General features: G+C 38.0%; 2 protein-coding genes across 4 annotated transcripts; one reads left to right on the forward strand and one right to left on the reverse strand.

The window, feature by feature from the left end:
- Window positions 1–7,011: 7,011 nt before the first annotated feature.
- MARS2 (methionyl-tRNA synthetase 2, mitochondrial) lies at window positions 7,012–36,130 on the reverse strand. Of its 3 annotated transcripts, XM_035007454.1 has the most exons (5): window positions 32,799–36,130; window positions 18,340–18,445; window positions 16,796–16,852; window positions 8,529–8,614; window positions 7,012–7,039 (listed from the first exon to the last, which is right to left on the reverse strand). In XM_035007454.1, the coding sequence occupies exon 1, from the start codon at window positions 35,969–35,971 to the stop codon at window positions 34,130–34,132; it is 1,842 nt and encodes a 613-aa protein (XP_034863345.1). In that variant the 5' UTR covers window positions 35,972–36,130; the 3' UTR covers window positions 7,012–7,039; window positions 8,529–8,614; window positions 16,796–16,852; window positions 18,340–18,445; window positions 32,799–34,129. The 3 variants fall into 3 exon arrangements, with proteins under 3 accessions (XP_034863345.1, XP_034863344.1, XP_034863347.1); XM_035007453.1 differs by lacking the exons at window positions 7,012–7,039; window positions 16,796–16,852 and having other exon boundaries at window positions 8,110–8,614; XM_035007456.1 differs by lacking the exons at window positions 7,012–7,039; window positions 8,529–8,614 and having other exon boundaries at window positions 16,335–16,847.
- A 9,218-nt stretch (window positions 36,131–45,348) lies between these two features.
- On the forward strand, window positions 45,349–111,305 carry RFTN2 (raftlin family member 2). The gene is made up of 9 exons (XM_035007458.1): window positions 45,349–45,988; window positions 65,483–65,666; window positions 67,194–67,308; window positions 72,189–72,468; window positions 75,594–75,797; window positions 83,428–83,549; window positions 84,929–85,032; window positions 100,059–100,137; window positions 109,979–111,305. Exons 1-9 carry the CDS (start codon window positions 45,850–45,852, stop codon window positions 110,249–110,251), a joined length of 1,500 nt encoding a protein of 499 aa, XP_034863349.1. The 5' UTR covers window positions 45,349–45,849; the 3' UTR covers window positions 110,252–111,305.
- The last annotated feature ends 27,536 nt before the right edge of the window (window positions 111,306–138,841 follow it).

Raw genomic sequence — 138,841 nt, forward strand, 5'->3', positions numbered from 1 at the left:
TCTTTCATGACTTTGACACTTTCAGAGTACTGGTCAGTTATTTTGTTGATTATCCATCAATATGAGTTCGGTATTTTCTCTTGATTAAATAGAAGTTATACAGGAGCTCTTAAATGGCTCAGTCGGTAGAGCATGTGATTCTTGATCTCGGGGTTGTGAGTTCAGGCCCCACTTTGGGTGTAGAAATTACTTTAAAAAAAAATAAAATCTTAAAAAAAGTAGTTATGCATTTGGGGCAAGAATATCACAGAAGTGATGTTTTCAGTGTATCATTTCAAGGGATACAAGATGCCAGTATATCTGATTGCTGGTAATAATTAACCTTGATCACTTTAAGCATGAAAAGTAAATTGCCTAAGTAGCAGAACTAATAAGTGGCAGATCCAGGATTCTAACCTAAGCATGCTTTCTACCAAGAGAAAAACTTAGCTGGTCTTCTGAAATCCCTAACAGTAAAGTTCATTGACAAACCTATCCATGCACAAAGAACTTTCCCCCATTAGGATTTTAGAGCTTCCCTCTTAAATATGGACATGCAATCACATTAGAAGAAAGCCTCCAGAATGAGAGACCACAACAAACAGAAAGAAACATATAATACAGCGGGACAGAAGAAAATAGCAAAGATACTGTAATTAATACCCTCTTAGAGATAAGAGAAAATTAATGAGAAGTGGTCCATGCATAGACAGCCTGGCAAACACTTCATTTTTTCTCAAACATATTGGTCCTTTTAACTTTTTTTAACTTTGTATTTTGAAGTAATTTCAAGATTTACAGAAAAGTTGTAAAAATAGAATAGAGTTTCTGTATATCCTTCACCCTACTGTTCTTTGACTAGAGAAGACTGGTACAGGGAATGAACATTAATACAATCCTCTTAAACTATATACCTTACTCAAATTGTGCTAGTATTTCCATTAATGTGATAGCTGAAATAAATTAAATGTAAAACATAGGCAAAAGCTTTTGAGAAAATAGAACAAAAAAAGACAGAGGTGAATAATAATAGAGAAAAAGATAAAATTAGAAGATTAATCCAAAAAATTTTTTAAAAGATTAGAAGATTAATCCAAGAAGTCAAATATTAATTCCAGAAAAATAAATGATTTGGAGGAAATAAGCAAAAAGTTAACACAATAAAATTCCCTAGGAAGTTAAGGACAAGGATCTCTAGATTAAAAGGGTCTACCAATTACTTGGCATAATTACTGCAAAAGACTCATAGTAAGACACATTATTGTGAAATTTCAGAATGGTAGGGATAAAAAAAATTCTAAAAGCAAGAAAATAGATCACATACAAAGAATCAGCAACACTGGAAGCTAGAAAACAATGGAGTAAAGCTTTAAAAATGTTTAATGACAATTTTAATCTAGGATTCTATAATAGACATAAATGAAAAAATATATTTTCATACAGTAGAGTCTCAAAAAATTTACGTCACATGCATCATTTCTCAGGATGCTGTTAAACATGTATTTCACCAAAACAAGAGAATAAACTAGGAAAAGACATGGGATGGGGAAAAAAAAAAACCCAGAAAACAAAAAAAAACAGGCATCTAACACAGGGCAAAGGCTTTGGGAATTCCAAGGATGATGATAAAAAGAAGTCTCTAGATGATAGCTGTGTAGCTGATTTAGAGAACAATCAGTCCTGAATTAGAGCAAGATTCAGGATTGTTCTCTGCAGGAGAAGTAATTTTTATTTGTGTAGAAAGTTGTATTAAGTATCTTACAGAACTGTGGAAAGAATATGGAGAGACTTAACCATAGGTTTGAAGAAAACTAAATGAATGGGGAAAATGAAGCAATTAGTAAAAAACAAAAAGGTGTTCAAAAAAGAAAATGTAATTATAATATACCAGATGGCTCATTAGTGAACAGTATTTAAGCATAATAATTAAAATAATTAACATAAATTTAAGCAAAACCTAGGACATAAAGAGGATGGGCAAGGAAATAAGAGAGATATGAAAGAGTTAAAATCTTTATCTACCATAAGAAGTCATTAGATAGTGAAAATTGTTCAGTTAATAGAGATAGGAATACAGAAATAAATACTAGAAGAAACAAACAAATGAATGTGACCACCTCTGAAAAAGTGAAGTGAAATAGGTAGGAGTGGAGTGGCAGGGGAGGAGGAGTGTGTTGAAGCTCTTTTTTCTGTACCCTTTAACCACTATTTGCTTTTTAAAACTAGGTATATAATTACTTTAATAATAAAAATTAACTTCAAAAGTGCAATGAACAGCAGATTGTTTCCAGCCAAGATATATCAGGCAAATGTGAACAACATCAGGGAAAAAACCCAGGATGACATTAATAAGAAAGTAAATTTCAAAGTAAAAAGCATTAAACAAGACAGAGAAGTCCAGTTTATTGTGATAAAAAGTCAAATCTAATATGAATAAGTAAGTCTAATAACATAACATCAAAAATATAAAGTAGGGGCGCCTGGCCGGCTCAGTCAGAGGAGCATGCCACTCTTGATTTTGGGGTTGTGAGTTCGAGCCCCACATGGGGTAGAGAGATTACTTAAATAAAACTTTAAAAAATAAAATAGAGGGGGCACCTGGGTGGCTCAGTCGGTTGAGTGTCTGACTCTTGATTTCGGCTCAGGTCACGATCTCAGGGTTGTGAGATTGAGCCCCCAGTCAGGCTATACACTCAGCAGGGAGTCTGCTCAAGATTCTTTTTTCCTCTCCCTCTGCCCCTTCTCCCAGCTCTCACTCTCTCGCTTGCTCTCTAAAAATAAATAAATAAATCTCTTTAAAAATTAATTAATTTAATTAAATGAAAAAGTCAGTCTAATACTGTAACATCAAAAGTATAAAGTAGGGGCACCTGGCTGGCTCATTTGGAAGAGTGTGCAACTCTTGATCCAGGATCATAAATTCGAGCCCCATCTTGGGTATAGAGATTTCTTAATAAAAATAAAAAACATAAAATATATACATAAAGTAAAAACTGCTAAAAATACCAAGAGAAAGAAATAGCTGTGATAGGAGACTTTAATATCATAATCATAACTCAGATTCGAATAAATAAGACCTAAAAACACTATATATGAATAATACATATGAATTTTGTGCCTTGCAAAGAGAAAGCTACTTCTTTTCTAACATTTACATAAGTTGATAATATTTTAGTCACAAAGTAAATATAAATTCAATAAAGTATACTGGCTATTTTCACTAACTATAATGAGTTACATGTATGAAAGGAGAGCACTGTGCAAGGCAGAACTATTGAGAGACTGACCCTTAGCAGGCAAGGCTGCCTACTGAAACGGCAACAAAGAGTTGTTACAGCCTAGATGATGATGCCTAAGGGCTCTATGTCCCAGTCATGACAACTCCCACTGCTTCTCAAACCACAGCATGAGCTAGGACCACTCTCCATTCCTCTATTTTTTTCCACCCATCTAAATATTACCAACCATCTTAGCTGATGATACCCTCAGGAGAAAATTTTCTCAAGGCAAAAACCACAAAACATCTAAGAACAACAACACAATAAGTAATATGTGAGAGAAACAGCAATGAACTATAATTGACATATAACATATTAGTTTCAGGTGTACAACATATGTATATATTATGAAATGATCATCACAGTAAGTCTAGTTAACATCCAAAACCTATCATGCTTACAATTTTTTTCTTATGATAAGAATTCTTAAGATCTCTCTGAGCAACTTTCAAATATGCAATACGGTATTATTATAGTCACCATGCTGTATGTTAGTGGTCCACTTAGAAATGTCTTCTATATGTATTACCAAAGCCATTATTTTTGCTTACTTTTCCATTATTCAGACTTAAGATTCTATCAATTTGAGTTAGTTTTCTCCACACAACTAAATCAGTTAAAATAAATTACCTCAGACTTTAGCTACACCTTTCATGAAACAGTGTTGTTTCAGAGCATGTATCTGTTGCTTATCTTTAAAACTTCAGAATGAATACATTAGTGACAGATTTTAAAGTATTTGTACATTGCAAAACACCTTATCTTCATTCTTTCTGTAGTGAAATGTTCTTAATCTAAACTCTATTAGCTCTTCATTGCAAGGGTGAAAAGACCTCCTATTTCATCTTGTAAACCTTTAAGGAAGAGACCTTTATGTTGTTCAGGAAATTTTAACCAAGATTTATTTAAAACCCTCCTCTCTCAACTTTAAAAATTGGCCAAAACAATTTTTACTTGAAAAATATTTATAGGATATGTTTTCTGTCTTATACTGTCAATTTTGTCTTTTTCATATATACCATTTTACATCATTTCAAAATGCTTATACTACTTGGAGGTTACCTCAACTCCTTTAATTTCACTTTCTATCATGAATTTTGGTATTTTTTTTCCTTTCTTGAATGCTCTTTAAGAAAGTTTCTTTTTAAGGGCGCCTGGGTGGCTCAGTTGGTTAAGCGACTGCCTTCAGCTCAGGTCATGATCCTGGAGTCCCGGGATCGAGTCCCGCATCGGGCTCCCTGCTCGGCAGGGAGTCTGCTTCTCCCTCTGACCCTCCCCCTTCTCATGTGCTGTCTCTCATTCTCTCTCTCTCAAATAAATAAATAAAATCTTTAAAAAAAAAAAGTTTCTTTTTAGAAGAAGGGAGTCAAAATCAAATCAGTTTGTTTATCCTTCTAATCTAACAAAGATTTAATTGGAAGATTAAATTGAAACTACACCTAAAATAAAAAACTTTAATTATAGATTAAAATTATTCATTACTGGGGCTCCTGGGTGGCTCACTTGGTTAAGTGACTGCCTTTCGCTCAGGTCGTGAGCCCAGAATCCTGGGATCGAGCCCCACATTGGGCTCCCTGCTGGGCAGGAAGCCTGCTTCTCCCTTTCCCACTCCCCCTACTTGTGTTCCCTCTCTCGCTCTCTCTCTGTCGATTAAATAAATAAATAAAATCTTTTTAAAAAATTATTCATTACTCTTTCTGACACATATTACTATGTACTGTCAAATCTGACAGAATCTAAATAAATTATTGGCCATAAGTTAATTAATAAATCACATAAATAAGTTGCCCCTTGCATAGACATGTCTTATGGACTCTACCATATGACAAGTCTTAAGTAACAACTCATTCTCAGTAGTTCAATTTATCAAGCATTTATTGAACATTACATTTGAAAAATAATATTTGAAGTGCTGTAAATATAATTAGTAAGATTTCACCCTCAAGATTATATTCAGCTCTGTCCATGCCCTGAGTCCATAATTTTTTCCTAACTTCAGCTGTTACTTATAATGTTACATTAAAAAATTTTTCATGTGTGAACATTTAGTGGAATCAAAGGTACCACTTCTGTATTTTTAAGAGTAGTAAAATTATTAATGGGGAATAAGGCAAGGGTGTCTCACTTCACCTCTTCATTTCAAAATTGTACTGGAAGTCCTAGCTAATGAGGAAAGACAAGAAAAGGAAACAAAAGTATATAGATTGGGAAGGAAGAAATAAAACTGCCTTTGTTTGCAGATGACATGATCATCTATGTAGAAAATCCAGAACTGACCAAAAAACTCCTGGAAGTAATAAGCAACTATAACAAGGCTGTAGGATACAGAGTTAATATGCAAAAGGCAATTGCTTTTCTGCTCACCAGCAATGAATAAAAAAAGGAAATACGTAAGTGTAAATCTAACGAAATATGTACAAGATCTAGATGAGAAAAATTATAAAACTCTGATGAAAGAAATCAAAGAACTAAATAAATGGAGAGATATTCCATGTGCATGGATAGGAAGACACCATATTGTCAAGATGTCAGTTCTTCCCAACTTTATCTACAGGTTCAACACAATCCCAGTCAAAATCTCAGCAAGTTATTTTGTGGATATTGACAAACTGATTTTAAAGTTTATATGGAAATGCAAAAGACCCAGAATAGCCAACACAATATTAAAGGAAAAAAAAGTCCGAGGACTAATACTACTCAACTTCATGACACTATAAAGCTATAGTAATCAAGACAATGTGGTATTAGTAAAAGAACAGACAAATCAATGTAACAGAATAGAGAGCCCAGAAATAGACCCATATATATTCAACTAATCTTTGACAGAAGAGCAAATGCAGCACAATGGAGAAAAGATAATCTTTTCAACAAATGATGCTGGAAAAACCAGACATCCACATACAAAAAAAGTGAATCTAAACACAGATGTTACACTTCTCACAAAAATTAATTCAAAGTTGATCACAGATCTAAATGTAAAACATAAAACTGTAAAACTCCTAGAAGATAACATAGGAGAAAATCTAAATGACCATGAGTTTGACAATGACTTTTTAGATACAACACTGAAGTCATGATTCATGAGAGAAATAACTGGTAAGTTGGGCTTCATTAAAATTAAAAACTTCAGCTCTGTGAAAGAGAATGTCAAGAAAATGAAAAGACAAGCCACAGATTGAGAGAAAACAAAAACATATCTGATAAAGAAATGTTATCCAAAATATACAGAGAATTCTTAAAGCTGAACAATAAGAAAATGAACAAACTGATTAAAAAACAGGGCGAAGGCCTTAATAGACCCCTCACCAAAGAAGATATACAAATGGCAAATAAGCATATGAAAAGATACTTAACATCGTGTGTGAATAGGGAATTGCAAATTAAAATGAGATACCACTACACACCTATATTACAATGTCAAAAATACAAAGCATTGACAACACCAATGCTGACAGGGATGTGGAGCAACAGGAACTCTCATTCATTGCTGGTAGAAATGGTACAACCAGTTTGGAAGACAGTTTGACAGTTCATTATGAAACTAACCATACTCTTACACAGAATCTAACCACACTCTCAGATATTCACCCAAATGAGTTGAAAACTTATGTTCATGGGGCACCTGGGTGGCTCAGTCGGTTAAGCATCTGCCTTCAGATCTCGGGGTGCTGGGATTGAGCCCCACATCAGGATCCCTGCTCAGCGGGGAGCCTGCTTCTCCCTCTGCCTCTGCCTGCTGTTCTGCCTGCTTGTGCTCTTGCTCGCTCTCTGTCAAATAAAATCTTAAAAAAAAAAAAGAAAGAAAGAAAGAAAGAAAGAAAACGTATGTCCACACAAAAACCTGCATATAGATGTTTATAACCACTTTATTCACAACTGTCAAAACTTGGAAGCAACTAAGATGCCCTTCAGTAGGTGAATGGATAAATTGTGGTAATATCCAAACAATGGAATATTATTGAGTGATAAAAAGAAATGAGCTATAAAGCCATAAAAGACATAGAGGAACCTTAAATCATATTATTGAAAGAAGCCAGTCTGAAAGCACTACATACTATATGATTTCAACTATATGACATTTTGAGAAAGGTAAAACTATGGAAACAGTAAAAAAGTGAGTGGTTGTTAGGGGATGAGGGAGGGAGAGGTGAATAGAGCACAGAGAATTTTTAGGTCAATGAAACTCTTCTATATGATAGTATCATTGTACATTTGTCCAAACCCATAAAATGTGTAACACCAAGAGTGAAGCCTAATGTAAACTATGGACTTTGGGTAATAATGTGTCAGTGTAGGTTCATCAGTTGTAACAAATGTACCATTCTGACTGCCAGATGTTAGTGGAGGAGGTTACCCATGTATGGGGTTAGGGAGTCTATGGGAACTCTGTACTTTTCTGACCAGTTTTTGCTATGAACTTAAAAGTGTTTTAAAAAATTAAGCCTGTTTTTTTAAATTATTAAGGTACTCAGGTTCTAATCCATATTTTTAATTACTGATTTCCTATATTCAGTAGTATAATTAGTTGTGGATGTGCCCCACATGAAAAATAAACATTGAAATATTGTCAATAATTGTTTCCTATCAGTCCATGATTATACTGTCATAATTAGGACAATCTTTTCTTTGTACTTACATCTTTCTTTAAAAGGTAATGTGCATTATATATAATATACATATTATATATTTACTCATTATAATGTATAACTGTTGGAAGTTTTTGCAAATGGCAATTCATATCACTATTCTTTTTATCTTCTTAATACATTTTAAATGATGGTATATCCCAGCTCAATCAGATTCTCTTAAAGAATTAGGGAATTACACTAATTAAGTTCAGAATCATGTTGCTGCTCTTAAATATACATACCTGAATCTTGTTGCATTTGGTTTTCCTGAAATGTTAAAATTGCATCTGAGATTACATTAAGATAACCAAACTGAATATTATGTCATTTTTTATGCTCAAAATGTTAATGATGATTGTGTACAAGAGATGGGGTCTATATGCTGTCATGAGTACCTTTGTAGCAAAAAAGTTACATACTGATTTCTTAATGGTATTATAGAATAACCACTGTTCTAATCATTTACATTTAATCTTTAGTTCAAGGAAAAGAGTTACTAAGATTCTGCATTGAGTTTTAAAGTTAATTTAGTCCAAAGACCACCCCCCCAAAGAGGCTATGGACAAAAATGTATTACAATATAACTTTATAATCCTATATATTTTATATTTAAAAACATGGTTCTGAGAAGGGATCCATATACCTCAATATACTGCCAAAGGAGTCCACTGCACACATACACAAAAACAGTTAATTTCTTGCAACTATTTATGAAAACCTATGTTGTACCTGTAATATATAGAGAGAAGAAACAAAAATTAAAAAACAAAAAGTTTGCCTCTGTGTTAGAGTCACTTTATTTCACTTGTAACATAAATTTTTGCAAGGAGGAATGTCTTTAGCCACATGTTCCTAATTCTAAGAGCTTTTAAGTCTTCCATACTGGTTGAGGCTATTCAAACTAGGTAAGCAATGACATAGGAAGCAGGCTGATAAGGATAATACCAACCAGACATTGCAAATACAGTTTACCACATTAAATAAACACAAGTTACCACAACAAATATAACAAATGTAATTTTCTATTTAAAAAACACTAATAGTCCCAGTGTTAGAAAGTCAAGGCCTTGGAAGTATTAGAAACAAACTTCAATATTACAAGATAGTTCTTTGTGCTTTTGTAAAGACAGGAAACTCAGTTTCTGATGGTAAAACAGAATAAGTATAGATTTAACTTAAACATTATGGTAACTAGTGCATAGATACTCACTAATCTTATATATCTAAACATGTACCTAGTTAATCCTGTTCTTTGTAGTCTCAAAAACATTAGTTTCAATAGCTTCTGAGTTTCTCTCAAGATTTCTATTAAACTTGTAATGTCTGATTTTGACTTTCATTTAATCAAGCTGAATCCAATGTATTTGAGGTTGGTGATTATTTATTTCCACAATATGGAGTATATACACTCTTTAAATTTAAGGCATCTTATTAAGGTTTTCTTTCATAGATTTTCAGAAGTGCTCGGCCTGAAAATTTCTTTGCAGCCTGAACAGGTTAAAGCAGGAGTCAACAAACTTTATATAAAGGGCCCAACAGTAAATATTTTTAGCTTTGAGGCTACACAGTCTCTATCTCAACTATTTGATACTTGTAGCATGAAAACGACCAATGTTATGCTTCTTTTATGGGGGAAAAGCTATCTTATATGTGTAGCATATTTTATTTGCATATCCAGTTACATATTTCCATTCTGAGTTTGAGCACTTAATTCCCTTGCATTCTGAGTCTGTCATTCCGTCTGATTGGACATTTTTTCTCATTTTGCTCAATCTTCTTTCTTTCCCCTTAGCACACAGGTTACTTGGATAAGCACCTTCTTTTTCACAAGAGTCAACTCATCAAATTTTAATCGCTTACAGAACTGGAAACTTTTTTTGGATACCATCATCCCCTACTTTAAGGATATATGAAAACAAGCAGGAGGATTTTGTATTACATATTTCACTAAAGATATTTTAAATTTATCTGTTTTGGAAAGGCAATAAGGAAGAGTATAGGGGTGTCTTTTCCATTCCATATGAAATTACTGTTCCTTCAGTACTGAGATCTATTCAAACAGCTCATGTAAGACTTATTGCCAAGATTTGATGACTTAGCCAAATTCCAAGGGTCTTATCCTAGTTCTTGTCCTCCTAGATTCTCTTAAATTCAATACTGTCAACAGCCTGTGTTCAAATTTTATTAATTCTCAGATATGGTTCTCTTTCCTTACATTCAGTTTGAGTCAGTATCTCTTTCAAAAATGTATTTCTTCTTTTACCAACTACTAATCATGGCACTATTCCCTTTGCCCTGTAAACTGTCTTATAAGGGAGTTTTCCTGTTTTCTTCTGCACTTTAATAGTGTTTAATAGTGACTCTGACCTTAGTGCTCTGATTCTCTTCCTAATTTAACCCTAAAAAACAAAAAACACCTGAATGAGTGGTCACTCCCTCCTCTAACTCAAAATCACGAATACACAATTTTTTACATTTTATTTTCAGAATCCATACGTCTTAATGTTAGTTTGCTCATCTTTCTTCTCTCCTAAAAATCAAAACAGTACCAGTGATTTTTCTGACCTCTTGATGCTACATGGTCTATTTATATTATTTTATGTCCCCTTTTCAGCTAACTTTATAAAAATGTTTTTCCATTGCCAAATCCCTTTGTTAAGCTCTATTATTGCCTAACCAGATTACTATTTCTTCAAGACCTCTCTATATTCAGGGGCGCCTGGATGGCTCAGTTGTTAAGCGTCTACCTTCGGCTCAGGTCATGGTCCCAGGGTCCTGGGATTGAGCCCTGCATCGGGCTCCCTGCTCAGCGGGGAGCCTGCTTCTCCTTCTCCCACTCCCCCTTCTTGTGTTCCCTCTCTCGCTGTGTCTCTCTCTGTCAAATAAATAAATAAAATCTTAAAAAAAATAAAAGACTTCTCTATATTCAGTTTCCATCCTTCAGTCATGTATACAATCTGAATTTAGGTTTTTTAATCTGAAGTAATTTTTTTCCTCTTAATCACTCTCATCAACTGTTATCCACATCCTTTCTAAATTCCTTACCATTAAATATTATATTCTCCCTTCAGTATTCCCATACTTATCAACCTAAATTATTCATCCACAACTATTTCTAGTTCTTTTCTTCGAGCTATAATGAAGCTGCTCCTGTTCTCCCTAGACATATGAAGTCTTCAAGCAATTCCACTTACATAGAATAGTTTGGCTTCACTTCTCTATTTTTCCTGAGAGTACCAGAGCATATTGCCAATAAGCTGTGAGTAGTTGACCAGGCTTGAATAGCTATATATTACCACAAATTTCATTCATTTACCAGATATTTATTGAGCACCTCCATGTGCTAGCCAGTATTCCAGATACTGAGAATAAAGCAATGAACAATACAGAGTGGTATTGGACAGTATTGAGCAAGCCAGAGAATTCAGGTCAGTCTATAGAGCTTAGCAAACCAGATGAGTTTGAACCCCTAGAGTCACGCTGTCCCCAATATAGTAACCACTAGCCACATAAGGCTAATTTCAATTTTAAATTAATTAAAAATAAATGAAATTTAAAATTCAGTTCCTCAACTGCAACTAGCCACATTTTAAATGCTAAATAGTTCCATGTAGCTAGTGGCTACCATATTTGACAGTGTAGATAGAGAACTTTCCCATCAACAAGTTCTATCAGACAATACTGCTCTAGAGATACTGGAACAAATATGGAAAATTTTGAGCGTATCTAAATTTAAAAATATGTCATGGGACAGCTTGGTTACCTAAATTAGGAGCTGACCAACACTCAAAGTGCCAAAAGGATAGTAGCAACTAGGTGTTTCTTTGACCCAAACTAATCTTAACACAAAAAATTTCAGGATGACACAAATATATGGAATTACTCTATTATATGGCTATCCTACCATTGCCAACTTGAAGGGTACCCTTTGGGTTTTGAACAACTTTCTAAACAGCCTTCTGCCAAATTCCCCTTTTAAAAGCATGTTTTGTTTTGTTTTTTAAGATTTTATTTATTTATTTGACAGAGAGAGAGAGAACAAGTAGGCAGAGAGGCAGGCAGAGGGAGAGGGAGAAGCAGGCCGAGCAGGGAGCCCGATGCGGGGCTCAATCCCAAGACCCTGGGATCACAACTTGAGCCAAAGGCAGCCGCTTAACCGACTGAGCCACCCAGGCACCCCTAAAAGCATGTTTTTAAAACCCACCTAATAATGTTTTCAAAAATAAAAGGAATGTTTTAACTCACTTATTTCTGTGTTGACCTGTTCCTCATTTTTATATACTAAGCATTGTACTGTGACACTAGATTAGAGATTGTCTAAAATAGATTGTAAGCTCTCAGAGAGCAGGAAGCAGTTCTGGAGCCCTCCTCATCTCTAGTCTCTCACTTCTTAACACTCTAATATAATTAGTACACGTTCTGCAAGTATTGAGTAAATGTTCATTGATGTCCTACATTCATCTACCCTAACGATCTTTTTCTTTCCTGTTCAGTCTTTCTGATCTGTATTTTCTTTCTCTTTACTTAACAGACAGTGTGGAGCATTCATTATTAAGACAATTGGGCAGCTCTAGTCCAGCTCAACTGATTTCTTGTCCAATGATCCTTGTGTGGCCGAGATCCAGCTTCAACAAACCGGCTAGAAGCTGCCCGTTGTGATACTTAGGGTTAGTTAATACCTCGCCATACTTATTTATTCCATTATAAGCTGTCTAAATTTGATGAAATTTGCTTTTTCAGCTGTTCTACAGAACTATTTAGGTAGTTGTGGCATGTTGGTTTGTTTATGTGTTAATCTAACTGTAGTGACATTTTCTACAACATGTTTTATCCATTCCATAAATAATAACCACATTGGGAATAGTGAGGTGTCTTTCATTTTCTCTGCTTTGTGTTATTTCTTTCCTTTCAGTCTTTTAGAAGTAATGTTTAATAGTCTTTGCTATTTATTTTAATATTTAGGATGAGTCCTTTCTAATAGAATTTTTAATACTTTCATGCCTTTTAGTATAAGTACATTTGATCTTAATGATTCAGTTCCACTATTTGCTATTTTGTCATTTAATATGCTTTTGTCTAAGTTTTTATTTGTTACTGCTACTCCTTATTTAATTTTGCTTCTGCCATGGTTTTCAAAATTTGAGTAATATTTATACTTTTTTATAACATTTTCCAAATATTAGAAAAAATTCAACATGATCAGTGTTCTTACCTTTTCATGTGATTAATTTGACTGTATTAAACTTTTTCTCTCATATTTGTGATAATGCTGCAGCCTTCCTCTAATATAAGCCATTTGGTACCAAAATTTATATAATATGGATCATCTAATAGAATTGCTTTGATAAAAGAAGGGCTCACCTCTGACATGATCCCATAATGCTGACTGATATTCCACTATATTTTGGCGTTCTTTGAATGCTTTAATCTTTTGAACTTTTCTTCTTATATGTTACCAATATATTCAATTGCAGATATTATTAATATTTAAAAAGACAATTATTTTCATAAAAAAGCAAAACTATTTCCTACACCAAAGGAAAACTTTAAATTCTGATTCTAAAGCCAATTCTTATAAAATTGTTCAAAAGTTACAGAACAAAGCTTAAGTGTTTTTAATCACTAAAATTTCTGTAATAGTATAAAAAAATCCATTTTACATTCATTTGCCTTTTCTTTTACCAACTTCCTAATTTTAGGACAGAAGAGGAAAATCCACAAATATTGGCATTACCTTAATAAATCTCTCTCCTCTCCCCTTTTCCATCCCCAAATATATACATGTTCAACAGCAGAAGCAGAAATGATAGGACTTAGATCCCAAAGATTTTACTGGTGAGTCAAATAGGGTGTTTCTTTGAAACCATAATGAATATGTTTGCCAGCAAAGTGGTTTCATGAGAACAGTAGGACTATATGATTATATACTAGCATACAAGTATCCCATGCACATTATTCTCAGTTTTTAGAAATATAGACTTATTAAATATTAATAGACTTTTAAAGTCCCACAATGAAATATCAAAAGTTTTTGTTCTGTAAATAAACATTATTAACCACTGATGTTAAAGATCTTTTAATAGAACTATCCTTGAGAACAAAAAAAGTTAATGTTTTGATTTTCAAAATGTTAAACATGATGCTAAACAAATCCTGCACTGTTAATAAAAGTTAATGATGTATTATTGGATAAGGAATTTTGATAATAATTGATATCCAAGTATGTTTCTTCCACAGAGCTGTATAGATTATGTGCATACACACATCTACTATGTATATACACATATATAAATTATATACATATACACATTATATACATATGCATATATATAATTCATACATATACACTTTCTTAGAATTTAGCTTTATTTTGAGAAGCTAATTAAAACTGCAGAATTTATTGTCAACCTGTATATATAGAAAACATCATCAACTTTCTTTATGGCCTGGTTTGATAGACCAAACATGTTACTTCTAAAAACAGAATCAGAGGGTAAAAATTCTCCTTATATAACTAAGTAAAGCCCATTTTAATTTTTCTCTTTTCTGCAGTATATCTTCTACACATAAATTTGAGAAGTTTTTATTTACTTAGTTCCCACTTTGAAAGGTCAATCTGAAGACATCTGAAATTCACTGTGTTAGAGTAAAATAGATAATACAAATACATGTACCAATCACAAAGTAATAACTTTGCAACCTGTTTTCCCAAAATCTCTAATACAATCAGAAAGATGGTAGCTTGTCAAAAGATAAAGGATCTTGGAAAATTAAGACTTTAACTTCCTTTCCTGGCAGCTGATTTCAGAAGGATGGCTTAGAAAAAGAGGTATGATTTAGTTTATAGTACTTGCTTTATAAATTTCTGCCAAAAATGGCAGTACAATATTTTCAAACAAATTTATACATAACTCCCAGATGTAGGAGTGTGTTTCATGGATTTATGCTATATTTAACTAAAATAATGAATTGGGGTCATATACACAAAAAAATTTTATATCTTTCCCAGAAATAGTATTTGGATAGTATTAAAATACAGAATCAAAGGACTAGAAAAGACTTTACAGGGACATCCAATCCAACTTTGATATCATGCTTCAACATTCCCTATTGTTATGATAATAAATTGTTGACCCCATAGGCCTATACTTTGACTAAAATGTATTCTGAAATCTCTATAGACTTCTGGGGAAAGGAGCAAAATTTTCCAAAGCGTGGGTGTAATAGTCTTAATCAGTGCTGTTTCTTTCAACTCTATTCAGTGTTTCCATTCCTATGCATAAATTCCTAAAAATATGCTATCAGCTCTGTCCTTCCATGTTGAGTACCACTCTCTGATTAGCAGTTACAGTTATTGCTGTTTGTTGGACCTGCTATATGTGTTTTTGTCTCTTTGCTTTTATGTATTGCATAAAGTTGCTAATATTTCCTGCATTCTTATGATTCCTCTCAGAAATCAAGTGCCATTCAAGACTACTTGTTTTCACATTGTCATTTTTGTCCTTTCCACCTGATAATAATCCTTCTTCAGTTTTCTGTATACTGGTTATCTTGATACCTACTTTCTGACCTGTCAGGATAAATAGCAGGCATCGATTTTAAATTAGTGAACTAACAGATTAAGGTTTTCCAGTTTTACCATTCTTTTTAGGTATGCTGCTTAAAATAATATCAACTAATATAATACCAAGCCTGATTGTATTGAAGTAAAGATACACAGTAACAGGCTGAATAGTCATTAAAATATTTTATCTAAGCTAGTGAGTGATACTATATTGACAACTGACTTATTTTTAAGACATGTAATTAAAATTTTTTCCATCTACTGATTTGTCAGTTTTCCTCATTTGATATGTATTTCTTAGTTAAAACAAGCCACTACTTGATTATTTACTAATATTTTGGTACATAATTTTCTTAGTGAAGCTAGTGTATGTTAACATCAGTTTTGCATTTCTGTCAAGGTATGTACCCATGAGTAAATATCATTTAGTATTTCTCTAAAGATGAGTCATAAACGTCTTGGTGTACTTCTTTCCTTTGGAAAACAGGGATATGAGAAGCTGCCTCCCTATTCCTAGGGAACTAAATCCCTCCCCTTCCTTCCCTGCTAAGAGTTTTTTCCTCACTTCAACCCTTTTACTTACTGGTTTTTGTTTCTCATCAGAGAAAATTTGGGAAGCCCTAGATCTTCACACTTATTTGGAATATACCTACAAGATTCCAGTAGGCCTAAAAAGTGAATTTTTAATAAGAATGTCCTTTGATTAGACTGACTTTTTTCTTCATTTCTTCCTTCATGGAGTAGAAAAGATAAATATATCTCCGAGAATTTTTCTTTTGTGGGGAAAGTAACACTTTTGAAAAGATGGTAATTTTTTGTGTTGTTATTTTGTTTTATAAGGAGAGTCAAGTTTCTGCTCTAAAGTCTAAAGGCTTCAAAATAAATGTCTCAAAGCTTTTAGCATTTATTTTCCTCTGGCATTTTTCTCTAGATCTTTGATAGGTTTCAATATTTTAAGAAGTTTTCCCTTTGGAAAATTCCAAGCTAAAAATCAAACTGTACTCTTCATGTCCCATGAATTCCCTAAGCCTACCAGTTGTCCTCTTTCGATCCGGAAAGAATTCCCTGTCTTTTCATCTGAATGTCTACTTTCCAACTTGTTTTCCAAGTACCATATCCCTGTTGTTTGAATGAATTAAAAAAAACAAACAGCTGAGTGTGCTAACAATGAGAAAGACCTCCCTCCATCTGGTTTTTCCCCATTCTGGCTATTAGCATTCTGAGGTACCTCTATTTCCTATTTTGGATAGAATTTCTCCAAATTTTTAGAGACCCTGATTCTTTTCTTATCTACCCAATTCAATTAACTTTCTTGATTTAAAATGATAGGGCTTAAGGATATTTACTGTGTAGTCATTATTTATGCAGTCATCTCTGGTTTCGTTTTCAAATGTGGCTCTAAACTGAAAGAAAAGAAATGCAATCAAGTATACTTAATTTTGGAAGAGTTTTGCCCCATTCCAACCATATTTAATGATGTTGAAATTCACAGGATATTCCTACAGAAGATATCTACACTGGGCTAAACATATAATCTAATAATACTAACTTGAATTCTAGATTTTGGAAATAAAAGCAAGAGAGAAAACAAGGATCTTTCCTTGCTTCAACTTGACTAAGAATAGGATTAAAGGGAATTCCAATGAAACCAAACAATCCAATTTGTAGAATTTTAACAGTATAATCTAACATAAAAGAAAAAAATCAGGCAATATGGGGAAAGATGTTTTGACTTAAGGAATCCAGCTTAAAAGCAGCTAATTCATGCTTAAGAGTGTCGTCATTGGTTTTCACAGCTTCTTTCCTTCTTTCATTTCTGAGCTTATTGGTACTCTTAAAGCTCTATTTTTCTCACAGTGTTTTCCAATAACAGAGTGAGCATTTTGGAAGTATGAAAAAAGAGAGAACCAAGATAGCTTTTACTTAACGTGGAATGTTATATCCTTTTGATCTTTAATTTATTTTGCTTTATATATTATAAATATATAAAAAGGAAATTTTAAAAGATAATGATCAGGCAGAGTTCCCTCTGTGTCTAACTCCTAAAGAGCAGATGCAACTATGCAGAGTATGTTAGTTAATACACATCTTTTTGTACATCTATGTCTTATTCTTAATTTCAAAAAGGCTATCCTGTTTCCTCAAAGGATTTCGTAGGTGCAACCCTAGATAATAATGAAATGCCGACATTCTGAATTGCACTTTAGCAGATTTGTTTTTGAAGTTAAAAACTTCTTTTGAAGATTCTGATTTATGATATAAACCTAACACTATACAACTCATTTAATCATTCACTTGCTTCTTGAAAATTATTTTCTACATCATTGTCACCTTTGCTTAAATGTTGTAAATCCAATACAAAGAATTTAGTTTTCTTATTTTCTTTTAAATGATAAATTATTTGGGAAAATATCCAAAATTTATTCTAAAGATCATTTCTTCAAATAAATCATTCACTTGGCCTTTCTTTATTAAACATCCTTCAAACTAAACATAGTCATACTCTGTAGGTAAAGATAACCAACAATATAGTTTTCACTGACATGATTTAATCTCAGGTCATGCAGGTTCAAAAGAATCTTGACTCTACTGTTAATAAAGTACAATTCATTCTATTATAATAAGACAAAATTTAATTAGGGTCTATCTGAATAGAGTCATGTGTAAGAATGTAACTACATTTTTTCTCAAATAATTACATACTCAGAAATTCGCCAAGTTCTAATATGAATATTAGATTTAACCTTCTCTGAAATATGATTATATGGATTCGGAATTAGGAGTCCTTGTTCTCCAGCACTTATTTCCTCTTGAATCTCACTCCCAACTTCATTGATGAGCAGCAGACAGGCTTGATTTGATTACCTTTATAGAAATCAAAGCTATTTACCTATGGACAAGGTCCTCTGATGTTTTGTCAATCATATGAAGTTCTGCTTTCACTTTTCTTTGTAGAAATCGTTCTCGACTTTGCTAATCTCTGCTCCAAGTTCTTACTATATGTGGAAATGATATATTCATCATTAAATCAGGACATTTGAGAGTGAAAGGGGACACCAAAAGTAATTAAAATGATACAATTTTTTGAAATATACTTATTAACCAATGAAGAAGTTGATAATAATATACCTATAAAATCATTCTATTCAAAGACTATTTTTCAAAAATATTCTAATAATATATAGGCATAAACCTAGAATGCCCCAGGGAAATTGGAATGTTGGTAACACTATTAATATACTACAAAATGAATGTAACATTAAACTGGGATCAAAAAGTATAGTTAGAAAGGGTTTAAGCCTCAAGGGATAGGCCTTAATTCCTCTATTACCTTAGCCCTTGAAGCTTTATGATTTCTGGTTTAGCCATTGATAACAGCTATATAAATTGAATTATGTTTAGGTATAAGCCTATTTCCCTATGTTATAAACACTAAATCATAGAATCATATTAACTTGAAAACTACAAAGTCTACAACTGTGGAAAATACTCAAGATATCAGTCTTAAAATATTGGTAACTTAACCTTGTAACTAAATTTGCTATATGATAACTAGGTAGTTCTCAAGAAAAGCTTTGGTTTAGTCATTGAAGATTAAAGTCCATGATAATATTCCTTATAAAAATTATATTAACTCTGTTGATAATTTGCTATAAAATCTTGCTTATATTTTTGCTTACCTTTTTATTCCAAAGCAAGAATAACCCCTTATTTTTATAGCACTTTATAATTTACAAAGACTTCATGTATATTATCTCATTTTGTCCACTCAATATATTTGAGAAATAATCAGGCAACTTTTATAAAAGAAGCGAGGCTTAGAGTAAGAGAACTGCCCCAAATGACATTACTATTAAGTGGCAGAACCCAGACTTTTGATTACTAATAAACTTCACCAGTAAGGAGGCAAATGGTTTCTGGGGAGTAGAGGAGCTGAGAGGGGAGGATCCTTAGAGAACATAATACTTTTTAGAAATAATTTTTGCCCAGTCCAAGAGTTACGGACCATCTTTTGTTGAATCACTAAAATTAAATCTTATACAAATTAAATCTTAGATCAAAATGTCTATTCTAATCCCTTAAGCATCTGAGATTCAGAATCAGAAAATATTTCAATTCTAAAATAACCAAATTATGATAAACATAAAACTGTTCACTCATGCTTTTAGCCAGTAACTGAAGTATGAACAGCTTCCTAACCAAAACAGTGGAAAACAGAATTGCCCTATAATTTTATTTTTTAGATTGTTAATCAAAATTTTCTTTTAAAGTGCTGTGCAATTCAGCATTCTGGGAAATATAAGAAGGAACACAAAGTGAGAAGAAGGGCCTTTTAACTTATCTCTGAAAATTTTAATCCCTCTGATAGCAAAAGATACCCATAAGTGGTGCCATCTACTCTATATTTTGGGAACATGGCCATTTCCACGCGTTTTTGGAAGCATAAAATCCACCAACAAAAACAAGCCTTTGGTTGCTTTTCTTCTTCCTTTCCATTCTTCTTGCTAATAACTGCAATGTAGACATTTATCAGTCTTTGTATAGACCCTCCATGTATTGTTTGCCATTTTGAGAAAGGACTATTCTAGTTTTCTTTTTTTACATCTTAATACAAGGGTCAAACTCATGCCACTCTTTATATTGATAAGATGTGTGATTCTAAGATAAAAGGATCATTATCATAATTGCCTACTAAAGTCTCCTTAGCTCAAAAATTGAAACAGTGCCTAAGGTTAGGTACAGCATGTCATCATTGGAGTAAATTTTCTCAAACACTGTTTTTGGTAACTATCTTTAACTTATACCTTATAAATGTTTCTTTTCTGGTTAGACTATTTTAAACCTTCACAAATTATCCTGAAGTGTAACCCCAAAATTTAAAAACATTTTAACCCTAGAAGCATTTAGGTTTGATACACTATAAAATTATCTATTGTTTTTATGACTTACTCCTGATAATTAACCTATTCTTATAGTTGTTACAAGTTACATTGCAAGTTGTTACATTGTTAGTAGACATGCTCAGAGTCTTGCTAGGTCAGTAGAGTGGCATCTGTGCCCAAATCACAGAAAGCAGAATATATAATCAACCATGCCTCTTTGGAGAAATTTTACCTTTTATATTAGAAGTTTCAGTTCATTTCCCCTAACTATATATAAGTTGCCATTTAAGTTTTTAGAAGAAGTGCTTGAACACTTGGCATTAAACTTCTGTTGTCAGATTCAGGCTGGGCAACTGACTTAGACTTCATGCTATTTCTGAAGTTTTAATCAGCTTTATTAGATAAACTCAGGCTTGATGCATGCATTCCTCTTGAATCACAACATTCAAACACAGATAATTTAAAGCAGAACAAATGATGAGATTTTTAGGCAAAAGGATTTGGCTAAACACTGATGCTCTAAAGTAGGCATTTACTCATTATAAAAACACCTTAGCTGAAATTTTCCTATTCTCAACTATCTTGACCAAAGCAGTATCTTCTAACAATCATTATGTTCAGTGGTGGATCAAATAAAAAAATCATTTGTTGGAACACAATCTGTTCATTGGGTTTTACTTAACAGGATAAAATGTTACTCTAGTAATATGAAAGTTTATTAATAATTCCCTGATTTTCTCTGGATAGTTGCTTTCTCAACCATGGGATCTAATTTATATATAACTAAGTACATAAATCTTCCTTTGAAGCATATCTTTACCAAAGTTCAGGGATGACATAAAGGAAGTATAACCTAATAATTTAGAAATACCATTAGATATGGCCGTTCTCAGATCCTTTGTAGTGAGTCTTTGTTAAAGCCCTAGGATACAGCCTGGTCCCCCAGCAGGTTTTAAGGTAGCCCACTCTTTATAGTGGGAATTTCTTAAAGCACACCTCTCCTCAGAATCCAGGCCCAGTTAATACTATTTTTTAAATTTTTCCCTTAAGTAATTATAAAATAAGAACCATTTAAAATGCATTAAAACCCTAATTTTCTTTAAATCTCTTAATAGGAACCAAGGTTACATTCTGTGAGAATAAGCTTTTCTCAACCTTCGTCTGTAGGTTTGCAACCTCGATATTACTGAAGCCCAAAATTTCATCCTAGAAAAGATTTCAGAGCAGAGGATTCAGTTCTTACTCCACCTTCCTCTACTGATTCTGTTAAGTGAGTCTTAGATAACTATTTTATCCAATAATAGAAAACAACTAGCCCCATGTGTGGTCTGGTAACAAATATGAGGGGTTTGGATGTGCCTAACATAAAATGTTTTTGCTTTTTTAAGGGCATTAAAGAAACCTTAGTAGCCAGAACATTGGAGGTGCAGGATAAAATCATGATTTCCTTTATTAATTCACACACATTTAAGTAACATAGACTTATAATTTGTAACAAAGAGAACAAAGGTTATATCTATAAAACAACAAGTATTTTGAGAAAGTTTGAAAAATGTGGTCATCATCTGGCTATCTTATCAACATGATAACGTCTATATAAGCACTTAAAAACATTTTTGGTGTTTGGATTTTTCAGATTTATTCCAAATGTTTCATATTTGTAGACATAACCATAGCATATACAGAATATACATAGCAACAGGCCATTTACTGAAATATGGCAAATTCAAAAAAACACTTCTTGCTAGAGAGAGAATGTATGTAGAAGATTCTAGTTTCTACATCATTTTGACTTTGCTGTATTTAGGTTTGTGTATATTTATTTCACTTACATTAAATATTTTTTATAAAACAGTTCAAACTCTAGATTTACATTAGAAATTTTGACAGATATTAATATATGTAAAAGATAATTTGTATATATAATATCTGGAAATCTGTCATATTATGACCATTTATTTTATACCAGTTACTATGACCAGAGTAGACACTACTCTTAAATATGCTTAAAGATATCTCTATTTCTGGCCCTCTTTTGTCATTCATACCAAAAGTATAAGGGTTCTTATAGCATCTTAGCAAGTATATAAGTATTCACTGCATATATCATGTCAGATTCAATACATATTTCTTCCTTTAACACTGTGACACTATCATTATTCCTTTTTATCTTTCATTCAGGTCTTAGTTTGTGAGGTTTCTAGGCTTTCAAAATGTTAACTTTGAATAAAACTTAACCCATAACATTATGTTTCATCTTTTAAATACAAAGAAGCTATGACTGTCTGCTCTTTCAGAATTGAAAGTTTTTTATAATTAAAAAATGCAGCACTAGGTAGAACTTTTTAAAATTAAAAAATTGCCATGCCAACTTTTCTTTAAATGCTGTTTAATGTATATCCCAACTTTCTTCTGTAAAAACATTATATTCCTTATATACAAAACTGGATTGATAATAAAACAATTAAAAGTTATATAAATAAGCAACACTTAAATTGACTACATGTAAATTTATTCTAGCATTTATTGAAATTTGATTGCACAGTAGTAGAAAAGAGTCTTATTGTTTCACTTTTTAATTTCATGTATACTACAAAAACTAAAGCTAGTTTGCACTTCTGTTGGAAAAGAGTAAGAATTATATATATTCTTATTATATATATTATAATATTATATATTAAAACCTTCATATGTTAGAAAGATAACCCATTATAACTTAATTTTTTTATCTTGCCTCATAAAGGATAATGAATTATCCACTTATGTATCTACTTTTTGAGTATATTGTCAAAATGTTTCTATGCTAAAATATTTAGGTGGAGGAATAAAATGTAATAGCATGGTCATATTAATTATTCTGGCACATTCTAAGTCCACTCCATCTATTGAGAATATTTTATTTTGCTACCTTTATTCTGAAAGTAACATGCTATGTGTTAAGGTCCAGTATTTTATAATTAGAGCCCTAGTCAAAAATATCATGAAATATTCTATTTAATACTCCACTTGTCTGGCATTTTCATTTTAATCCTGTATTTGTTATTCAGGCTTATTCAGTACATACCAAGGCATTTTTGTTCTAAAACTTTTGTAAATTTCAAGAGTCCAAGAGTAATTGCATTTTCCTTCAAAGAAAGATTTCTATTTGAAGTATTTTTCTTAGCTAATTTATTTTAGGCAATTGTACTCTTTACCAAAACGTACTGATATACTTTCACAGAGCATTAATTCACTTCCATAAAGATTATATTAATATTACTTCATTTTTCTCTCTAGATATAAATTACAGAAAAATGGAGATGGTATGAAAGTCATTAATATAAAACAACAACAAAAAAAAAACCAAAACACTGTTATGCTTAAACTGTGATATCTGGCTCTTATTTTATAGAGAATGTAAGATACCAATAATAGCAAAAACAAATTTAATACCTTAAAGAGATAAATGTTTTAGCTTTTAACTATCAAGGTCCTTTTTGCTACAAATCAGGATATCAAAATGGACAAAGATATAGAGATTAAACCTTCATCCTTAGTCTCACACAGTTCTGAAATGACCAATAATACTATATAAAGGAAATACTTAACACAAAAAGTATTACCAAAAAAGTGTATTTTTTTCCTTTGATGTTTTAGAGAAAACATCTGAAGGATAATAATTTAAAGTATACATCAACAATTTGAGATGGTTTTAATACTTTCAATGTGTTTCTTGATAATCATATTTAGGATCTTTGTTTTTAACATGTCTAACTTTGGTACCAAAGCAAACTATACAGTATATACACTTAAATATTTTTAGCAACACATAAAAGAAACTTTCTAAAATCCTTATTATCTGACCTATTGTGCAAATTATTTTTAAAAGATACCAATACAAGTAAATTTTTCCTATACTATCTAAATGCTGACTATTAAAGTTAACCTTAGGATTATTTTATTCAGGCTATATCCAACTGTTTATGAGAATAGCTTTCAATTAAAATAACACATATAATATCCTAAATGTCTATGCCAAAGGAAAACTGAAAATAAATTCAGCAACAATGTTTTACCAGTTAGATTTTTATGCCTGTGCCCTATGTATCTATCTTTAGAGAATGACTTGTTTAAAACTCTTGAGATCTTGAGTACTTAATCTACCTTCCCTTATGAGTATTTAAAACATCTACCTCTACAGACTTACTAATGATGGGTTTTGATAACTTGGTTGACCTTGGCTAGTCCCCTTCTCACTACTCTTGATGTTAAGCAGTAAGTTTTCGCTATTTTTCCTTTGCTTTTCTGAGATCAGGTTGATTTCCTAATTTTTACACTTAGCTACACACAGTTAGTTATACATTTATATTGGCTTTTGTGCCCCAGAATGGATAGCTCTACTTTTAGATGGTCTCCATAGATTATGGAAAAAGGAAGAAGTCCTATATATTCTCCTTAGGATAGAAAACTAATTTTATGACATCAGTTACATCCAAAAATGTTTTATTTAAAATTTGCTATAAATTAACTATCTTCTAGAGGCTGATTTTTATGTGGGCAACATTTAAATAAAAAATATTTCTAGTTTGAGGATTACTAACTAACAAATTATTTTTTAATGCTAGGTCACACAATGTCACAATGAACGTTAAGATTTTTTCCTTTATATTCAGCAAAAAATACTCCGTCCATATTTTAAATGGTATGAAAATCCAACCATCAGTTTTCATGCAATGAACCATACATATTTTCAATAATTCATTTCAGTGCTTACATTTTTCTTCTATAATACCAAAATAGGCTTCTTACACATTGTTACTTGATTTATTTAATTACATTCCAGTGCTGAGTTATAAAATGAAACTGAACTCAGGAATAAAAGGTTTGCTTTTTAAAAAATGTAGGGAGTTTCCATAAAATAAGTTTTACAGATTTAAATATAAAAAGTTAATGCAGTAAATTCAGGACTAAAGATTCTCTGCTTAATGAAAGCCTTTATAAACTGCTTCAGTAAGTGACTTTCAAAGACAACCTAAAAAATTATATATATATATATTTTTTAAGAGTTTTATAAATGCTATATATTTTTTATAATACACCAGTCTTGATTGTATTAACAAGTCATAATCTACCATGCAAAAAATACTGAAAAAGTACCCATCATGCCTTGCTAACTTGGACTTTGTAACTTGAATTTAAACATAGCTCTGAAGAAGTTATTTAAAACATAGAATAAAGATGTAGGTGTTCTTGGCTTCCAAGTTAGCAAGGACTTTAATACTTTTTTAGACATTTTCATAAAACTACAATTTAAATGATAGCTTAAAGATCCATATAAACATAAGTTTCATCACACTTATTCAAGGTGTAGCATATGTCCAAGATAATAGCTATGTTTCAATAAAAATGTAAAATATGACATTTTGTGCAGTTCATAATAAAATCTCTAATTAGGGGAAGTTAGAACATGTTTTGACTGTCATGTATGAGATAATTTACTAGGAATTATTCAATATGTAGCATTTTAGCTAACAGGGAGGTATTTGCTTTGGTAATAACTGGAGTCAAAGGGTATTTAATCTGGTTTCTGCAGGCTTGTGAGGAAAGACCTAAGAATACAGTAATAAATGTTCAGTAAATTCATAGAACTTAAACTGTTAGTAAATAGATGAGTCTTTTCATAAGTTCACTTGTAGTAAAACTGTATGTATGAAATGAAAAAGTTCTGGTGTTTGTAAGCTCTAATAAAATTCTCTGGCTTGGTTACTATAATAGTCAATTCAAATAAAACTTTTGAATACTGGCATGTTTTCATGTTTAGAGATGAATGTGTATTTACAGTATTAGTAAAATGTATTCATTCAAAAAAGTATTTCAAAATACTTAGATTCATAAATTTATGACAGCATACTTTCATTTAGAGGACTGTTGGATTCAAGAATTTGGAACAGTGTTCTGAAAATAACAAAATAATCTTAAGGAAAAAGAAAAAGAGACTATAGTTATTGAAATATTTAACAATTTACACCAGCACACATAAGCAGGCTTAGGATATAAAGGAAACTACTGAAAGCAAGAGAGAATATATCATACTTCATGATGAAAGCAAGAGAGAAATATATTTCATGATAAAGGTAAGTATTTTTCCTAAGTTTCTGTTTTGGCACTCATCGATTTCATAATCTAGCTATCAAGAATAATTCCTCATCTTGAAACATTCATTGCTTTATTTCAATTAAGGGTTCTTATTTAGACTTTTCATCTTCAGATCTTTGGCTCTGATTATACTCCTTCCTCTTTCCCACAATACAATGCCCTTAGTATACTCAGTGGTTGTATTGGTTGTGGTGTTGATGCTGCAGCTCTGGCATCAAGACAAATCTGAGTCCAGGCTCCTCTGTATAGGTTACAAGCTATAACCTAGCCAAATTACTTAATCTCACTGTGCCCCAACTAAACAGAGAAAGAAAAATACTTCAGAGTTGATGGGGGAAAAAATGAGAGAACACAATCAAGGAACATAGAACCACTGGTTCTCTCCCTTCACCTTTGTTACTGTGAACTAAAAACAAAAAAATGTGGCAAAATTATGACCATGGGATTCTCCCCTTTTAATCCAAAGAGAGGACTTACCGAACAGGTATATTTGCTGACATTTCTATTTAAAAAGCAAGATATTTTCACAGAGGCGTATATGGAAAAAGTCAAAGTTTTAGAGTCATAAAACCTTACCTGCTGTAAAATTTTTATTTTTTTCTACACTTAGCAGTAATGATACACTTGGTAGTGAACATTAAAGACTGAACTACTAATGTCTAGTTTAAGATTTTACTTTCTAATTGCCTAATTTCTCTGAACTCATGAATGGCGACTTCATTTTTTTGCAGACTTGAACATTTGTTATTTTCAATTTTATACTTTTACCTTTTGAGAATATGTTGTTAGATCATACAAGTTCCTAATTGTTATATCCTGTTGGTGCATTATTCCTTTATATTAAGTCTCACTTTATCTTTAGTAATGGTTTTCCCTCTCAATATAGACTGTCTACTATTAATATTACAGTAGCCTAGAGGAGAACATAGGCAGTAACCTCTTTGACATCACCCACAGCAACTTCTTTCAAGATACATCTCCAAAAGCTAGTGAAACAAAAGCAAAAATGAACTTTTGGGACTTCATCAAGATAAAAAGCTTCTGCACAGCAAAGCAAACAGTCAACAAAACAAAGAGGCAACCCACAGAATGGGAGAAGATATTTGCAAATGACACTACAGATAAAGGGCTGGTATCCAAGATCTATAAAGACCTTCTCAAACTCAACACCCAAAAAACAAATAATCAAGTCAAAAAGTGGGCAGAAGATATGAAAAGACACTTCTCTGAAGAAGACATACAAATGGCTAACAGACACATGAAAAAATGTTCATCATCATTAGCCATCAGGGAAATCCAAATCAAAACCACATTGAGATACCACCTTACACCAGTTAGAATGGCAAAAATGGACAGGGAAAGAAACAAATGTTGGAGAGGTTGTGGAGAAAGGGGAGCCCTCTTACACTGCTGGTGGGAATGCAAGTTGGTATAGCCACTTTGGAAAACAGTGTGGAGGTGCCTCAAAAATTTAAAAATAGAGCTACCCTATGACCCAGCAATTGCACTACTGGGTATTTACCCCAAAGACACAGATGTAGTGAAAAGAAGGGCCGTATGCACCCCAATGTTCATAGCAGCAATGTCCGCAATAGCCAAACTATGGAAAGAGCCGAGATGCCCTTCAGCAGATGAATGGATAAAGAAGATGTGGTCCATATATACAATGGAATACTACTCAGCCATCAGAAAGGATGAATACCCAACTTTTACATCAACATGGATGGGACTGGAGGAGATTATGCTAAGTGAAATAAATCAAGCAGAGAAAGTCAATTATTATATGGTTTCACTTATTTGTGGAACATAAGGAACAGCATGGAGAACATTAGGAGAAGGAAGGGAAAAATGGGGGGGGGCGGAATTGGAGGGAGAGATGAACCATGAGAGACTATGGACTCTGAGAAACAAACAGGTTTTTGGGGTGGGGGGCGATTGGTTAGCCCGGTGATGGGCATTAAGGAGGGCACGTACTGCATGGAGCACTGGGTGTTATACGAAAACAATGGATCGTGGATCACCACATCAAAAACCAATGATGTGTTGTATGGTGACTAACATAACATAATAAAATTTAAAAAAAAAAAATTACAGTACCAGCTTTCTCTTGGTTTATTTATATGCCTAGTGTTTCTTCATGTCTCATTTTCTAAGTATATACTTTTTAACTACATATAGCTAACTTTTTAATTTAAGCATGAACATTGCTGTCTTTTGAAAGAAGATTCATCCTATATTTTATTACAATTCTAAAATATTTGTAATTATACTTATTTCTACGTCTTATTATGGGTTTTCTTTTACCATATTTTTCATTTTTCTCCTTCCTGACTTCTGTTGGATTGAGTTTTAACATTTTTCATCTGGCTTGAAAGAAATACATTCTATTTGTATTATTTTAGTGATTTATCCCAAAGTGTGTAACATTCTTATTAACTTTATATCTTTAATATTTATAGCTTTTTAACCAAGAGACTCTTCTACACTAGTTCAAAGGAAGCCAAATTACTGAAACTATCTTATGTTTTCCAAAATGTTATTACACTTTTTAAAATATGTTGAGGAAAAATGTGTAGTTATATTTTTATTGAATGTACTAACAGAAATTCTAATCTTTAACAGTCAACCATAAACTAGTTTTTGAAGGTTCATCTTCATGTTAAATCCCATAAACCAGTGACTGTCAACTAATGAAGGGTACATGCACAAGGCATGGCCTTAGGTATGGTAGCACAGTAAGGACAGTACCATTTTCCCCATACCGTACACTAAGAAAGGTGGCATCATCCATTTCCAGTTATTCCTAGAGCTGTCCCTCCAGCTTACGCAGTGAGTCTTCCAGGCTCTCTGCAGATGTTTCATCCAAAAATCCTTCATAACTTGAAAGCAGAGCTCATCTTTCTTTGGAGCTCTAATTTTCTTCTTGCAGATGGCACCCTTGGTTTCCTGAAACATCCTGACATCTCATACCTTCCTGTTCTTAAGTGAGGAGCTGTGGACTTTAAAATCTATGGTGAGTAATCTATGCCATAAACCAAATGCGGGTGAAATTCAGTTAATAGCCAAGGATGGAACCTCTGTACTTAGTCTCACCTTACTTTGAAGATGCAAGTATGGCTAAAACTCAATAGCTATTCATGAAAAGAGGCACAGTAGACAGTATATTATTTCTAATTGTCGATGCCATAGGAAGATCCTCTTTTTTTTTTTTTTAAGATTTTATTTATTTGACAGAGAGACAGCGAGAGAGGGAACACAAGCAGGGGGAGTGGGAGAGGGAAAAGCAGGCTTCTCGCCGAGCAGGGAGCCCGAGGCGGGGCTCGATCCCAGGACACTGGGATCATGACCTGAGCCAAAGGCAGACACTTAACGACTGAGCCACCCAGGCGCCCCAGGAAGATCCTCTTGTGTAGCTCTTCCCAATTCCCTTTCCTCATCATGAAAATGTAAGTAGAAACTGATTAATGTGATACAATCTTTTTTTAAATATATTATTTTAAGATTTTATTTATTTGACAGAGAGAGAGTGCACAAGCAGGCAGAGGGAGAAGCAGGCTCTCTGCTGAGCAGGGAGCCCGACATAGGGCTTGATCCCAGGGTCCTGGGGTCATGACCTGAGCCGAAGGCAGCCGCTTAACCAACTGAGCCACCCAAGCACCCCAAAGTGATATAATCTTAAGGAAGGTATTTTAAATGTGATCAACTATTCCCTGTTAGATGGTTCTCTTAATTCACAAGATCTGTACTGGGTAACCCAGGACTATCAAAAAACTAAGAGAAAGCAACAATTTCACCTATAAACTGGTTAGTCCCTTCCCCTCAGCTCAAAGTCGTTCTTAGTGATAGAGGAAAGTAGCTTAGGCTGGGTTTCTCTTATCCTCTGTCTCAAAAAAGAGTAAGACATTCCTCTTGGAAGGTTCAGATCCCCACTTATTAATCGTAATTAGCTTGGTTGTTACCGTTTGGCCCTTCCAGCAATATTAACCCCCAAATTTGGTGTGTTCCTATTGATAAAAGTTAACCAATGCTATACAAAGCTCCTTTAAGAGGAAGGGTCAGGACCAGCTAGCTGCTGTGTGGAAATGACATATTTCATACTGTTTTAGTTCTGCAAGGGACTCAAAGGCTTTCTTCTAAAACTGATCCCCCTAACCTGTGCTCTTGGTTACCCCAATCTATGCCCTAGCTCCCTCCAAGCTGTCAGGATTAGTAAACCTTTGCTGCAAAAATAGATACATGGCTGTCAATATGTCTAAACCCTTATAGGTCCACTCATATTATTCACTAAGGCAAAGGAGGAGGGAAAGGACTCACCCAGGTTTACAGTACCCCAGACTTCACCAACAAGAACAGTTGATCTATATCTGGTAGAACTATGAATAGTTGCCTACAGGAGACAATTTTAGATCATCATATAGCAGCTTTATGGACTAAGTATAAGTCAAGAGGCATGGCCTCCCCCATAACTCGGGGTTACACTAATGCAGGCCAACAATGCAACTTACCAGGTGTGGGGCAGTCAGAGATCCAGGAAACCATCCCTACCATAATGCCCGTGGAGGAATCTGCTGAATGCTTGGTACTGCCACCCGCTACCCAAGCTACTTCCCGATTATAAGGATCCTAGTTGGAGGCCCACAGCCTGACTAACCACTGGCTTTACTTCAGTCTTGGAACTTCCCAGATCTAAAGAGCTGTTTCCCAGGCTACCTGGCTGGCTCATTCAGAACATGTGACTCTTGATTTTGGGGTTGTAATTTTGAGCCCCATGTTGGTTGTAAAGATTACTTAAAAATAAAGAGCTATGTCCCAACCACACCTACAACTGTGCAAAAAAAAACGTGTGTCTTACAGCCCACATTCCGGCCTAGGCTTTCATGAGCACTTTGACATCAACTTAATATTCAACTTATCAGGCTTTTCTCAGCCCCTATAGAGGTCATACAGGTTAAGAAAAATAATGAGGCCTACTTCGGAATAACTTTGAGATTTCAATGAAATCAGAGATTGTATCTATTTATTGTTCCTGCCTATTCTTGATCTCCATGGGTCTTCCGACTTCTGAGGTGCCTAATCTGAGTTCACTTGTAGAATGGTTCTCCATATACAGTGATGCCACCTAACATATACATTGACCACAACTTCTAGCATGATTTCACTGATAGGCGTGTAGCCTACTGAGTTGACATATTACTTTAATCTGACATCTTGTGAACACCTGCTCTATCACCTTCTGCAACTCTGCCCCTAAGAATACCCCAAAATGAATATTACGAGCCTCAAGGTTGTAATTTGGGAGAAACCTCCTTTCTGTCAAGGGATCCACAAGATGCCCTCTCTAAAAAGTACATGCCCTCCAGTTTTAAGTTTCACCTGTCCTCCACTTGTCATTCCTAAACTGCTGGATCAAACCAAACACACCAACTAAGAACCCAAAGGCTATCTCCTTTACCTATCTTGCCTCCAACAGAGAATCCAACTGGTTCACCTTCCATATCACCACAGAATAACTTAGGTCCATACTTCTTCACTCAAAAGTATCCTGTCTTCTGTATTAATTATGCCCTCTCTTCTTTGGTTCCTCTGTTTTCTTGTGCCCTTTGGTACCATAAATATTCTGGTAGCCAGTTAAATGCCCACACAAATGACAGACTGCACGAAAGGAACTCCATTAACACCCAGAAAGCTAAGGTCCAATGTACTGACTAGCACTAGGCCATAGGAAAGAACATTCAAGTGGAAGACACTGTCTCTCCTTTCATGATAGGTTCAGTAAGATTGCTGTAAGGGGACTTCAAAGGCAGAGGTTATCATTCCACTGGTTTTCCAAGTCTGTTTTTATTCATTCATATAAACACATCTCATCTCTTTCACCACTCTGCTCCATCCATCCCTAGCAAATATTATACTCCCTCATAGGCCCCAGTAATCAGCCCCACTAATCCCAGCATGTAACTAGAATATGTCATGTTGAAAGCCAAGGATTCCATTATGAAGAACAAGGAGGATCTGAAGGAACATTTGTAGAAATGGTCCTTCCATCTTTAGAATGCCTTCGAGCATTCTTTTCTAAGCAATGTTTCCAAGCAACCAGAAATCTCACCACACTGATTAATAAAAAGAAACTGGAACTGAATAGTAGCACCTAGAATAAATCTGGGGGAACTTTCAGCACAATAGTTTACTTAATAGTGAGCCCTCTCTGCTTGCTACCATGCTTAGAATGGATTTTTCAAGGCAAGTTCTCATTTTAAACTTTGGCCTAGCTGTCCAATCACCTATGAGATATAACGCTGGCTTACTGTGTTGTAGTCATTGTATAAATTGATACCTTAACATCTTCTCTGTGATGTTCTCTTATGGAGCCTTGGAGAGATCCCTAAATCCAGTTTGAGATTCCTGGAGCATTGATCATTTCCTCCCTTCACCATCACCTTCAACAAATTCAACAGAACAGATCTGAATAAGGTACTCACAAACTTTTAAACTTTAATAACTTAAGAAAGCGAAAGAAATAATCAGTAAAAAGTACTTGAAAGTAAATGTATTAACATTTAGAACTATTCACACAATGTCTATATTGTATTATAGATTCTGATTGACCAAAAGAAATCATATAAGGTAAATTACATATGTGGTGACAAAATTATGACCAAGAAATAAAAAGAAAATGTAACTATTTTGAACTGTTTATAGATTTTTAATCATTATCTGTAAACCCAATGTTATTAAAGTTTAAAAATTTTAACATACCAGCTACCTCGAGAGCTTTATAATTTATCACAGATAGTCCAAACAAATGTGATACATTTACTTATTAGCTTACTAAACATTTAATAGAGTAAATGTCCTTTTTCAGCAGTTTGAAAAAAACAGGATTCTGATCTTTTTTTATTACTTTATGTAAAACAGTAGTGGCTACAGTCATCCCTTATTTTAAGAAAAGCAATAAAATTTTTCCTTAAATTTAAATTCTGCATAATTATAAAGCAGAAAACTAATTTATTCTAAATATTCTGAAATGTCAATGTCAATTAAATATGTGAGACTTTAGGGCCATCTACTGGTTGAAGTGTAATGTTACAAAGCACAGCTATTAGACTATTAACTAAAAAAGTAGAGTTATAGTTGTAAGAACTGAAAATATAAACATGGGCAAAAACCATCTAATCTAGGACACTGAAATTTTTAAAGGTTTAATAAAAGAATCTCTTTCTAAGAGGAAGCCTAACATATATAACAAAGTTGGACTATTAAAAGCTGAGGTAGGGGGCCTCCAACCCGCACTCTTCACTAACTTGCCCAGCAGAGGCCAGGCCAATGAAAAGCCTTAAGAGGTAGTCTGGACAAATAACATTAACTGTGGCTTGGAAGGAGGCACAATGAGAAGGAACAGTATCAGCAAAGTTTTCTCTTACCCATCTTTACCCTGAAGATATCTTAAAGACACTGGTGTACAAAGGATAGTGGTTAATGGGCACAGAGAACTGAAGAGTAGGGGGTAGGCACCTGAAAGGCGACAAACCTCTTTTCACAGGGACATTGTTCATGTGCTCATATGATGCAACACTTTAGAAAACATTAGTATAACTTTCCTGAAAATGCAAAATAAGAAGATAACACATTTGCTTTTTTACCACAAGCTGATTAGGAACTAAGTTTCTAGGTCCTGTGGGCTTTTACCAGCCAGGCCCTGGACTGGTCTAGTCTTGGAAACAAGAGCCCAGTTTCAGGTCCCAGCCTCCTCCCTTCAAAAGGACATGGATGTCCATAGAATCGAGGCAAGAAATAGAGCTCTCCAAGGCCCCTCTCTGTGTCAGAGACCCCCAACCTGGATAGCAGCTTATCAGCTAGGTTTGGGGTGACAGGCTGGAGCAAAGTTCCAAAGACTCGCAAACATTCCAAGGCCACGTGAAGCACGGTACCCAGCCAGGGGGCATCCACTGGGCTCTCCCAGTTCAACTTCCATGGTGCATGCCTTTGGACAAAGCCATTAGTTTGCCGGACACAGCTGGACACTGCCTCCAGAGCCTTATAGATCTGAAAGTTATCATAGTGGTCAGCTACCTGCCCGGGCAAAGTGGCCACTGCGTTGACCAAAGCATAGTCCTCTGCTTGAGCACGAACTGATGGCCCCACCAACCCTGGCTCACTGGGAAAGCAGGTAGTGCAGAAAACCGGGTAGGTCCCAGAAGGATTTATTCTTTTGGCAGTGCACCGGTTCAGGAGACCTCCCAAAGCATCTGCCAGCTCAGAATCTAGCAACTTAACCACCTTTTCATCATAGTAATCGCAGTCCCAGTTGGGGACGCCCTGCCGAAGAAGAAAGTATCGGAAGCCATCCACAGTATAGCGATCAAGGCAAGTCCTGGGATCCACCACGTTACCCAAGCTTTTAGACATCTTTTGGCCACAGACCGTCCAGTGAGAGTGGACATAGATGCGGTGTGGTGGGCTCATGCCGGCCCCTAAAAGGAGGGCAGGCCAATAGATAGCATGGAATTTAAGAATGTCCTTGCCTATGATATGAGAGGTGGTTGGCCACCAAGATTTAAACTCAGCATTTGGGTAGCCAATTACAGTAAGGTAGTTGACCAAGGCATCTAGCCATACGTAGATGGTCTGCGAATCGTCCCCGGGCACAGGAATGCCCCAATGCAAGTGGCTGCTCTTTCGAGAGACAGAAAGGTCCGGCAGCTCCTCCTCCAGCCACTCAAGAACTGCGCGATGAAATGGCTCGGGAGTGATTGCCTGAGGGTCACCCCGCAGCCACCGCTGAAGCGGCTCTCGGAACTGAGAAAGCCTGAAAATGTAGTTTTCTTCCTTGGTCCAGGATACGGGGTGTCCACTCTCTAGAGATACAGGACACGAGTCCCCTGACGAACCCGGCTGCCGGGTGACCTTGGCCTCAGGCAGGAAGCACTCTTCGGAGGAGCAATACCAACCTTCATAGAGCCCCTTGTAGAGCAGACCCCGGGCCTTCAGCAGTCCCCAGAAATGCTGCACAGCGATCCGGTGCCGGGCTTCCGTGGTGCGGATGAAGTCAGTGGAGGAGATGCCAGCCTCCCGAAAAAGCTGCTGGAACTGGGCAGACACTCGGTCGCACAGCTCGGTGGGGGCCAGGCCCGCAGCGGCTGCTGCTTGCTGAATCTTCAGGCCATGCTCGTCGGTACCAGTGGAGAATCGCGTGGCGGCAGCGCTGGGAACTTGGAGGCGACGGTGGCGGCACAGGGCGTCTGCCAGTAGCGCCGAGTACAGGTGTCCGATGTGCGGCGCCGCGTTCACGTAGAAAATGGGTGTCGTGAAGAAGGCGCGCGCGCCGCGACCATCGTCGGGGGCACCGAGAGGGCCCGAACTGTAGTGGCGTGGGCTAGAGTACTCCAGGAGCGAGACTCCACTCGCCCCCGGGCGTCCTAGCAGCCGCAGGACAGAAGTTCGCAGCATGATGCCGGCCGGGCCGCAGCTGCGGAGGGGGCGTTCTGGCAGCACGTGTGAGGGGCGCATGCGCAGCCGGGGCGTACCGCCGCTTCCGGCCGGCTGGAAAGCCAATGAGGTGGGGGCCCCTAGCGCCCGCCCTCTGTCGCCCGGCAGCCCCTCCTCCCTGCCCCCGCCCTGGACGTCGTGGTTGTGAAAGTGGGAGCGCGGGAGAAAGATGGCTTAAAGGAACAGGGTTTAGGCGAGCTTATGAAAGCACGTTTTTGTATAACATCTTGAGTGCCCTGCTTTGGTTTTTGTGATTTGGTATTTGTGGATCTGTTTTCCTCGCTAGGCTGACTTGCTTGTGGGCCAAGAAGTTTATATTCAGACATCTTTCAAACCCCAGTCAGTGGCTGGCACATTGCAGGACAACAGAGTATGCACTCTACATACGCCCTGGTCAACGTAGGGATTTGAAATATCATCTAAATTTTACCTCAGAACCTAGCGGACACAATAAATCTGGAAGGAGGAGCGAGAAAAGATGAAAAATAATTACCTAAAGCACTTGAGGGAAGAATAAGAATCAGCAAACTAATGGAAATCTTTAAACACAACTTTTGTTGAATCAACCAAGGAGGTAGATTTGTTATGGGCCAAGTCTTTGCCAAAGATTATTGAGATCCAGAGAGGTGAGATGCAGTCTGTTGTCATTGGCAAGGAAAAATCAACCTTCAACTTTATTTCTCAAAGTAGTTGTTTGTAATTTTCGTTTGAAGTGGCCTTGCAGTTCTTCTACAGCAGTGTTTTTCAAGTTTGCTTTTAGTAATGGAACCCTAGTTCTTTTGGGGTGGATGCCTCCGGAGACCAGAATTGGATTAATATTAATCCTTGCTTTGTGAAACACTCTCATCTTTGGTCTATGATTGGCTTTTTTTTTTTTTTTAAATACTATGTTCACTTAATAATAAAATGCAATACAACACCTGTGAACCCACAACCCAACCTAACAACTAGAAGTGGTTCTCTAACTGTGGTTACAAAAGAGCAGCATTAGCAGCACCTGGGACCTTGTTAGAAATGCATATTATTAGGCCTCACACCGCCCCCCCCCCCACCTACTCTGGAGGTGGAACCCTGCTATCCAGGTTTTAATGAGCTCCCCAGGTGATTCTGATGCACATTCAAGTTTGAGAACCACTTAACTAGAAGATTACCAGTGATTTAGATCTATGTGCTCCTTTTTCTCCTGTCTTGTCTTCCTCCCAGAGGTCATTATTATCCTAAATTCTGTACTTTTGCATTCATGTTATCACATATATAGTATGTCTAAGCAACATATTGTTTACTTTTGCTTGTATTTAAACAGTCTAAGAAAAGATTTCATGCTACATATGGTCTTTCTTCTTCCACTGACTATTTTCACCCAACGTTTTGTTACTAAGATTCATCCATGTTTCTTTCTGTAACTGTAGTTACTTCCTTTTCACTGCTGAATAATAATTTGTGAATGGAGGCACTTGGTAAATTGGATCGGATTTCTATGGTGATTTGGAAAGTAGAGCAATCAAATTCTCTAAACAAGTTACAAGAGGTAACAGCAAATATTCTTTGAGTACTTAGTTGATATGCTCTATTTGATCTATCAGCTTAGGAAAGGAAAGTGAAGAACAGGTAAAACCTAAAACTGGAGGGTATGTACAGCACCCTCCAGAAAAGGAGACAAATCCAGGCTAAATGTCTAAGAAATCAAGTTTTCCAGTAACTTTCCACGACCCCCACCCCACCCCTTTTCCATGTAATCAATTCTTTAGCATAAAAATATGCTAGTTTTTCTCCTGTTTTAAAGAGAAAAAAACTCTAGGTTGCGCCTGGGTGGCTCAGTCGGTTAAACATCTGCCTTCGGCTCAGGTCATGATCCCAGGGTCCTGGAATCGAGCCCCGAATCACATCGGGCTCCCTGCTCAGCGGGGAGCCTGCTCCTCCCTCTCCCTCTGCCTGCCGCTCCCCTTGCATGTGTTCCCTCTCTCTGTCAAAGAAATAAATAAAATCTTTAAAAAAAAAAAAAGAAAGAAAGAAAGAAACTCTCAAACACTACTTCTGCTCCATTACTTTCCTTCCCTTTATAGCAGATTCCTTGAAAGAAATGGCTATTGATGGACATCTGAGGAGTTCAAGTTGTTTGCTCTTAGGAACAGTACTACTATTAACTTTCTTGTATAAATCTCCTGGTACTTACATGCTAAAGTTTCTCTAGGTATATATCTAGGAGTAATATTGCTGGATCATAGAGGATACGAAAGTTCAATTTCACAAGATAATGCTAAGATGTTTTCCAACATGGTTAAACAAATTTACATCCCCATCAGCAACATACCATTGAAGAGGTCTTTCCAATACATGATAGTACCTCCTTAATTTTTGGCCAGTTACATAAGTATAAAATATTATCTCACTTATGTTCATAGAAACATTACACACAATAGCCAAAAGGTAGAAACACTCCAAATGTCTATCATCTGATGAATGGATAAACGAATGTGGTATATCCATACAATACATTATTCAGCCATAAAAAGGAATGAAGCGCTGGTGCGTGCTATCACATAGGTAAACCTTTAAAACATTATGCTCAATAAAAGAAACCAGGAACGCCTGGGTGGCTCAGTTGGTGAAGTGTCTGCCTTCAGCCCAGGTTATGATCCTACGGTCCTGGAATCTAGCCCTGCATCGGGCTCCTTGCTCAGCAGGGAGCCTGCTTCTCCCTCTGCCTGCCGCTCCCCCTGCTCATGCTCACTCATGCTCTCTCTCTCTTTCTGACAAATAAATAAATAAAATCTTTTTTAAATAAATAAATAAAAGAAACCAGACACAAAAGACTGCATATTGCAGATTCCATTTATATGAAATATCCAGAATAGATAAATGCATAGAGATGGAAAGGATATTAGTGGTTGCCAGGAGCTAGGGGAAAGTTGGAATGGAGAGTGAAAGCCTAAAAGATAATGGGTTTTCCTCTTGGGATGATGAAAGAAATCTGAAACTAGAGAGTGATGATCATTATACAATATTGTGAATGTACTTAACGCCATTGAATTGTACACTTTAAAATGGTTAAAATGATAAATTTTAAGTGTATTTTACCACAATCAGTGCTATCTCACTGTGATCTTAATTTGCAGTTACTGAAATAGAAGAAGCTAAGCATCTCTGTGTGTTTAGTAACCATATATGTTTCTTTGCCTGTGTACTGCCTCTTTATATTTTGTGTCTTTCTATTGACTTGTCTTTTTCTTTATTTTCAGAAGGTTCTTATATATTCTTGATGCTGTTCCTTTATTGGTTGATATTTTATAAATATCATATACCAAACTGTATATTGCCTTTTCACATTAAACTTCTTAATGAGTAGAAGTTCTTAATTTTAATATAGTAGAATTTATCAAAATTTATCTTATGCTTGTCATTTTATGATTAATCGTGATTATTTTCTATTTTTTTGCTTTAAAAATACTTTTTAGTACTCTGATATTAGAATAAATACATATCCATATTTTCATATAAAAAATGTAGAGTTTGCTTTTGATGCTCAAATTCTTCATGTAAAATTGAAATTTTTTTTTTTTAAAGATTTTTTATTTATTTATTTGAGAGAGAGAGAATGAGAGAGAGCACATGAGAGGGGGGAGGGTCAGAGGGAGAAGCAGACTCCCTGCCGAGCAGGGAGCCCGATGCGGGACTCGATCCAGGGACTCCAGGATCATGACCTGAGCCGAAGGCAGTCGCTTAACCAACTGAGCCACCCAGGCGCCCTAAAATTGAAATTTTTATATATGATACAAGGTGGGGATCCAATTTCATCCCCATATAGATGATAAATTGTCCCAGCTCCATTTCTCCACTGATCTGCCATTGCCACTTCCATCATATATTATATTTCCACATATGCAGGCTTCTGTTTCTAGGCTCTTTATTCTATTGTATTGGTTAATTGGTCTATGCCTTACTAAAAACAGATTTAATTACTATAACTTTATAATAAATCTTAATATATAGCCTTAATATCTCCTCCTTATTCTTCTTCAGAATTAGCTTAGGGGCGCCTGGGTGGCTCAGTCAGTTGAACACCTGACTCTGGATATCAGCTCTGGTCATGATCTCAGGGTGGTGAGACTGAGCCCCGCATCCAGCTCTGTGCTAAGGTTCTCTCTCTCCCTCTCCCTGTGCTTTATAAATAAATAAATAAATAAATAAATAAATAAATATCTTTTTAAAAATAAAAAAAGAAGTATCTTAGACATTCTTGGTCTTTTTATCTTCCACATAAAATCAACTTGAGCGATTCCATGCAAAAAACCTTTTAGGGCTAAGATCACCATTGCATTAAATCTATAGCTCAACAACAGGTGTCAAGGGCTAGGTAGAGAGATAATTACAGTAGTAAGTGTTCCTAAAAAGGACTATCTATATCTCTCCATTTACCGGCCACTCCTTTAATGCTATCCAGTAAAGTTTTATAATTTTATACATACAAGTCTGGCTTATATTCAGTAGATTTATTCCTAGAAACCACATGGTTTATTGATAATGTAAATGGCATCCTTTTCTGAAAATTATGGGGGTTTAATTGTTTGTTACTGGTATATTAAATTGATGAAACTGATGAAGGTTAAGCTATTCGGTTTGAAGAAAGAGTGGTATGGTGGACCCGGAGCCCTGCCTGCTTGACCTCTCTTCATGATCAAAGCCCCCTCTCTTCACCAAAACTGACTCTTTGGAACCAGAGGGCTCTGCCATACATAGTTCAAAAACTTCTGATCTAGAAGAATAAACAGTTAAGAATATTCAATAAGGGGCACCTGAGTGGCTCAGTCAGTTAAGCATCTGCCTTGGGCTCAGGTCATGATGTTAGGGTCCTGGATTGAGCCCCACATCAGGCTCGTCAGACCTCCCCACTCAGTGGGGAATCTGCTTCTCCCTCTTTCTCCGCCCCTCCCCTGCTCGTACTCTCTCTTTTTCTCTCTCTCAAATAAAGAAATAAAATCTTTTTAAAAAAAAAGAATATTCAATAAATTTTTAAAAGAATAGCGACACCTGGGTGGCTTAGTTGGTTAAGCATCTGGTCTGCCTTCAGCTCAGGTCATGATCTCAGGGTCCTGGAATTGAGCCCCACATCTGGCTCTCCGCTCAACAATGAGTCTGCTTCTCCCTCTCCCTCTGTGGTGTCTCTTACCATCACTCTCTCTCAAATAAATAAATAAAATCTTTTTTTAAAAGTAAAGATTTTATTTATTTATTTGACAGAGAGTATAAGCAGGGAGAGCGGCAGGCAGAGGGAGAGGGAGAAGCAGGCTCCCCACTGAGCAAGGAGCCCCAACTCGACGAGGCTGGATCCCAGGACCCTGGGATCATGATCCGAGCCAAAAGCAGACACTCAACCAACTGAGCCACCCAGGCACCCCAAAAATTTTTTTGTAAAGAATAATATTGTGAACTATGGGACACTGAAAAATTATACAGTCATTAAAAATTTTTTAAGTATGTAATGTTGAGAAGCCAGACTATAGAACAAAATAAAAAGTCAAAATAAAATCTTAGGCTACGCAACTATTAAGTATGCATGAGTGTGGCATTTCTAATCATTAAAGAAAGCCTTTTTAAAATAAGTAGTGCTTTCAATAAGTCATTAGTTACTTTGGAAATTTGACTGCATTATGAAACTAATAGTGCATTAGTTAAAACTCAATGTTGGCCTGCTAGCTTGTGAATTCTGGAGAACATAAACTGGCTTTTTTCATCTTTGTGTCCACCTGTGCCCTACATATATAGTTGGTGCTCCATAAAAACTAGTTGAATTATTGTTGAATTTATTTCTTGGGATCAGGGCCACATAAAATGGATTGGATTTAAAAGTTACTATTATGCAAAAACTTTGTAGGAAATGGATTGGATGATACATAACTATCTCTTAGAAGCTTTAAGACTTTAATGAACTTAAGTGATCCAGACTTGAGTAGTAACTATGAGAATAACTTGCTACCAGTTATGGAGACTGTCTTCATAAGGTTCATTCATTCATTCAAGGACTAAGTGAACCCATAATAGAACACAAACAAGAATTGATCATATATCTTCATCATATCCAGCCACATACGAGCCTGCACTTGGAGAAACCCTATTTGCAATACAGAACTGAAAGCTGTCCCTGAAATCTAGAATTGTCAGCAAACATATATAATTCCATACAGAAAAAATGACCAATGATAGAAAACATTTATTCCAAAAATGTATCCTAATTACTACAAGTACTCAATGTATGACAGGCCTCAGGAAACATGCATGATTGGTAAAAAATTATCTATGGAAACAAATGTGGTTGTGACAGTTGGATATCAGGGTAGGAGAAACTGACTTTAATCCGTATTTTACCCTTTATATAACAATTGCCAGATGCATCAGAGTTAAGCAAGAAGTAAGTGTGGGATGAATAGGAGGAGCACAGATTTTTAGGACAGTGAAACTATTCTGTATGGTACTGTACATATATTTGTTATATATTTGTCAAAACCCATAGAATGGACAACACCAAGAGTGAATCATGATGTAAACTATGGACTCTGGGTGATAATGATGTGTCAAAGAAAATTTTATTTTGTTGGATTTTGGAGAGAAAAATGGAAGTGATGGTTCAATTATGAACAAAAGGAACTGTAGTTTCTTTTACTAAAGACTTAAAAAAATATATTTAAGGACATAATGATGTACCATATTCATTCATTTATTAAATCATCTGCCCTCAATTGGACTACTGCAATACTCTCCTGACTGGGTCTCCCTCCATTCTTGATCCATTAAAACCATTTTCCTTGGGGCGCCTGCATGGCTCAGTCCTTAAGCGTCTGCCTTCAGCTCAGGTCATGATCTCAGGGTCCTGGGATCAAGCCCTGCATCGGGCTCCCTGCTCGGTGGGAAGCCCGCTCCCTCTCCCACTCCCCCTGCTTGTGTTCCCTCTCTCGCTGTGTCTCTCTCTGTCAAATAAATAAATAAAATTAAAAAAAAAAAAACAACATTTTCCTCAAGGCAGCCATAGTGATTCATCAAAAATACAAAGTGATGTTACTTGCCTACTTCAAATTACTCCTTTGATTTTTCCATTTGATTATTTAATTCTCTCTTCTTGCCTACAAATAAAGTCCAAATTCCCTTTGCATGGTATATAAGACCCATTACAACTTAGCTCTTCCCTCTCTTACAGCTTAGTCTTTTTCAAATTTTATGTTCTAGCAATTTGCAACTGCTTCATGTTCTTTCAAGTTCATGCCATACTGTTCATGATTCTGTGACATTGCTCAAGCTTTTCCCTTTCCCTGGCACATGCTCCCCACCTTTATCTATCTTATTCATATTCATCCTTCGAGACAGCTCAAATGTCATCCTCCAAACTGAGTTAGAGGCCCCTTCTTGGGTTTCTGTAGCATCCTTTGCATACTTCTATCTCATCAGCTACCAAATCGTATTGAAATTATCTGTTTATAAGTCTGTCTTCTCCATTGAACCATGAGTTTTTTTAGGGCGGAAGTCATGGTTAGTCATCTGGCTATACAGAACTGAAAGCTGTCCCTGAAATCTAGAATTGTCAGCAAACATATATAATTCCATACAGATGCATCTGTACCAGCCAGCATCTAGTTCAGTGCCTGGAATACAGCAGGCACTTAATAAATACAATGAGTACTTAATAAATCATCTTCCAGGTACTGCAACAGGTACTAGTGAACTTCATATATTCAATTTCTGCCACCCAGGAGCTCACAGCCCACCATACAAAAGAGGACATGAGAAATGGCAGGCATGAAAGCACTGTGAATAGTCAGATGAGTCACACTGGGTGAGAGTCATCTGTCTTTTTAGCCAAATTGAAATTGCTTACCATCAACCATGCTCATCCATGAGAATGAAGGACCATGGAATTTTCTTCTGTTAAAATCACTTCTGAGAAGTATATTATTTAAAGACAAGTAGGCAGAAGGACGAGACAAGAGATCCTAGTGATCTACAAACTAATCCATCCCCCCCTTTTTTTAAAGATTTTATTTATTTATTTGAGAGGGAGAAGCAGGCTCCCTGTGTGGGGCTCGATCCCAGGACCCTGGGATCATGACCTGAGCCAAAGGCAGATGCTTAACCGGCTGAGCCACCCAGGCACCCTTCCCACCCCCTTTTGAGAGTTTTCATATGTACTCTTCAATGTAATCAAAAAATCTTTACTGGCTTATGTTCTCTAGAATCTGAAATGTGATCGGGTTTACTTTGTAAATAATGGGAGTGGTGGCATAATCACTTCCTCCCTATTATTATTCTCAACCCTGTTTTATAATGGAAGCACGTTAACAAATTTATTTTGTGCTATTAGCCAAGCATAGTGTTAAGATATGAGATAAGATTATCTCATTCAACCTTCATAACTAGCCCATGAAGTAAGTACTATTATTAACTCCATTTTGTAGGGAAGGAAATTGAAACTTGAAGAGGTCAAGTAACTTGCCCAAGATCACGTCTGTGGTAAGCATTAGAAGCAGAATTTGAAGCCAGGCAGTCTGATTCCAGGACTCACAGTTGTGATGAGTGCACCATACTACCTGAGCTGTACATGGTAAAATGCAGTAAACACTCATTACAATTGGTCCATTTTAAATTGTTCTTGACTTCAGGTAAATGGCAATTTATAACACTGAATCAATCAAGTTGTCAGTTTTGTTGCCTTTTTTTTTTTTTTTAAAGATTTTATTTATTTATTTGAGAGAGAGAGAAAGCATGAGGTGGGGAGGGTCAGAGGGAGAAGCAGACTCCTCGCCGAGCAAGGAGCCCGATGCGGGACTCGATCCCGGGACTCCAGGATCATGACCTGAGCCGAAGGCAGTCGCTTAACCAACTGAGCCACCCAGGCGCCCTGTTGCCTTTTTTTTTTAATTAAGGATACTTTGGGACCTGTAAAAGTGTTAATAGTTACTCTCATATGCTGCCTAATTGTGGAGTATTTTAAACTTTAAGGATGTTGAGGAAACTAATTATCCACATAACTGTCCTCCTTTGTAATTAAATAAAACATTATTATTAAAATATTGTAATATAAATGTTTTTATATTTGGCAGTTTTCATTAGTATATGATTTTTCCAGTGGAAAGAGTCTTCCTGTGGAAAGAAATCCTCAAAAGTGCTACCTAAAGACTAAAGTGTTTGTTTAGGAAAAAAAAAACAACTACTTTTCTCCTTTTAGACTCCAGAAACAGTTTCCTCCTAAAGCTGACTTCCTTTCTGGAAATTATTTTTGTTTCCAACCATATTGAGAATCCATTTTTTTTAATTCCTTCTCTCTCTCTTATTCTTTCTCTTTCTCCCTCCCTTCCTCCCTCCTTTTGCTTTTCTGGTAATAGCAGAGAGGAAGGAGGGGGTAGGCACAGGAAAGAGGGAAAAGAGAAAACAGAAAAAGAATTGCATGCCACTATGCCTGAATATATCCTTTACTTGTAGATAATTCCATCCGAATTGCACTTTTGCCTTTTATTTCCGTTTTTGGACACCTCTTTTATCATCCAGCCAACTGGGACAGACAAAGCACTGTTGGTGCCCTGAGCGACAGAACTCTGGTAGGGGGCTGGCTGTAAATTGACGTGGCATGGAAATTCTCCGCTAAGTTGTAGCAGCTTGCATGTTTCTCCTAAGATCAAGCCCAGCCTCCTAGAACTGTAGCTTAATCATCATGGGTCCAACGACTTTACAGAAAAATGGATAGAAAAAGTCTTCAGCTCCTTTCTTTGGACTCAAATGTTTTCTTTTTGACTATCCATGGTTTAGCTGAAAAAATCAAAGCAGTTAAGTCTGTAACTTTCTTTTTGCAGCTTAAACAACAGAATTTGCTGCTCTGCCTCCCCTATCCTGCAATTTAATTCCTTACAGATTTTGCTATGGGGTGCGGACTTAGAAAGCTAGAAGACCCTGATGATAGCAGTCCTGGAAAAATATTTTCTACCCTGAAGAGACCGCAAGTGGAAACAAAGACAGAATTTGCTTACGAGTATGTATTGCTGGATTTTACTTTACAAGGTAATTTTTGCTTCTATTTTATTTGTTAAATGAAATCTTTCAAAGAGAAGGCACTATTTAAGTTGCTTGTGAATTTTTAAACTATTCTTCACAATCAGATTGTATAAATCTAACAATAATGCTTTGTTTCTTAATTATATTTTGAAAGATCTTTGTTTTGTTTGCCTCATTTTTTGTAATATGGCTCATGTGCACTTTGTAAAATTAGAAAAACTGCTTGGAATTATTTCTTTCATTTTTAAATCAAATGCTTATTTGTAGGATATATAAAAATGTTTGATTTCCCGGTCAAATAGCTATAGCCTTAATGACAGTTTGGGTCTTGAAAAAGATCTGGAAGTCACAAGAAGGTAGCATGTAGGATATATGATTTGCATCATGTGGCAGAATATTTGCTAAGATAATTCTGAGGTTTCCAACTATGTAAAATTTTGTGATTGTGCTAGTCACTTTATATTTTTGGCCAAGCTAATCTTGAAGTTTGAAAATACAGTAAAAAAAGAAAAAAAAAAAGTCTTCTGTAAGACACTTCCTTTGCTTGGTGCCCCGTCCCTAACAGAGAAACTCCCTGTTCCAGAAAGTTGGAAATACAAATAAACAAGCCCAGATGGCAGCCCTGCGGAAGGAACAGAGGCAGCTCAAACTCACAAATACTTTGCCTAACTTCTTTTGGAAACCTTAGAGTATACAACTGCATGGATAAAACTGAGTTTTTAAAAAGCAGAACAGTATCTTTAATTATGGGGTACTGAAAATGAAATTTAGAATGTTTTGCTTGCTGTTAGAATTTCCAGATATCAGTATTTTAAGCTCTTATTACAAAGTTACACTTTTCATTCTAATAAGGTACACATTTTATCAGTTAATAGAAAGTTTATACTGAATAAATTATCATGTTGGATATTAATTTCTTTTCAACTTAAACACAAATTCTCCATTTTTTTGGTTTGTTCTGTGAACAGGGCATCTCTGTGCTAGAAACAAGAGCAGCCCATTTTTCTTTGTCAAAAATTGAGCTAGCCAGCAAGCAAAGTCTCTTCCAGGGACATACACAAAATCTGTACATATACTTTCAACATATTCACATTTCTACTTTTATTTGAGGCTAAGGCTACCAAAGGAAAAAATGTCAATATTCTTAATTTTATTTTTAATTATGAAAGTTAAAAGTGGATTAAGATAATAGTGATAATCAGAGAACTAACCAATCATGCGAATTTTTTCTATACTTTTTCAAAAACCATCATTTGAGAAATATTTGTGATGTGGTGCCATGTTTTCTCCATTCATTGTTCTTATCAATTATTTTTAGGGCAAGTTTCTGTAAATCCATAGGACACAAACACTTTTCTTAACCTTAAAACCTTGTCTACTCATAAACTTTAGGCCAGAGCCATTTTGATCTGCACTTTAAGAATTGCTGCACAATCCACCATAGGACCATAGGGCTTAAAGTAACCTGACATTTTTTTTCTGATTTATTTCCTTCTAACCATGTTAATCTCAAATATGTATAAATGCAGTCATGCTTAATTAGAAACATCTACAGCTTTCTTCAGAAGTCATTTTGGTTTTGTTATATTATCAAAAGCCCTTCTCTCTGTGAAAGGAATATAATCGCTACCTCCACTCTAGGTGTTTGGAGGAGGTAATAGAGTGTTACACTATGAAGTGTTAAGTATGGGCATGGATAACAAATGTTAGCACAGACAGCAGGCACATACTTTAAAGTTGCATCTGGTTCCTATTTGGTTGAGGCGCCTAGTCTCCTGGTGCCCCTTTCTGTCCAATTCTTCCACATTTTTTTGTTGTGTTTTGTTTTGTTTTTGTTTTTGCCTTTGCCTTTGCCTCAGAAGCCAAACTCTGTATTTCCCAAACTGCACAAACCACCTTTCTTTATTCTGTTCTCTGACTTCCACCTGCCACTCCAGTGTATAGAGGAATGAATCAAGGGGGGTTGGGGAGTGGGGTGGAACATGCCAGCCTTCTATCTAGCACTGGCAATTCTGTCCTGGGATTGCTGTAAGTACTGAATAGTGGCACCTCCTGCTTCTCAGAGGCCACTGTGAGCAACCTTTCAGGAAACAGAATGGTCTGGTGACAGCTGTGTGTGCTCATGGTCAGCCTGCCTCTTACCTTGTTTTCCTCCGTTTTTTCCAAACAGAGGACATGAGACAGAGAGTAAAGTCTCAGTGGGGCAAGAGGAGGAGGCCCTTTGAAATTTCCAGTGCCCTGAGTTAGGATGGCTAATTACCATGAACAATTTATTTATTTTCCATTCAGTTCCATTCTCTATTTCTCTCCCTCTCTCTCCCACTTTCTCTCTCTCTCTCTGCTTCCCCACACTTTTTTTGCAGGGGTGGGCAGGGGGACTTTGAGCCATTATTTACATCTCCGTGGGAGAAATAATAGCATAGTCATTAAGCACATAAGACTCTGGAATCAAAGTTCCTTGATTCTGAATCTAGGCTCTTTCACTCTCTGTGGCAGGTTTATAAATGTTGCTATATCTCAGTTTCCCCTTCTGAAAAAGAAGGGTTCTGATGTTGCCTACATAATAGAGTTGTTTTGAGGATTAAAGAGGATAATACAAGATAATCCACTTAATAAAAGTTAACTATTATTATCCGTCCTGGCTTTATGCCAGATCTACCAACTGCACTAGTGAGATTTTGGTACAATTTTTGTGATAAGTTTTCTGGATTATTGTATAGGAATCTATGAATGTGTATTTATGAGAGTGTGTGAGTGTATACATGAGCGTGTTACAGAATTTCTTAATGAATAGTTAAATTAACTCTGCAAATGATCCACAAGTGTTAGTTTCATCCTTAAAGCCCAGAAAAGAATTTGAATAACAATAGCCTTTAAGATTAAAAGAGTTTTTACAATACTAAAAACCCAACAGAAGGACAGATGGTAGCTTTGAATTTCTAGTAAAATTATGTAAAATATATTAAGTAAAATTTTGCTGGCCTCTAACTTGCTTCCTTATTATTAAAACAAATTCTCCGTGTTTTTTTATCACCCTGTTAACAGCAATCAATACATATGACATATGTATTCTGTAGAAGATGCTGATAAGTACTGGAAATACAAAGAGGAATAAGACAGTTTCTGCCCTCAAGTATTTTATATTCTAAGTGGTCAAACTGGACAAGATCATGAACTCCTCAAGGTCAGGAACTATATCTTATCCACCTTTGTATTCCCTGTGTCTAGCACAGTGCTTGGCACATGAACAATGGCCAATAAGTTTTGTTGAATTAATGAATAAAAAATTACAATACAAGATACGAGAGGTGTCAGAAAAAGGAAAATCAGTTTTGAATAGGATCAGTTGGAACTGGAACTAGGACTTTAACTGACCCTGAAGAACAAATAGGGCTTATTAGTCAGAAAAAGATTAAGCGGTTGAGGTATATTCAAGGACTACTGACTAGGGCAGTGAGCTAAGGGGGGTTTTGTTGGAGAGAGGGAGAAAATGAGGTTGGAAATAAATGGAGTATGAAATGCTGTGACCTGGCTAAGGAAGGATTCCTTGATTCTATGGGAATTAAGTAGCTGTAAAAGGCTTTTGAATGAATAGTCAATAGGTACAGAGAAGTATTTTTAGAAGATTAATGTGAGATTGAGTGGGAAGAGATGGAAGTGAGGACATTTATTTAGAAGGCCTCTTGTAGTGGTCAAGGCTACAAGTGGACAATTAGGACATGCATGTAGGGGGCAGCAAAAGGATGGAATGCAAGGGGCAAATACAACAGACATTATGAAGAAGGAAATTACTAGCTTGTGGCTGACTGGATATGAAGGGACAGAAAGAATGCAGAATCCAGGATGACTTCCTGCTTCTGAGTAAGTGTATAACTGAGCCTGAGTAACTGTGGAAATAATGATACCTCTTACAGTAGGAAGGGCATCCCAAAGACAGTCAATGTGTGGTGAAAAAGCAGTTCCATCACAGGCATGTTGCCTTTGAGGTGGCAGTGGACATCTTACAGATACATAAGGGACTGCTTCTATAAGAGATTCTTACAGATACATAGCTGGAGATGGTGATTTCCAGGAGGAATTGAAATAGGTAAAGTCTTAAAGAGAAGGAATGTGGGAAAAGCATAAGCATCTTGGGCTGAGTTGTCAGGCATATTTAGCCGTATTGAGGACAATTCAACAAAAATGACAGAGAATGAAGATAGGACTGTATAGCACCAGAGAACACAAGGAAAGGGAAGCCTTCAAAAAGCAAGAAATGGTCAGTAATTTCAAATGTTAGAGAACTTTTAAGAATGAAGATGCAGCACTGAAGAGACCGCATTAAAGAATCAACAAGCCGTGAATAAAGGATCAGAAATGAGGGAAGGAAGAGGATGGGAGAAGGAAGGGTGGGTCCATCTAAATTTTCTGTATCTGTCTGAGTCTAATAATTTCATGAACATTTTCTCAAACAGTCAAAAGTGACTGAATTTACTGAGGCATCAATGTAATCCCTGTTGTAGTACCTAGCCCAAATTCCTACCAGGTGATAAAACCTATACAGGAAGTTCCATTATGTTTGAAACGGTGAGATATTTGGTTTAGAAGAAGAATAAAACCTCACAAATCCAGACTCTTGTGGAAGAGAAGGATCCCAATCTGAACTAGGAGAGAAAAGAATCTCTGATAATAGCATACAGTTGATCCACTTAAATACTGTTGTTGAGAGAAAATACATATATGTTTATATTGACAATGTAATTTATATTTTCTATCTTACATATACTTCTTATATCTGGGTGGACATTTACTCATCCACTGAACTAATATTTATTGAGTACCAAGTGAGCTAAGAGCTAGGATACAAATATAAATAAAGCCTAGTCCCTGCTCTTTATGAACCGGCACCCTAGTTGAGCATTCTCCTGAGGGACATTCAGTTACAATGTGTATACTATGATACAGGCTATGCTAGAAGTGTGAGGGTGATAGAAGTAGAAAAAAGAGCACCCTCTACCTGATTGGTGGGATCCAGAAAGATTCCTTAAAAGAAGGATCACCTCAATCTGAGATGTAAAGAATGAGTGGGACTTAGATAAAAGTTTGTATCCAGAATAGAGAAAATACAACTGCAAGTTGATAAGGAAAAAACAAACAACCCAAGAGAAAAATGCACAAAGAATTTGGACAGGCACTTCACGAAATAGTTAATCTAACTGGTCAATGGACATATGAAACTGTGCTCAACCTTATTAGTAACCAGGAAAATGCATGTTAAAACCACAGTGAGATACCACTATAAATCATCCAAAATGGCTAAAATTTTAAAAGACTGCTAATACCACATGTTAGTAAGCTGGTACAACCATTTTGGGGAAAAAAAGGCTTTAGCATTATCTGGTTAGCTGAAGATATACCTGATATAAATGTGTGCGCATGTGTACCATGAGGCACATACAAGAGTGTTCAGAGAAGTGTTATTTATGATAACCCAAAAGTATGAACACAGAACACAGAACACAGAAATCCAAGAACAAGAGATTAGAAAAATAAAATGTGGTATACTCACACAATGGAACACTATACTGCAAAAGTCAGCAAACTCTTTCTGTGAGGGGCCAAATAGTAAATATTTCAGTCTTTGTGAGCCATGTGGTCTCCATCACAATTACTCAGCTCTGTCATTGTAGTACCAACATACCATATGTTATGAAATAAGCCATAGGCAATACTTTGCCAACCTTGACTGTACTGCAATGAAAATGAGTAAACTAAAACTACACAAGCTACATGAGACAATCTCGCAGGCATAGTGTTGAGTGAAAGAAGACAGACACTGGAGGCACCTGGCTGGCTCAGTCAATAGAGTGTGTGATTCTTGATGTCAGGGTTGTGAGTTCAAGCCCCATGCTGGGTGTAGAGATTACTTAAAAAAAATAAAAATAAAAAAACTTAAAAAAAAAAAGTCAGACACAGAAGTATATGCCATATGGTTCCATTTATATAAAACAAAAAATAGGCAAAACTGAATTATAGTGTTTAAGGCTGCATTCTTGGATGGTAGACTAAAAAGAAGAGAAAGGAAATGATGACCATAAAATTCAAGATAGTACAGAATGGGAGAGGGGGATTGTGATTGGAAAGGACAAAATGGGAAGCTTCTGGAGTGCCCACCATGTTCTGATTTTTGAATGGATGGTGGTTACCCAAGTGTTGTCAGTGTTAATTATGTTTTGTTTTGTTTTGTTTTGTTTTTTGTATGTTAGTTACATTTCTACCCCTACCCAAAAATCTTCAAAAGATTTTTTTTAAAAAAGACAAAAAAATAAAAAAATAAAAATAAAATAAATAAAAAATAAAAAAAAATTTAAAAAAAGACTAAGTAGGAAGTACAGGTAAGGCAAACAAGGCTGAAAGACAAGATATACAGACTCAGAAATGAGATGAAATTTCATGGTCTGTCCAGGAACCACAAATAAAACAGAATGGATGGAGAGTAGCACAGGAAGGAGGCAGCAGTGAAACATAAGGCTGTAGGAGTCTGAAATGGTCCTAATTTCATCTTTCATATTTCTGCATATAATAATGAACCATGTAGTTCAATAGAGTTTTGGCATATTTAAAACTACAGTTACATTACTTCAATTAAATATACTAAAGAGTGACTATAAAAATGGCAGCTTTCATTGGAAACATAAAAGATTACATAATTTGCAGGCGCCTGGTTGGCTCAGTCATTAAGCATCTGCCTTCAGCTCACGTAATGATCCCAGGGTGCCAGGATCGAGCCCCGCATCAGGCTCCTGTTCAGCGGAAAGCCTGCTTCTCCCTCTCCCCGTCCTCCTGCTTGTGTTCCCTCTCTCACTGTCTCTCTCTCTGTCAAATAAATAAAATCTTTAAAAAAAAAAAAAAGATTACATAATTTGGATATTGTTCATATAGCAGTTCATATTGCTAAATAATTTTAAGCATTTTTTTAAAGATTTTATTTATTTATTCATAAGAGACAGAGAGAGAGGCAGAGGGAGAAGCAGTCTCCCCGCTGAGCAGGGAGCCCAATGCAGGACTCGATCCCAGGACCCTGGGACCATGACCTGAGCCGAAGGCAGATGCTTAACCATCTGAGCCACCCAGGTGCCCAATTTTAAGCATTTTGATAAGTAGAGTAAACCAAATATTCCTTTTAATATCCATACATTAAATTGCTTAACAATTTATTATAGTCCAAAAGCTTTAGCCTAGCTCTTGTCTGAATTTTCACAAATTCTTAACATGACCCAAATCAATGAAGTTTTACTTTCTTGTAGGCACTAAAGTGTATGGCTGTGGAGTCATCTTGTCTGGTTTAATCATAGCCTCACCACTTACTAGCAATTTGGGCAAGTTACCAAATCTCTCTCTTCCTGAGTTTCCTCATCTGAGAATAATGATAGTATCTACCTTATGGAGTTTTGTAAGGGTTAATTAAGATTAGGCATATAAAGCATTTCACATAGTGCCTGGCACAGAATAGGGACTTGGTATACCTATTATTTTTTACTATAATTGCTAAATATATATGGAGATTGACAGTCTGTTCCCTTTTGAAAATACGGTGAAATTACTTGCCAGTGTTTATACATTGCATGTTTATCTGAGGAAACAGTGTTTCATAAATATTTCAAAAACACATAGCAATCTTCAGAAGTAAATTGGTGGAAAGAACATATATATGTCTTGGACAGTTTTCATAGAGTTACATCATCAGAGCAAAGCTTTTGGCATTGAGCAAGTTCTTAGCTTTATACTGGAAGGTGAATCTATTTCTAAACTTTGATTTTTGTCTATGAAGCTTTTAAGCAAATGAGCATAAAAAAGTCTATTGACATTTTATTTTCGAAACTATGAGGATAAATGATAGAATGTTGCTGACCTTCAGTGTTTTTCAATTTTAATCATAAAAATCTACTTTGCATTTGTACAGTTTTCAAAGCAATGACAAAATGCTTTTTTTCATCAGCAATTCACAATAGGTATAATAAAGCATTTACAAATCATGTAGCGTCAATTTAAAAGTAATCAACCACACCCAATAATGCTGTGAACAGCACCATTTGTTCCTTCTTCCAAAGAGTTGAGCAAGGACTGATGGCGGCTGGGGAGCTAGGAGGAGGAAGACGGATGGTTTGCAGCTGCTGTTAACCGCCTATGCTGTTCAAATTCTAGCCAAAACAACTACCGCCTCCCCCTGAATTTCCTGGTTTCAAAAGTAACAGAGCCAAGGGGTACCTGGCTGGCTCAGTCAGTAGAGCATGTGACTCTTGATCTCAGGGTTGTGAGTTCAAGCCCCATGTTGGGTGTAGAGATTACTTAAAAATAAAATCTTAAAAAAAAAGAAGTAATTAAAAAAATAAACAACAAAAAAGTAATTGAGCTTCTGATATTACTGCTCTAGTACAAGGACATCAAATCAAAGGAGGACGTCAAATCAAAGGCTTGGTCTCAAGCACCGAGCCTGTTGTGGAGAGGTAATTACTCACTCTGGGCAGCACTGATGAAAATTCTTCACTCTGTGTGCACAACTCTCCCCTTCCTCACGTCTCTCAGCTGAATCAGGCTTCTAGCCTCTTTGCAGCACAGTTTAATACATTAGTAAGAATCGAGGGAATTACATAAAGGGAAGTTCTCATAAAAATTCCTGGATTTATTTTTCCTCTTTTTGCTCCTGGGTTTACTTTTCTTGAATGATGCTGGCATGTTTAAAGCAAGTCCCAATGTTGGATAAGAAGGACAATTTGTTAAAAGAATGAACCCTAGCCCATCTATCACTCTCCTTCTCCTCTTCCCACTAATGAAGAATTGGATCACTTTTTCTGTATCCTAGGATGCTGAACACTGTCTAATGTGATCTAGGTGGCCTGGCCTGGACCTGAGCAGGCTCTGGTCAGCAGAGTCCCTGGTGTGACCCATAGCAGAAGTTGCAAACCAAGGAGATAATGGGCCATAATCAGCCTTCAGACAGGTCTCACTTGATGTGTACAGTATTAAAATATTTGAATTAACTGTCACTTTTTAAAATTGGTAAATATTACATAAGAATCTGGACTTGGGAGTCTTCTTAAAAATTAGAAGGTCTAATAACAACTGGGCCCACATGCTTATATGGCAGCCCTGAGCCGGAGCTACTGCCCTCTTTGGATGAGGTTCTGAGTCTTTTCTAGGTCCCACAGCCCCCTCCAGAACAGGTCCTTTCTTCATTTTATCAGCCTGGTGCCTTCAGGCATTTGAGTGTGGGGCTCAATGTAGTAGGTCAGTGAGTTAGGAAGCCCTGATCTGGAGTGTGAGCTTAGGGGCACCTAATCCACAGGGTGAGTTGGGACATGAGATCTAGAGCATGCATTAGGGCCTCTGCTCTAGAGTGTGAGTTAGGAACCTCTAGAATTCTACAGGTCATGTTTTTGGAATAAATCCAAATCTCTACAATGATCTTCTTTCTGGAGATTTTTTAAACCAACAATGACTTATCTCTGAAGACAACTTCATTTAAAGCTCTCTTTCCTGAACTGGACCACCAACAGACAGGCACACCCCTGGTATCTAAGTGTTTACTTTGTGCCAGACACTGGGCTCATGTTTTACAGTTACTATTGAACAACTCTATGAGGTACTACAATTATTTATCCTTGTCTCAGAGAGGCAAAGTAACTTGTTTCAGATCTAGTAAATGGCAGAATCATGATTTGAACCTAGGTGATTTGCTTCAAGAGTCTAATGCTCTTAGTAAAATACTGCATTGCGTCTCTTTCCAGAGGAGAGGACCTTATTTATTTAAAAAAGCGGCAACAGTTATATAGCACATACTGTATGCCAGATACCTTCTAGGAACAAATATTAATTTATTTAATCCTTCTGACAATCCTATAGGGTAGATCCTATTCTTATTCTCACTTTGCAGATAAGGAAACTGGGGAACATGGGTACAAAGTACCTTGCCAGGCTAGTAAGTTGCAGAGCTGGAATTTGCACCCAGGTTCTAGAGTCTGTTTTTCAAACTGATGCTCCACGAGTACCCTGGAGCTCTGTTAACTGAATATGTTAAACCTAATTTTTTTCATTTGTGGTCCTTTAATAAGTATTTTTAAGCACTTGCCGTAATTGTCATGTCTATGCTGAGTGCTACTTATCAAAAGACACAGACCTCCAGATAGAAGAACATATACACTTGAGGTGGTTGAATAATGAATGTAAGGAACTGAGCCCAAACAAACATGATCTTAACATAAACTTATGTTAAGATATATTTGTATAATTTTTCTCTCTCTCTAAATTTTCTAGATTTCTCAGTTTGTAATTCCTCCCAAAACTGCTGTGTGTGTTTGTGTGTGTGTGTGTTTAGTGCATTAACATTTCTTTTACTTTGAGACTCAAGACAATAACCTTACTTTAGAGAGAGTGCAAGAGGGTGTGGAGTCGACCTGGAAAGCTGGATTTATTCCATTGTCATAACCAGAAAATGAGGTGTTCCTTAGAAATACATTCTCCACCTGAACAGGAACTCCCTTAAGCACCGATGTTATTCTGTTATAACTATCTTCTTGGTGATTGTTTTTAACATGTTACATAACTCTGCCTTTGAAAACCATATTCTGAAACAAGAGAATGGAGGGAATGCGTTCATTATCATTATCAATTTGGGACAATGAAGTGTAGAAAGCCCATTAAGTGACCCTAAACTGTAAAGTTTTTATAGTTCTTTTATCTAGTTTTATAATTCATTTTATTACCTCTGATGTCATCTCCCTTGCTACTACCATTGTGTCCCTGCTCCTTCTTAGCGGGTCTCTGAGCCTCAACCAAATCACTTGGCATTGGACATGAGATACTTTCAAGTTGTACACACAGGCAGAGAATTAAATAACACTGAGTCTCATAGACAGAAAGTTGTGCCCTTGTCAATTCTTTTTAAGCCTTCCAATCAGTTTGGAGTTAATATATCTTTAACACCTCTCTAACGGCTAATTTTCCTTTTCAACAAAGAGAGAACAGAGCTGTGGCTCAGAATCTTTGGTAGATAACAGTATCTGGCTAGAATCTAACAAGTGTTTTTGTTGTATTCATTTGTATGACAGCTTTCTACTTACGGTAAGTGATTCTGCTTTTATGGTCAAATGAGAAATATAGATTCCTTTTGAAATAAGTGGAAGTTAAAATGAAAATTAAGAGGCACCTGGTTGACTCAGTCAGTTGAGCATCCAACTCTTGATCTCAGCACAGGTCTTGATCTCAGGGTCGTGGGTTCAGGCCCCGCATTGGGCTCCAACTTTAAAAACCAAAAAAGAAAAGAAAATTAAAAGAGGAAATTTAAGAATATGGAAATACAGATGGTACTCAGATATGATAAAAATTGTGAAAGTGTGCTCAATGACTTAAGTTTGGGATACACCACCCCAGTCCAATACACACTTGGTAGTAAAGGGAGCTGAGGGTGGCTCCATGCCTCTCATGAAAAAGTGGATGATCTTTGTGAGAACTTTGTGAGAACCATACATATATTTAAAGAACTGAGCATGTCAGAGTCCTACTATTCTTCCCTGCCACCTGCAGTTTGGGTGAATACTCCTCTAGGTACCTGTCTCCTCCACTGTTCAGTCAGTCACACCAGCCAGCTCCTTCTATGGGACAGCCCTTCACATATATCCAGGTGGTATCCTGTTCTTCCCTTATTTGACATATAGTTGCAGAACACCTGTAAGGGTCTTCAGACCCCTCACTCTCCTGAACACATTGATTTTAACATACTCCAGCTTGAAACTGCCTCTAATTTGGCCCTTAAATTGAACATAATCCACCTATTAACTCAACAAATATTAACTGAGCACCAATGTGGTAGGCACTGTTCCAGGTATCAAGAAATAGCGGTGAACAAAATGTGGATATCCCCCTGCCTTCACAGAGCTTTTATTTTGGTGAGGGAGGCAGATACTAAATGAGATAACGGGGTGAGGGGCACCTGGGTGGCTGAGTCAGTTGGGCCTCCAACTCTTGATTTAGGCTCAGGTCATGACCTCATGGGTCAAGGTATCAAGTCCCAGTTTGGGCTCCACACTCAGCGGGGAGTCTTCTTGAAGATTCTCTCCTTATTCCCCTTCCCCCACTCACATGGGCATGTGTGCACAGGTACGCACTCTTTCTCTCTCTCTCAAATAAATAAGTCTTTAAAAAAAGATAACCAGGTGAATACACTAGTATATTCTGATTATTATTTAGATGGTGATAAATGTGTAAGGGAAGGAAAATAAACAGGAAGTATTCCAATGTTGCTATACTTAGCACGGAATTCAGTACTCAGCATAGAATTCAGTGAGCCACCTTCCTATGGAGGCAATTTTCTTTCAGATGACCATGATCACATTGGATTAACTGCTAATTTATAATTAATCTGTAGTCAGCTAAAGTCTCTAGGGTTTCCTCTTTCCCCCACCAAATGAGCATGTATTAAATCAGATTTTTCTCATTCTGTGTTTTGAACTATGAAAAGAACTAAGAATTTATCCCTTTTCAAAAATTTTTTTGGAACATTTATACCACCAAACCAAGAGTTCTTCAAATCCTCATTTTCTTAGCCAGTGTATTTGCAAACCACTTCTTTGCTATATAATTATCATTTTTCATTGACTCCAAAACCTTGTTGATTGTAAAACACACCATTTCTTCATGTACTAAGAGAAGAAAAAAATGTATGAATTAAACTATGACTTACTACTTTCTCACTTAGTAATTTAATTCTTACCAGTGGTAAAAGCTCCATTAGACATTTTTAAACATTAATTATTCCTTCTATCTCTCTCCTACATACATAAAAAAAGGAAAAATAAGTGCAATAAAGATATCCCTAAAGCATCTTTACATTCAAGCCCCAATTCTTCTAAATCACTTTCAAACTCAGAGCCCGTGTGGCCCCTTTTTTCCACATTATTTTTCCTCTGGGCTGTCAGGAGTATTGGAAATGCCACATTCCTTAAAAGAGTGCTGGGCTTTTCTCTGAAGTACCTGATACCCATTCTGCAAGTTTGAGACTGAGGCTCCTTGATATTGCCAGAGGTTACCAATGGCAAGTTTTCAGGCAACAACCAGGGAACTAGGACTCATAGTGTAGTTCAAGTGATCCTTAAATAGTTTGTTGAGTGAAACCTCAAGCACTCTGTCTAGGCATGCCATATGGAAAAACAACCCAACTTCACACAGGTAGTGATACCCACTATAATTATCACCTGGCCAACAGTAGTGATTAAAATGCCAGGAGAGATTTCCAAGCCAAGGCACATCCTTTATTCTTGTATTGAATTTTGTAATTTATGAAGACACACTTTCATAAAAATGAAATGCTCATCTCTACTCATATATATATATATATTTTTTTTTAAAGATTTTATTTATTTATTTGACAGAGAGATAGCGAGAGCAGGAACACAGGCAGGGGGAGTGGGAGAGGGAGAAGCAGGCTTCCCGCAGAGCAGGGAGCCCGATGCGGGGCTCGATCCCAGGATCCTGGGATCATGACCTGAGCCGAAGGCAGACGCTTAACGACTGAGCCACCCAGGCGCCCCTCTACTCATATATTTTTAAGTTATCAGCTATAATCTACATATTTCTGTGTTTCACTTTTGTCAGGTAAATAGTATTTTTCATAAACTTTAAGATTTCTTATACTTTCATGAATTTTTAAGTTTTCATTTTACAGTCTACCTTGCCAAGGTCATCATGTAAAACCAACAGAAAAGCATCAAAGTTTTTTATTTTTCTGTCATCATTTTGAGGGAGAAGTCATAGCATACCTTTTTAAACCAATAAACTAGTGCCATTGTACTTAAAAAAAAAAAATTAACCTAAATGTAAGACCTAAACTATAAAACTCCTAGAAGAAAACATAGGGGAGAACCTTCATGACATTGGATTTGGCCAAGATTTTTCAGATATGATACCAAAAGCAGAGGCAACAAAAGCAAAAATAGGTAATGGGACTATATTAAACTTAAAAACCTCTGTACATCAAAGGGCACAATCAACAGAGTGGAAAGTCAACCTATGAAATGGGAGCAAATACTATATCCAGAATATATAAAGAACTCCTACAACTTAACAACAAAAATAACCCAATTTAAAAATAGGCAAAGGGCTTGAATAGGCCTTTCTCCAAAAATGATACACAAATGACCAATGAGCACATGATGTCCAACATCACTCATCATTAAGGAAATGCAAATCAAAACCACAATGAAATATCACCTCATACCTATTAGGATGACTACTATTTAAAAAAAGGTACAAAAAACAAGTGTTGGCAAGGATGTAGAGAAATTGGAACACTTGTACTCTGTTGATGGGAATGTAAAATGATGCAGCTACTACAGAAAACAATATGACCATTCCTCAAATAATTAAAAATAGAATTACCATATAATCCATCAATCACACTTGTGGGTATATATCTGAAAGAACTGAAAGCAGGATCTCATACAGATATTAGCACATCCCGATTCACAGCAGCAGTATTCACAATAGCCAAGAAGTAGAATCAACTCAACTGTCCACTGATGGATGAATGGAGAAACAAAATGTGGTATATACATACAATGGAATCTTATTCAGTTCTAAAAAGAAAGGAAATCCTATCATGTGCTACAACATGGGTGAACATTATATTAAGTGAAATCAGCCAGTCACAAAAAGACGAAATAAGTTGACCCACGAACAACACAGGTTTGAACTACACAGGTCCACTTACATGCAGATTTTTTATAAATACAGTACAGTACTGTAAATGTATTTCTCTTCCTTATGATTTTCTTCATAACATTTTCTTTTCCCTAGCTCACTTTATTGTAAGAATACAGTATATAATACAACATACAAGATATGTGTTAATCAACTATTTATGTTGCTTCCAATTGACAGTAGGCTACAAGTAGTTAAGTTTTTAGGGAGTCAAAAGTTATATGCAGATTTTTGTCTGCATGGGGGCTGATGCCCCAAGCCCCATGCTGTTCAAGGGTCAATTGTAATGTATGGTTCTACTTGTATAAAGTATCTAAGTTCATCAAATTCAGAAGCAGAAAGTAGATTTTAGGGCGCCTGGGTGGCTCAGTCGTTAAGCGTCTGCCTTCGGCTCGGGTCATGATCCCAGGGTCCTGGGATCGAGTCCCACATCGGGCTCCCTGCTCAGCAGGAAGCCTGCTTCTCCCTCTCCCACTCCCCCGGCTTGTGTTCCTGCTCTCGCTATGTCTCTCTCTGTCAAATAAATAAATAAAATCTTTAAAAAAAAAAAGAAAGAAAGTAGATTTTATTTTTTTAATTCTTTTTCCTTTTTTTTTTTTAAAGATTTTATTTATTTATTTGAGAGAGAGAATGAGAGACAGAGAGCACGAGAGGGAAGAGGATCAGAGGGAGAAGCAGACCCCCCGCCGAGCAGGGAGCCCGATGCGGGACTCGATCCAGGGACTCCAGGATCATGACCTGAGCCGAAGGCAGTCGCTTAACCGACTGAGCCACCCAGGTGCCCCTTTTTCCTTTTTTTTTTAAAGATTTTTTTTTTATTTATTTGACAGAGAGAGAGAGACAGCGAGAGAGGGAACACAAGCAGGGGGAGTCGGGGAGGGAGAAGCAGGCTTCCCGCCAAGCAGGAAGCCCAATGTGGGACTCGATCCCAGGACCCTGGGATCATGACCTGAGCCGAAGGCAGATGCTTAACGACTGAGCCACCCAGGCGCCCCCAGAAAGTAGATTTTAATACGTACATATTTAATATATATTGTCTTTGACATAGAACCTTTTTTATTGTGGTAAAATATACATAATGTTTACCACGTTCACTATTTTTTAGTGTACAGTTAGTGGCATTAAGTACATTCACATTGTTGTGCAACCATCACCACATTATAAGCAGATACCATATAATCTTTAATGATAAAGGTGGTATTACAGAACTAAAATAATCAAATAATATTAATTACTAACTGCTGAGCATCTGGTAAAACGACAGAATAATTGAAATATTTTCAAATATTCTATATTTACTAACAACTGAAGTGCCTTTTGAACCCATTAATTACCTTTTATATATTGGCTGCTGCAGAACTCCACTCTCCAGGATCGTGGCAAGATCACAGAGAACAAGCAGAGCACTGGCTGCGTAAATTGCTCTGCACTCTAACCCAGAGCTCCAGGAAAGGGGACTTTTCCCAATCCTCAGTTCTTGGTTTCTGGGGTTTCCTTCCAAGCAGTGGCACCAGAGTAGACTAGGTGAGACAACATGGGACCAAACAGTGACTCCAAGCATGACAGCAAGGGAAGCAAGACCAGCAGGATCGAGAAGCTCTCCAAGCCTACAGTCTTATTCTTTGTATGTGATATGGTCCTCTCCCAAAATTCTCCAGATTTCACTCCAAGATGGAGCTAATTACACCCAATGTAGCTCTACCTCTCATTCCTTTTTACCTCCTTTTCTATGTGGTTTTCTCATTGCAATATTATTAATGTAAGGAACATGAAATGGGGCCTGAAGCTAGAGCCTTCTGAAGTGAATATGACCTTTAACTCCACCTGGTTGAATTCTCACCAGGTTCTTGACCACCTTCACTTATTTTTTTTTTTAAAAAAATATTTGAGAGAGCGAGAATGAGAGAGAGAGTACATGAGAGGGGGGAGGGTTAGAGGGAGAAGCAGGCTCCTCGCCAAGCAGGGAGCCCGATGCGGGACTCGATCCAGGGACTCCAGGATCATGATCTGAGCCGAAGGCAGTCGCTTAACCAACTGAGCCACCCAGGTGCCCATTGACCACCTTCACTTTTATAATCAAAAGAGTAACAATCCCACAACACTGCCTGTGTGTTCTTTCCCTGTTGTGTCTCTCTCCAACAAGTCATAGAGAAACTGTACATTTGTTCCTGAATTTACTGGCTAACTTTTTTGGTTTCCATTAGCTAACCTTGATGGCTTTCCCTCCTTTATGCAATAATTTCACCTCATAGTTCCCCTTATGAACAATATTTCCAACTTAACATAATAACCTAAGGAAAATGCTGGGCATAGAAAGAGAAATAAGGTAGGTTCCTTGCTCTGAAGGAATTCTCTGTCTAACAGCAGAGATAAACATATAAACAAGTAACTCTACTGACGTCTGAAAGGGAACTAGTAGAATGCACAGCACAGGGGAAGCCATAATAAACCAGGCGCAGGGAGCAGGAAAGGAAATCAAGGCCTGGCGGCAGGAAACAGCAACCAAGATTCGGGAAGTGCAGTAGAACAGGAATGCCAAATCAAGACACACAAGAAAACCTGTGACAAGAGTGAAGTTTGAATGAGAAGAAAGAGGCCAGACTATGAAGATTCTTTGGTGTCAGGCTAAAGCATTTCCACTTTCTACAATATGCAACAAGATCCATTAAAAGACTGCATTTTAAAAAAATTTTTGTAGAATTAGTATATAATTGTAAAAAGTTTAGGTTATGTTTCATTCCTTAGTCTTAACAGTTTATTCTGTTTTATAGTTTTTCCTTTTCTTTGTTTGGAAATCAGGGTTTAGTTAAAATACTTAAAAAGTAAAATCAAATTGGGCGCCTGGGTGGCTCAGATGGTTAAGCGTCTGCCTTCGGCTCAGGTCATGATCCCAGGGTCCTGGGATCGAGTTCTGCATCGGGCTCCCTGCTCCTTGGGAGCCTGCTTCTCCCTCTGCCTCTCTCTCTCTCTCTCTCTCTCTCTCTCTCTGTCTCTCATGAATAAATAAATAAAATCTTTAAAAAAAAAAGTAAAACCAAATGAATCACAGAGTGATTGCCACACAACCACAGACAACAGGACCGTTTTGCAATGAAATCCAGCTGTTTCTTCAAAGTCCAAGATGATTCTCTTTTTTTTGTTGTTCTTACACATAATGATAAAGAAGATATATTGTAAATAGATTAGTGTAAATCTACAAGAGGATCAGAATTTGTGGAAATGGATTTGTCTTGGTTTATATAACTTTCCTACTGAGTGTTTTATTTTCTTTTGAGAAGTTGGCATGAAAACCCAGTGTTGGTGGATTTCTGTTCCATCACGTGGATATTAGTGTAAGAGGAGATGGGGATTTCCTCTGACCCTTCTTCTTTGTCTGCTTCTTAACCTCCTTCCTGTGTTCAGGCAATTAGCTGCAGTTCTTTGCTGGATGCCCCTGACCAAACTGACAGAAGGCCAACAGCCAGCATTGCCCATATCTGGAATTAATTTCGTATGTTTTGTTACTCAAGATAATCAAATTGCAGGTCTATTTCTAGATATTAATTCTTGATTGTTTTCCAGAAAATGAGGAATATTGTTGCAGAAAATAGTTGTTTTTTAAATTAATTCTGCTTGAACATAAAGAACATTTTCCCAAATAACACATCCTTTTCCTTTTACTAAAAATTGTACACATTGGACAGCTCTATAGTTTCTATAGATTTACCCTGCTTCAAAGGGATAATTAAACTGCATATCAATTTTGCATTTGAAGTTCCTCTACATTTAGGAATTTTACTTATTAAAAGAGAACTTATGGGGCATTTGGGTGGCTCAATCAGCTAAGCATCCAACACTTGATTTCCGCTTGGGTCATGATCTCAGTGTTGTGTGATTAAGCCCCATGTCAGGCTCTGTGCTGGGCGTGGAGCCTGCTTGAGATTCTCTCTCTCCCTCTGCCCCTCTCCCCATTCTTTTTCTCTCTCTCCCTCTCTCTAAAAAAAAGACCTTCTGGATACCTTTACTTTTTCAATTCCTTTCCTCATTTATATAAGTATTGCAATCAGTATTCTGCTAAGCAAAGTAAGTCAGAGAAAGACAAATATCATATGATTTCACTCATGTGGAATTTAAGAAACAAAACAAGATGAACATAGGGGAAGGGGAGAAATAAAAACAGAGGGAAGGAAACCATAAGAGACTTTATAGTTAAGAGAACAAACTGAGGCTTGCTGGAGGGGAGGAAGGTGGAGGGATGGGTATTAAGGAGGGCACTTGTTAGGATGAGCACTGGGTGTTACACGTAAGTGATAGAAATAAGAAAGCACTTGACAATTTCTGCTTAAATATCATTACCCCCACTTGTAATTTTTAGATTTGTATGAATTTTATATTAAAAAATTATGCATCTTATCCTGTTCAGAATTGTAAAAACAATTAGCTCTTCCACTTAATATTGTTTCTCTTATGTATGTCTTCAGTATCTATTAGTGGAATACAGTCACTCAAATGAAATCCTAAAAAATAAACATGCCTTAATTGAAAAATATGTGTAAGGCATTTCTACTTTAAAACATATTGGTAATATTACATATCTACCAGCTTATAAGGTTATTTTTGCTTTTTTCTGAAATTAATTTAGGTGTAATACATGTTAGGGTAATTTTGAGATTAAATCATACGAATATGTTTTCTATTCTTTAGTATTATCACACATAGATAGAAATAATGTTTTATAAAATAATATTTTATAAATGTGCAAATTTCTCATTGCATTTGCTATTTCAGCTTCACCAAACCCAGAAGTCATCAAGATAAATTCAATTTCAGATATAGTAACAAAAGTGGAAGACTACTATCTTAAAGGATATATTGTTGGGGCTATTCATCCTGTTATACAACCTGTGGGGCAGCGGAAACACCTACCTGCAAGTTACCTGTACAGAGTAGTGCTGTTGCGCTTGAAATTAAGGTAAGCCTGGTGCTTAAGGAAACAGACTAGGAAGCAGTTGAGACAGTTTTCTTTGGCTAAAAGAAAAGGAAGTTTGAACGTAGTGATGGGGAATAAAGGATAATTAGGGAGTTTGGTTTAGAGCACATTTTCCGGTAGTTGAACCTGGATTGAGAGAAGGAAACTTACACCCCCTTCCTTTTAAAGCTCTTCATTGATTTTAGCCCCTTGCAAACAAATGGGTCCTAGGTGAGAATGTCAGTGAACAGAGGAGAAGGAAAATAGACTCAAGAAGTACCTAGAAGCTTCAGTTGAGTAACCGTCAGCTACAGGTCCTATCACTGGACTAAAAGAGCTGACTGGACCAACAAAGTCCACTTCCACTGAGCATTTTTTTTTAACTGTCCTATATTATTTTATTTATAGTGGCAACAGAAACTATCTCTCCCTTCTAAAACTTTTACAGCAAAAAGATCTACCCTCCAAGTTCTCACAAATCAGATAGACTTACCAGCTTTTTCCCAAAAAAGTAGGATGTAAAAACCATCCATTTTTTTTCTTTTTTTTTAGTAGCTGCTTTCCCAAACAATACTGCAACTATTTTTGCCAGCCTAGCTTGTAAGTTTGATAGTTTTCAAACTACAGTTGCCCTTTCCAAAGAAGAATGAAAATAACCAAACCAATGTATTTAACACATCAGGTTTTTTTTTTACACAACTCTTGAACTATATCAAGCCATCTCAAAGACCAGGGTAAAAACTGTTTTCTCTTTTTAGTGATGGACTAATTATTGATCACTTTAACTAAGAAAGAGCTAAGCGAGGAAAGAAAAATGAAATAAGAAGAGAGAAAACAGGAAAATTGAAAAAAAATAAAGACTTTAAAAAATTCCAGTTGTTCTTTTAAGGGACACTGCCTTGCTACTGAGTAATTGCCAACTTATAGATGTCTGAGAGGGTTTGTATGGGCCCCAGCTTTCACCATGATGTGGAACCTCATCCAGTATTTCAAGCATTACTAAATAAACATGCCATTTTATCACATGGTAGCAACACTTATGTCCTAATTACAAATCTTATAAACTATGTATAAATTATTTTTCCTCTTTTAGCATTACTTCCAGTGGACTTAGCAGTGCTCTGACAAGGCTAAGAATAACAAGGGGTAAAGATCAGAGAAGAAAAAAAGGAAAAAGACAGGATGATATTTATTTGCATTCAAATAGGACGCTTACTTGTGTTTTGTATAAAAATGAGATACAACAGTGATCTAAAATCATTTCTCACAGTTTTTAGTAAAACAACTGGTGAATTTTTTTCTTCCATATTAAATTAGAAATTAAATTAATAGAGGTTTAAACTAAGAAAATTTAAATTAATAAAAGTTACTCTGTTTTTCTGGTATTTTTACCTAAGAAGACAACCATTAGGCTCGAAAAAAAAAATTTGTCTTGACCTTATTTATGAGTTGCTCATTCATTTTTACATTGAGCATATTAGCTAAAAATAATCAACTAACTTCCAACCATGAATATATTCTCTGTTACAGCCCGAAGCATTCGGCAGTACCCAGTGGACAAAGACACCCAAGGCTTGTGATTGAGGAATATCCTCTAACTTATGAGACACAAACAAATGACATAGCAAAAGAACTGATAGAAAAGGTACTACATGTATTCATTTTTTCATGTGATATCAAGAAATATTTGGTATTTCTTCTTCATCAGTTTCCTTTCTTACTTTAAAAAGAACAGGGAAGGGGCACCTGGGTGGCTCAGTCGGGTAAGCGGCTGCCTTCGGCTCAGGTCATGATCCCAGGGTCCTGGGATTGAGCCCTGCATCAGGTTCCCTGCTCAGCAGAGAGCCTGCTTCTCCCTTTCCCTCTGCCTGTCGCTCTGCTTACTTGTGCTCTCTATCTCTCTGTCAAATAAAAAAATAAAACATATAGGGGCGCCTGGGTGGCTCAGTTGGTTAAGCCACTGCCTTCGGCTCAGGTCATGATCCTGGAGTCCCTGAATCGAGTCCCGCATCGGGCTCCCTGCTCGGCAGGGAGCCTGCTTCTCCCTCTGACCCTCCCCCCTCTCATGTGCTTTCTCTCTCTCATTCTCTCTCTCAAATAAATAAATAAAATCTTTAAAAAATAAATAAATAAAATAAAAATAAAATAAAACATATATTAAAAAAAAAAAAAGAACAGGGAAATATGGTGAGTGACTTCTACCAGAGGTTAAAACATATTGAAGCACATATATCAAATTGTACAGTTAGAAATACAGGCCAATGAAACAGAATGGAAATGCCAGAAATAAATTTACACACATATGAGAAGTTTGGTAACAAACTTGATGAAATAAAATGGGGGAACAACCATCATTTAGTAAGTGCTACTGGGAAAATGGATAATTGTTCTGTAGAAAATAGACTCCACACATTTCAAATGAGATAAAGGGGTAATTTTTTTTTACCTATAAAAAATCCAGAAGAAAATGAAAGAGTATACCGAGTAGACATACTCAATTATGAATAGGTTGAGGAGTTTGAATATATTAAGTATATATTATATTATACAGGTAACTTACAGTATTAATACCTCACCAATATTAACTGAGAAATTAAATTGAAGATATTAAATCCAGTGTTGGAAGAGCTTTAAGAAAACATTCATATATTGCAATTGGCATTGTAATGAATTAGTACAGTGTTTCTGAATAGCAGTCTGGTCATAAAAATCGTAAATCCCATTTTATTTCTTTTATTAGAATCTATTCCAAGAAATTAACTGGAAAGGGAAAAACTTGGGGCACCTGGCGGCTCAGTCAGTTAAGCGTCCAACTCTTGATTTTAGCTCAGGTCATGGTCTGAGGTTCTTGGGATGGAGCCCCAAGTGGGGCTCCATGCTCAGCGGGGAGTCTACTTCTCTCCTTTTCTCTCTGACTCTCCCCCTCCCCAGTCCCCACTCATGCACGTGCACTCTGTCTCTCAAATAAATAAGTAAATCTTTTTAAGAAAAGAAAGAAAAGAGAGAAAGTCATTTTTATTCAAAGATAGTTTAATGAACAGTGATAGTTTAATGAACAGTGAGTAGGGGGCCAGATTCTCAATAATTGGAAAACTGAGGAGGAGGCAATGGTACATCGATACAATGTAACAGTTTATGGGGATTGAACATAACAACTATATTGACTGTTGGGCTAGAAAAGTCTATACAATATAACTTAATTGAAACTTAAAGGAAAAATTGAACACTATATATACATATTGATTAAAACCAAGAAAAATTGTACATTCATAAGTATTCTAAATTGATAGGATTTTAAGTGAAAATTTGTTCTTAGTTGCATTGACATATTTGTAAGGTTTAGGTTTTATTTAAGCAAATACAGCCAAAAACCTAAGGCATTTCAAGTAAGAAATTTGTTCATTGTTTTTATTATTGTTGCTGAGCTTTAAATGGCCACGTGTGTCTGTAGTTTTGTGTATAGCCAGTTATAGCTGCTAATGATATTTCCCTTTTAGGTATAAAGTCACCATTCAATAAGGTTTTCAGGAACAGTCCTTGAGACTAGATTTTTATAAACAAGTTACACATACTGTTTACTACTACTATTCTGGGAAATTTCAATTTGTTTTTCTGGGAATAAATCCACTCCAAAAAATTTCTTTTGAAACAAAAATGTAACTACTAATTTAATCTTAATAGATCACCAACAGAGCCCTTGTTTTGCATTTAACTTCCTGGACACAGTTAAAGATCTATTTAAACAGGAAAGTACTGTTATATCAGCAATTAGAGTAATGGGGTTACTTCATGAAGAGAAAACCTTCAGGAAACATAGCACATGAACTATTTGAACATTGCCCCACGTGTGAACAAGAGCAACAGATGAATGCCAAATATTATTTTGGAACAGCTGTCTTACATAAAGAGTTTATTGTTAAATAGCTAGATTTTAAGTCATTTTACCATTATATCAATATTTTCGCTATTTTTAAAATTAGGTTTATAAGTGTTTTTCCCAGGATTTTTAAATAAAAATAACATTTTTAAAATATCAATCTTCCAGGTGCCTGGGTGGCTCAGTTGGTTAAGTGACTGCCTTCAGCTCAGGTCATGATCCCAGAGTCCTGGGATGGAGTCCCACGTCGGGCTCCCTGCTCAGTGGGGAGCCTGCTTCTCCCTCTGACCCTCTCCCCTCTCATGTTGTTTCTCACTCTCTAATAAATAAATAAATAAAATCTTAAAAAAATTTAAAATATCAATCTTCCAACTCAATAAAAATGGAAAAAATGTTAATACTCTATTTGTTACTTTTCCAGATGAAACTTTCTAGTAATAGAAAATAGAAAAGGCCTTCTGCACTTTTTCACCCAAATCAACTAAGAAGGCCTAGAGAAAGAACTGACAATAAATTTACCCATTCCCACCTGCAGAATACCATGCCTCCTTACCACTTCTTTCTCCTCTCCCAGGACATTTGATACAAAGGACAATTTATGGTTACTTTTAAGGCTTCATGCATTATTACAACCTCAGTATGTTCATTTATAGGAGTCAATGATATTGTGTCAGTGTCATCCTCTATCCTAGCTCCACACGCCTACACCTCCGTTGTGCTCGGAATTCTCCTCATTGGCTGGAGCTGAGTGACCATTGTGGGCATTGCTGTCTGTTTTTTGTTTTTGTTTTTGTTTTTGTTTTTAAGATTTTATTTATTTATTTGAGAGAGAGAGTGAGAGAGAGAAAGAGCACAAGAGGGGGGAGCGGGAGAGGGAGAAGCAGACTCCCCGATGAGCAGGGAGCCCGACGCGGGACTCGATCCTGGGACTCCAGGATCATGACCCGAGCCGAAGGCAGTCGCTTAACCAACTGAGCCACCCAGGCGCCCTGCTGTCTGGTTTTGCCCCAAATGTTCCTGGCCTTTTTCATTTATTTCATTTCTGACCATAGGTGTTTGCATTTACAACTGCCACCATAAGTCTTTTTCCCCTCCCAAGTAACATTTAAAACATTTAATTTAGGGTTGCCTGGGTGACTCAGTAGGTTAAGCCTCTGACTCTTGGTTTTGGCTCAGGTCGTAATCTCAGGGTCATGAGATCAAGCCCCACATTGGGCTCCTCGCTCAGCAAGGAGTCTGCTTGATGATTCTCTCTCCCTCTCCCTCTGCCCCTCACCCCACTTGCACACTCTCTTTCTCTCTATCAGAGAACTAAGTCTTTAAAAAAATCATTCAATTTAAATGTTTAAAACAGTGACCAAATAAAAGATGTTGCTATTTCTTTATTTTTACTTATTTAACAAGTATTTATAGAGCACCCACAGGTACAAAACAGCACAGTACAAAAATGATTAAGACACAGTCCTAGTCCTCAAAAGAATTGCCAGTTTAACAGAGGAGAAAAACATGGATACAAAAAGAACAAAGAAATGAAGCAAAAGCAGAGAAAGGGAAAGGTGCCCAGCATGAAAATCACCACTCTCAAGGTCTCAAATTATTTCACTGGCATTATATTACGTGCTTCTGAATCCTATTCTTTAACTTATATGATTGAATCTAATCATGAGCGTTTGGCCCGACAGGAGACAAGAGCATCAAGATATAAGCATATGTGGGGGCGCCTGGGTGGCTCAGATGGTTAAGCGTCTGCCTTCAGCTCGGGTCATGATCCCGGGGTCCTGGGATCGAGTCCCGCATCGGGCTCTCTGCTCCTTGCCTCTCTCTCTCTCTCTCTGTCTCTCATGAATAAATAAATAAAATCTTTAAAAAAAAAAAAAAAGATATAAGCATATGTGAAAGCTTCCTGAGAGTGAATCAGGCCTATGCATTATACATACACATTTGTCAAGAGTTAGACTTGTGACATTTTTCTTTATCCACATCAAGCAAACAATGCTGTATGTTTTTGCTTTTAAATTAATGTTTCTTCTTTATTAATTAAGATTGTGTTATTTTTGAGGATTTCTTGGAATAGTTTTTAATTTTGCCCCAATGGGAGAGACCACTGTTAACAAGTCTGCAAAAATCATGTTATAGAATTATTAGTTCTTCCCAAATAGTAACCTTTTGAAGAAAAACATGATTCCTGTTCTCCTAATTTCTAAAGTGTATCAGTTCTGTTTGAAGAAGTCACAATAATAGTGTGACATAGTCTTTTTTTTTTAATGAAATCTTTTTTTTTTAAGATTTTTATTTATTTATTTGAGAGAGAGAATGAGAGAGAGAGAGAGCTTGAGAGGGGGAGGGTCAGAGGGAGAAGCAGGCTCCTCGCTGAGCAGGGAGCCCGATACGGGACTCGATCCAGGGACTCCAGGATCATGACCTGAGCCGAAGGCAGTCGCTTAACCAACTGAGCCACCCAGGCGCCCCAATTGTGTGACATAGTCTTAGGAGTAGTGCTTTATGAGAGGTTATTACTTTGTGTATGAATGGGTCTTTAGTTAGTGGTCAATTTACTTCTTGTGGATTTCCTTAATAAGCCTATAGGTTAATTGATAAAGTAATCAATGTAAATAAATTTTACATTTTGTTCTACAATCTCTTTTCAGATTAATATAGCTGCTAAGAGAGGAATGAAATTTGTTGGATTCATATCACAACCTTATCCACCACTTAAATTCTGCAACGGAAGCAATCACGATGGAGATACAGAATCAACACTGCCTGTGAGACACACTTCGGAGGAAAACTGTAAAAGTTGGAATGAAGGAACATTAAGTGGGCAATCGTCTGAGAGTGGAATTGAGGAAGAACTTCATCATGAAAGTGGACAGTGTCAGATGGACCGAGATGGCAGCCCCAGTTACTCTAAATCCAGAAAGGGAGAAGGTAATAGACAAGATAAGTAGAAAGAGTATATTAGTTTAAATTTAGCAAAAATAAGTTTTTGATTTTTTTAGAAACATGAGGCAAAGTAAATTTCCAAAGATTATCAAGGCTGAATAAACTAATATAAACTTGTCTTGATTTTTTTTGAAATTACTGTAGCCAAAAATAAGGTAGGGCAGTTTTTCAAACAGTTGTCCCTGGCATGGTCATACAATGCCATCCACATAAGGAAATTTTGTTTTGAAAATTTGTTCCCATTTAGTCATTCACCAACTCCCCTATAAAATGGAGGCTGTGTGTGTATACAGAAAGTGATTCTATAAATATAGAAAGCTGTTCTATGTTTTTTTTAAAAACAGTGTGTGGGAATTTTAGTTTTGGCCTTTCCCACTTCATGGATGGTTTTCGCCTTTGAAGTTAACTGGCTTCTTTTGATCATCAATTAGAATATGAAAATGCACATCATGATGAAACAATTAATATAACAATACTGCCTGCATCCTAAAATAACTTTAAACATTAGTTTTATTCTACTTTGCCAACTGGCAACTCCTCCCAAGAAACTGAGACTACTTTTTCATGTATTTTGGCCTGCTCAGAATTTTCTGCTACCTTTGCAGGCATGCTTTAAAAAGCACTACTAGAGAAAGTCAAAGATGAGGCATACCTTAGAATTAAGAGTTCTGGCGTCAGACTACCTCAATTTCTTCACAGAAAGGGGGTTGTTGTGAGAAGTAGTAGTAGACACACTCTGGTGTAACACACTGCACACACGTACATTGGCCTTCTAGGTTGTAGTGAAATATGCTCAGCATTCTGAGGATGGCAGAGACCCACTCAACCATGGTCAGCACAGTCTTTTTAAGAACAAACCAGAAGCATTTTCTAATTCATCATCTTACCCCTCCTCACCACCACCACCATCCCATTTTTTCACCAGCTCCCTAGCTAACAACCATCCTGATTTTCCTGCAGTGTAAACATTTTAGAAACAAAAGAGTTGTTGGAGCTATGGTCAGAGACCTATTTGCTATCTTCCACGCAATGTTACCTTTAAATTCCTGCCGGTTCCCATCTTAACTTTGATTAGATCAGGTGTTTACTTCCAGTCCTTTTAAGTTCTAAATCCAATATGCTACTTAACTTAATTATCAATCTTTAGATTCTACTTTTTTTTTTTAATTATTTTTTAAATTTTTTAGAAGGCAGGTGGAGGAGCAAAGAGAGAATCTTAAGCAGGCTCCACTCCCAGCGCAGAGCCCAACCCAGGGCTTGATCTCACAATCCTGAGATCATGACCTGAGCTAAAATCAAGAGTCAGACGCTTAATTGACTGAACCACCCAGGCGACCCTAGACTCCACTTTCTTAAATCATATACTTCTTAATAATAAACTTCTTAATAATATAAATCATATACTTCTTAATAATCATATACTTCTTAATAATAATAATAATCATATACTTCTTAATAATAATAATAAGACTCCACTTCCTTAAATCATATACTTCTTAATAATAAACTTCTTAATATAAATCATATACTTCTTAAAAATTTCTCTATGGCAATAGTTCTTAATTTTGTGTGCAGGTGTGGGATGGTGGCAGCATGAGGCTGGGGGGAGACACACACAAAAGACCCCTTGGAGAATCTGGTGAAATCCATGGAGACTCAATCCAGAAAAATGCACATAGGGGCATCTGAGTGGCTCAGTTCATTGGGCAGCTGACTCTTGTTTTTGGCTCAGGTCATGATCTCAGGGTCATGAGATCGAGCCCTGCATCTGGCTCCACATTCCATGTGGAGTCTGCTAGAGATTCTCTCTCTCTCCTTCTCCCTCTGCCCCTCCCCCGACTCGAGCACTCTCTAAATAAATAAATAAATAAATAAATAAATAAATAAATAAATAAATAAATAAATAAATAAAATCTTTCTTTAAAATGCACATAACATACATACCCCCAAGTACTTGCGCAATACAAGTGGTGTTAGACTTCCTAAACATAACCATATAGGTGGGTCCATAGACTACTCCCCAAGTTAAGAATTTGCCAACTTATGGAAAACTAGTAGATATGACCCCTCAGTTCCATGTCTAAATATGTATTCTAGAGTCACTCCCAAATATGAGACATGAATAATGCTTACAATAACAAAATTTTGGAAACAATGTATCAACAGGAGAATAATAAACTGGAATATTATGTAGCAGTTTAACTAAATGAATAAGGTCTATATGTATTAATTCAACTTCAAGCATAAAAACAAATCAATTTGTAGGGGCGGCTGGGTGGCTCAGTCAATTAAGCATCCACCTTTGGCTCAGGTCATGATCTCGGGCTCCTGGGATCGAGGCCACCCTCCCCCCTCCCCCAGCCCCAGGTCAGGCTCCCTGCTTAGCAGGGAGTCTGCTTCTCCTTCTCCCTCTGCTCCTCCCCCCCACCACTTTGCTCTCTCTCTCTCTTAAATAAATAAAATCTTTTTAAAAAATCAATTTATAAATGCATATATACAATATCATACTTCTTTAAAAGTTTTTTAAACTGCAAAACATAATATATATTAATGGGTATATAAATGTGCATTAGGGCGCCTGGGTGGCTCAGTTGGTTAAGCGACTGCCTTCGGCTCAGGTCATGATCCTGGAGTTTCGGGATCGAGTCCCGCATCAGGCTCCCTGCTCGGCGGGGAGTCTGCTTCTCCCTCTGACCCTCCTCCCTCTCATGCTCTCTGTCTCTCATTCTCTCTCTCTCAAATAAATAAATAAAATCTTAAAAAATAAATAAATAAAAAATAAATAAATAAATAAATGTGCATTAAAAGAGTAAAAGCTAGAATGAGAATAATAAACACCAAATCATTATAGTAGCTATTTCTGGAGAACTGGATTAGGGAAGACTACAAAGTGAGTCTCAACTACATCCATTTCTCATTTCCTGGAAAAAAGTCTAAAGGAAACAAGGCACAAGGTTAACATTTAATAAAGCTGAGTGGTAGGTAATTTTATTATTCTCTATGCTTGTCTGTTTGCTTGAAATACATGAGTAATAAAAAAAAATTTTAGGAATCTTTTCAACAAATGAATAAATAAATACTTTTTCTTCTTTCTGAACACCTATTCCCAGATAACAAGTTGTATACAGTATTCAATGTTTTTGATGATGAATCAACCTGTTGGACCTATCAGGAAGGCATCCTGTCAATGAAAGTAACAAGAAAAGGATCTGTCATTAGTACACTTGATGCTGATTGGCTGGAGTTAACTACATTTTATTATAAACAAGGCTTGTCTTTAATTGATTCTTTTGTATGCTGGGAAACATCTAAAGGTAAGTTTTATATTATGATATATTGATAACTAAAGAATTTGACCTGTGTCAGAGTTGGTACAAATGTTTTTGCCTCTCAAAATCAGTGGCTAAAAGGACAGGTATTATTCACTAGGAATTAGATTCCAATTATTACACAGCTATGTAGCTTTAATTTAAAAGCTTAACTATCTTGCTTTCCTGCTGCCACTGCTTTTAGCAACCTTGAAAGGAAAGAAAATAAACAGATGACAGAATTTCCACTAGACCCAACTAGCACTAAGGAAAAACTTCTTCCCTCTGAGCCACATGTCCTGATGACCCAGATTTTGGACAGTGTGTCACATCTGGTCTGGACCAGTAATTAAGAAGCCTAGTCACATTCCAGTTTGTATGGCATGGGTTGGCATGCTCATAGATGAGAACATCAAGGTATAAGCAGCAAGGCCTTTCCATATCTATGTGAAACAAAGGCCTTCAAGCTTAGCCTCCTTGAAGATATGACCTATGATCTGTCTTCCAGCCAAACACAGGCTTGTGAGGGGGGCTCTGAGAACACTAAGTAACTGGAGGATCCAATGCCCTCTGATCCCTCATGCCTTTCCTATGTTCTTTTTTGTGGAAGGTAACTTGACAGTAAGCTGAGGGGAACATCCCCAAGCCCTGTCTTCCCATCACTGCAGCTGCATGCTCCTCCCCATGGCTCAGCCTTCACTCCTGAAGGAGCTGATGCTCCAGAGGCTCCCAGTGGGAATTCCCACTATGAATCATAATAAAGAGATTGTGATGATAGATGATAGATAGATAGATGATAGATAGATAGATAGATAGATAGATAGATAGATAGATAGATAGACAGATGATAGATAATAGATAGATAGATAGATAGATAGATAGATAGATAGATAGATGATAGATAGATGATAGATAGAGATAGATAGATGCAAGCTTAACCATCATGCGTGGTAGAATTATAATGTAAGGTTTGCTGCTGGGTTGTAACTGTCAGGAATAGACAAAACACTGTATGATTGACTAGGATTTTCCAAATAAGATGTATTATAACAGCCCAGTTAGAAGGATTATAATTGCATTTGACAGTTACTGTCCAAACTTATACACTATCCCAATTTTGGTCACTATCTACCATGTACTCCAGTCTATATCTGACTCTAAAATTTGTATAGAAAAATAATCTTTGGTTCAAAAATGATATGGACTCTATTTATTTCTGCCTCCTTTTATCTTTCAACTTCCCCTAGCCTTCCTCTTTTAGTTACAATAGAATATGTAATCATTCATGTCTATCACAAAAACAAACAAAACTTGCCAAAAATTACTTTCTAGGGAAAGTGTTTTTAAAAACAGATTAGTGCTAAAAGAGAAGAAAAATTCATAGTTAGGAGACTTGAAAAATAAATTAAGAAGGATGAAGTCTATGAAAAACAGGATAATTAATTACCTCAGTGAGGTTAGATGAAAGAACAAAAAAGCAAATAAGATCTCAATATACCTTATTATCCTTAAATCAGACTATCATTCAGTATGGAGTTTCCTCAAAAAGTTAAAAATAGGGGCCCCTGGGTGGCTCAGCCATTAAGCGTCTGCCTTCGGCTCAGGTCATGATCCCAGGGTTCTGGGATCGAGCCCCGCATCCGGCTCCTTGCTCGGCAGGAAGCCTGCTTCTCCCTCTCCCACTCCCCCTGCTTGTGTTCCCTCTCTCACTGTCTCTCTGTCAAATAAATAAAATCTTAAAAAAAAAAAAAAAAGAAGAGAGGTAAAAATAGCACTACCCTACGATCCAGCAATTGCACTAGTAGGTATTTCCCAATGGATACAAAAATACTGTTTGAAGGGACACATGCACCCCGATGTTTATAGCAGCATTATCAACAATAGCCAAATTAGAGAAAGAGCCCAAATGTCTATCAACTGATGAATGGATAAAGATGTGGTATATATACACAATGAAATATTACTCAGCCATCAAAAAGAATGAAATCTTGCCTTTTGCAACAATGTTAGATGGAGCTAGAGTGTATTATGCTAAGCAAAATAAGTCAGAGAAAGACAAATGCCATATGATTTCACTCATACATGGAATTTAAGAAACAAAACAAATGAACATAGGGTAAGGAGTAAAAAAGAGAGGGGGGAGGCAAATCATAAGAGACTTTTTTTTAAAGATTTTATCTGTTTATCTGAGAAAGAAAGAGAGCATGAGGGGGGGTGGGGGGATGCTGAGAGAGAGGGAGAAGCCACTTCCCACTGAGCAGGGAGCCTGATGCAGGCTCAGTCCCAGGGCCCTGAGATCATGACCTGAACCGAAGGCAGACTCTTAATGACTGAGCCATCCAGATGCCCCATGAGACTCTCAAGTAGAGAACAAACTGAGGGTTGCTGGCGGAGAGGTGGTCAGGGGATGGTCTAAATGGGTGATGGGTATTAAGGAGGGCACTTGTTATGATGAACACTGGGTGTTATATATAAGTGACAAATCATGAAATTTTACTCCTGAAATCAATATTATACTACATGTTTAACTAACTAGAATTTAAATAAAAACTTTTAAAAAAGAAAAAAAAGAAAATCAGCCTATCATTAAATCAGGGATACCTTAACTAATAGAACTAAAGACTTTGGGTAATTATTTAAAATTATCAAGAATCATGGTCCAATAGGTTCTTTTAACTAGAAACCAAGAGTAAGGATCTAGCCCATTGGAACACCCAGAAATATGGCCCATAACACACAGCCCATAGCAGGTGCGTGACAGATATTCCTTAGTATTTTTGGTTATTAGAAACTTCTCCCAAGTCGGTCTTTTATGGAAACAGCAAAATCTAATAAGAAGAGCATGGACTTTAGGATCAGATAGACCAGGGTTTAAATTCCATGTCCTCTGCTTATTAGCTGGGTGATCTGGAGAAGTTAGGGAGCTTACTGAGCCACATTTTCCTAAAAGGCGAATAAAAATATTCCCTACTTTACTGCTGTGAAAATTTAATAAACTATAGTATGTACAAAATGACTCCACAGTGCCTCGCCCACTGCCAGAGCTTATTTTCTGCTGTTAGTTTTCTTTCCTGTGGCTTACTGTGCAGTTACAGTACTTTTCATATGGATCACCTACTTAGAGATCAGTTTATGCTTCATGTATTTCTCTTTCTCTCTTCTTTTTCTCCTTCTCTTCCTTCCAAAAAGTCTAAGTTGAAAAAAAAAAAAAGTTTAAGTTGGAGCCATTTCAAATTTTGGTTTGTGACCAACTGCTGAAAGAAAAACGAAAAATACTCCTTTCAAAATCCATTTCAGGCATCCCTGCCTTGGGCTTTGCCTGGTGAAAATAAAATTAGCCCCAGCAGTTGCCAGCTAGAGGCTCTGTAGGGCTTTTGTTCCCAAAGCCTCAGAAGCTATTTAGAGAGCCCAGGGGAGAATCTCTTCCTCTCAGCAGCTCTGGAATGTCTCATTAGACATTTTACATTCCAGGCCATGCCAAGGCCCTAACGAGCCACCACGGTCTGTGGGGTCTGGCAACTGGGTGTGTCACTCTGGACTTCCCTACGAGTACACAGGGAAGCTGCAGAGGGGAAATTGTGACCCATGCCTCTGTCACTGTGAGAAGCAAGTCAGAGGAAGCAGGGCTGAATTGGTTGCTTTGTTCTGGGACAGTTGATGCCTGACAACTAAAGCACATGGGGGACAATGTGTATTTTGTCTTGCTTCCATCCTCTTCCAGAATGTTGTCAGAAGTCAGCCTATCATGAAGAATAGAAGTACAAAACCAGACATTGCACAGACATTTAAATACATTACTCCATAAATCTCATTTTATAAAATATCTTCCTCTAGAAAGAGAGAGAGGAAGAACAAAACTTTTAAAAAGTTTTCTCCTTTGGTGGGGTCATAGTGGAGAGGTTGTGAGATTGTGAATTCTTCTTCAGTGCCCTTTCCCACGCACTCTCCAAGCCTTTCCTGCTTCAAAAAGCCCCAAAGGAGAGGCACCCAGTGGCCATCTTGCTGTTCTTGCAGCCTGAGGGTTCACACTGCAATGGCCTCCTGCATTTGACCTTCTCCTGCATTGCTGGGCCCTCACCCTCAACAGGCTTCCCCAGTTGAGCCAACAAAGACAAAACCCTTTATTTTACCAGAATGTGTAGAGATCCAGTGGGCTGTTGGCATGGGCTGAGATGAGCAGCTTTGCCAGCTGGTATAAAACACACACACACACACACCACCCATGAGGTCCCATACTTTACTAGCCTATAAATGCCCCCATCGATGTCAGAGAATAGTCTCTTCCCACGTTTAGTACACCCACATCTTAAGGCTACATACATACATACCGTTTTTTATGAATTTTTAGACTTAAATTCATTTCGATCTCTTCGCCCCTATAAAAATGCTTGTGTGGAGGTAGCAGGCAAGCTGTATCAGAATGAGGAATAGGGTAGAGTACTGACAAAGAAACATGTATTAATTCACTTCACGTATATGTATATGCCAGGCCCTATGCCAGGCACTGGGTTTACAATGATGAGCAAAATGGACATATTCCCTACTCTCAAAAAGCTGGACTTGTGGCATAAGGCAGTCAGGCAGCAATGGGTATGGAAACATACATGACTAATTTCAAAATTGAGAGAAGTGTTGTGACATTACCCAACATGACATTGTAAGGAGACATCCAGAGGTCCCGCCTGATGAGGCACCAATCACACTGAGACTGGAAAGCCAGCATTCGAGAGCCAGAGGTAGACCATTCTAGGCAGAAGAAACACCCCCCAGATGTTCAAAAACCCTAGGGCAGGAAAGAGGATCAGGGAAAAGGTCTGTGTCTCTGGAGCAGGGTATGAAGAGAGAATGGCTCCAGACAAGGTAGAAGAGGTAAGAGTTTATATATGTGCTCTCCAGTTCTCAGAGATGGTCCCAGGCCCATCTCTAGGCAGTTTAATGCCAAAAATGACACGTGGACCAAAAATACTAAAATGGAATGTTACCTTTCCTCACATTTACAGAAATGTCAATGTCATATGTAGCTGAAATGAATGTGTCAGAGCACATGTCCTTTAAGCTTGTGCTTCTCAAACCAGAATCCAAGTACTCTGGGGGTATGCAGCCATGTGCTCAGGAGTACAAAGGTTCACAGAATAAACCTCTTCCTAGAATGTCAATATTATTTAAGATGGGGAGATGGAGAACTGTACTTTTTTACATAATAGGAATATAGTTGAAAATGCAAGGTTTGCATGGATTTTAAGATACAACATTAGACTTTAAAGAAACCTTATTCTTGCTACAAATCACTTCACACTGTACTTGGAGACCATCCTTCAAGGATACAGGTATACTACCCTTTGCTATTGGTGGTATTTGGCTTAAAAAAAAAAAATTAAGAGGCAGTGCATCATCAGGTCAATGCCTTGTAACTTTTTCACATTATGCACACATAGAAAAGCATACAGGTATAAGAGGATAAAGCTTTTCTGAGCAGGAGGGGGCACCCTATTCTTGGCACTTCTATAACAGGTTCTCAGCATACCAGTGGGCCAAGGCTTACTGGGTGGGAAGTTCTGGGATGTGTAATGTTAAGAAGTGACTCTGTTCAGGAACAGTTATTAAGTAATTGTTCAGAATTATCACCTCACCGCATTACCTGAAAGATTTAACACACCAAGCACCCAGTCACTCTCCATGAGACCTTCCCTGCCACCCTGACTTGCCACCACTTCTGTTAGGGAGAATTTTTCAGGAGATATAAGTACTTTCTCCGTGTAAGTATCCTTCATCAGTGGCTCTGGGGATTGGCATGGGCCCCAAGAAGGTCAGCGAGAGCTCTAGGAGCTCTGAAGTGAGAAGGAGGGACCTAAGTATAATATCCATATAGTAAAGTACATTAATCTTATGTGTACAGCTGAATAGAACACAAATGTTCAGGATATGAAACATCTCTTTATATGTCAGTTATATCTCAATAAAGCTGGGAGGGAGGAATGTAGAGGGGGAAAAAATGGTACAGAACATTTCCATCATCCCAGAAAACCACTTCATCCCCCTTTCAGTCAATATCCTCCCACCCAGAGTAAGCATTATTCTGACATCCACCACCATAGATTAGTTTTGCCTGTTTTCGAACTTCACATAGGTTGAAGTATACAGTATGTACTCTTTTGTGTCTGGCCTCTTTTGCCCAACATAGTATCTGAAATTCATCCATGTTGCTACACAGCAGTGAGTCTTGCTTGTTTATTCTTGTGTAGTATTGCATTATATGAATCTATACCACACTCTCATTCTTTTAAACCAAAAGAAATTTAGAAGTACTAGGGTACCCCAATACTAAAAACAAGAAAACAGGCACAGAGCCACAAAAACCGATGGTTCTCACATTATATAATCCCCAAGTAAATAAGAGGCAGATTATAATTACATAATTATCACAGCATATTATTATTTCTAAAATTCATACCCCCCCCATGCTAAAAAAGGACTTGGGGCATACATAGTTTTATAGATGGTCTTCTGATGCTCTAAACTTACAATCAGAAAGGTTTACTTCCACTGGTCACTTGCGTGTGACAGTGGACAAGTACATTTAAAGGAAATGGAACATATACAAATACTGTAATTCCAACTAGTAAATTAAACTTTACTGGGTTTTTGGGAACCAGTCTGAACAATGTAAATTCTTCATGATGACCTGCCCTAAGTGTAAATGATGTAAATAATAATAATAAGGATTTTCTCTTAAAGTTTATAGCCTGTTAATAAAAATCAGAACTAAAAATTACATTGAAATTATGTTTGTCTTCTTTATCTTTAAACTTAAGAGATCACTTGAAAACTTTGTAGGTTATAATTTAGATCACTGTCCACCAGGGAGACTTTGATGTGACATTGTACAGTATAAAAAAATAAAATGTTTAACCGGCACATGACCATGGGAAAATTGTCTCCTATTGCAAAATAAGAGACAAAAGAATGTCCATAAAATCAGTTTAGTTTTCACCAGCTGGTTATTGTCAGCTATTCAAGAAAATGTCAGAGAGGCCCTCCCTTAAAACTTCCTTCCCAGCAGGAATTCTTTTGACAATGACTTCTGTTTAGGATTTTCCTGTTACCATTCTTTTATTATTTTTTTAAAGCATCATGGAGGTAAAGAATTGTTTTGTGTTTATAGTTTTTGAAGTGGTCTTACCTTACCTTAGTTTTAATACCACACCTGTAATTTCAAGGATTAACATTTTTTATGTTTTCTCTCTTAATGGTGTAATTAATATGCATAAACATACAGATTGGAAACCAAAATTTGATTTCAAGGTGAAGGTCATTTCCCGATGCTTTTTAGGCTTAGGAAATCCACTTGCTTCTCATTGTACAATATTATTTTATCTTGGTTTTGTTATTGTAGTTTTCATATTTACAGTGTGATTTTAATTCAGTGAAGTGCAAACCTGTCTTGAGCTTTCCCAAAAAAATTATAATAATAATAACCTTCAATGAGAAGGAGGAGGTTGTTGTTGATTCAGCCAAAACAAGTGCCTATTAATTTATATGCTTTTCAGCTTACTAAAAGGGTTATCTAAGGATTTAAATGAACTTAAGAAACACTCAGTATTTGCAACTCTTCTTGATTGTATCCTTTTCCTCATAGGCGACATTTTGCCTAAATCTTTGGAAGGATTCTTTATCTACGAAGAAGAAGGCTCTGGCGTTCCAGGTTCCATTAGGAAAGGAAATGATGCCATCGTAGTAGAACAATGGACCGTTATTGAGGTAAGCCACAATTTTCTGACAATTTAGCTTAAATTTTATATTTAGTTTTACATGACAAAGATCTTCATTGCCTAATACATACAGTATCCTTCAAACACGTGTCTGTGCAGGGTTCAGAATTTCATCACAAATGCATAAACAAACTTTGTTCAGATTTGTGAAAAGTTGATTTCCTTTACTCAATGTTCAACGTCATTATAAGATAGCAAAATAATTACCTATATCTAGATAGCAGTAGACTCCCAAAGAGTTGACATTCTAATCCTAAGTAAAGTTCCCTGGCCCTGAGATTCTCTTTACACATGCCATGACAACTGGCTGAAACTGAGAAAAACTCAGTCAACAACTACCATTTTATCTCCAAGCAACCAATGTGACTGACTTTGTTCTTACCTTGTGAATTGACTTTCAAAGGCAAAAATATCCAAAAGGTGTTCTCTCTCTCGCCAGGCCAGATAATGTGCACACAGCCTTGTCCTTCCTAATCAGAGATGACATGGCTGATGCTGTCGTACCCTCTGAATTCAGATGTGCTGTGTGTGTGAGGCCCTTACAACAGGCTCTCTCCGGGACACCGTTGCCTTTCTGGCCTGATAAGGGCAGAGAGAGAGGCATAGCTCATTTTCAAAGAAACTCGAAATCCCACTGAGGGGGAGGAAAGGATTTGGGGATAGAGGTAAAACTCCAAGTAAAAATCAATTCCAAGTGAGTAAAAAGCAGGGAGGTGACTCGGCATCTAAGCCCTACTTACCTTTCACTCCCCCACTTTCACTTCCAACTCTTGTCCTCACTTCCCAGTCCCTTGACCAGTGTTTCTAAAACTGTGGTCTATAAACTATTTGGATCCAAATCACAAGGAGCTTTTTTAAAGGCAGATTCCCGAGCCCCCCACCTTAAAGTCTGATGCCTGAACAAGGCCAAGGGAACAAGACAGAAGGGAGGTCCAAACTCTGGAGAACCATATGGAAACCTCTCTCCACTCTGATCCCCAGTGTTCCTACCTTGGTTCAATGGTTAGAAGGCAGCAGGTAGCAGAAAATAAAGCCCAGGAAGAGTGCAGCTGGTGAAATTGTATTTCATGGAGTGTGAACTCCCTTTACTGTCACAGCCATTACCCGTTATTGTAATCACCCGTGTAGCTGGTGGTCTTTGCCCTTAGGAATGTGAGCTCTGGGACGCCTGGGTGGCTCAGTCAGTTAAGCATCTGCCTTCGGCTCAGATCATGATCCCAGGGTCCTGGGATCGAGCCCCGCATCGGGCTCCCTGCTCAGCGGGGAGCCTGCTTCTCCCTCTGGCTCTGCCTCTCTCTCTCATGAATAAATAAATAAAATCTTTAAAAAAAAAAAAAGGAATATGAGCGCTTATGCTTATTCACGCAGGGCTGTGAGATCAAAACGGACTACGGCCCTCTGCTGCACACTCTGGCTGAGTTTGGATGGCTCCTGACAAGCGTGTTACCTACGCCTATAGTACGACATGACAGGTAAGGCCAAAGGATCCTCACAAACGCGCCTCTAATCCTAAAACATAGCTCATTTGTTGGATAACTCGGTTCAACAAATCCTTATTTAACGTCTACAAAAAGCATTTCACTGAACTTCTAATCTGATTTCATGGACCTGGGAGATCAGCTCATCTAATCCCCTCAAGTTACAGATGGACAAGCTACAACATCTCCTTCCCAGGGGGCCATGCTCACGTTCACAGGGCAGAGCCAGGCAGGGGCGTGGAGACTGGCTCCCAGCTCAGGGTCCCTCAAGATACCAGTTGGTCCTAGAGTGAAGATTGAGGAGAGGTCAATCAGCAAACAGAACAACTCAGCCCCCTCTGTAGACCCTTTGTCCTCCTCTTCAGCACTGCCTGTGCAAAACCACCCTCACCAGAGTGCACAGCCAGGGTCAGGACGCAGTGCAGGCCAGCGAGGCCTGGATGCGGAAGCACAGGCTGCGGTCTCTGCTCCTCCCCTCCAGGAAGGTGGCTGACTGCCCCCCACCCAGCACAGACCTGTTCGCTGTTTCCACTCAAATGAAGTGCACACATTAGAACCAAAATGCCGTTACTTCACCAATACCAACCTTTCCTTTTCTCCTTTTGCTGACCTTCCCTATTTCCTTTCCTGGGAAGGAAAAAGTGAATCACACCTTTTTTTTTTTTTTTTTTTAAGAGAGAGAAAGAGAGAAACCAATTAAGTCTTCTGTATAAAGTGCTTTGCTATTCCCTGGACTCAGCGATGTTCCCTCTATCTTCTTGGCTTCCAGAAAATGCCTGAGTGCCAATGAGGTTCTGCCTGGGCCACAGCTGCCTGCAGAGGACAGCACAGTCCCAGTGGCCTTCCCCTTCCACAGCCTCAATGACCGACCAGTTAACACTGAGTAATTGTCAGGTGCAGCTCGAGGTGGCAACTCCTCCTTTCTCAGTCTTACCCACCCTCCCGCCTTCTCTGGTTTTTCCAGCTTAGCAATTTACCCCTGTCCAGTATCCCAACTTCCCCAAAATTTTAAAACATTAGATTGGCATGGCTTTATAATAAAACCACATATTCTTCAGGGAGAGGGACAAAGGTTGATACAGAGTAAAGATACTCAAGCTTTAAACGGAGGGGTTAGAAGTAAGCAATTAAGCTGCTTCTCAAAGATCTATTGGTAACTGTTCTCAAATTATGAGTGACAACTCCCTGAAGCGTTATTTCCCAACGTTTTAAATCTGTGACATTCCTGTCAGGTCACAGTACAGCAGTAATTCTCAAGATTCGGTCTTCATACCAAGCAGTATGAATCACCTGGGGAGCCTATGCACATACAAGGGCTGGAGGCCCACCTCAATGGAACAGTCAGAAGCTTTTGAGGGTGAGACCCATGAATCTGCATTTTCACAAGCCCCTGAAGCTCCTTAACATTAGAGGAATTTTGCAGAAGGTAGTGAGAAAGGAACTCCTCATCCCTGCCTTTCTACCCCTCACAGTCATGCCCAAGCATTGGTCTAGTCCACTCCCCACCCCTCTCAGAATAATTTGTGTACGGGGCACCTGGGTGGCTCAGTCGGTTGAGCCACTGCCTTCGGCTCAGGTCATGATCCTGGAGTCGCTGGATCGAGTCCCACATCGGGCTCCTGCTCAGTGGGGAGTCTGCTTCTCCCTCTGACCCTCCCTCCTCTCATGTACTCCCTCTCTCTCATTCTCTCTCTCTCAAATTAAAAAAAAAAAAGAATAATTTGTGTACGTGGCCTTCTCATCTCTTTTTGATGGTTCTCATAGGTGTATGATTTAGGGGGTCATCTAGCTCATTACAGTTAGCTCTTCCTAAAAGTACTCTAAATTTTGAACCTTTCATGTTCCTTTTTCCCCAGTGAAAAATATATTTATCACCTCCCTCCCATTCACTCAGGGATTCTGCTCTAAGAGTCTACATTTTTCTGGGGACACCTGGCTGGCTCAGTCGGTAGAGCATGTGACTCTTGATCTCAGGGTCCTGAGTACAAGCCCCATGTTGAGGGTGGAGGCTACTTAAAAATAAAATTTTAAAAAATATTTTCTTAAGATGGTATGAATGACTGATTGGGCACTGATTAGGTCTAGCCTACCAGGTGGGAAAAAAGAGGTCTCAAGTATAATGTGAAGGGAGAAGGTGGTAGAACCTGGAGCCACACTTGACTTAACCACCTTGTCCTGTGTGTCGAACTGCATAAGGTCACAGACTGTCCCCAGTGAGTAGAAGGCCCAGCTCGGTGGAATGAGGAGTGGCTGTACACTGGGTTTTGAAGCAGAGGTAGCACCACTCCCCCACCACCATCCCAGCTTCTCCTGTATCCCTAGGACCCCTTGAGGCACTGTGGGGTCAGAGTAGGACTTTCAGGCCCTCCTTGTGAAGGCTCATCTTTATGTGTAATTAAAATAGCAAAAAGGCCACTTGCAGGACTGCTCATTAAACAACTTTGTAAGAGCAAAAAATTGGACACAATATAAATGTCTATCAAAAGGAGTGGTGTGTGTGAAGGTTAAAAAGCTATACAGCAAATTCTAGTAAATGGTCAGCTCTTGGAATTATGGATGGGGGACAGGACTACTTTGTCTTTACACATTTTCTGTGATTTGACTTCTTACAAGGAACACATATCTATTGTTATTTTTTTTAAGTAAAAAAATTAGGGTGCCTGGGTGGCTCAGTCGGTTAAGCGACTGCCTTTGGCTCAGGTCATGATCCTGGAGTCCCGGGATCGAGTCCCACATCGGGCTCCCTGCTCGGCGGGGAGTCTGCTTCTCCCTCTGACCCTCCCCCCTCTCATGTACTCGCTCTCTCTCATTCTCTCTCTCAAATAAATAAATAAAATCTTTTTTAAAAAATTAATTAATAAATAGATGTGAAACTATATATAGTGTGTCTTGAAGGAGACTATGGCTGGTTAAGCTTAAATTTAGTACATAACCAGGCTTGCATTCGGGTTGAGGCAGGTCAAACTTATGTACCTAGGCAAGTATAGGTTGTATAGGAGCAGTAAAAAGAATATACAAACTGCCAAAGTTGGATGGAATCTTCATATCATAACCATTTAACAGATCCCCATTTAGAATCTGCTATTTACCCTGGATAGAAAATAGTAGAAAAATACTTTTTAACAATAATCGCCCTTATGCAACAAGGCACACTAGAACAATGTCTACTGTTCTTCCATATGCCAGGAACATTGTGTAATATTGATATTTATTTTGTTCCTTTGCATTTTGTAACTTGGGTCCTTCTAGGTGCCTGCAAGGTAGACGCCCTAGGATGAAGGTGAAAGTTCATTGTTATTATCTGGTAACAAAGATTATTGATAAAACCTGTTAATCCTCTGCCTTCTTATTCTTGTCCAAATACGCTCTCTCTGTGACAATCATATGCTTGTCTTAGCTGCTTCAGTACACACAAAGGTAGTACTCACTGTCAGCCATGTCATCTTTAAATATAAAGAAAAATACTACATATAGTTCATCTTGGTCAAGGGAGATGATAGAGCCGGAAAGTTTTTTTGTCTCTAAAACTAGAAGAAGAATCCAGGCTGTGAACTAAAAACAGATCTCATTTTAATTTCAACTTCACCATGAACTAGCCATGTGACCCTGGGAAGTCACCTAAAATCCTTAAGTCTCATTTTCCTCAGCTGGAACATGGCACAATAATATCAGCTTTACTGGATTGTCATGATGATTAAGCAAGACCATAAAATTAGAGCTATTTTATGGGACCTAATCCCTTAGCAGAACCAAAATCCCGAGGAAGTTGAAACCAATTATGCAAGGGTGATTGCTCAACCTGTCCTAAATCAGGATATTTCAGAAAATGTAAATACTATAGTTCACTGTATACTAAATCAGCACTGAGGATTACAAGCCAAGTAAAGGAACAGAAATAAATAACACTATAAAGATACAGACTTACAAGTATACCCACACCCAGAAAAACCAGTATCTGTCATGATCTTTTTTGGGGGGCCCACATGACTTAGAACCCTTTCCAGTAAAAATTTTCCTCCTTAAATATTTTTGCCTTTTATACAACAATAGTGTCTTAAGCAATTTCAACTTTTTCCCACTCTTCTGTCACCTAAACCATAACTTGAACTGTCTATACATAAGGTATTTCCCTTCCATTTCTTTCATTACTCAATTATATTCTGTTACTAGTTTGCATAAAAATATTTTCCCAGTGTGTCCTTACTACTAAGGTTGTTGCTTCATTATCGTAGGCAATATCATACCACTGTTTAAAGCGACATTGCCATGGAAACATCATAATGTGGTAATCGGATAGCACTACATTATTCCAGGGTTATTGTTGTCAGCTGTGAAAACTTGCCAGCATCCCTTCTTAATCGTTATCACTATGTGATTATACAGATGGGCCCAATTATTTTCTTTTCGAGAAATCAAGGTGAAAATTGACATTAAACTCTTAGGGCAAATCTGGTAGAGGATCAAATTAGCCCAACTAGCAGTTAATATTGCTGACCTTAAAATAATCACCAGAATAAAATGTAAGAGGAGCCCAAGTTCCCTCTGTTTAGCTACCTCAAACCAGCAGGTTCATTCCCCTCTTCCTGAATAATAATCTGGAAAGGGATGGGGGTGGGGGAGGAGCATTTTAACAAGAACCCAAGGTGATTGTGATGTACTTTCAGAAACACTGAATTATAGCCTTACAGAGAGAGAAAGCATTTTAGAACACAATATAGAAGAAAGGTGTACACCCTCATATCTCAGAAGACAGAATTTAAAGACAGGGTCTTTCGGGTACAGTGAATCAAGTTATACTGTTCTGAGAATACAGAACAAGTCTGGTCCTTAAGAACAAGATCTGAATAACAAGAAGAGAAAATTATCTTTTCGCTGTGATGTTGGGGGCCCTGCTCTGTCTTGCGTTCTCTGCAGCCCCTGCAGAAAAGGCTCCACAGCCTTGCGGTCACCACAGCCCAGAAGCACAAGAAGTCTACATAGTCATTTGAGGCACTTAAGTGCCCCAGGGATTTCCTCTCAACCTTCAAGTGGCAGCCATAGCAGAAGCTGCATATTTATACACAGTTGAGAGAAAGGCTAGGGCTTCATGTCTGGTCCATTTTAATGCAGTTCTCTTCCCTTTCTAATTTAAATTCTGTAGAAACAGTATGGTGTAATTCAGAGTTAAGCTCATAGTAATCTTGCAGTGAGCAGCATTTTGATAAGGCCACGTTTTTTAAAATAGTCAACTTGTCTACTGTAGATACTTCCAGTTATCGCTTCCTCATCTGAACTTAAATTTTTAACATTTTGTCAGGCGGAGGGGTTGGGAGGAGCTAAATTGTGGGAGTGCTCTTTTTAGTTCTTAACGCAAGCATACTAATATGAGTATGACCCTGAGAAACAAACCAGGGTCATAAGGCAAAGGAACTTTGTGACTAAGCACATAGCTATAAAGGTGCATGCTAAAATTTATAATTTTGCTTTTAAAAAGTGAATTTTATTTCATATTTTAAAAGCAAGAATTTATTCATTTCTGAGTTGTGACATTAAACATGGCAGTTAATGAATGAAATGATACAAAACTAATCAAAAAATATAAATTAACGTAACAATTCTGTTTCCTCTAGTCTAAAGGACTTTGGAACCATAAATGAAAGCTTTTATAAGAGTATGTTTATTTCACAAGCGACCAAGCAGTTGCAGATAAGCCACTCATTTGAAACGAGCTCAGTTGTATTCAAACTGAATCACATTTTCACATTTTATTTTAAAATGTTCTTTCAGTTCAACTCAAGTATCTATTGAGTGCCTGGTATGTAAACGGTAATATTTTATCCACTCTAGAGACTGACTCTGGCTTCATAACTGGGTTGGAGACACAACATGGTTACAAATAACTAATGCAGCTCCCCCTGAAACTAATAATACACTATATGTTAACTAAATTGAATTTAAATAAACAATCTTTTAAAAACACACACATAACTAATGCAGAACAGATCACGACAGGTCTTGCAGTGGAGGTCTACAGTCTGTATTCACACTAGGAGTGATACTGCCCCAGGGTAGTGAAAATTGGTTGTGGGAGGAGGTGAAGAAATCTTAAGATACTACAGTGGTTTGTGGCCCTACAAAAGGTCACTGTACCTAAGCACAAACACAGCATATCTCTAGTATTAAAGATACTTTTTTTTTTTTTTTTTGAGAGAGAGAGAGAAAGTATGAGCAGGGGGAGGGGCAGAGGGACAAGCAGAGTCCCTGCTGAGCAAGGAGCCAGACTCAGGGCTTGATCCCAGGACCCTGAGATCATGACCTGAGTCGAAGTCCGACACTTCACCAACTGAGCCACCCAGGTGACCCTCTTTAGTATTAAAATTTAAAGGGGGGAAGGAGGCATGGGGCACCTGGGTGGTTCAGTCAGGGAAGCCTCTAACTTTGGTTCAGGTCAGGATCTCAGAGTCCCCATTTTGCACTCAGCAGGGAGTCTGCTTTTCCCTCTCCCTCTGCTCCTGCCCCCGCTCCTCCTCCTCCTCTAAATAAATAAATAAATAAATAAATAAATAAATAAATAAATAAATAAATAAATAAAATCTTTAAAAAAAATCTAATGGGGGATGTGGGGAATTAGAGGAGAAATATCTAAAAAAGTCTTCTTGAGGAAGCAATAATGAAAAGAGTTGAGCATAAGGCAGGTGAATATGCTTGAAGACATCCGTGAAGGAGGAGGGCAGGTCTGTGAAAACTGTGGTGTCTGAGGGGGACCTTTAGGAAAGAACAGATCTTCCAAAAGCAGTTTTAGAGAGCAGAATACTCCTGGTGGCAGATAGGTCTAACTATTTATTACTCACTTTCATCTCCTGTAGCAGCACTGATCTGTTGGTAGTGGCTGCCTGTAACGCTATAAAATCCAAGGATTCTGAGACTAGAGCCAGGCTTAGCAAAAAGGCTGCAGGGACCAATTAGTGATGTCTGCCATGTGCGTAGAATGTAGAAAGTTAAGGTACGAATACCACAAATTATTTCCTTTCTCTGGCAATCTTAACCAAAAAAACAGGAAAGTGCAGCATATATTCAAGGGAAAATGAATACAGGCCAATGAATTCCTAAAGACCTCTTCTAATTCAAAACCCAAGAATTCAAGACTGATTTTTACCAAATAATAAATGTGAAAGGGGAGGGAGCATATTTATCATGTGTAAATCTACAAACATTCTCCCACATGTCACCATTGCACGTACTCCTAAAACAATTTGTCTTAAACAGACACGTAGGAAGTGCACAAAACACAAATGGGTGTAATTGTAATCACTTGTATAATTTCCACTGGACAAGAAACAGTCCACCTGTTGCTGGCATCTTAGAAGCACCCCCATGTATTTCCTACTCCTTTCACTCACAGGTAACATCCTAATTTTTAGGATAATCACTTCCTTGCTTTGCCTAAGAGTTTGATCACTCATGCATGCATACCTAAACAATACAATTTAGTTTTGCCTGTTCTTTAATTTTATACATATGGATATACATATATAAAATATACCTCAACGTGTTGTTTCTTTCACTTAACATTGTTTGTGAGATTTACCCTTGTTGTATGTAGCAGTTTCTTTATCCATCCTGCTTACTAGTGATTTGGTTACCTCCAGTGGTTGGCTATAACAAGCAGCACTGTCCTGAACATGAGCAGGGATCCTAGTGCACACAGCCATGAGCTTCTCGAGGGTATAGATCTAGAGGTGGAATTGCTGGGTCATGGGGCATTTCTTTAGCTTTATTAGATAAATGCCAAACTCTTTCCAAGTGGAATGTTGCAGTTTACACTCCTAACCACAGAATATGAAGTTCCCATTGCTCCAATAAAAATACTGTCAAATTTTTACATTTTGCCATCCTAGTGTGCTTTTAATTTGTATTTACCCAGTTACTACTGAGATTGAGCACATTTTCATATGTTTATTGGCCATTTGGATTTTTCTTTTATAAAGCACCTATTTAAATCTTTTTCCCACATTTAAAGTTCTATTTATAAGAATTTTTTAATATATACTGGATATCAGTCCTTTATTTGTTACATGTGTTGTAATTATCTTGCCTAATTCTTTGTGGCTTGTCTTTTTACTCTTTTTGTGATGTCTTTTGATTAACAGAAGTTTTTAATTTTAAAATAGGCAAATGTATCTATCTTTTTTTTTAAAAGATTTTATTTATGTATTTGACAGAGAGAGACACAGTGAGAGAGGGAACACAAGCAGGGTGAGTGGGAGAGAAAGAGAAGCAGGCTTCCCACCGAGCAGGGAGCCCAAGGCGGGGCTCGATCCCAGGACCAAGGGATCAGGACCTGAGCCGAAAGCAGACGCTTAACGACTAAGCCACCCAGGCACCCCCAAATGTATCTATCTTTTACCCTTCTTGGTATATCATTTAAGAAAATTTTCCCCTTTCCTGAAGCAGCTAGGGAAGGGGAGAAGTGAATTATTTTTAAATTTGGCTATAACATGGGCCATTTTAATGTCTCTAATTAACATAAAATTCTCTAAGCTACAGTTATCATAAGCTGCTGTGCCTGAAGGGTAGGTTTTGTGAGGAAGAAAAGGAATAGTTAAAGCTTAAAAGAGTCATAATAAACGTCAGTGAACATCATAAATGTAAAAATACCTAAGAAGCCTTTTATTTCACCTCCAAGACTTTGCTCACTTTTATGATTTTTTTTATGCATGTTCTGGACATCAATACATTATCACAGAAACCAAATGACCACCTTTTCATACAGTCTTTGAGTCTTCAAATATTTGCTGAGCACCATTTAGAAAGGGGACTTTCTGTTAATTAACATGGAAGATGCAAAGATGAGGAGACAAGATCTTCAGGGAGCTCAGACGTGGTAGGAGGGAAACGTGTACCAGCAGCAAGACCTGGTAAAGCTCCATATGAGGGTTCCATGGGAGTCCCAAAAAGGAGGTGTTGCTCTTCAGTTGAGGGATCATTGAAGACTTTCTGAAAGAGGTCACCTTGAAATGAATCTCAAAAGATGGGCAGCCTGGAAAGAGGCAGAGGTGATGTCATGGGCATTCCGGTGGGAGAATACCATAAGCAGGAATTCCAAGACTAGACATGAGCAACTTACAATTCACACAGGACCATCAACCATGATCTTGGTTTTTTTATATTTTGAAGAATGTAGAAAGACTTGCTCCCACCTACCCATAAATTCTAAGCATTCTAGGTCTGTTTCAAAGATGCTTGAGGGGCACCTGGGTGGCTCAGATGGTTAAGTGTCTGCCTTTGGCTCAGGTCATGGTCCCAGGGTCCTGGGATCGAGTCCCGCATCAGGGTCCTTGCTCAGCGGGTAGCCTGCTTCTCCCTCTCCCTCTGCTTGCCGTTCCCCCTACTTGTGCTCTCTCTTTCTCTCTCTCTCTGTCAAATGAATAAATAAAATTTTTTTTTTTTTTTAAAGATACTTGAGGGCGCCTGGGTGGCTCAGTTGGTTAAGCGACTGCCTTCGGCTCAGGTCATGATCCCACAGTCCTGGGATCGAGTCCCACATCGGGCTCCCTGCTCTGTGGGGAGCCTGCTTCTCCCTCTCCCACTCCCCCTGCTTGTGTTCCCTCTCTCGCTGTGTCTCTCTCTGTCAAATAAATTAATTAAAAAAAAATCTTTAAAAGATACTTGAAATCATAAGCAAATATTAGACCAAGCACAAGTTCATGTTGTCCTCATTACTTCCTGCAAAAACAATCTAAAAGTTTAAATGCCACTAAAGATATTATCAAACTGTGATAGAACTGCTTTTTAATTTTGTTTCTGTGCTTGTTTAGTAATGCTGTTCACTCTTAACTGAATTCATGGGGCGAATTTTTTAAGGCACAGTTTCAATGATCCACCTTTTATGTGGCACTTAAATGCCATGGGCCAAGATCTTGCTCCTGTCTCTCTTTGCTTTTGCCATCCGAACACTAGGACCTGTGTGGTCTGTTTAAATAGTCTAATTGGTCCAGGAAAAAAATGAACACTTGTCTTTATTTTCTTCATTATTCTCCACTACAACTCCTAAACATTATAAGCTGAAATGATACATTTGGGAGATGCTACATAAATATCTGAACTTTTGCAAAATAGTCTATGCTTATCCATTCATTACAAAGTTTTCCAGTCAGAATGGAATTAAATTAGGTCACTCTTCTCTGTAATCAGGGCTTTACTGAGTTCCTTTAGATAGTATGGTGGTGTGGGAAATAGAGGAGCCTCAAGACAAAACTCTTAAAAACTCTGGGTCTCAATTCCCTTATCCACAAAATGGGGAAAATAGTACCTTTGTGCCCACCTTAAAGAGCTATCATAAGAGGGGTGCCTGGTTGGCTCAGTCAGTGGAGTGTGTGACTCTTGATCTTGAGGTTGTAGGTTCATGCCCCACGTTGGGTGTAGAGATTACTTAAAAATAAAATCTTTCTAGAAGTAGGGGGGGGCTATCATAAGAAACAACTGTCCTCATTTACAAGGAAAGGACTCAGTACACCAAAAGCACCATCCAAATCCAAGTTACCCTTCTTAGTTTAGTCCATAAGGTCTTCTGTTTTTGGGAAGCCAGTCTTTTTCTTGGTAGTCTGTAGATGCCATAGCAAACCCTGCTCCCTTAAACAACACCCAAATAGAAAGTCTTCTTTTTGTTTTCATATGAAAGGCATAGAAGAAGGTAAGGAAGAGAGAAGGAAACATTCATTGACCATCTGCTATGCTTCAGGATCCATGCTAAGAATTTTACTTCCACCACCTCACTGATATTGTTAGCACCACCTCTGTTTTACAGAAGAGAAACAGGAGGCTCAGAAAGTCTTGGTGACTAGCTCAGCATCACATAGCTAGTAAGTGGCAACACTCGGATGCAAACCCAGTGTTGGTCTGACTCTAAAGCCATACGTGCTGTTTCCCCCACACTCAACTGCCTCTCTAATAAATATGTCACCAACAAACGATGTGTCCGCACATTTCATAGTGTGAAGCTGTAGAGCTGGTCAAAACCCCATTTTCTCTCCCATCTGTGGCCTCACTCCTCTGCTTATACTGTAAATACAATCCCTGGCTCACTCTCCCCAGATCCTACACTAGTGTCTGCCCACATTAAAAGGTGAGTGTAATACCAAGACAGAGAGCAAAAGGCCCTTGTCCCAGGGACAGCAGCAATGCTGGTGGTCTCTCTTACTTCTTCTAGGTCTACACCTGCCCTCTGGTTTTTGCCTGACCCTAGGTATGAACCAAGAGCTGACTGAGGCTTTATCCTTTCACTCTACTTCAACCGATCTGACCTTTGCCTTATCTCCTTTAGGTTGGATCAGTGCCCCAGGTCCTACATGGACTTTGGCCTCTGGAGTCATGATGCTCTCCTGGTCCTTCTTCTGTACTAATGACCCTCTTTCCCTTCCCCAGTCTGGGCCCTTTTATCCCTTCATGCTGCTCCCCACCATTGCCTGCAGGGAACTTAGCCCCCCCAGGCCTGCCCTGGCTGACCCATCCCTCGTGCTGCCTGTGCCCTCGTGCTAACAGGGGCCCAGGGATTATCTGCTGCCCTCAGGAAGGAAGAACTAATGGATGTTTTCGTATCTTTGCAGACTATTCCCTTGACGAGCTTATCCTTGCAGCTTACACTCTTGACCAACACAGGTTGTGCTCTTTCAGAGCTTATGTGTAAATCTAGCGTTTCTCAAAAGCTGCCTTCATTTCTGTTACATCAAAGCATGATTGCCTATTAATAATAGTCTAAAAGAGAAGTTGAAGATTCTTAAATTCCTTGCAGGAAAATACAAAATTACTCAGTTAACTTTTTGGATGAAAATTGCTGCAGGGAATAGGAGACATAGGTCCTGACCTCTGAGCATCCAGGACATTTGAACTACTCTCCAGTCCTATAATGACACCATCAGTCAAATACTTTCAAAATCTGTGCTGTGAGGCAAACATTCCATCCCAGCTCAGTAAATAGAATTACCTCAGGAGCCACTGGAGACCGTGAGGCACTTGCCCTGCCAAACAGTTGTCCCTCTGTAAGGCTTCAGACCTCTTCCCCTTAGTTCTACCATGCTTAGATTCTCCAGACCAAAAAGGGTTCCATATCTCACGGATGTTCTGAAAATAGCAGGACACATTTTAAATCAGAATGGCCCTGGGGCACCTGGCTGGCTCAGTTGGAAAAGCATGCAACTCTTGATCTCAGGATTGTGAGTTCAAGCCCCACATTGGATATAGAGATTATTTAAATAAATAAACTAAAACAACAACAACAATGTGAAAAAAAATCAGAATGGCCCTCAGAAAATCAGGGACATAGCAGTCTCAGACATATTTCAAATTGAGGCACTTGTTCTAAGGACCTCCCCAAGAGATGGGAAAATGCTGACCTTCCACAGTCCTACCTGGGCTTCTGGAGACTGTCCTAAGATAGTCAGCCTTTGAGAAGGCATCTCTTCATTGACTGTTTTACCCCATTAGGAAAGGTCAAGAAGCCTGCTCTATTTTTTTTTTTTTTAAGATTTTACTTACTTATTTATTTATTTGTCAGAGAGATAGCACAAGCAGGGGGAGCAGCAGAGGGAGAGGGAGAAGCAGGCTCCTGCTGAGCAAGAAGCCTGATGTGGGACTCGATCCCAGGACCCTGGGATCATGACCTGAGCCAAAGACACTTAACCCACTGAGCCACCCAGGCATCCCAGAGAAGCCTGCTCTAGGTCAAACATCACATCCTTGGGCATTCAGACTTGCCTCAGCATATAATGGGTTGGAAAGAACTCACTCCAGGTCACTCACAATCCCTACCCTGACATTCTCCTGCTTTCTATTCAAGAAGAATAATTCTGCCCTGATTCCTCCTCATCTTTGCATAGTTCTAGGCCTGGTTCCCTCATGGGATTCTCTACCTGAATCACACACTTTGAACATTACCCAAAACCTCCTCTGTATTCTCGGGTACCTTCTCCCTTGACTTTTCTCTCTAGAAGATATTCTAGATTCTAAGACTTTTCCCTCCCACTTAACTCCACCCTACATTTCATTAAACAAATAGAAAAAGTAGAAGGAAATCACATTTGTCGTACACCTTCTAGGGGCAGGCACAGTGGAGGTCTTCATACACATCAACATAATTATCCTTCGCAAAGTCCCTGACAGGAAATGAAAGTGAGAGAATTTAAAAACTTTGCTAAAATGGTATCATCAGCTATTATGGTAGAGTAGGGATTTAAACCAGGATCTCCTTGGCTCCAAAGCCACTGCCTTTTCCAGCATATTCTGTACTTCCAAACACAGACCAGCCTATTCTGCACACTGCTAGTCTCTTCCCTGTATGCCTACATCACAACCCATGTCTCCTGATGATTGTTCCCAAAAGTAACAATATACAGTTAACCCTTGAACAACATGAGTTTGAACTGTACGGGTCCACTTACAAGCAGATTTATCTTGATAAATATAGTATAAAACTGTAAATGTATTTTCTCTTCCTTATGATTTTTTTCATAACATTTTCTTTTCTCTAGCTTACTTTATTGTAAGAATACAGTATATGATACATATACAAAATATGTTAGTTAACTGTTTATATATTTGGCAAGGCTACCAGTCAACAACAGGCTATTAGTAGTTAAGTTTTTGGAGAGTTCAAAATATATGTGGATTTTTTTTTTTTAAGATTTTATTTTTAAGTAACCTCTACTCCCAACCTGGGGCTCAAACTCACAACCCCAAGATCAAGAGTCACATGCTCTACCTACAAAACCAGTTAGGTGCCCCCTATATGTGGATTTTTGACTGCAGTGGGGAGGGAGTTGATGCCCCTAACCCCCCTGTTGTTCAAGGGTCAACTATACTTCATACCAAGTCTTTTCTTCTAATTAAAGACAAGGTTAAACTAAAATGAGATTAGACTAGAAGCATTCTTTTAAAAATAAAAATAAAAAAGAAGCAGTCTCTTACTACCACTTTGGGGGAAATTTTGCTATTTCTCAAAATTCAACAGTATCAGTAAGTTTGGGATTTTCAAATGGTGCGGGGTTAACATATACCGCTAGGGCCAGAGTTTCAATGTTGCATTTGTTTTCCAGAAAAAGAGCTCAGCATAAAATGCAGCTAATAGTGAGGTTTTGTTTGGGTTTTTTGCATAATAAAAGTCGTAACTGAGCAACATTAGCTACAGACACTCCTCCCCATAAAGCCCTGGAGACTGTGAAAAGCATTTCACAGAAATACAAACCCCAAGTAGTCTTTGGCAAGGGGTAATTTGCCATGATGATAGTTAAATAAGGAGAATACTGAGTAGCTGACTACAAAGAAGCATCTGAAAATAAAACTAGCTGTGGCTCAAGTCCCTCATCTGAAAATGTATATAAAATCTTTCACATGTGACAGCCTAAATTGGTCTCTTCTTCTTATGAGGCAAATTTGACAATGCATACCAAGAAGCTTAAATCATACCCTTTTGACCTAATAATCCTACTCCTGAGACTTTATCTCAAGGAAATAAGTCAAAAGAATAAGGAAGACTATCCATATTTTACAGCAACGTTATTTAAAATTTAGTGGAAAACTGGAAACAACCTAATTTTCCAATAATACAGGAAAGGCTTAATACATTTTAGTATCTTAATTCTTTGAGAGACTGCAGCTATTAAGAATATGATCACAAGTGTACAAACAAGGAAAGGGTGTTTAGTGAAAAGGATAGAACACAGAAATGCAAATATGTAGTGGTTACAGAACTGTGGAAATTTGCATTTTGATAAAGACTAGGAGAGGGCAAAAAAAGATAAAAATACTTACATTAGCACATTGAGATTACATGTTTTAAACAAATTTTCCTTTGGTAATGACTATCTTCAGTTTTTAGGCATTTTTTTTTCTTGTTTTTCCAGCTACAACTCATATAGAATCATATTTCATAATTATTTTTGGTTCAGAAGATTATATTACAAAGGATACATGTGGAATATTCTAGCCAAGTGTAAAATTAAGAATTACTAATTTGCCAATACTAACACTATTGTTTTAATTTGCAGTGAAGGGAATTTGGCTACAAAGCAAATTGTGTTCCTTCAGAGACCAGTTATGTGGAATTCAGCTGCTCAAACACCAGAAGTGAGTAAAATTGATGCTTTACTAACTAAATGTTCTTCTGAAGCATTTAATCCTTAAACTCTCACTGTAATTTTAAATGGTGAATACAGATGAGGAAATGTGGATATGGAAATAGTCTCTAAGCCAACATATAACAACAAAGGAAATATGTCAGTAACCAGGTGACAGGAGACAGTTCTGAAGGGGATCAAAATATGTTACCCAAAATGTGCCACGTGGGCAAAGGATTATTTTGAGCTGAAGGCAATTAAGAAACACAGACATAGGAGTAACTTTCTATCCTCTCCCTTTCTGATAAAAAGCAGGGCATAAATTTCCCTTTTTAAAGGTTAACTGGCTCAGTCGGTAGACTCCTGATCTTGAACTCACTCTGACTCTTGATCTCAGGGTTGTGAGTTCAAGCCTCATGTTGGGTATAGAGATTACTTAAAAAATAAAATCTTTTAAAAAAAAGGTAACATAAATTTCCATTTGTAAAATTGTCCCCCTCTCCTGTACTAGGAGGAGAAGACTCCTACTAATCACCAGAGATGACTTATTGCTAGAGACGGCACTGACTTGAGTCTACATAAACAAACCTTACTAAAATAACCCTTATCTTCCATTAGGTTTGCCACATACGTACCTTTCCACAATTCGCTGCCCACAGAAGCCCAAAGCCCTGTTCCTTTGTCTAGTCACTTTACTGAAATCATGTATAAGCTCCCAGGTCTAACAGCCTCTTTAGGTTTTCACTTTTCCTCTGTGAAGCCCCCATGGACATCCAAAATAAACCTTTTCTCCTGTTAATCTGTCTTTTGTTAGTTTAATTTGCAGGCCTCAGGTACTGAAACAAGAGGGTAGAGGAAAAGTTTTTTGTGAGTGTGCCTAATATTGCAACAGTCATCCAGATGGCCAACACACACATGAAAAGATGCTCAACATCACTCGTCATCAAAAAATGCAAATCAAAGCCACAGTGAGAGATCACCCCACACCAATCACAATGGTTAATATAAAAAAGATAAGAAATAGTACTGGCAAGGATGTGGTGAAAAGGAAATCCTTGTGCACTGTTGGTGGGAATGTTAATTGATGCAGCCACTGTGAAAAACTGTATGGAGTCTCCTCAAAAAATTAAAAATAGAATTACCATATGATCCAGTAATTGCACTTCTGGGCATTTACCCAAAGAATATGAAAACACTAATTTGAAAAGAGATATGTACCCCTATGTCTATTTCAGCATTATTTACAATAGCCAAGATATGGAAACAGTCCAAGTGTCCATCAACACATGAATGGATAAAGAAGGTGTGGTACACACACACACACACACACACACACACACACACACACACCATTAATGGAATATTACTCAGCCATAAAAAATGAAGTCTTGCTGTTAGCAACAACATGGATGGAGCTAGAAAGTATAATGCTAAGTGAAATCAGTCAGACAGAGAAAATACAAATACCATATGATTTCACTCATACGTGGAATTTAAGAAACAAAACAGATGAACAAAGAAAAAGACCAAAAAACAAACAAACAAACAAACAAAAAACCCAGACTCTTAAATATGGAGAACAAACTGGTGGTTACCAGAGGGGAGCAGAGGGGAGGTGGGTGGGGAAATGGATAAAATAGGTGAAGGGGATTAAGAATACACTTACTGTGATAAGTAGTAAGTAATGTATAGAATTGTTCAAACACTATTTGTACACCAGAGACTAATATAGCACTGTACATTACTTATACTGCAATTTAAAAATAATAATAAAGAAATAAAAATATTACAGAGATTCCATTTATATGACAGTCTCAAAAAGATAAAACTACAGTGTGGAGAACAGGTCAGTGGTTGGGCAAGGGAAGTGATAACGGGATCTCACGGGAGGTTTTAGGGGAGATAATGGAACTGTTCTGTGTCCTATTGTGGTTACACAAAACTATACATGGCTGTGGAAATTCATAGAACTATACACTTTTAGTATATAATAATCTAAAAATTAGAAGATTGCTTTATAAATCACATAGACTACATTTTTTTAGGTCTTTGTCCTTCATTAAAGTCTGTCCTTGGTAGAAACTAAAAGAACAGTGGAACAGATCAATGAAACTGGGAGCTGGTTCTTTGAAAGAATTAACAATATCGATAAACCCTTGGCCAGACTTATCAAAAAAAAAAAAGAGAGAGAGAGAGAAAGGACCCAAATAAATAAAATCATGAATGAAAGAGGAGAGACCACAACCAGCACCGAAGAAATACAAACAATTTAAGAACATATGATGAGCAACTATATGCCAACAAATTAGGCAATCTGGAAGAAATGGATGCATTCCTAGAGACATATAAACTACCAAAACTGAAACAGGAAGACATAGAAACCTGAACAGACCCATAACCAGCAAGGAAACTGAAGCAGTAATCAAAAATCTCCCAACAAAAAACAGCAGCCCAGGGCCAGATGGTTTCCCAGGGAAATTCTACCATACATTTAAAGAAGAATTAATACCTATTCTTCTGAAGTGGTTTCAAAAAATGGAAAAGGAAGGAAAACTTCCCAACTCTTTCTTTTTTTTTTTTTTTTAAAGATTTTATTTATTTATTTGACAGAGAGAGACACAGCAAGAGAGGGAACGCAAGCAGGGGGAGTGGGAGAGGGAGAAGCCGGCTTCCCGCTGAGCAGGGAGCCTGATGTGGGGCTCGATCCCAGGACCCTGGGATCATGACCTGAGCCGAAGGCAGACGCCTAACGACTGAGCCACCCAGGCGCCCCTTCCCAACTCTTTCTTTGAGGCCAGCATGACTTTGATCCCAAAACCAGACAAAGACCTCACCAAAAAGAATTACAGACCAATATCCCTGATGAACATGGATGCAAAAATACTCACCAAGATACTTGCCAATAGGATCCAACAGTACATTAAAAGAACTATTCATCATGACCAAGTGGGATTTATTCCTGGGCTGCAAGGGTGGTTCAACATCCACAAATCAATCAATGTGATACACTACATAAATAAAAGAAAGGACAAGAACCATATGATCCTCTCAATAGATGCAAAAAAAGCATCTGACAAAGTACAACATCCTTTCTTTATTAAAACTCTGCACAGTGTAGGGATAAAGGGAACACACCTCAATATCATAAAAGCCATCTCTGAAAAGCCCACAGTGAATATCATTCTCAATGGGGAAAAAATGAGAGCTTTTCCCCTAAGGTCCGGAACGCAACAGGGATGTCCACTATCACAACTGCTGTTCAACATAGAACTAGAAGTCCTGGCCTCAGCAAACAGACAATGAAAAGAAATAAAGGGCATCCAAACTGGTAAAGAAGAAGTCAACTCTCTCTCTTCACAGATGTGGAAAACCCAAAAGACTCCACCCAAAATGGCTAGAACTCATACAGGAATTCAGCAAAGTGGAAGGATATAAAATCAATGCACAAAATTGATTGCATTTCTATATATTAACAATGAGACAGAAGAAAGAGAAATTAAGAAGTTGATCCCATTTACAATTGCACCCAAAACCATAAGATACCTAAGAATAAACCTAACCAAAGAGGCAAAGGATATGCATTAAGAAAACTATAGAGGGACATCTGGGTGACTCAGTCGATTAAGCATCTGCCTTGGACTCAGGTCATGATCCCAAGGTCCTGGGATCAAGTCCCACATCGGGCTCTTTGCTCAGTGAAGAGCCTGCTTCTCCACCTGCCTGCCACTCCCCTTGCTTGTGCTCTCTCTCTCTGACAAATAAAAAAATTAAACCTTTAAAGAAAGAAAGAAGGGAAACTATAGAACACTCATGAAAGAAATTGAGGAAGACACAAAGAACTGGAAAAACATTCCATGCTAACAGATTGGAAGAGAAATTATTGTTGAAATGTCTATGCTACTTAGAGCAATCTATACATTCAAAGCAATGCCTATCAAAATACCATCAACATTTTCCACAGAACTGGAACAACAATCCTAAAATTTGTATGGAACCAGAAAAGACCCTGAATAGCAAAAGGAATGTTGAAAAAGAAAACCAAAACTGGTAGCATCACAATTCTAGACTTCAACCTCTATTACAAAGCTGTCATCATCAAGACAGTATGGTACTGGCACAAAAACAGACACACAGATTAATGGAACAGAACAGAGAAGCCAGAAATGGACCCTCAACTCCATGGTCAACTAATCTTCCACAAAACAAGAAAAAATATCCAATGGAAAAAAGACAATCTCTTCAACAAATGGTGTTGGGAAAATTGGACAGCCACATGCAGAAGAATGAAACTGGACCATTTCCTTACACTACACACAAAGACTCAAAATGGATGAAAGACTTAAATGTGAGATAGGAATCCATCAAAATCCCGGAGGAGAACACAGGCAGCAATGCTTGTGTTCCCTCTCTCGCTGTGTCTCTCTCTCTCTGTCAAAATAAGTAAATAAAATCTTTTTTAAAAAGGTATTTAGTTTCAACTAACTCAGAGTAGAGTTTCCATTCAGTGGTGTTTCTAGGAGTAGAAAACAGAACATGAAAAGGATTCCAGGGGATGGGGTGCATGTGTGTGCACGTGCACACAAGCGCTCACGTGTGCACGGACCCCCACACGCACGTGCATCCAGTGTCTGCCACACTCTCCAAGCCTCCGTACCCTCATCTATAAAATGTGGACAATGTAAGTACTTACCACAGGGTTGTGAGGAGGATTCAGTTAGAATACATGTAGAGGGCTTAGCACAATGCCTGGTCATATGAAATGTTGCTTTTGTTTTCAATAGGAACATTTTTCTTTCAATACTAGATGATTAAACACTACAATAACTCTATGGAGAAACTGAAGAAGAATCTAGAAATTCCTAATGACCCTCCATTTTCTCCAGCTAAAAATTACCTTCAGCTAGTATGCAGGAATGTAGTATATTAGTTTTTGATTATCCAAAAAACATATATGTATGTATATATATACACATACATATATATATGAAATATGGCAAAATATTAACAAGTTTAGAATTAGGTAATGAGTATATGGTGTTTGTTGTACTATCCTTTAAACTTTCTGTCTACTTGAAATTTTTCATAATTAGAAAGTTGGGGAGGTCGCCTGGGTGGCTCAGTTGGTTAAGTGACTGCCTTTGGCTCAGGTCATGATCCTGGAGTCCTGGGATCGAGTCCCGCATCGGGCTCCCTGCTCGGCGGGGAGTCTGCTTCTCCCTCTGACCCTCCCCTCCTCATGCTCTCTCTCTCTCATTCTCTCTCTCTCTCTCAAATAAATAAATAAAATCTTTAAAAAAAAAAAGAAAGAAAGTTGGGGAAAATTAAGCTAAAAAGCATTAGTCATCAACAACTTTTTATTAGTTATTAATTAGTAACTAATTAATTACTAAAATGCTATACCAAAAAGGCCCATAAGGAATGGTTTAAAAACAACAGACGGGTCTCTCTCTCGTAATAGTCTACAGATGGGCAGGGCCCTCTAGGGTGGGGCAAGGCTCTGCTTCATGACTGGTTAGCTCTGCTGCCCTCAACCTTTGGCTTCTGCCTCTGGACCCAGGACTGTTGTCACAGTTGTTGCCATGTCCAGCCAGCAAGAGGCAGGAAAGAGGAATTCCAGGCATGCTCCGAAGGCACTGACCCCTAAGTCACATATTTCTTCTCTTATCCCATTGACTTGAACTTATTTATGCCACCACAAGTGTCTGCAAGGGAGGCTGGGATATGCCACCTGGGCAACCACGTGCTGGTGCACATGGCCAGCTAAAAGTTGCAAGGCATTGGCAGAGAGGAGTTCTGTTACTGAAAGAAAGATGGAGAGAATAGGGAGGCAGGAGTTTAATGTTAATGGTTCCAATTTTAATTTATTTTTCTTCTTTAGAGCAGTTTTACATTCAAATAATATTCTTGTCCTTAAAATGTATCTCAAAATGAATGATTTCAGGAGGTAAAGGCTTCTTGGGCACATCTGTTGAATCATTTCTCTAACACAAACCAAGAAGTGAAGAGGCAGCAGCCAGAAAAATATTCTAAATTAGATCTTTTCCAAAGTAGCTATAATAAAATCATACAAACACTAAGAAATATTTAATGTACACATTAACTTCTTTCTTTACCTTACAGTGAGACAATTATTAAACTTTGTTCTTACTTTTTCAGTCATTTGAAGTTGATTTGAAATTATTTGAAAATCATAAGGGTCATTCTTTACTCATTAACTGTTAGTATCCTCGACTGAAGTCCATGTGAAATCCAATCAGGTGCTAGTATAAGCAGAGGATGTCGAGTATCTCAAAGAGCATTAAGTAAAAATCAAGATAAAAGCATTTTGCTTTTATATTTAATGAGGTTCTTCATCTAGAGAATGCTTTCCACTCAAAGCAAATGGGCTTTTTCCTGGTGTGAGCAGAAGGGGAAGAGTGGTCCCTGCTGCCGCAGGGCAAGGTTCAGGCTGGCGATCAGCTCTCTTCTAGGCCACCCATGTTATTACCTACTGATGTCCCTCCCTGGAAGTGTAAGGGACAGAAACCCTGCTCAGACAGCCTATGTATGTAAGGGAATTTATTGGCTTCTAGGTGGGAAGGATACTGGCATAGCTTTTAACATAAAAAAAGAGCTACAAGAACCCTCAGGTACTGACACTGGAGTTTCCAGGATGTTCTCTTTCATCTGTTTGCTTCAGCTTCTATGTGCATATGTGCAGAGGGCTTCTAATAAGGGGGGGGTGTGGCCACCTCATCAAAAAGAGCTTCGTAGGGGGGCGCCTGGGTGGCTCAGTCGTTAAGCATCTGCCTTCGGCTCAGGTCATGATCCCAGGGTCCTGGAATCAAGCCCTGCATCAGGCTCCCCACTCCACGGAGGGCCTGCTTCTCCCTTTCCCACTCCCCCCTGCTTGTGTTCCTGCTCTCGCTATCTCTCTCTCTGTCAAATAAATAAATAAAATCTTTAAAAAAAATTTTTTTTTAAAGAGCTTCTTAGGGTGCCTGGGTGGCTGGCTCAGTCAGTTAAGCATCCAACTCCTGATTTCGGCTCAGGTCATGATTTCAGGGTTCTGAGATTGAGTTCCGCACTGGGCTCAGTGCTGGGCGTGGAGCTTGCTTAAGATTTTAACAGCGGTATCTCTACAAGATAGGATTGTGGGTGGGTTTTGCTTTTTATCTTTGCCAGATTTTCTACACTGAACATGTATTATTTTTGTAACTGAAGGAAAATTGTATTTGGGAAACACACAAATCTTTGATCTTAAGTCTACTCATATTTTTGCAGCTGTGGGTAATATAGTGTGCAAAGAATGAGATAAGATACTTGGGATCCAGTTTGAGACCAGCTGTTCCCTGACCTTGCACAAATCCTGTCTTCCTTCTGGGCCTGGGTCCTACCTCTGTCGGATGAGGGTTTATAGTAGATGATCTCTCAGGACTGGTCGGGCTTCAGACTCCTACATTCTAAGTTATGAGAATATTGCAATTTGAACTGTTGGAAAAGCTATTAATTAAAGTGGAGTAGAGTGGGGGAGGCAATAGCATTGCTGAAGATGTATTAAGAGTCATATGGTAAAAAAGAAAATAAAAGTGTTTGTTCTGAAATCTTTTTTAGACTTACCTACCATGCTAGGTATTCTGTCATCTTCTAATATTTGAAATTTACATTTGGTGGCTGCTCACTTATTAAAACTTATCTAAAAGTAAATTACTATGAATATCATATCATTCTAACACCCATATTTTATTAAGAAAATTCTCATTGAGTATATGAGAGTTGGCCTCTCTCTATTGGCTGGCATACAATAAGGAATTTATTACAATATTTACATTTGACCCTGTTGCTGATGAGGAAGGAAAGATCCAGGCACCCAAGTGCTCCCAGGCATCCCTGCCTTCCTATTTCTCTAAGTCAACATTGAGAGGTCATCCAAGAGTAAATGCATTCTTTATGCATGTGGGAAAGGGAGCCAGCAGTCAGGCTTAAGAAAGGAGCCCAGCCTGGCAGTACTCACCAGCCCTTCCTGCAGCCACAGGGCCATATCCTCACTGACCAGGGTCCCGGTGCCAGGGAGAATATGCCATTCTCAAATCCAGCACCCAAAGAATAAAGCTGTCAGGTTCCACTGCTTGTATTAAATTCAATACTTCTGGTGAATGAGAATCAAAAAGAAAAGGATTTGAGGGGCACCTGGGTGGCTCAGATGGTTGAGCGTCTGCCTTCGGCTCAGGTCATGATCTCCAGGTCCTGGGATCAAGTCCCATGGCTAGCTCCCAGCTCAGCGGGAAGCCTACTTCTCCCTCTCCCTCTGCCTCTCTCCCTGCTTATGCTCTCTCTCTCTCTATCTCTGTGTCTCAAGTGAATAAATAAAATCTTTAAAAAAAAAAAAAGAAAAGAAACGGATTTGAGATCTGATATTTGCATCCGGTGAATACAAAGGGGCCAATGGAATTGTCACCACCATAGCTATGTCTGATTTGGGACCACGAAGGCTCTTATTGAGGCAGGACCCACTTGTTCGCTTAAACTTCCCCAAGGACTCCAGTAACTCAGCGAAAAAGAAAGAACTGCCAACACATGCCTTTCTATGCAGCATGCTGAGGGCTGCTTCTTCCTATACAAGCAACGTCATAAACAGTGGTTAGATTCCATGGTAGCATATTAAATCTAATTTAATAAAGTTTTTGTATGCTTTGTATATTTGCCATGAAAACCAGTAGAAAATACTTTTGTATTTTATACACTACAGTTCAACAAACCTATGGGTTAACAAACTTTTATCAGACCAGCCTGGGCATCTGACTTCTACACTTTTTTTTTCCTAAGTTTTATAATTGTAGCTCTTGCATTTAGGAAAATATAATCCTAGTTCCTAACTACCAATATAAGTGAACTTCCAAGAAATAAACTCTCTGTAAATTGGGAAATTACTGTGCTTTTTTATCTTTTTAAATTTTATCTTTATCTTTGTTTATCCTTGTTCAGATTTTTGTACCTAAGAGTATGTGAGCATATTCTAATATGTCACATTATCAGTATTAAAGATGCCCTTGTAGGGAAATCTCATCAGGAATCTGAACATCCACCTGTTGAGTTGCTACAATTTTCTCCCTGAGATTTCCTTGCATTGACTTATATGCCTTATTTTGACTTGTTACCTTGGCAAAGACCATGTCCTCTTTACTCTGAGCTGCACCAAGGACATTGTCAGCCCTCAGTAAATATTTCACAGCAAAAACACCCACAGTTTATGAAACAGTCTGCAGAACGAGCTGCTCCAGTTGCTGAGCATTCCCCCTGGGTCAGGCAGAAGCGGTTTGTAGCAGGACAAGGAGAGTGGCCTGCCTGACCCAGGAGGACCCTCCAGCCATTCCCTCAATATAAACGCAGTCAGAATTGTGACTCCTCTGTGCAGTCTATTTCTACGTGAAATGGGTGTGAGGTGGCCAGTGAAGCACGTTTTCTGCTGTATGGATCCCACCTAACACCAAGAAGAAAAATGGAACCTTTAATGTATTTCTACTCTACTTTGTTCCCCAAAGCATGATCTCAACAGGTTTCTCTCCCCAGAGATATCATTGAGGGCCCAGACATGTACACAACCAACCTGTCAATGAGGAAAAGGATGTGCCAAGAAGCTACTAAGAGTTGTGAAACAGAGAGGAGCTCATTCTTACCGGGAGGGGCGGGGGTGGGGGGTGGGGGAAGAAGGGAATGTGAAGAGTGGCTCTGAGCTGGTCCTTGAAGGCTTTTAGGATTTTGAAGAGAAGCAGGGAAAGGACATTTCGGGCTGAGTACAGTCTGTGCTAGATCAGAAGGACAGGAAAGCACCCATCTTTTTAACTCCTGGTTGCCAATCTCTTTTGTTTCAGAGGAAAGCTAGCCGGCATATAAAAGCTGAGGACAGGAACAAAGTCACCAGCAGGAGCATTGGACTGGACACGGCCACATCACCACCAGCAGAGAGCAGAAACCTGGCTGAGGAGCGCCTCCTCTCTCCTTCGAGAGAATGTTGGACGAAGGACAGGAGGCCACCGCAGTACAGCAGCTTCTCTGGGTTCAGCAGCAGTGACAGTGTCCTACGGGAATTAGACGACGGACAGTTTGACCAGGAAGACGGAGTGACTCAAGTCACTTGTATGTGAGCAATGAAGTCAAGCAACAGAAGGCCCTGTAAATAATTATTAAAATAATTGCCAACTGATTTTATTGTATTACTTTATCTGCATTTACGTAATATTTTGAATTTTTCCAGACTCTGGCTTTCCTCTAATCTGCATAAACTTGGGCTCAACCTCCCAGACAAGGAAGAATAACCAACATATTTGTAAATTTAGAATCATGTTTACACTTCTCTCAACTAAAACATCTGCTTAAACAGATGTTTCATTAGGTTATTAACCAATAATCTACTTCAGTTTCTCATGAATGTACAGGATGTACTTTTCTTTCAGTTCCTGATGAGAAGACTAAATATATCAACCAATATTTTGCCTAATTAGGAAGTTCTCAGGAAGTCAGAATCTTAGTTAAGGTAAAAAGCAATCTCTATCTCCCTCTAAATCCCCCTCTTTCATATACATGTAAAGGGCAAATTAATGAAATACCTATTTCCTGAATATAACAATTCAAATTTTGTCTTTTTAACGATGACATGTATATACAAAGCCAACTCCTGTTTGTTAAAATATTCTTCAAAAACATCCTTTTTGTATGTCTTTGCTTTTAAAGAAAGGGTCACCATGTTACCAACCCCGTACTGATTTCATTGAGCTTAAACTTTATTGCTTCTAATAGCCCAAAAATAGAGCAAAGCAGCATCCCTTAAAATTCAACATGAAAAGAACCCACAATCTCAACATTTAAAAACCTTAGTAGAATGAAAGAATTTTCTTCACCTTAAATTGCAAGAATAGAAAGGTACTCATAGCTCCATGTGTATGGAGACCCATGTGTTCCATCTCTGCTTTTCTTGCTCTGCTAATAGGGATGGCTCTGCCTTGCCCAGCCTTTAATAGGTAAAGATTAAAATTCTACATAATAGAGGATTTTCATCTATCTATGAAAGGCTTACTTTGAAATTTGGGAATCTTCAAGTGAAATACAACTGACTTCGCTATTGATGAATTCAGCCTATTATCGATTTTTATTAGCATTGGTGTTGACATTATCATTTGAATAATAAAATGTCATTTGTTATTGGGCTATTGTTTTTTTTTAACACAAATGCTCATAATATGTTTTGTACATATGACAGATAATGTATTACATGTTATCAAATATATAGTGTGACTAAACCAGGAAAATCTCCATGAATTGTTGATAAGATCAACATGGAATTATTTCACTTCTACCATGCAGAAGCATTACCTTTATAAGTACAAAGGAACTGAAGAATATTTTGTTTAGTATTATTCCATGGAAATAGCTATCAGCAATATCTGCAGAAATGTTTTTTTGTTTTGATTTTCAGATGAACCTGAGTCCCATATTCAAGGGTTGGTGAGTTTTGGGTAGAAACAAGCATTACTTCTGGAGCCCACAAAATGCCACAAGTTATGAAACACAGGGAATGTTCTCAGAAAGGTCAGTGATCCCAATGCCAAGATCTACAAGAGACTCCTGTGTAATTTTGTCAGTATACAAAGGGATTTGAAGTATTAAAAACTGAGATAGAAATTTCTATTTCTAATTTAAAGGAAAACTCAGGAATATATTAAGCACTTAATTTTTTTAATTTGTGTTAAGCATCTTTTTTTACAGTTTGCTTTTAATCTAAGTGTTATTTCTTCTTGTTAAAAAAAAAATTATGGGCGCCTGGGTGGCTCAGTTGGTTAAGTGACTGCCTTCGGCTCAGGTCATGATCCTGGAGTCCCTGGATCGAGTCCCGCATCAGGCTCCCTGCTCAGCAGGGAGTCTGCTTCTCCCTCTGACCCTAACCCATCTCATGTGCTCTCTCTCATTCTCTCTCTCTCAAATAAATAAATAAAATCTTAAAAAATAATAAAATAAAAAAAACTTATTATAAAAACTTATCAGTTATATCCTCCAAAACCTATTTTATAAGCATTTACTCCAACAACTACCCTTAAGTTACATGGCATATCTGTATTACAGTGAATAAATAATGACCAAGGGGTTCTAGAGCATCTTAAATATATATAAGTAGCTCTGAGTCTACTCTTTAAAAAAAAAAAAAAGTAACAAAACTTGGACTCTATATGCCTAAGGAGTAAATGTGACTCATCATTATCGGTCAACTGTATATTTGGTTCTTTTCATAACACTATGTAATTCTAGAGGCCCTGCCATATGAATTACTAATACCTATAAATTATAATGAAAAAGTTAAATTATAATGAAAAAGTATTAAGATCATAGATGTTGGTGTCAAGTTCTGCCATTCTCCTTGGTGCAGTATCTCCAGGACTTCTGTCTTAGGTCTTAATGACCACCTGTTAGTTCCTTCCCGTTTGGATTGAATGTCACCCTGTTATCTTCCATGGGCAACATCTAACACCCACTCCCCAGAGAAATCACCTCTGAGCTGATGAGCAGCTCTATCAATGTCACAACTTCCTTCAGCATAAAATAAATGAAAAAGATAAATGGGCTTTCAAGACTCTTCAGACACCCATAAAAGCAGGAGGCAGAACTATTGTCAATCCAAATCACAACTATCGCCAAATTATTTATCAGACCAGGTGTTTATATATTTGAATATAAATGTACCAGATGCGTTTTCATTTCTTTCATTCTGGAAGAGCTGAGAGGCTGTCTCATTTTCCTAGCCTTTCCTCACTACCTTGATTCCTCACCACCATTCCTTCTGGGCTAGAAGGACTGTGGCTCTTTCAGCATCGGGCTAAAAAAGATTCCCTTCTCTCAAATCCTCAGGGCCTCAGAGTATCCCTGCATGGAAAGACTAATCAACTGAGAATTCAAATGGAATAGGTGTTAACAATGGAGAGCATCTGTCACTAAACATGTTAAATCAATTTACTGGTGGGTATGTAGGAAAGCTAGCTAAATGCAAACTATCGGAATTTAGAGTACATTCATTTAAATAATACTTGTTGTGGTGATTTATCATACCTTGAGAGTGAAATTTATTTTTGCAATTACCTAAAGTTTATAGAGCCAGTTCTGACAGGTGATTAAGTTCTAAGATGTGTTTGAGGTGGAAAATTAGTTAAAACTCTAAAATAATGAGCCTGGTTTCTGCTATGGTCATAAACTTTTTGTGAAGACAATTCCAAAAATGGATTCTGAAAATGTTTTGAGCATTAATATCATTGTATGTATAAGTATCAAGGTGATTCTTTGTAGGCTTGTATCAACCAGCATTCTTGGTTGGAAGCAACAGAAATTGACCTTGGCTCATTTAGCATTCAGGGAGGTTATTTCAAAAGATATCTAGAATTGTACTTCATCAAAATTTAAAACTTCTGTTCATTAAACTCACAGTTTCAGAAATGAAAAAGCAGAGTGCCTGTGTGGCTCAGTCAGTTAAGCGTCTGCCTTCAGCTCAGGTCATGACCTCAGGGTCCTGGGATCCAGCCCCATGTCAGGCTCCCTACACAGTGGGGAGCCTGCTTCTCCCTCTGCCTCTGCCTGCCAATCCCCCTGCTTATGCTCTCTCTCTCTGTCAAATAAATAAATAAAATCTTTTTCAAAAAAAGAAATGAAAAAGCAAACAACAGACTAGGAGAATATGTTTGCAAAGTACATACCTGACAAAAGATTCATATCAAGAATATATAAATGGCTCTTATAAATCAATAACAAAAAGACCCAGCACCCAATTATAAATGGGCAAAAGGCTTAAACACTTAGTGAAAGAAAATATAGAGATTTCTGCTTCCAGAAAGATGGAATAGATTCCTCCCATGAAGTATATATATCTAAAAACCCTGAACATTATATATAAAACAAACATAAGATGACCAGTGTCAAGTTCTTTGGTTTTATTTTTCTTCACATATCTCAGACTTGAGACCTGAAGAAGCCAGCAATCTAGAAATGCCAATATTGCAGATCAAAAAACCCTGACAAAAGCCTAGCAAGATGGCAAATATTTAGACAATAGCCACTCTGCTCCAGCCAAACACCACAGAAAAACCTACGACCTCACGCTTACCAAACCAGTACAGACTGAGTGGGAAGCATCGATTTCTACCCTTACAGGTCTATATGAAGGGGCCCCAATACCCTGGCTAGGCTTGTGTCAGAGAAAGACAAGCCAGGAACCATAATTTCAACACCACTGGTCAGTAAGAGCCCCCCAACCCTCACCCCAAAGTGTTAGTGGGGATCATGTAGGAAGCTTAGACTTCACCCCCATCCAGTAGTAATGAGGCGTCTCTCTCCCTCCCCATTGTGGTGGTGTCCGAGGAGGCTTAGGGCAGAGTCAGGACTTCAACTATTGTCCAGTGGTAATGAGGCCACTTCCATAGAGGTGTCAGTAGAGACCATGTAGGCAACTGGAACTCCCAACCCCGCCCATCAGTGGAGAAGAACACCCACCCCTCTCAGGTGTCAACAGAGGTTGAGTGGGGAACTTGGTCTTCTAGCTCCACTCAGCACTGAGCAGGCAGTACCCCCTTTCCTGCACCAGAGTCGTGTCAGAAAAAGCCAGCTAAACACAGATATATATATATATATATATATATATATATATAAAATCCAGGATCTCATAATATGAAAATATCCAGTTTCAGTAGACAGTTATTCATCAAACCACGAACTAGAAAGATCCCAAGCTAAATGAAAAAAGACAAAAAATAGATGCCAACAATATAGAGACATCAGAATTAACTGTAAAAGTGTTTGGAGTACCTATGATGAAAATACTTCAACAAACAATTACGAATGTGCTTAAAACAAATGAAAAAAAATAGAAAGCATCAGCAAAGAAATAGAAGATATAAAGAAGAACCAAATGGAAATTTTAGAACTGAGAAATGCAGTACCAAAATAAAAAGCTCAGTGGATAGGCTCAACAGCAGAATGGAGAGGACAAAAAAAAAAAAGAGTATCTATGAACTGAAAGAGCAATAGAAATTACCCAATCTGAACAACAGAAAGAGGGGCCCCTGGGTGGCTCAGTCATTAAGCATCTGCCTTCGGCTCAGGTCATGATCCCAGGGTCCTGGGATCGAGCCCCACATCGGGCTCCCTGCTCCATGGGAAGCCTGCTTCTCCCTCTCCCACTCCCCCTGCTTGTGTTCCCTCTCTCACTGTGTCTCTCTCTGTCAAAATAAAATAAAATAAAATCTTCCAAAAAAATGAACAACAGAGAGAAATAGACAAAAAAACAAAACAAAACAGCCCCTTCAGGGCTTTGGACTGTAACAAAACAACAAATGATGTAATATTCCCATCATTAGAGTTCTGGAGGGAGGACTGGAGAAAGGGAATGGGGTGGCTGAAAATTCCCAAATCTGGTCAGAGACAAACTAAGAGATTCAAGAAAGTGAAACTAATCTTTAGTGATGAAAATCAGAGTAGTGGCTGCTTGTGGGGTTGGGGTGGGGGGTGACTGCTGACTTGGTCCATTCAGGCTGCTGTAACAGAATACCACAGACTGGGTGGCTTGTAAACAATAGAAATTTACTTCTCACAGTTCTGGAGGCTCAAACTCCAAGATCAAGTTGTCAGCAGATTCAGTGTCTGGTGAAAGCCTGCTTCCTTGTTCATAGATGGCTGTCATCTTTTTTTTTTTTTTTTTTAACTTAAATTCAATTAACAAATAGTGTATTATTAGTTTCAGAGGTAGAATTTAGTGATTCATCAGTTGCATATAACACCCAGTGCTCATTACATCAAGTGCCCTCCTTAATGCCCATCACCCAATTACCCCATCCCCCCACCTCCCTTCCAGCAACCCTGTTTGTTTCCTATAATTAAGAGTCTCTTATGGTTTGTCTCCCTCTCTGATTTTGTCTTATTTCTCCTTCCCTTCCCCTATGTTCGCCTGTTTTGTTTCTTAAATTCCACATAAGTGAAATCATATATTTGTCTTTCTCTGACTCACTTATTTCACTTAACATAATACCTTCTAGTTCCATCCATGTTGTTGCAAATGGCAAGATTTCATTCTTTTTGATGGCTGAGTAATATTCTATTGTATACATATACCACATCTTCCTTATCCATTCATCTGTCAATGGACATCTGGGCTCTTTCCATAGTTTGGCCATTGTTGCTATAAACATTGGGGTGCACATGCCCCTTTGAATGACTATGTTTGTATCCTTTGGATGAATCCCTAGCAGTGCAATTGCTGGGTTATAGGGTAGCTCTATTTTCAACTTTTTGAGGAACCTCCATACTGTCTTCCAGAGTGGCTGCACCACCTTGCATTCCCACCAACACTGTAGGAGGGTTTCCCCTTTCTCCGCATCCTCACCAACATCTGTTGTTTCCTGGGTTGTTCATTTTAGCCATTCTGACCGGTGTGAGTTGGTATCTCATTGAGGTTTTGATTTGGATTTCCCTGATGTTGAGCAATGTTGAGCACTTTTTCATGTGTCTGTTGGCCATTTGGATATCTTCTTTGGAAAAATGTCTGTTCATGTCTTCTGCCCATTTCTTGATTGGATTAGTTGTTCTTTGGGTGTTGAGTTTGATAAGTTCTTTATAGATTTTGGATGCTAGCCCTTTATCTGATATGTCATTTGCAAATATCTTCTCCCATTCTGTTGGTTGCCTTTTGGTTTTGTTGACTGTTTCCTTTGCTGTGCAAAAGCTTTTTGTCTTGATGAAGCCCCAATAGTTCATTTTTGCCTTTGTTTCCCTTGCCTTTGGAGACGTGTCTAGCAAGAAGTTGCTGTGGTCAAAGTCAAAGAGGTTTCTGCCCGTGTTCTTCTCTAGGATTTTGATGGATTCCTGTCTCACATTTAGGTTTTTCATCCATTTTGAGCCTATTTTTGTGTGTGGTGTAAGGAAATGGTCCAGTTTCATTCTTCTGCATGTGGCTGTCCAATTTTCCCAACACCATTTGTTGAAGAGATTGTCTTTTTTCCATTGGATATTTTTTCCTGCTTTGTGGAAGATTAGTTGGCCATGGAGTTGAGGGTCCATTTCTGGCTTCTCTGTTCTGTTCCATTGATCTATATGTCTGTTTTTGTGCCAGTACCATACTGTCTTGATGATTAGAGCTTTGTAGTAGAGCTTGAAGTCTGGCATTGTGATGCCACCAGCTTTGGTTTTCTTTTTCAACATTCCTTTGGCTATTTGGGGTCTTTTCTGGTTCCATACAAATTTTAGGATTGTTTGTTCCAGTTCTGTGAAAAAAAAAGTTGATGGTATTTTGACAGGGATTGCATTGAATGTGTAGATTGCTCTAGGTAGCATAGACATTTTAACAAATTTGTTCTTCCAATCCATGAGCATGGAATGTTTTTCCATTTCTATGTGTCTTCCTCAGTTTCTTTCATAAGAGTTCTATAGCTTTCATAGTAGAGATCCTTTACCTCTTTGGTTAGGTTTATTCCTAGGTATCTTACTGTTTTGGGTACAATTGTAAATGGGATCAACTCCCTAATTTCTCTTTCTTCTGTCTCATTGTTAGTATATAGAAATGCAACTGACTTCTGTGCATTGATTTTATATCCTGCCACTTTGCTGAATTCCTGTATGAGTTCTAGCAAATTTTGGGTGGAGTCATTTGGGTTTTCAACATAGAGTATCATGTCATCTGCGAAGAGTGAAAGTTTGACTACTTCTTTGCCGATTTGAATGCCCTTTCTTTTTGTTATCTGATTGCTGAGGCTAGGACTTCCTGTATCATGTTGAACAACAGTAGATAGCCATCTTCTTGCCATAACTTCACATGGTGGAAGGGCTCTCTTTTGTATGGGCATAAAACCCATTCATAAGGGCTCCACCCTCATGCCTTAATCACCTACCAAAGGCCTACCTACCTCTCAACACCATCACACTGGGACTGAGGATTTCAACATTTGAACTTGGGGGGGGGGGGGACACAGACATTCAGTATATAGCAACTATAAAGGAGCACATAGGGAACTTTCTGGGGTGACAGAAACGTTCTATATCTTTATTTGGTTGAAACCCAAATAAAGGGTTGAAATAACACAAGTGTATGCAATTGTCAAAACCCACTGAACTATATACTTAAGTTAGGTACATTTTACTATGTGTAAATTGTGTCTTAATAGAAGAAATACTGATTGGAGAATTTACAGAGTTTTCAGAGGACTAGAGAACCAAGCTCAATGCTAAGCTTCCAGGACAAAGTGCAAACCTACACAAGAGAACAAGCCTGTTGAGACACCAAGGGCAACTGCCAGGAATCCAACTAGTTCACAGCTGCAACTATTTTAGGACCTTGCAGCCCCCAAACCCAAGTGTTTCTGCTGCCATCCTTTTCAGCAAAATGACTGCCCTTTGTTCAACTTTCTTCCTCTCCTGACTTGCTTGTGAATCGGCATCTCAATGGGTGAGCCTGTGCTCAACTTGGGAATAAGTCTTCTGGGTTCTACAGAATGCAGAATATGAGTATTATAGGATCCTGGGCAGGCGGCACTCATCAGGCTCAAGATTCCCCAAACATAGCACACATGTTTATTTATGGTGTCAAGTCAGACTTTGATTGGACCTTAAGCAAATGATCAAAAGTTAAAATCACCAATAATGGAGCAAACCAACATCCTGTGATTCCTGATAAATGCTGAGAAGGACACAATATCATTTGTGGCACTCCTGGCAAAAAATGCAGAGCATGAATGAAATCATTAGGAAATGTTAGATGAACCCAAACATACTATAAAACAACTGGCCTACATAGCTTTAAAAATGTCCCGGTCATGAAAGACAAAGGACATGAAAGACAATAGGAACTGTTGACAACTAATTGCAATACATGACCTTGGACTGCATCCTAGATGGACAGGAGGGGTGGCTGGTGTGTCAACAGAAAGTTATATAACATAACTGGGACTATGGCCTGCTGATTAGATTATAATATTGTATCAGTGTTAAAGCTCTAGTAATACAGAGAGAGTTGGTGTTTTTTTTACTTTCTTCACATTATCTCAGTTGCTGAAAAAGACGCTCCAAAGCATGTACTAAGGCATAAAATGTTAATGAAGCAAACCAATAAGAAATGTATATCAAGTTATTCTTATTTTCTCATCAAAAATAGGATTACTAGGGGTGCCTGGCTGGCTCAGTCGTTAAGCGTCTGCCTTCGGCTCAGGTCATGATCCCAGGGTCCTGGGATCGAGCCCCGCATCGGGCTCCCTGCTCTGCGGGAAGCCTGCTTCTCCCTCTCCCACTCCCCCTGCTTGTGTTCCCTCTCTCGCTGTGTCTCTCTCTGTCAAATAAATAAATAAATCTTTTTTAAAAATGGGATTACTAAATAAAACAGAGGAATTAGAAGACTTGCCTGGATGGAAAGAAAGTTTGAATGGACCAACGAGTTTCAATCAAGTGTTCATTTTGCCCTCCCAGTTAATCACTGCTTCCCTGAGCTAGTAGAGCTGGCTCCGTGGGTTGGGCTGGCCAAGAACCACCCAAATAGGGATGCCTGGGTGGCTCAGTCATTAAGCGTCTGCCTTTGGCTCAGGTCATGATCCCAGGGTCCTGAGATCAAGTCCCACATCAAGCTCTTTGCTCAGCGGGGAGCCTGCTTCTCCCTCTGCCTGCTCCACCTGCAGCTCTCCCTGCTCTCCTTTTTTCTTTTTAAAACAAAACAAAACAAAAACACCCAAAAAGACATGTGGGAAATCCTGAAGTCCAGGCTTTCCAACATAAGAATTTTTGTTAGTTATGCAAAAAACTACTAAATACATGTAATTTAGTGGGCATGCTAATCTTTAGGGATGAAGTTGTTTTCAAATGTGAACTGGCATCTCACATGGGTGAGCCCATGTTAAAGTTTCAAAAAAGAGAACCACTCACATCACTGTAATAGATGTGGTTAGTACAGTGATTTTCTATTTCTTAAAGCATGTCTTTTAATTTCAATAATTAATATAAAGCAGAAACACACCAAATTTGGATATTTTATTTACATTTCCTTCTTCTTTCCCAGACTAGAGGCATAGTCTAATGTTTACACTACACATACAAAAAGTGGGTTTTAACATTTCAATATTTTTTCTGAAAATACTAGTTCTTTAACCACATATTCTTTTGAATTTGCTCTCCTGGGAAACCATGTGTCTCAAAATTTTTATTTTTTAATCCCCTCCAAAAGTATTAAGTAAGATTAAAATGTCCAGCTTTATGATACAGGCGCAGTCTGACAATCTATGTATATCTCATAAATAGCTACTGCCACAGACCCAAGTTAAAATGAACGAGAGTCATTCCTTATTCCAAAATATCTTCCAGATGAATAAAAGATTTAAATGTAAAAAACAAAACTATAAAAATACCGAAATAATATATGACCAAATATTGAAAGCATAATTCAAAACCCAGAAGCTATAAAGGAAAAAAACTATGTAAATGCCAAGACTAAATATTTACAACTTCCACGAGAAAAACACTCCATTAACAACATCAAAAGGTAAACAAAAAACTGGAACCAAGAAATGATCAAATGACAAAGCGCTAATATTCTAAATATACAAAGAGATGTTAATAAAAAACAGATATACGGGGGTGCCGGGGTGGTTCAGTCATTAAGCGTCTGCCTTCAGCTCAGGTCATGATCCCAGGGTGCTCAGCTGTCTCTCTCTCTGTCAAATAAATTTTTTTAAAATCTTTAAAAAAAAAAACAAAAAAAGACAGATACATGGCCAAGTAGAAAAAACTGCAAACAACACAAATAGATGGTTTAAAAAAACATACATAACCAAAAAACAAGATGATTTCAACTCATTAATAAAAAACTGCAAAACACCAAAAAAAAGAAAAGATCATTTTTCTTCTGAGTTGGCAGAGTTTTAAAAAAGATTGATAATACCCAGTGTGGGCCAGTGTGTAGTAGAGAGGAGCGGCCTTCTTGTGGAGTAATCACTGAGATAGCCTTGAAGATGCAGGCCCCAGGGAGGGTGGGATAACAAGACAGAAGGGGCCTGGAACACTGATGAAAGAGTGGGAGCTGCTACACTAATCTAGGATTGCTGACCTCTGGTCTTGTTACAAAAAAAAAAGAAAAATCTTTTATGGATAAGCCACTCCATTGCAATACACGCTGCCTAAGGCAATCCTACTCATACAAGGAGTAAAGCAGTATTGCAAAGATGGTAGCAGCAATGCTCAGAAACATGTGAGGTAGCACAGCAAAATGGAGAAAGGCTAAGCTTTGGAGCCGGGACTGAGCTCAGATCCTGGCCCTGCTACTTGCACCTGTGGATGCTGAACAAGTACTTTGAACCTCAGTTTACTTGTATGTAAAATGGGGATAGCAACAAACAAATTAAGTTGTATAAAGATTAAGTGGGATCATGTGGGAATATACTTACCATAGTTCCTGACACCAAGATAGGTGCTCAATAAATTGAAACCAATTTTTCTTTATGTCTAATTTTAAGTTTTTGAAAAAGTTCCTTTTCATGTGTTGAACAAGATTACTCCTGGGAAACTCCAGAATAAATATAGGGCATCTTTAAAATGTGAATATCCACAAACACTTAAATATATTTCTATGTAGTTAATAAAAAGTTTCATCACGACTTTACCACATATACTAAGTAGTTCACAGGATCTCCAAAGGAGCCAGAGACCCAGGACCAGATGCTCAGCAGCCGAGAGCAAATCATGTCTGCGGACAAGCATGCTGGTATCACTAGAGACACAGATGCTGTTAAAGGCAGGTATCTTTAGTAGAAGACGCAGGAGAATATATTTTAAGAATGCTTTTTAGTGGGTGCCTGGGTGGCTCAGATGGTTAAGCGTCTGCCTTCGGCTCAGGTCATGATCCCAGGGTCCTGGAATCGGGTCCCACATCGGGCTCCCTGCTCCTTGGGAGCCTGCTTCTCCCTCTGCCTCTCTCTCTCTCTCTGTCTCTCATGAATAAATAAATAAAATCTTTAAAAAAAAAAACAAGAATGCTTTTTAGTTTTCAATGCTCAGGCCCTTGACAGGGATGAAGCCCTCCTCCTGAAACAGACCCCTGTGAGAGGGTGCACATTCGCTGGCTCATCCACTCATTCATTTTTTTTTTTTTAATTTTATTATGTTATGTTAGTCACCATACAATACATCATTAGTTTTTGATGTGGTGATCCACGATCCATTGTTTTCGTATAACACCCAGTGCTCCATGCAGTACATGCCCTCCTTAATGCCCATCATCGGGCTAACCAATCCCCCTCCCCCTCCCCTCTAAAACCCTGTTTGTTTCTCAGAGTCCATAGTCTCTCATGGTTCATCTCTCCCTCCAATTCCCCCCCCCGCCTCATTTTTCCCTTCCTTCTCCTAATGTCCTCCATGTTATTCCTTATGTTCCACAAATAAGTGAAACCATATGATAATTGACTTTCTCTGCTTGACTTATTATTCATTTAACAAATATTTATTGACTCTCGGTCAGACACCACGCTAGGGACTAGAGAACAAACAGGCAGTCTTGCCCTTATGGAATCAATAGTTTAGCAGAGGAGAAAGATAGATGAATAATAATAGAAATAATTATAAAATTGTAGTTGATGGAAAGAATACTCTTACAGAAAGCAAAATTTGCTAGGAGAGCATATAACAGACAAACCTAATATATTCAAGGTCAAGGAAGGCTTCCCTAAGCAAATGATATTGATAAATAATATTTCCAACAATAGCATGTGTTTGTGTTATAAAATTATAAGCAGGTCATTCTAAACATGAAGACCTATGAACTTTTCAGGGGTCCCAAAAAAAGTTTGAGATCAGTTAAAAAAATATGGTGGCTCTAAAAATAATGAAAATTGCAAAACTAAAATATTTAATTAAATAGCTATAAAACATAAAACTTATCAACGTTAGTTCCTTTCATATTCACAAAAATGTCCTTAATTTTGAAAATAATGTGTAGGGATGCCTGGGTGGCTCAGGTGGTTAAGTATCTGCCTTTGGCTCAGGTCATGACCCCAGGGTCCTGGGATCGAGTCCTGAGTTGGGTTCCTTGCTCAGCGGGGAGCCTGCTTCTCCCTCTACCAACCACTCCTCCTGCTTGTACTTGCTCTCTCTCTCTGACAAATAAATAAAAATTTTAAAAAATGTGTAGATTGGCTTCTCTCAATTCCAACAAATTCCAGAGAATGTGTGATTATTGATGAGAAAACATAGCCAATTGTAAACTAAGTGACCAACAGAGATTGGTTGTAATTGTAATTAATTCTTAAAATGAATTACAAAAAACTGTTCAAATTTATATTTTTAAATATAAAAATTACATTTAATGTGAAATGGGGTTACATTTTCATATATTTGGTCTTGTGCAGGGTAGAATCCATTACCTACAAAGATCTTAAAATTGTCTGACTTTAAGGTCTTAGGTAGCTCAGGGCACAGGATCTCAGACCATACAAAGCAGCAGATGGCTGTGTCAGGACCTGGGATTAGAGGGTACAGATTGGTCCTTAGCAGTAGATATAGGATGTCACAGGCACTAGACGAGAGTAGGCAATCAAGAACTTGCAGGATGAACATTCTTCTCCCGTAGGTTGAAAGGACTTTGACATTAAGAGAAATCTAGTCCTGTCACCCTCCACCTGGCCTCCCATTCACCATCACCACTACATTTCCAGGCTACATCTTTGATAGATTTTCATACTCAATTCTGATTCTAGCTAAGTAATGATTTTTATTTCTGAGGGAGTATATAATGAGCTCTGGGGTACTGGTGAGCCCTTGAATCTTGCAAATGAGTGGAGTCTGAGAATTGGCAGAGGTAACGATGCCTTCAATTTGGAGGGCCTTGACAGCCAGAAAGACACCCTTCAGGGGCATCTCCTTCTAAGGAGGCCCTCCTTTCTGACCCTTAACACCTCACTTCACAGACTGGCCTCTCATAATGTCCCAGAAATGTCACAGTTAGTATGGTCACATTCTATTTGCTATTATCTTGCTCAATCTGAGCTCTCCTGATGGGTTCTTCTCATAGTGATTACTCTACATCTGAAATTGGTATTTAATTATAATAACAAAAACTTAGTCTCTAACCTTGCCCTAAAAGTTGACATCTTATTCAGAAATAGCAAACCCCATTCATTCCACCCAAAATGTTCTCACCACCAAGCTCATTTTGCCACACACCATAATTCCCTTGCCCCAAGCAATGCTTGAAAACTCCCTCTCCTCCTAATTCCCCTAAATCACCAGTAGTTATTTTAAATCCTGTTGTATCAACACACTTAACTATGATCAGATGTTCAAAATAACTATGCATAGATATACCACCAGAGAAAATTGACTGATAAATGGACAGGGTATGAATAAAGCTTAGAAAAAACTTCCTATTAATGTGAGTAAAAGGATATTTTAACAGAGTTTGTTGCCAAGACCTAGACTCTTTAACTAGACATGATAGGATATTAACATAAGCCATTACAGTAGTCCTCCCTTATCTGCAGGGGATAAGTTCCAACAACCCCAGTGGATGCCTGAAATCATGGAAAGTACTGAACCCTATATAGCATATTGTTTTTTTCCTATACATATATACCTATGATAAAGTTTAACTTATCAATTAAGCACAGCAAGAGATGAATAACAATTAATAAAACAAAGATAACAATACACTGTAATGAGTTATGTGAATGGGGTCTCCTCTTGCACTGTAATCAGCCTTCTTGTGATGATGTGATATGATAAAATATCTATATAAGGCGATGAAGTGAGATGACTGACAGAGGCCCAGTGATGCAGCATTAGGCTACTACTGACCTTCTGAAGATACGGCAGGAGGCAGGTCAGCTGCTTCCAGACCACAGGTGACCATGAGGAACTCAAACTGCAGAAAGCGAAACCATAGATAAAGGGGGACTATTGTATTAAAGCACACAACTGGTATGTTACTCAGTTAATTTTTTTTAACTTTGTAAAGGCAATTTTCACAAGTAACACTAGAATGTAGAACCGAAAAACTATATATTGTAAGATATTCTGAACTTACTTAGGAAGAAATTGAAAATCTATAGTTAATGATGCACTTTTCCATAACTTATTCCTCTACTTTGAAGGTCAGAGACATCACGGTTTCTTTCTTCTCCAGCAATCTCGTTTCTCATGTCCAGAAACTGTGCTGTTTACATAGCTGTTATCTAGAGCTTATTTTATAATTTGCTTTCAAGATCATAAATACAGTCCTGAAAATGCTTCATCCATTTACCTAACTAGACAGATGCAAATGTATTTTCATCAGGAAAAAAGGCTTCTTTTAAGGGAAACCATTCATGAAATATGTCCTTTGCATTAATAGCTTAACAATATCTCAGTTTATTCACTCAACTGGACCTATATTATCACAGACTGAATTTTTGAAGGGTGATGATTTGAAATTCCATATTTTATATTAAATCACTTGATACATAAACAGAGAAGGTTATAGCCAAGTTACAACACTTGCAATGAGCAATTCTGACTGAAGGAAGCACATTCAGATCCAACTTGTGAGATCCATCAGGTTAGTGCTTGGTTGTATAGGAAGCCCTGGGAAGAATGGGTACATTGTGAAGCTTTTGGCATACTTATAAATTAGCTAGTGAAAGCTAAAGGCAAACTGGATTTTAGCCAGTTGATGATTGACCTATTTTTAATTTAGAATTGTAAGCAGGAAAAGAGGCTATTTATAATCAGCCAAAATCACAGTAGTGATTAAGATATGCCCTAGAAATAAATCAGGAGCTTTGGAAGTCCCAAAACATCCCTACTATTTAGTGTACTACATCTGATGTACCAAATACTCTATTAGATGAAAAGATTTCACACAACTCCCAACCTCTAACCTGCTCCCAGAAACTAAGATAATGACTGCATTGTTAAGCTCTGGCTCCAAGAAGCACTTTGCAGCCCAACTAGAGAATCCTATCTAAAATGGGATTTAACTTGGGTGTTTTAAGAATGGAGATTATTGGGGGGGGGGGGGTGTCCAAGATGGCAGTGAAACAAGAAAACTTAATTTCGTCTGTTCAGCTAGATAGCTATCAAATCATTCTGAACACCTACAACTCAACCAGAGATCTAAGTAAAGAATAGCTGTAACTCTACAAATAGAAAAGCCACCACTTCCTGCAAGATAGGAGATGCAGAGAAGTGAATACAAGGCGACAAATGGGAAGATAGACAGCGAGGGAGGGGGCCTCCATCAGCTGCTACCAGCAAGTGATAGAACAGCAGAGCACAAAATTGGAACTTTTAGAAGTCTGCTCTGCTGAGGGACGTCGCTCCAGTGGCTAAGCAAGGGGTGAAACCCTCGCTGGGACAGTGTGGTCTCGGGACCCTCAGGGTCACAGAAAGACCAAGGGTGCCTGAGTGCGGCTGAGCTCCCAGGTATCAGAGCGGGAAGCCAGCTGCAGAGACAGAGCCAAGGCGCAGGCTCTCAGCTCAGGGTTGCCATAAACCGTGATCCGCGGCACAGTCAGGCTACTGCTCTTCCAGCAGGGACCCAAGAAGTGGCAGATCCGGGGAGACACCCCTCCTCCCCCGGGAGGAGCAGCACGGGAGCACACCGCAGGGATCTGCTGCATTTGGAGACTCCACAGGGGGTCGTGCGCCAGAGATAGAAACACTCGGTCACAGGCCGGGTGAGCACAGAGTGCAGCTGGAGACCAGGGAGACGAGAGTGACTGACTGCTTTTCTCTGGGGGGCGCACTGAGGAGCGGGGCCCCAAGTTCTCGGCTCCTCAGGGTGGAGATTGGGAAGCCGCCATTTTCACTCTCATCCTCCAAACCAGACGGAAAGCTTGCAGGGAACAAAAGCTCCGGAGAGCAAACCCAAGCAGATTACTTAGCCTGGACTGGGCAAGGGCGGGGCAATTCCGCCTCTGGCAAAGACATTTGGGAACCAGGCAACAGGCCCCTCCCCCAGAAGATCGGCAAGAACAGCCAGCCAAGACCAAGTTTAGGAATCAATGAGAATGGCAGAACTCCAGAGCTAGAGGAATACTGCACATAGAATTCATGGCTTTTTTCCCCATGATTCTTTAGTCATTCATCTTTAATTTTTTTTTTAATTTTTTTCTTTCCTTTTTAACCAATTTATTATTTTATCAACTTTTTAAAAATCTTTTTAAATTTTCATCTTTTTTTTTAAAAGATTTTATTTATTTGACAGAGAGAGACAGTGAGAGACGAAACACAAGCAGGGGGAGTGGCAGAGGGAGAAGCAGGCTTCCCACAGAGCAGGAAGCCCAATGTGGGGCTCGATCCCAGGACCCTGGGATCACGACCTGAGCCGAAGTCAGACGCTTAACGACTGAGCCACCCAGGCGCCCTTAAATTTTCATCTTTACAGTTACAGTCTAGCCTTTCAATGTATTTAATTTTATCATTGTATATGTACGTTTTTCCTTTTTTACAATTTTGAGATGTAGTTTCTTCTAACAAACTGACCAAAATACACTCAGGAGATAGTGTATTACACTGTTCTGTTCACCTATTTGTTTATATCGCTTCCTTTTTTGTTGTTTTTTTTCTTTTTGTTTTTTCTTGTCTTTTAATTTCCATTTTTACAGTTACATTCTATCCTTTCATCCACCCTATATATGTACAAAAATAAAATTAAATACAAATTTTATTTTTGTACATTATAAGTTTTTCTTTCTTACAATTTTGGGAACTAGTTTTGTAAAAAAACAGGCCAAAATACACACAGAATCCAGTGTACTGCTTTATTCTGCTCACCTGTCTGAGTATATTCTTTTTTTTCATTGTTTTTTTTTTCCCCCCTAGTCTTGGGTCTCTTCTGATTTGTTTAGTGTGTATTTCTATGGGGTTGTTGTTGTTGCCATTTTAGTATTTTGTTCTCTCATTCATCTATTCTTCTCTAGACAGAATGACAAAACAGGAAAACTCACCTCAAAAAAGAGAACAAGAGGCACTACTGACTGCCATGGACCTAATCAGTATGGACATAAATAAGATGTCAAAACTAGAGTTCAGAAAAACGATTATAAAGATACTAGGTGGGCTTGAAAAAAAGCATAGAAGACACTAGAGAATCCCTTTCTGGAGAAATAAAAGAACTAAAATCTAACCAAGTCAAAATCAAAAAGGCTATATCAATGAGATGCAACAAAAAATGGAGGCTCTAACTGCTAGGATAAATGAGGCAGAAGAGAGAATTAGTGATATAGAAGACCAAATGATGGAGAATAAAGAAGCTGAGAAAGAGAGAGAAAATAACTACTGGATCACGAAGGGAGAATTCAAGAGATAAGTGATGCCATTAAGTGAAACAGTTTTAGAATAATTGGGATCCCAGAAGAAGAGGAAAGAGAGAGGGGCAGAAGGTATACTGGAGCAAATTAAAGCAGAGAACTTCCCTTAACTGGGGAAGGGAACAGGCATCAAAATCCAGGAGGCACAGAGAGCCCCACTCAAAAATCAATACAAATAGGGCAACACCCTGACATCTAATAGTAAAACTTGCAAATCTCAGAGACAGAGAGAAAATCCTGAAAGCAGCATGGGATAAGATCTCTGTAACATACAAGGGTAGAAACATTAGATTGGCAGCAGACCTATCCACAGAAACCTGGCAGGCCAGAAACGATGGGCATGATATATTCAGAGTGCTAAATGAGAAAACTATGCAGCCAAGAATACCTTACCCAGCTAGGATGTCATTCAAAATAGGAGGAAAGGTAAAAATCTTCCAGGACAAACAGAAACTGAAAGAATCTGTGATCACCAAACCAGCCCTGCAAGAAATATTAAAAGGGATCTTTTAAGCAAAAAGAGAGTCCAAAGGTAACATAGACCAGAAAGGAACAGAGATAATCTACAGAAACAGTGACTTTACAGGTAATACAATGGCACTAAATTCATATCTTTCAGTAGTTACTCTGAAAGTAAATGGGCTAAATGCCCCAATCAAAAGACATAGGGTGTCAGATAGGATAAGAAAGCAAGACCCATCAATATGCTGTCTGCATTTTAGACCCAAAGACACCTCCAGATTGAAAGTGAGGGGATGTAAAACCATTTATCATGCTAATGGACATCAAAGGAAAGCTGGGATGGCAATCCTTCTATCAGAAAAATTAGATTTTAGGGGCGCCTGGGTGGCTCAGTTGGTTAAGTGACTGCCTTCGGCTCAGGTCATGATCCTGGAGTCCCGGGATCAAGTCCTGCATTGGGCTCCCTGCTCGGCAGGGAGTCTGCTTCTCCCTCTGACCCTCCTCCCTCTCATGCTCTCTGTCCCTCATTCTCTCTCTCTCAAATAAATAAAATCTTAAAAAAAAAGAAAAATTAGATTTTAAACCAAAGACAGTAATAAGAGATGAGGAAGGACACTATGTCATAATTAAAGGGTCTATCAAACAAGAAGATCTAACAATTGTAAATATTTATGCCCTTAACATGGGAGCAGCCAATTATATAAGCTAATTAATAATAAAATTAAAGAAACACATCAATAATAATACAATAATATTAGGGGACTTGAACACCCCCCTCACTGCAATGGACAGATCATCTAAGGAAAGAAGATCAATAAGGAAATAAGGACTTTGAATGACACACTGGACCAGATGGTCTTCACAGATATATTCAGAATATTCCACCCTAAAGGAACAGAATACACATTCTTCTAAAGTGCACATGGAACATTCTCCAGAATAGATCACATACTGAGTCACAAATCAGGTCTCAACCAGTACCAAAAGACTGGGATTATTCCCTACATATTTTTGGACCAAATGCTTTGAAACTGGAACTCAATCACAAGAGGAAATTAGGAAAGAACTCAAATACACAGGAGGCTAAAAAGCATCATACTAAAGAATGAATGGGTCAACCAAAGAATTTAAAAGTTCATGGAAACAAATGGAAATGAAAACACAACCATTCAAAATCTTTGGGATGCAGCAAAGGCAGTCCTAAGAGGGAAGTATATAGCAATACAAGTCTTTCTCAAGAAACAAGAAAGGTCTTGGGTGCCTGGGTGGCTCAGTCGGTTAAGCGACTGCCTTCGGCTCAGGTCATGATCCTGGAGTCCCGGGATCGAGTCCCGCATCGGGCTCCCTGCTCGGCGGGGAGTCTGCTTCTCCCTCTGATCCTCTTCCCTCTCATGCTCTCTGTCTCTCATTCTTTCTCTCTCAAATAAATAAATAAAATTTAAAAAAAAAGAAAAAAAAAGAAACAAGAAAGGTCTTAAATACACAACCTAACCTTAAACCTAAAGAAGCTGGAGAAAGAACAGCAAATAAAGCCAAACCCAGCAAGAGAAGAGAAATAATAAAGATTAGAGCAGAAATCAGTGAAATAGAAACCAAAAGAACAGGAGTGCCTGGGTGGCTCAATCATTAAGCATCTGCCTTCAGCTCAAGTCATGGTCCCAGGGTCCTGGGATTGAGCCCCAAGTCAGGCTCCCTGCCTGGCGGGAAGCCTGCTTCTCCCTCTCCCACTCCCCCTGCTTGTGTTCCCTCTCTCACTGTGTCTCTCTGTGTCAAATAAATAAAATCTTAAAAAAAAAAAAAAAAAAAAAAGGAAACCAAAAGAACAGTACAACAGATCAACAAAACTAGGATCTGGTTCTTTGAAAGAATTAATAAGATTGATAAAAACTTGGCTACACTTATCAAAAAGAAAAGAGAAAGACCCAAATAAATAAAATCATGAATGAAAGAGGAGAGATCACAACCAACACCAAAGAAATACAATTATAAGAACATATGATGAGCAACTATATGCCAACAAATTAGGCAATCTGGAAGAAATGGATGCATTCCTAGAGACATACAAACTACCAAAACTGAAACAGGAAGACATAGAAAACCTGAACAGATCCATAACCAGCAAGGAAATTGAAGCAGTAATCAAAAATCTCCCAACAAACAAGAGCCCAGGGCTGGATGGCTTCCCAGGGGAATTCTACCATACATTTAAAGAAGAATTAATACCTATTCTTCGGAAGCAGTTTCAAAAAATAGAAATGGAAGGAAAACTTCCCAACAATTTCTATGAGGCCAGTATAACCTGATCCCAAAACCAGACAAAGACCTACCCCACCAAAAAGGAGAAATACAGACCAATATCCCTGATGAACATGGATGCAAAAATTCTCACCAAGATACTTGCCAATAGAATCCAACAGTAGATTAAAAGAACTATTCACCACGACCAGGTGGGATTTATTCCTGGGCTGCAAGGGTGGTTCAACATCTGCAAACCAGTCAATGCAATACACTACATTAATAAAAGAAAGGACAAGAACCATATGATCCTCTCAATAGATGCAGAAAAAGCATTTGACAAAGTACAGCATCCTTTCTTTATTAAAACTCTGCACAGTGTAGGGATAGAGGGAACATACCTCAATATCATAAAAGACATCTATGAAAAGCCCACAGCAAATATCATTTTCAATGGGGAAAAACTGCGAGCTTTTCCCCTAAGGTCAGGAACACAACAGGGATGTCCACTATCACCACTGCTGTTCAACATAGTACTAGAATTCCTAGCCTCAGCAATCAGACAACGAAAAGAAATAAAGGGCATCTGAATCGGTAAAGAAGTCAAACTCTCACTCTTCACAGATGACATGATACTCTATGTGGAAAACACAAAAGACTCCAACCCCAAATTGTTAGAACTCATACTGGAATTCAGCAAAGTGGTAGGATATAAAATCAATGCACAGAAGTCAGCTGCAATTCTATACACTAGCAATGAGACAGAAGAAAGAGAAAATTAAGGAGTCAATCCCATTTAAAATTGCACCCAAAACCATAAGATATCCAGGGATAAACCTAACCAAAGAGGCAAAGAATCTGTACTCAGAAAACTATAGAACACTCATGAAAGAAATTGAGGAAGACACAAAGAAATGGAAAAACATTCCATGCTAACAGATTGGAAGAGAAATTATTGTTAAAATGTCTATGCTACCTAAAGCAATCTACACATTCAAGGCAATCCCTATCAAAATACCATCCACTTTTTTCACAGAACTGGAACAAATAATCCTAAAATGTGTATGGAACCAGAAAAGACCCTGAATAGCAAAAGGAATGTTGAAAAAGAAAAGAAAAGCTGGCGGCATCACAATTCCGGACTTCCAGCTCTATTACAAAGCTGTCATCATCAAGACAGTATGGTACTGGCACAAAAACAGACACATAGATCAATGGAACAGAATAGAGAGCCCAGAAATGGGCCCTCAACTCTATGGTCAACTAATTTTCCACAAAGCGGGAAAGAATATCCAGTGGAAAAAAGACAGTCTCTTCAACAAATGGTGTTGGGAAAATTGGACAGCCACATGCAGAAGAACATACGACCATTTTCTTACACCATACACAAAGATAGACTCAAAATGGATGAAAGACTTAAATGTGAGATAGGAATCCATCAAAATCCTAGAGAACACAGGCAGCAGCAATCCTAGAGAACAAAAATCCTAGAGAACCTCGGCTGCAGCAACTTCTTTCAAGACACGTCTCCAAAGGCAAGGGAAACAAAGGCAAAAATGAACTACTGGGACTTCATCAAGATAAAATCTTCTCCACAGCAAAGGAAACAGTCGATAAAACCAAAAGGCAACCAACAGAATGGGAGAAGATATTTGCAAATGACATATCAGATAAAGGGCTAGTACCCAAAATCTAAAGAACTTATCAAACTCAACACCCAAAGAACAAATAATCCAGTCAAGAAATGGGCAGATGACATGAACTGACATTTGTCCAAAGAAGATACCCAAATGGCCAACCGAAAAAAATACAAATCAAAACCACAATGAGATACACCTCTCACCAGTCAGAATGGCTAAAATGAACAACTCAGGAAACAAATGTTAGTGAGGATGCCGAGAAAGGGGAACCCTCTTACACTGTTGGTGGGAATGCAAACTGGTGCAGCCGCTCAGAAAACAATATGGAGGCTCCACAAAAAGTTGAAAATAGAGCTACCCTACAACCCAGCAATTGCACTACTGGGTATTTACCCCAAAGATACAAATGTAGTGATCTGAAGGGCACCTGCACTCCAATGTTTATAGCAGCAATGCCCACAAAGCCAAACTGTGGAAAGAGCCCAGATGTCCATCAACAGATGAATGGATAAAGAAGATGTGCTACATACACACACACAGACACACACACAGGAATATTATTCAGCCATCAAAAAAAATGAAATCTTGCCATTTGCAATGATGTGGTTGAAGCTAGAGGGTATTATGCTAAGTGAAATAAGTCAATCAGAGTAAGACGGTTATCATATGATCTCACCCATATGTGGAATTTAAGGAACAAACAGAAGCTCATATGGGAAGAGAAGAAAAACTAAGACAAGAGGAAATCAGAGAGGGATCCAAACCATAAGAGAGAGACTCTTAATCATAGGAAACAAACTGAGGGTTGCTGGAGGGGGGAAGGGTGGAGGGATGGGGTAACTGGGTGATGGACATTAAGGAGGGCATGTGATGAAATGAGCAGTGGGTATTATATAAGACTGATGAATCACAGACCTGTACCTATGAAACCAGTAATACATTATATATTAATTGAATTTAAATTCAAAAATAATAAAATAGGGGCGCCTGGGTGGCTCAGTCGGTTAAGCCGCTGCCTTCGGCTCAGGTCATGATCTCAGGGTCCTGGGATCGAGTCCCACATCGGGCTCCTTGCTTGGTGGGGAGCCTGCTTCTCCCTCTGCCTGCCTCTCCCCCTGCTTGTGTTCTGTCTCTCTCTCTGACAAATAAGTAAAAATAAAAAAATCTTAAAAAAAAAAAAAAGCTTAAAAAAATAATAATAATAATAAAATAGAAGTCATGAGTCTTAAAACAAAAAAATGGAGATTACCTGATGGTGCATCTTTATAGTACTGGTACTACTGAGAAGTCATATGGGAAGGGATGCTGGTGTTCTAGGCCCCATCAGATGAACTCTTCTCCTTTCTTCGTCTTTTCTACATTAACTTCCACACTGTTCAGGGATTTGAGACCCCAGTTCTTCACTATCTATCTGTGGAAATTCTGGACCAGCATTTAATTTCTGTGGCCTTGGTTTGTTGTTGGAGTTTTTGTTTTGTCTGTAAAATGAGGACAAGGGAGCCTCAACTCACCAATTCCTAAGGTTCTTTTCTGGCTCTAAATATATTTTCTTATCTTCTCCTTGGGATTTGCTAATACCAGCATAACAGAGCCCTTTCAGTTGTGCTAAGAAGAGCTCTTACTTTAGATTCAAGTCCCCAAATTAAGCAAACCCAAGCGATTCAAGAGTGATGATATGGATTCAACATCCATGCTGCTCCCAAGCAGAAAAATATGTTCCTAGGTCTAGAATGTGCTAAACAAGACTGCACAAGCCTGATGGCCCTAAGTGTCCTAAAGATTCCAGACCAGCTGGTATGGGGCATACTCAAGTCTTTCAAAAAGAAAAACTAAATAGCAATTTCCTCTATCCCCACCCCGTATCTATCTGAAATGCACCTGGAAATTCTGCAATGGCAGCAATCTTTGTAAGCAGCCAAAACATTACAGATCTGTTAAAATTTACTTGATTTCCGGGGTGCCTGTGTGGTGCAGTCAGTTAAGTGGCCAACTCTTGGTTTTGGCTCAGGTTGTGATCCTGGGGTCATGGGACTGAGCCCCCGGTCAGGCTCCACAGTCAGCACAGAGTCTGCTTGGGACTCTTTCTCCCTCTCACTCTACCCCTCCCCCCTGCTCTCTTTCTAAAATAAATGGATAAAATCTTTAAAAAAAAATTTTTTTAGGGGCGCCTAGTTGGCTCGGTCAGTTAAGCATCTGCCTTCAGCTTGGGTCATGATTCTGGGTCCTGGGATCAAGCCCCACATCAGGCTGCCTGCTCGGTGGGGAGCCTGCTTCTCCCTCTGCCACTCCCCCTGCTTGTGTTCTGTCAAAGAAATATATAAATAGAGAGAAATTTTACCTGATTTCCCTCAATCAAATCAACCTAAAATACAAGAGGGTTATTCTCCCCAAAGCCATGATTAAAGATTCTCATATAGTATTAATCTCATGAAACAAGGCTATTAGAGGTGCCTGGGTGGCTCAGTCAGTTAAGCGTCTGCCTTCGACTCAGGTCATGATCCGAGGGTCCTGGGATCGAGTCCTGCATTGGGTTCCCTGCTCAGTGGGAAGCCTGCTTCTCCCTCTGCCTGCCGCTCTAGCTGCTTGTGCTCTGTCAAATAGATAAAATCTTAAAAAAAAAAAAAAAAAAAGACTTTTGAAATCCACCAAACTATTAAGATTCAACGTGTCTGAAATAGTCTATCACATTTAAAAAACAAAACAAGGTAACTACTGACTCTGACAACAATCTGGTAAGAGGCAGAAGGTCAGCTGAGGGGCTACGCTCTCCCTCCTTTTTGCTCTATGTAGCTTTCATCACCCTCTGCAACCCTGGGAAAAGCAGATGGTTATGCCCCAAGCTCACTCCTTCCCCTAGGAACATACCCTAGAAGTGAATGTTTTTGCTATCATCAGATTTATCTCTCTTTAAAGAAACAATAGCTACAATTACTACTCATTGTTTTGAAATAGGTGTACCTTTTACCTCATCTCCTAAATTTCCCAGTGGTTTTCCAAACTGATAGCACATCAGAGGGACTTGTGAAGCTTTTATTTGTCAGAGAAAGAGAGCACAAGCGGAGGGGGGTGGGGGGAGGCAGGCAGGGGGAGAACCAGGCTCCCTGCTGTGGAGCTCGATTCCAGGACCCTGGGATCATGACTTGAGCTGAAGACAGACACTTAACCAACTGAGCCACCCAGGCGCCCCTCAGGAAGCCTTTAAAACTGACATTCTGAGCCTCCCATTCTCAATCAAATCAGTTTCGAAAGGCAGAACCCAGCAAGCTATAGTTTTAAACTCTTCCTTTGTTTTTTTTTATGTACAAAGAGGTTTTTGAAATATTCTTCCACCCCACTGTCTTGCAACTCTCCTACTCTTTCACAAACTGGTAAGCAAGGTCTTTGAATCACAGAATTATGTTTTATGTATCAAAAACTTAGCTACTTACGCATCAGTACAAAGAAGTTGTAGTAAATGGTAACCTGGAGGAAATGATCTCAAGTTCAGCTTTGTCAATCAGAGACTTAAATGAAGCATGTGATTGGAAGGCATAAAGAAGTAGGTAACATACAAGAAACAAAAAGTACCACTATCAGATTAAAAATTAAGTGTGTAGCATGGAGAATTGAAATTAACAATGAATTTGAGAGGATTGCTGTGGTAGGCTGAATAAAAGCCCCCTAAAACGTCCACTTCATAATCCCAGAACCTGTGACTATTACTTTATATACGAAAGTGATTTTGCAGACATGATTAAGGATCTTGAGATGGGGACATTATCCTGGATTATCCAGGTTGGCCCAGTGACATAATCACAAATCCCCTGAGAAGGAAGCAGAGATCACTACACAAGATCAGGCAATGTGATGATGGAAGGAGAGACGAGAATGATGTGGCCACAAGGCAAAGAATGCTTGCCGGCAACTCCCAGCAGCTAAAAGAGGGAAGGAATGGATTTTCCCCGGGCTTCTAAAAAGAACCAGGAAACTAATTTTAGCCTAGTAAAACTGATTTCAAGCTTTAGACCTCAAGAACTATTAAGAAGAAATTTATATTAAGTCACTAAATCTAATATAGCAGACTTCAAAAATTAATACAATCCTAAGGATTATCTCAAGAATTAGAACCCAAGATCTGCATTTGTTTATAAAATGACATTTAAGAACCCAGAAGCACCAAATATTTAGGGCACCTGGGTGGCTCAGTCAGTTAACCGTCTGCCTTCAGCAGGGTCCTGGGATCGAGTCCTCCCCTGCTCAGTGGAGAGTCTGCTTGTCCCTCTCCCTCTGCCCCTCACCCCTGCTCGTTCTCTAATAAAATTCTTTTTAAATCCACTTAAAAACCCAGAAACACCAAATATTTTTAAAGTGGTTTAAATATTACCAAAATCAAGAAAAGCATAATTTTTCTCTATACACACCTGATTTTAAAAACACAATGACAGGGGCACCTGGGTGGCTCAGTTGGCTAAGCATCTGACTCTTGGTTTTGGTTCAGGCTGGAGAGATTGAGCCCCAGGCTGGGCTTAGGGAAGAGGCTTGGGATTGTTTCCCCCTCCTTCTCCTTCCCCCTCTGCTTCCTCCCTCCCCCCTTTGCACATACATACACACTCTCTAATAAATAAAATCTTAAAAAAAAAAACACACAACACGATGACATTTTTGGGAGCAGTTAAGTAGGGATGGCCCACAAAAATCAAAAGGATTCTATTAAATTACCCAAATTGGATGAAATGGGTATATCATTTGTGATAGTGACCATACCCACCATTTCCTCATCTCAGGAGTTTTGTCGTTCCTTTGACTCCCCTCAGTCTATCTGAGGGAGAAAGAGGAAAAATATGAGGACACAATCCTATTGTTCCTACTTGATTTAACCTCTTACTTTGAAAACCATGTATAAAGCATTTTTAAAAAATAACATTTCCTTCTACGCACTAACAATAAGGAAAATCCAAAATATTAAAATCAGCAAATACAGAGATGTAGAAAATTTTCACATAAAGCATACTGTGTAAGAATATTCCTTTGGGGCGCCTGGGTGGCTCAGTCGTTGGGCGTCTGCCTTTGGCTTGGGTCGTGATCCCGGGGTCCTGGGACTGGGCCCTGCATCAAGCTCCCTGCTCGGAAGGAAGCCTGCTTCTCCCTCTCCCACTCCCCCTGCTTGTGTTCCCTCTCTTGCTGTGTCTCTGTCAAATAAATATCTTAAAAATATATATATATATTCCTTTGACAGTGTCACAAAAGGCAGTGAAAATCCTACAAATCCATAACAAACTCATTTTTAAGTGAATTTCTAGTTGTCGTACAAGATACAGATGGCCCTCATGAGATCCATCCAAAATGGAGTGGTAAATACACTATTAATGGAATTTTTTTTTTTTTTAAGATTTTAAGTAGTCTCTACACCCAGTGGGGCTGGAACTTAACAACCCCAAGATCGAGTTGCATGCTCTACCAACTGAGCCAGCCCAGGCACCCCCACTGTTTACAGAATGATAAATTGCTTTTACCAAGGTTTATAGAAGAAATACAGAACAGGATAAAATGCTAACTTCATTTTAATAAATGAATAGTTTACTAATTTTGAATGTTGATGCTGTAATTAATCCTAGGATCAGTATGAGACACTTGAAATACTACCTTCATGGATGTAAGTTCAGAATGTCAATTGCATTTATCTTTTGGAAATTTAGGTTATTATCAAAATTTAGTATTCTCTGCTAAATTACATTAGGTTCTCACATTTGATACAGTTTTGAGTACTATAAAATGTAAATAGCAGAAAAATCAAACAGCCCACATAAAATATCCAGGTATTCCCCAAATGTTAAGAGTGAAACTCCTAAATTTTTTGGATGAGTAATCTAACCCTCTAGTGGATTCACTTGGTAGTTATCTGATTTGATTGCGTACACTACACTAACAATGCATTTTTCAGAAACCACATTTGGATCTTTAGACCATCTCATATACGCTGTTTTGTTGTACAAAACATCTGTAGTGGCTGCTTAGTTAACAATTAGCTGCATTCAAGAAATGAAAATCATCTACTTTTACTAAAACATTTACATAGCATGGA

This window comes from Mirounga leonina, unplaced genomic scaffold (genome assembly GCF_011800145.1).
Source record: "Mirounga leonina isolate KUSES-001 unplaced genomic scaffold, KU_Mleo_1.0 Mir_151, whole genome shotgun sequence".
NCBI classification, from domain to species: Eukaryota; Metazoa; Chordata; class Mammalia; order Carnivora; family Phocidae; genus Mirounga; species Mirounga leonina.

Coding starts and splice junctions, on each gene's coding strand:
- MARS2 (XM_035007454.1), bottom strand. CDS start 35,971: ATGCGCCCCTCACACGTGCTGCCAGAACGCCCCCTCCGCAGCTGCGGC.
- RFTN2 (XM_035007458.1), top strand. CDS start 45,850: ATGGGGTGCGGACTTAGAAAGCTAGAAGACCCTGATGATAGCAGTCCT. Junction 75,798..83,427: donor ATGCTGGGAAACATCTAAAG/GTAAGTTTTATA, acceptor TTTTCCTCATAG/GCGACATTTTGCCTAAATCT. Junction 100,138..109,978: donor CAGCTGCTCAAACACCAGAA/GTGAGTAAAATT, acceptor CTTTTGTTTCAG/AGGAAAGCTAGCCGGCATAT.